A 144,179-nucleotide genomic window follows, 5' to 3' on the forward strand; every position below is an offset into this window, starting at 1 on the left:
AGGAATTGATGCAGAGGCTGTGGAGGGGAGTGGGGGTGCCACTTACTGGCTTGCTCCTCATGGACTGCTCAGCCTGCTGTCTTACAGAACCCAGGAGCAGCCTAAGGGTGGCACCACCCACAATAAGCTGGCCCCTCCCATCAATCAATTAATGTAATTAGAGTAATTAAGAAAATACTCTAAAGGCTGGCCCACAGCCTGATCTAATGGAGGCATTTCCTCCTCTCTGATGACTATAGTTTGTGTCAAGGTGACATAAATCTAGCCAGCAGGAATGCTTTCTTCGCTAAATTGCCTTGATCACGGTGTCTCTTCACAGCAATCCTATGGTAACTAAGATGGAAATAATCAAAATCAAAACAGAGAAAAAGATGAAAATTAGTGTAATTAGAAGCCAGTCCTGGTGACAATTATGTTCTGATACCCCAGAGGTTGAGGCAGGGGGATTACATGTCCTGTGCAGTTTGTCATCTTCTACTGTTCTTGGATCATCCCATGGAAGTAAGCTAGCGACAATGCCTTCTTGTCATATTCCCACACATGAGGGAGTGTCTTGGAGGGGATCCTACGGCCCTGTACACTACTGAGTGACTACAGCCCTTGCCTGCAGCTGGAATTCAACAGAAGAAAAAAACCTTACCAAGACTGTGAAACTGAGCCACTCCCAGATTCCTGATCCTTAGAACTATGCACAACAATAAAGGCTTGTTACATTAAGTGGCTGATAGTTCCAGTAATTTGTTTTGCTGTGATAGATACATAAAACAAACCTCCAAAAGGGAAATAGAATATGATCCAAAGATAACATATATCGGGGGCCCAGGAATAATACAGTCAGATGAGATGTTATTCAGAAATAAAAGCAGATATTTTCTTAGGTGAAAACGTTAGGCCCAGCGAGATCCATTAACAAGACCCATTGCACTTGCTAAGGAAACCAGCCAACTAAGATAAAGGTCAACTTTAAAAAGCACTCAAGAAAGAAGACTTGGTGATAACATTGAATGTTTTCAGTTGGAAAGCTGCTGCTAAGCTGCTATGTAAACTGTATTTACTTATTTTTGGCTATGTAAACTTTAATACCGAAAAGAAAACAAGCATTAAAGGCAAGACAGTGCATAAGCAACAATAATGTAAATAACAGAGTTAAGAAATTCTTAGGAGCACTGAATCTCTAAATTGTTTCCTAGAGTATTCTTCATTTCGTTCACCTAAGATCTCGTTAGACATTAAAGAGAAGTTTTATTATCCACTGCTTATGGAAATGTGAACTGGTACAACCAGTATGGAAACCAATATGGAAACATCAAGAAAAAATACTAAAACCAGAAAGTAGGGTAAAAAGATATAACCCTGGTACCTACTCTGTTCATACAGCCTAGGGACTGTAAGGCAGTATACCATGGGTAAACCTGAGATCCATGGTAGATAGGAAATGGATAATGATGAATGGATAAAGACTCGTAGTACCTACAGAGAACGGAAATTTTACGCAGCCGTATATAAAAATGAAATAGGGAGATTTGCAGGAAATGAATGTAACTAGAAATCATATTAAGTGAAATAAGACAGATTAAGAAAGGCCAACACTGGAGCCGGGGAGATAGCTGCAGAGCTATTTTTTAATAATTTTAATAAAAGTAATGTTCTCACTTTCCATTTTACACCTTCATGTTTTGCATGCATGTTTCCCCTAAGGATCGCAGGGTTATGGTAAGCCTCTGAGGCGAAGAAACCACACCTTGGTGCTTCCCCACATCAGAGCATTTGCTCCTTGGGGAATCCAGCTTCTTTGTCTTTCAAAGACATTCTGGGGACACTAAGAAATATTCCCCACCATCAACTTGATCTAGTAACACTTTTACATATGCGCTTATTACTTGCATAACAAGGATGATTTTAAGCAGTTAGAGAGAATGCTGAAAGCACTCACTCCCATTTTCTCTAAAGTGAAGGCAACAGTTAAGTTCTGCAAAAGAGTTAAAAGAAAAACATTCATTACGTCTGCAGGGCCAAAACAGAAGTAGAGGTCAGTGTAAGCCTGTCACCCAACAGCCACCTGTGTTATTTGTAAAGCTCAGCATATAGCTTACATAGTTCCCATAATTCCCTTCGAGTTACACTCTTGTTAGGAGTATTGTGGACAGATTTATGGAGCTGTGGATTATGACGGGTGTGGAGAGAGCTAGGGACGATGGCACAGCACAGAATGACCTATGCATTAGCAGGAACTGCTTCCTGTTGTTCATGCCTTCCCATGTGCCCCCTGACGTTGCCACTTGGATGTGGCCCAATCAACTTCCTTTCCAACCTTTGCTATGACATTCACTTTGGGAAGAGGAGAATTGACCAGATATTTTTGGTAAATCAGACTCTTAAAAAATGCTGACACGAAAGACGCCGATTAAATGATTGCAAAGCTAGAATGGTTTAAATTCTCACAGATAATCACATCATCATCTTGTGACGTTCTCCCTGTTCCATGGGTCGGGGAGGAAGCAAAAGAGGATAAATAGCTGGCTATCCTCAGTGGTGTTTAGCACCTTGAACCACTCAGACACACTTCCACTCTCACTTGTCTTTATATCATTAATAACAGATTTAATTCACTGCAAATGACATTATTTGTACCAAGTCATTCTCACTGTGGTAAAACTACAATACTGTTATGGTGGCTTGGATGACTGTTTGAAGGGTTCCCAGAGGCTCATATATTTGAATGCCTGGTTCGCAGTTAGTGGAACTCTTTGGGAAGGATTGGGTGGTGTTGGCAAAGGTGTGTCACTGGGAATGGACTCTGAGTTTAGAAAGCCCATGCCAAACCTAACACTCCTCTCTCCTCCAACCATACTTCCCCCCAACCGCCCATTTCTACCTTTCAGGTCAGATGTAAGCTCTTAGCTACTGCTCCAATACCATGCCTGACTACTTCCACAGTCATGACAGCCATAGGCCCACCCTATGGAACTATAGGCAAGCACCCATCTAAATGCTTTCTTCAATAAGTTGCTATAGTCGTGGTGTCTCCTCGCAGCAATGGACTACATACTGAGCACATTTCAAAAACTAATTCATTGTTTTTAAAATTACATTAAAATTACATTTTCTCAGTCAATAATTCCCTGCTTAAAAACCGGAGGGGAAGGGTTTGACCACTTGGCCTACCTCTTGCCCCATACTCAGGGCAGGGCATTTTTCTGCTCCTGACAGCTGTCTGTGCTCAGATCTTCACATTTGGTCACAGTGCCCTTTTTTTTTCCAGGACACTGATCTTGAGAGCTATTCCCCATGGTCTGAACATTAGTTAGCTCCAAGGGGAGGATGAGCACATTTAAAGTCACTGGTTATTCTGTGCCAGCACACACATTACAAAGACAGAGGTACTCTGCCTTTCACTGCTCTTTTTGTGAATGCTTTTGATCTGTGTGATGCACAGTGATGGCTGCTTGTGTGCAGCTCTGCAAACGGAACTCTGAGAACCCACTGAGTATAGCTCCAATTTCAAGTGTCCATATCCGGAGCAGCTGTACAGACATTGCTATTATTAGCACTGTTGGCACCAAGCCCTTTAGACTGTGAAGTAGGGTTCGTTCAGAAGGCTCAGTGGGTAAAAAATGGACCTTGCCATCAAGCCTACTCGCCTCAACTTGAACCTCAGAAGTCAGATGGAAGAGAATTGACTCCCACAAGTTGTCCTCTGACTTACACATGTGCATTGTAATACATGCACCCCCACACACTCATGCACGAAATAAAGAAATGTGAAAAAGAGTTAATGAAATAAAATTTGAAGCAGAGTCCTGTTTCCAGGTGGCCACTCTCAGAAGTTGACTCTCTTCTGACCCTCCAGCCACCATTTCCCGAGTGCTGGCATTATAACCTATGAGTCACCAAGACATTTTATAAAGTGCTGGGAATTGAACCCAGGGAATGTGTATGCCAGGAAGCATTTTCCCATCTGAGTTGCATCCCTGGTCGAATGCATTCCTTTGATTATGGCTGGTGAGTGTAATCACTGAGAAGTGACTGAATCATGGGGTCTGACTTAATCCATGAATTACTACATTAATGGATTCAAAGCTTCATGGTGTTTAGGGGGCTGTGATACTGGTAAACTTTCAGAGTGGGGTCTCCCTGGCAAAACTGAGCCACAGGGTATATATTTCTGAGTTCTCTATCTTGTCCTGGGCCCCTCTGTCTTTGATATCTTGCTCTTCATCCCCACGGGTCCACAGCAGTGAAACTGGCCAACCATGGGCAAAACCGTCTGAAACCGTGAGCCAACGTAGAACTTTAACCTTTTAAATTGCCTTTCAAGATATTTTGTCACAAAGGCAACATATTGATAATAAATCTTGCCTCTTCTCTATGTCACAGATTCTCTGATTTACTAATAATACAATGGAGAAGACAGGCTGTCTTAGAGTTTGCATTGCTGTGAAGAGATACCACGACCAAGGCAATTCTTCTTATAAAGGACAGCATTTAATTTAGACTGACTTACAAGTTCTGAGGTTCAGTCCATTATCCTCAAGGCAGAAAGCTTGGTGGCATCGAGGTAGGCATGGTACTGGAGCATCTGAGAGTTCTACATCTTTATCCAAAGAAAGCCAGGAGCAGATTGTATATCACACTGGCCAGATCGGAGCATACATATGAGATCTCAAAGCCCTGTCTTCACAGTGACACACTTCCTCTAAAGCTACCCCTCCTCCAACGAGGTCATACCTACTAATAGTGCCACTCCCATGGGCTAAGCATATTCAAACTAACACAGTGGCTACCATACAGTGGGGATATAAAGCCACATGAGGGGAGGGGGGCACTAAACTAAGTACACCAATTAGTCACTTTATCCAACCAATCCAGCTAATGGTACCTGCTCAAATGGGCAGAGTCTACTAAAAACCAGGTAAATGAGAGCAGGGCAGTTGGTTTCTCCACATTATCTAAAATAAATAGGTAAGAAAAAATGTTTCAGAGGCAAAAGTATCCACATTAACAATGGCTCTTCTTTTGTGTCTGTGCTGGCAGCATGGTGCTATCCTCTCTCACCATTGGTAAAGGAATATCCATGGAGCACCGTGATTTCCGTATGGTGCTCCCTCTCTACAGCTCCTGGTGTCTAGAAGTTTGTAGACTGAACATTACGCTGACATCACCAAATTCATAGACATCAACTAGTATTTTCCCCCATTCTCCTCTTGTGTAGATAATGAACTATGGAATTAAAGTTGTTACACTCAGAAATTGGACTCAGCAGTATTTTTCAAAACAATAAACAGAAAATAATTTCAGCCATTATCCATGAATAGTGTATAGTATAGTATTATTTATGACTCTTCTCATGGTCTCCTAGAGGAGGATTATACACTATCACAACCTGGCCAATCACAAATGTTCTGTGACATTGCCCCTGACGATGACCACCTTCCCCTCCTGGGATGCTGAGATTTCTATAATCAGTATAGTCTCGTGAAGGCTAATTCTCATGGTCAACTTGATTGGATTAAAAGTATCTAGAGGATCAGGCAAGCACACCTCTGAGTGTGATTGTGATGAGGGCTCTGACTGGGGGATGGGACTCATCCTCTGAGGATTCTTAGTACGAAGAGATCATTGGGAAGTGGCGAAAGGTAGGAAGTGTGGCCTTGTGGGAGGAAGTAGGTCACAGAGAACATGTCCTACGACTGTATCTTCTTTCCATCAAGTAGTAAAGAACAACTTCCTTCCATCACACACTCCTAAGGCCATGATGTTTCCACTCAAGTGACTCTATGATCCAAAGTTGAATCCTTGATGCCAGGAACCCTGGGGTCCTCCTCTCTATACTGCAGCCTAGTTAATGTGTTTTGGGCATGGGGCAGTGGGAGTCTTGTGTAATTTTGGTCCTTACCCTGGATGCTGAGGACTTTGCCCGGGGACCTCTGCTCGCCTCTGAGTGAATTCACCAGTCCCTGCACTGCAGTCTAAAGCCTGTCCTATTCCTCTCCCTGGGGTCAGCCCAGAACTGAAGTTAGGGTGGCTCTCAGCTTCCTCTGCTCCCTCCGATCTCCCTAAGACGCATCTCCCCCAAGAAAGTCCTTTATTCATACTTTGGATCAACATCAATTTCTATTTTCTATTTACTTTTTAATAAAACATGTTGTAACTGGCATGTAAGGTTTAAAATTATCATAGTCATGAGACAAAATATAATCTTTTCATAGATACATGCTGTGTGTGACATTTCAGTCCATAACTATGTAACAATTCAAAGTGAAAACTTTCTAAATATATTCTTCTGGCTTGTGGGGAAAAAAAGCCAAAAAGTCTGTAAGTAGATCACTATGTTTTCTATCAGTCATCATTCACAGAATACATGTAGTGATTCCTCCTTGACCACAAAGAAGAACATCTCCCTGTTACAGCATAAAGTCTGTTAACCCAGAAATCTAAGTCCTGAGTCAAAAGTCTTCATCTTCCCCAGAGGCAGGAGTGGTGAACTGTTCTCACTCATTTTATACTGTTTTTTATTTCTTTCAGTGTTTTGGTAACATAGTAGCAATTGTGGATACTGTTTCAACAGTTTCTTTTCTTAGGCTGGAAAATCTTCCTCTTGCAGTCATCGGTACTACTATGCTAGAAACTGATAGCAGGAAGGAAGAATTCCAGCTGTCTGACAAGAGTTAGGGGGGAAAACAAGTGTAGTATCATTTTACATCTACTGAACTGGGAGTCCTATGATTGTTTTACTTACTTAACAAACACAATGTAAAATAAAATAGGTTAATAGGTTATCATGTTATTCTGGTAGGAAAATTAGGTGCTTTAGCAGCAACGAGTTCATAATTCACCTGATTTACAAAAGGTATCCTCCTCCCTCTAGGGCTCGCTCCCTCCCTTCTCCATTTTTACAATGGTGTCTTGGTTATACTGTTAGCAGAGAGGGTACTGTAAAAATTACTCTTGTCCTTGGGAGTACTTCCTGTAGAACTCCTTCCCAAAGTATAAGACAGGTAGAGGGGTTCTCATCACCATCATCACATCACCATTTTGTATTGATTCTTTTCGAGTTTCACATCATGCACCCCAGTCCCATTCACCTCCCCATCCCCTCATATCTACCCTTCCCTTGGAACCTATCCCCTGAAATGAAACACACACACACACACACACACACACACACACACACACACACACGGCATAGGAAGCATCCCATTGTGGAAGCTGTATTGTGTCAGAGCATGTCCCACAGTATGTTCCTCTGTCTACACACATCCCCTTGCAATGACTCATTGGTCTGGTTCAAGGTCTCTAGCCTCTGTGACACCATCACTATTTGCTCCTTATCAGGACTCCTCCCAGTTATCCTGTTGTTGGCTTATCTCATAGAGATCCTACAGCTTTGGATCAGCAGGAGTGGCCTTTTCACGGTCCCAACAGTTCACAGATGGTATAGAGCCAACTTAGAGCCCTAGAACTGGGCCTGAGTGGTAACTAAGCTGCTCAACACTCGGACTCTCTGTCATCTGCATCACCAGGGTGAGCTCTTCAGCAGTGCTCTGGCTAGGCCACCAATCAAATGGTGCCTTCAGGAGGTGCCGTCCACTCCCTTCTCTCAGGCCCTCAGGGCCAGCTCACCTACATCCAAACCTCCAGAGTCAGCTTCACCATGCTGCCAAGTCAAGGTGCTGGGCCCACTCTCCCAGGAGCTGTAGCCTGCGAGGGTCTGGGCCAGCTCTTCCGCTCTCCTACCACAAGGGATGACTCATCTGTGCTTTGGCCAATAGGGCCAGCTCCACTGTGTTCAGGGGCCTGCTCTTCAGGGTGGTACAACCAGCGAGGAGGCAGGGCTATCCCTCCTGCTAGCTCAATGAGAGAGCTTTCAACAAACTAGAAGATCACACACCAACGTGTGCAGAGAACCAGGTGCCTTGAGTGTTTGCTAAGGTGGTAGCGAAAACTACACTCTGTTCATGGCGTGGTCCTTGGAGTTCAAAGCTGTGCTACTCCTTTGGGTCGGTCAATGAAAAGTGGGTGACTATATGGCCTTGTTGATCTTTAATTGCAGCCACTTTGAGGCTGTTCCGTAAGACTCAAACCCTCACGTGGGAGTCTGAGATCGCAAACACTTAACTTCGTTGATTTATTACCATGAGTTTTCCATTCAGTTCTTGTCAGGTTTAGGTCAGAAAGGCATAACTACTTGTATTTGGTGTGATTGGTTTACCTACTGTCTTTTTGGTCAATTTAGGACCCCCAGGGGGTTCCTTGTTTCATTTTACGAAAGCAATGGCAGTGGTTGGAGGAGTACCTACTATGATTCTGTGAAGATCTGCCTGCTTTCCCAGTTCCCTAACCCCTTCCAGACCCTATAAACAGGATCTTCCACCCTTGGCTTTCTCTCCTTCCTACGTCTGAGTCCAGTGAAGACGACATATTCTAACACCACCGTGACGCCATTTAACTCTGACTCTGCCATTCACATCTCATGATGGTTTCTCCTGCAAGCCTGACCCAAATCAGTAACTTCCTAGCTGGCCCCCAAAGACCCTGTACTCATCTGGCAACAAGTTGACAAGTTAAAACGTATCTATATATTCCCAAAGGGAGCCACTCTTTGGTAATTTGGGTACAAGCCCAAGTAAATTGAATGCGAATAAAATACACATAAGTTTTTTTTTTGCAGTGAAAAGAGACACAGTTTTAATCAAATTCTACAAGGGACTGATACCCAACAACACACACACACACACACACACAGACACACACACACACACACACACTTAAAGAACCACACAGCAAGAGCTATAGACAAACAGCTCACATCCACTCAGCAGTTTTTCCCTATCAGTAAGAACTAATGGCTGGCTGATTGCGAACTTTCTCCAGCTGGAGAGTATTAGACCTCTCAGGGACAGATGAGAACAGCCTTCAATCAGTGAGAGAAAGGAGTTAGCAAATTAATATCCTAACTTTACCCCTGAGATCAGATAACTCCAAGCTTATTTTATAGTATTCCAGTGTCTCTTACTGGAACTGACCACTGGGTCAATATGCCCTCTACTGACTAATTTTGCATGGTTACAGCCCCACTTTTTCCTCCTTGTTTCCTAAAACCACCTTCTAACTTACCTTTAAACCTGTCTGGACCCGAAGGTCAGTTTCTAGGAGAGCTCTGATGAAATTAAATCACTACTCCATTGGTTCTATTATAGATAATCCATTCTTGATATCAGTTGGATCGCTATACTCAAACCACCGTGCAGTGTTAAAATCAGAATGCCTGCTAAACAGGCCATGGTCTGAATGTCTTTGGACATTTTTATGTTTCATTGATCCCGTTTAGGATAGTTCTCTTAGTCAGGGCTTCTTATTCCTGCACAAAACATGACCAAGAAGCAAGTTGTTTACCAAAGAAAGTCAGGAAGGGAACTCACACAGGACAGAAGCCCGGAGGCAGGAGCTGATGCAGAGGCCATGGAAGGACGCTATTTACTGGCTTCCTTCCCCTTGCTTTCTCAGCTTTCTCTCTTATAGAACCCAAGACTGCTAGCCAAGGGATGGCACCACCCACAATGGGCTGGGCCCTCCCTGCATTGATCACTAATTGAGAAAATGCCTTAGAGCTGGGTCTCATGGAGGCATTTCATGGGAGGTTCCCTTCTCTGTGAGATCTCCAGCTTACGTCAAGTTGACACACAAAACCAGCCAGTACAATAGTAAACCCGACCTTACTCTGTATTCTAACTCTCTACTGTCCATAGAACATTAGAGGGAATTTCATTCTCATCCTCAGGTTTTAGCCCCTTGTGCTCAGCATAGTTATGTAAAGTCACTCAGTTGCCCATGCATTGGAGAAGAGAAATGAATGATGAAAATTACCTAACCCGGGTCACCCCGGAGATTAAATCTTTAGCTGATCTCATTTTATTGAAGACCATGACCTACTTTGGGTAGTTTGTTTCTGTTGCCTGGTTGGTTTTGTCTTGAGAGCCTTTCTTCTTTCTCACTCCATGGGTCTTCTCCTTCTTAGAATATTAATAGGAGCATTGCTTACCATTAAAGAAACCAGGCTCCGGAAACTGGACGGATGCTGTTTGACAGATGGTTTGTGCAGTTCTTCGGGCAAAACCTGATTATTCATTGCGAGTTATCATCTGAGTTTCTATTAGAGTTGCCAATATTTGTCAATTTGACTTTTACTGTCCATTAAGCGATGTTCCTGCATGATAGAGCATCTATACAAGCTAAATTTCCATGCACCGTCAGCCATGTGTGGGGAGCAATGTGGAACATGTCAGTACTACTTGCCCAAGATCCATTTCTGTCCTTAAGCAGATAAGAAATGTGAAATATTATACTAAATAGTTTCCCTAACGATGTGGCTTAACACATCTAAAGGACATGGTTTGGGAAAAGCCCATCACATTAAGAGTTCAGAATATGCCTGGAATGCACTGCCACTTACTCAAGTCGGAATGTTTAGTTTCTACTTGAACAAACACGAAAACGCTAAACACTACACCCTCCTAAATATTTTTAATTAACACAATTAAATCTGTTAAATGTACTTTCTTGGTTTTTAAGAGTTTCTACTTTAAGGTTGTTTTCATTTTCACGTTACTATTGCCACATACACCATGCAATTCCTCCAGTCAGATTTGAAGTTTGATTCACTGATACTACAGAGTAGCACTAATATCTCCTCAGGAATAGCCTGGACATTGCTTCCCCATTTCTAGAGAAACAGGAAACCCAGATACCACACAGTTTCCACAGCAATTTCTTTATGTTTCTAGGCAATACCATTTACATAAGATCAAATTCATGCTGGACAGACACTGAAGTGTCTTTTACTGAGAAGAGACTTCTAAGTCTTTGTAATACTTTTTTTTTTTTTTTTGGGAGGAGGGGTCTGTGTTGCTCGGGTTTGTCTTGAGCTGAACACAAAGCATCCTCCTGTTTCAATGCCCTGAAAGGAAGAGACCCTATGTGGGTACCAGTACATGTAGCTTCAAAGGCTTCAGAATAAGCAATATAAAACTGACTGTTAAATCTATGAAGTAGAGACAGGCGAGATCAACTCCACAGAAAGATGGGATGAGAGGTCCTCCTTTACCAGGTGTTTATGTGGTACTTAGTTCTTCAGAGCTTGTTTTATGAGTGGATATTATGATCACCAACCCCAAACTAATCGAGCATTCATATGAATGGCCACAGTATGAATACTCCCCTAGTGTCTAAAGAAGAGCATTTTCCCGACTGCCCCAGTGCTCTGAGTCTCCCTAGATCTGCTCTCTTGTCTTTGCAGCTGATTAGCAGAGCTAACAGCTGACATTGTCCCAAGCTTAATAATAAGGTCTCCTGACCTGCCCAGGCTGTATGGCTCTCATGCTGTCTAATCTTGCTCTCTCATCAATCTCGCTTCTGGTTCTTTTGGTCCCCATTAAGGTCCTTTACCCACCTTCCTACCCCATCGCCAAGAGCATCCGTCCATGCGGTTTCGTGTTCCTACGTGAAATGCCGTCCCATCTTCCCTGCACCGAATCTAGTTGAAAATGCAGTCCCTTCTTTCTAAAACCACAAACAGTGCTAGTTCCACAGGTCAGGGTCTGCCGACTGCCCTTCCACAACTAGTGCTCCACTATTGCTAAGAAGGAAAAAAAGAAGCCTGTTTGTCCCCAGTTCTGTGTTGGAGCAAGAAAAGATGCTTTATTAGAGTTGGCCTAGTTAATATGCAAGTCCCCAGGGAGAAGAAACACTCTTCTTATTCATGGCATTTTTGTCATATTCTATCTGGGAAAATATAGGCTAAATGGTGTTTGTGAGCTTCTGTGGAAAAGTAACGACATTTGCAGCATGATTGCTACGGGATAGGTTGAGAGTTACCACCAATACAACATACAAAGTAATTCCTCAAAGGAGTGCGATCTGGTGCCCAAGCCTAGATCTCCAGCCAGTCTGACTCTCTGGTATCTCCACTTGGATGTCCCCCAGGCACTGGAAACCTAACATTTGCGCTCTACTAAACCGGCTCTTCTTGCTCCTCCCTCTGTAGCTAACAGCACCCTTATCCACACAGTTGCCTGATTCTAGAAACCTGAGACTTCTCTGATTGTTTCCTGTCCACCATTGTCTTCATTCAGCTGAGCTCAACTTTTTTTTTTTCTGATGCTTCTTCCAAAATACCTTCTCCAACTCCATTTTCTGCCACGATTCCACCGGCTTTTATTGGGGCCTTGGCAATCATTTCTTCACTGAACTCTCTTGTTTCTTTCCTCTTTCTTCAGTTGCCTCCTTGGCACTCTCTGGGGTGTTCTTTCCAAAACTCAGATAGGATTCTGATAGGCCCCTGCTCTAAAGAAGTACACACTGGATGGTCCTTTGTACTGACCCAAAAAGCCTGACTTCAGAAGAAAAGGGATTCTTGCCCACTATGTCACCCTTGAGCACCCACGCTGTACACCTGAGACTTGGCTGACAGCAATTTTCTGCAAGTCTCTTCAATAAGCCCGGGGAGGAGACAGTGCTGATACATCTCTTAGGTGCCGCAGGAAAATCTCCCATGAATCCCTTCTCCCGAGAATCCAAGTGACTACAGACAGGTCGTGGTTTCCATTCGGTTTTTGAGCTCCTCTTCATTACTTTCCTAATTTGTCTCTCCTCATCTTACTAGATTTGAAATGGTTTTCAATACACTGTTAGAGCATTTAATAATGCTTTTATATTCCAGTATATCAGAATAATAAATTAGAATACTTAGCATTTAGATTTTAATTTAAAGTTGGAATTTCAAGACTTACGTTTAAATTTTCCAAAGTCTACTTTGCTAAAAATAGAAATCGGCACGCTACATTTTCTCTGTTTTGAGCGCAAATTTAGAGTCAACCACTAAATGATGCTGAGGCTACAGCTGTAGGAGAAATCAGACATATTCCCTCTGCTCATGGATCGCACAGATGGAAAAGAGATTAACAGATACTAAACAAACAAGCAATTTATATATCCAGGCATGGAGCGGCGATGCTTACAATGTGCTCTGAACAGGAAGTTTGATAAACACTTCAGACAACATTATTTCATCCCATTGAATTCTGGAGTCTTGGGTTCTGTCTGCATTTTAGTATCTGTGCTCTAAAAACTCTAATTGCAGAATCTGTATTGACCAGGATACTTTTCTTTGTCCCTTAAAAAAGAAAACGGTTGATGCAAAATGTGAAGGATGACAGTGTCACCAGCACCCTGAAGGTCAAGCAAGTATCCACAGCGACAACCACAGATGCGATGGTAGACTGGCTGGAGACGAGGGAGCACTACACGTGTAAGAGTTAAGAATTCAGTCTCATCGCTTCTAACAGAAATGCAAGGAGACAGTTGGAGACCCTGGCAGAGAAGGAAGATGTGCTGTTGGCTGCTGCATAATCAGAGGCAGGGGACTTGCTGTGCACTGCATCTCGAACTCCTGAAACGGGCGGTTGGTACTTCGCATTACGTCCATGTCCATCCAGATAATAGAAAGAAAACTGAGTCATCCTTGATGAGCTCTTTAAACCCCTTGTATGAAAGCTGCTTTACTGTAAGTGTGAGGTGTTTTTATTGTCTATCAGACAGAAGGCCGACTCCAGCCAAGAAACCAGTAAATCGCAGATGAAGACGTATGTATTGTTATAGCATTTAAATGTATATTCAATAATAAATATGGTTAATGCTTAAATAAGCTAAAACTCTTTGATCTATTACACTCAAAGCACTAGACAAGCGTGAGATCATCTTGACTCAAAATGTCTTTATGACTGTACATGTCATACGCGGGCCACTGCACTGCCACTAATTCTTTAGCTTTCTTGGTAAAGTTCACTATCAAATTTCTTTTCTCCTAAACAAGAAAATGAGAATATTCACGAAGGCTGGGTAGGCAGCTAGCCGCGGGTAGCTTGTCTGTCATGACCATGACCATCACGCGCACTTCCGTTTGCTTTCTTGATGCTCATCCTGACTCAGTAGGTGAGATCTCAAAGCAAACTTAAACTGCATTTAAAAGGCGTTTAAAAAGCTAAAGAGGTTTATGTTGGGGATTGGTTCTAATGCTTCGAATTAATCAGTCCCCAAAATTGGGAATCTGTATGCCCAAATGCTAAAGGTCCTTGTCCCCAACTGGTTTTTGAGCGATCAATAATTTGACCAACGGCCAATGACTGGACAGGTAGACTGAGGCGGGACCTTCAGGTTTGCATGGGCTAGGAGAGAGGAAGGAGGGACCCACCATAATTCAGAGGGAGGTGGATCAGATTTAGAGCTGCAGAAGGAAAATCATCTGAAATGTAGTGAGGAGGAATGCAGCCCCTGGAAGGGCTGCCCAGAAGGCGCCAGAGCAACAAGAATAAAATGTAGAATTGGAAAGGTGTTAAGCCAGGGGTACAGGAGGGAAATGTGTGCTGGCCACAGGGAGGATTAGAACGTCCCAGCCTTTGAGCTAGTCAAGGCATATTCAAAATTAACTGGTGTGTGTGTGTGTGTGTGTGTGTGTGTGTGTGTGTGTGTGTGTCTTTCATTCACTAATCCAGATAAGCTCTTGGGTGGGTGCCCATGTGCAAACCATTGGGAGCACAAAGAAGTTTAGCTAAACTCCCTGCAACATGTTTAATACTTTTTGACTATTTATTGGCCATGTTCTTAATTGAAACTTTTTATACACTCTATTTTGAACATCTTTCCGCCTTCCTTCATTTCCTCCCAGATCCTCTCTACCTTCTGTCTTAGGGTTACTATTGCTTGTGTGTAAAACACCAAGACAGAAGAAACTTGGGGAGGAAACGATTCATTCAGTTTATGCTTCCACATCACAGGTCATCATCAGAAGTCAGAACTGGAACTCAAGCAGGGCAGGAACCTGGAGGCAGGAGCTGATGCAGAGGCCATGAAGGATGTGGTTTACTGGCTTGCTGCTTCTCATTTGCTCTGCCTGCTTTCTTATAGAACCCAGGACCACCAGCCCAGGAATGGTACCACCCACAGTAGTCTGGGCCATTCCTCATCAATCACTAAGAAAATGCCTTATAGCCTGACTTATCGAGGCACTTTCTCAATTGAGGCTCCCTCCTCTCTGATGACTCTAGCTCATGTCAAGTTGAAATAAAAGTAGCAAATAAATCTTAATATCCATCCAGGTTTATATTCTTTCTCTCAAAACAAATAGACCACCAAAAAGAAACACACTTACAATACTCTAAAAATAACCTCCAAAATGAAAATCAAAACAAGCAAAAAACCAAAATAAGACCAAAAATAAATTAAAAAGAATTCCAACAAAAAGCAAAATGAAAGTCGAAATTGACAAAAATATCATTAAGATTGTTCAGTCCTGGCCATTTGTGTTTCTTTAATGCCTAATGTATTTTGACGTGTATGTTTGTGTACATGTATGCTGCCTAATGTTTAGAGGGTATAAATAAGACTTGATGGACAGTGACAGAGGCTGAGCTTGACTTGCTTATAGATCTAGCTGTGAAACACTTGTTGGCCAAGAACTTTTCCTGGTGTCCCCTCCAGATCCCTCCTGCTGACTCTGCTAGGCAGTCCCACGGCTGCTGATTCTTGTTTGCCATCCCAACTCTCCCAACAACTCTCTCAGATACAACTCTGGTGTATCTGTGAAGTGTTTGCCAGTGCCCCTGCCAACCTCTGAACGGAACTGCGGATTTCCAGACAACACAGAGGGGAGTTGCTACAAAGAACCTTTGTAAACAGGTCCACTCCACCCCACCCCACCCCCATCCTCCACTTTCTCTGCCACTGCCTAAGATCGGTGGTGGGCTACAAGGGAGGTTAAAGTGTTTAAAAACCATCATTAAAAATAAGTTTTGAAAAAATTAAAGTTACCTGTACAAGATCAAGGTAACCAACATTTCAACATGGATCAGGGAGAGGAATTTACGTAGTCCTGCCCTGCTCCAGTGTTTGGCTTCACAACTCTGTGTTTATAGACAGCACCAATTGACCGAGTAGATTAAAAAACGAGGTAGGGGGAGATGTGTTGGGTGTCTGGGCAGAGTCAGGAGAAATATGATCAAGGTCCACTGAATGAATATGTGTATAAAAATTTCAAAGAATAGATACGATGTTGTTAAAGTATTTAAAATGAAGTAGAATGAGAGTGGCGCAGCGGAAGCGTGCTGGGCCCATAAAATGAAGTAGAATGATGACCAGCAGGGCTGGGAAGAGGGGGCAGTACCTGTTTAATAGGCACAGAATTTCAGTTTACCAAGATCTCAAACATTCTCATGACTCTAAACTGTATACTTGTGATAGTAAAAAAATCTGTGTTGTCCATATTTATCATCATTGAACAGTAAGAAAAAAAAAAAAAAACCACTGAAATGCCTTGAGTAATTCACACTAAGTTCCCCAAATAAGTTTAAAATTTTAAAAGCCTTGAAATCCATGAAGCAAGAAGCCAGGATCTACACATGCACACATACAAAAATGAGATACACAAAGGGATAGATTTGGTCATGCAATTATTTCAGATGATGTGTGTATTTTATATGTATGTGTGTATATATTTTATATATTACTATGTTTAAATATATATTTCATTGTATGTTTAAAAAGACAGAAGAAATATTGGCAATATACAGGTAGAAAATAAGAAACCAACCAACACAGATATAAAATGAGAATTAAATATCTACAAGTAAAAATGTAACTTAAATGAAAACTCACACTACAATTTTGATATGAATTAGTTGTCCCTCCGCAAAGTTCAAGTTTCAAAGGGAAAATGTGGCATATATTTAATTAATAGAATAAAATCAGAGGCAATGCAGGAAAAGCAACATTCAGGAGGAATTTGACCGTGGAGGTTTTCCCAGGAGTCAGAGATCACACTTTTAGACCAGTGGAAACAACGTCTACTTTAAAGAGATTTTTAGTGCAGGAGTTTGTAAGGACATAATCTCTAACAAAGGAAATTGATCTTCGAAATAATTGGAGAAGACACAGTAAGCAGAGGCACATTGACAATTCTAAGTAGATATTGATTGTACTCAACATACAACAAAGTATAATTTCTAAGATGAACAGAAAAAATGATTACATTATAAATTAAAATAGCCTAAATGTATTATTATTAATATAAAGACATTCATGTTATTTAGAGTTTGAATTTTTAAAAAAATTTTAGGAATATTTACTTGAGTTGAGGGCAGACTGGTAAAAGGTACAGGATAAAATACATTCATTTATTGCTACTCCTGAAAACATTAAATCGAGCAAATGGGACCAGATTACAGATCAATGGTACGGAGCGTCTTTAGCCTGCATGAAGATCTAGATTTGATCCTCTGCATGCAGTGGGAGCGAGAGGAAGGAAGGTCATTGGATTAATGGATATCAGGGTGTTGGGATGGATGGTTGTTTGTTGAAGTAAGGGGGATTTGATAAAAATTTCTAGGTACTAAACATGATATATCCAGTCCACCTCTCACAGTATTTCCAGAACACAGGCACAGTTCCTTTACACTGGAGCCTGAAGACTAGTAACCTTTTGATAGATGCGAAAGTAAACCACTTAAAAAGTAGGAGAATTTTTTCCAACACAGGGTTTCTCTGTGTATCTCTGTCTGTCTTGAAACTCACTCAGTAGACCAGGCTGGCCTCAAACTCAAAAATTCACCTGTCTCTGCATACCAAGTGCTCGCATTAAAGGCATGTGCCACCACTGCCTGACAAAAGTGGGCAATGCATTTAACTTATGGGTTCAGATTACCTAAGTTCATGGTGTTTGACTGTGTTTGCTTCTAGGGTCATGGTGGGCTGCAACATTGCAGCTATGGGAGCATGCCACAGAAGCTACTAATTGACAGACAGCAAGCAGAAAAGCTGGTGATCATGTATGTCCGTCCTCCAGTGACTGCTTCCTTTTATAGGTATCCTACCTCCTTAAGGTCCCACCACCTATCAACTGTCAGAGAACAGACACCATGACCAAGCCAGCTCTTATAAGGACAACATTTAAATGGGGCTGGCTTACAGGTTCAGAGGCTCAGTCCATCATCATCAAGGCAGGAGCATGGCAGCATCCAGGCAGGCATGGTGCAAGAGGAGCTGAGAGTTCTACATCTTCATCTGAAGGCTGCTAGTGGAAGACTCACTTCCACGCAGCTAGGATAAGGGTCTTAAAGCCCACACTCAGTGACCCACCTACTCCATCAAGGCCACAGCTACTCTACCTTCTTTTTTTTTTTTTTTTTTTTTTTGGTTCTTTTTTTCGGAGCTGGGGACCGAACCCAGGGCCTTGCGCTTCCTAGGCAAGCGCTCTACCACTGAGCTAAATCCCCAACCCCGCTACTCTACCTTCTAATGGTGTCACTCCCTGGGCTGAGCAGATACAAACCATCACAGGGTCATTCCTCAAACTTTCCTATTTCCCTGTGTATCTGACTTGCCTGGATCAATCCTTAGCTTCCAGCGTGCTGATGTTATTAATGTGGTGTGGTACCATATGTAACTAAGTGATTTCAACATACTCCCCACCACCACCACCACCACCACCAACACACACACACACACACACACACACAACTCTGTTTAACATTTGAGTCAAAAACTATGAAGTACCAGAACTTGGAAAAATAAGAAAAAAATGGTATGAAAGTCTGGATATCTTAAGAAAGAAAAGGAAGCAACTGAAAGAAACAGGTTCTTCCTGGGTAAGGATATTTTAAAATCCCATTAATAAATCCTGAATTTTGGTCTCTATAAATCTAGTACTCATGCATCCATTTTATTAGGAACTTAAATGCTCAGGGCCACCAGAACTAAACTAATTTCTGTCTTGTGTGTGTGTGTGTGTGTGTGTGTGTGTGTGTGTAGCTTAGGGCTTAATAGACAGTCTTTGAGTGGTATTTATGTATTAAACCAACGTACTGGTAATATAAATACCACATACTAGAGACAGGCCTTGATTTCTTAAGAGGAAAATTGCATTTTCCAGAAACTATGAATGCCAGGAGTCAGGTACTATAGAATGTATCTATTTAGGTCCACATATCTGGAACTGGAAAGAGATGGAAATCGTTTAAATCCTAGGTTAATCTTGGCTGTATGATTTTAATCACCTGTAGGTATGTTGATACGTCCATTACCATGGAGAAATCCGGGGAAGGACGGTTTATTAACCGCAGAGTGATGTATGTCTAATTACTGCCTTCTCTTCATCTTTTGCTAGCTTAGGGGCTCCCCAATACAGAATTGCAAGGCGTACTCGATGACAGAAACCCATACAATGGTTGTGTATCATTTGCTTGTTTGGTTTGAGTATACCAGACAATGCGTAAATTGCGCATTCCAAAATTAATGAGATTATTACACTCTACTTTCCAGGAGGCATCATTTCTAAGCTGACAGGCAGAAAGACAGGTTAAGGCATCGTTAACAGGATCCACTTACCAGCACAACTTTACTTAATATTTATGTGAAAACTTAGTCACAATCCAGAGTCTAAAAGTTACTTTATATAACTTTTTGAAGAACATTAGTCCCCTAAATAAGGTAAAACTGCTCCTTTCTTTCTTAATTAAATATTTAGGTTAAAAAAATTAAATGCTCTCAAATATTTGTATTCTTTAATATAAAGAAGTATACAACTGATTTTGTAAAATGGATTTTGAGATGAGGGATTGATACGAGGTCTCACGTAGCACAAGGGTGGCTTCAAACTTGCTAGGTAACTGAGGGTGACCTTGAACTCTTGATTCTTCTGCCTCTACCTCCCACATACTGGGATTGTCTGCCTGATCATGGGTAACATTGGTGTGAAAAAAATTCTAGGGGTTGTCAAGATGGCTCGGCAGTTAAGGACACTGGGTGTGTGTTCAGGGGATCCAGGTTTGATTTCTAGCGCCCACACTGAGGCTCACAACCATTAGTAACTCCAGCCCCTGGGGAGCTGAAACTGGCTTCCGGCATCGGAGGGCACCAGGCCCACATGAGATACAGATATACATGCAGGCGAAACACCCATACAGATAAAAATAAATAAACAAAAATTAAAACAGACATTCTTAAAGGTATATCCAGGTGCAATGATGTGTTTGAATATGTGAGTTATCAACACAACATAGAAAGGGTCCCCTTCAGGTGACAGGGAGCCTACTACGCGAACTCAGCTGATACAAATGAGATTCATATAAATTATGTATTCAGCCGATATCCATTAACTCCTAGAAATATTCAGAGCAGAAGACATAATTAGTAGGTATGCAAATACCCATCTCAGTAGTTCAGAACATGACTATCTTTTTCTTTTTTTTTAAAGTATCAGGAGAATCAAAGAGGTGAGTGTCCCTTTGAGTTAATTTCTAAGATTTACTGCAGTAAGAGACCAACATGGTTCCTGCAGAGTGGTTTCCATTTCTATCACAGGAGGTAACACGACAACAACATTATAACGAGTGACTGCTTAGTAGGGTTATCCATGGTGTGACGTAACATCATGACCAAAGAAGCTTGGGGAAGAAAGGGTTTCTTTGACTTTACGTCTACATCACTGTTCACCCCTGAGGGAAATCAGGACAGAGCTCAAACAAGGCAGGAACCTAGAGGCAGGAGCTGATGCAGAGGCCATGGGGGGTGCTGCTTCCTGGCTTGCTCAGCCTGCTTTCTTATAGAACCCAGGACCACTAGCCCAGGGATGACACTGCCCCTCAGTCACCGATGAAGAAAACGTCCTACAGGCTTGCCGACAGCTTAGTCTTATGGAGGCATTTCTCTCTCTAACGGGTTTCCATCCTCTCAGATGACACTAGATTGTGCCAAGTTGATATAAAATTAATTGGCACAACTACCATAAAGGTCAATCCTAAGAAAACTTCCCACAACTGTGAAATGGATCCAAACGGCTTCCACACTTACACTTAGTGGCTTAATTTCACAAAGTGTGAGACTGTGAGTAAAAATTTCAGATTCACAATGAGGGGAGGAGGGGGAGGGGAACACCCCTAAAGAAGGGGAGGGGGAAGGGTTAGGGGGATGTTGGCCCGGAAACCGGGAAAGGGAATAACACTCGAAATGTAAATAAGAAATACTCAAGTTAATAAAAAAAAAATTTCAGATTCAAGAATCACATATCGGCACCTCTACAGTAGAAGTTCTGTGTCCTCAGCTAATAGTCGTCGGTAGATGCTATTCACACTGCCTCACCATTGTACTTGACCTCCTTTTTAGGTAAGCTAGGATTCTATACAAATCGTGTTAAACTAGAGTTATTGGTGGGAAGCTCAGGCTTTGGAGAGACGCACGCCATTGTGTAACAAAACCTTCCCCAGGGAAATACAACACACAAGTCTACTCACCCCAGATGGGGTACTGATACTAGATCAAAGCACAGATATCACCAAGGTACAGTTTAGTAAACGAAGGCATTTTAGGAGGGCTACTTACAGGAGCAGAAATGACTCAAAGATGGCTGCATCATCAGAGCCCACCCAAGTGTGGATCACAGCTCACAAAGCTGGAGACCTGAAGCACATTGCACACACAGCCTGCAGGCAGCGCAACAGGTTAGAGAGTATTTGTTGGGGGCGGAGGGGCAGCTGAGTTGATCTAAATCTCTTGCACACAGCTGATCTGGTCTCAGAATCTGCCTTGGGGCTTTGTTCCTCTGAGAGTCTGCAGTTAAGCTCAGCTGAATCTTGGCAAAATTGGCTCATCTGAGAAACCTCTTTGCAGCTCAGCTTTCTTCTGTTTGAGAGCTCTCAGCTTTTATTGCTTACTCTGGCAGGGAGGGGCCCAGTGAATCTGGTCAGTTTCAGGGACTTCCTGAGGCTACTTTCAGTTGTTAACCTTCTTCTGAAAGTTTTTGCAGAGTGGAATGTTTTAATCTGGGAGGAAACTATTACAGAACCCCCTTTCTCTTTCTTCCCCACTTCTCTCTCTCACTTTGAATATACCACACCTGGAGCCCAAATGGACACGTTTGCAGAATCTGTCAGAGTTTATCAGAATTTATTGCTAGTTAGCAACCACAGATTATTTTAATCCAAGGTTAATTACTAATAGTAACTTGGAGCATACATTTTTCTATACAGACACACACACACACACACACCCCAAATCCCACCACACCACACCATTACATAATGATTATAAAAGAGTAAAACATATGTCCCCAGAGGTCAGTGACAACTCCTGGTGGCAGAGGCAGAGAGCTGCAGCACACAGAAAACAACCACAAAGTTCAGCTGGGCTTCCAAGGCTCAGGGCATCGGGAAGGGAATGTAGTAAGTACTGCAGTGTTATAAAATAGAGAGCGGCATGCAGGGCACGGGCAAAGAGAGGGGGCAGAGAAAAAGGGGTTGGCAGCAGAGAAGAGATACAGGGGACACAGGGAACACATAGAGAGAGAGAGAGAGAGGGGGGGGGGCGGGGGAAAGAGAGAGAGGGAGGGAGGGAGGGGGAGAGAGAGAGAGAGCCGGTGGGAGCGAGCAGGTCCTTTTAATCACAGCACACTGCTGTTGCACCTGGAGGCCCGCAGGTCATGTCAGCAGGTCATGTCTTAAGCAATGCTAGGTTCCTGAGGGCAAGCCATCGTAATCTCCTATCTAACGAATGGAGGGTTGGAATTTCAAGCGTGTCACTGTCATAGTCAGGTTACTATTGCTGTGAGAAAACACCAAGAGCAAAGCAACTGTGGAGGACTTTTCCCTCCAAGTACTCTTCCAAACTACTGTTCATCATTGAAGGGAATCAGGACAGGAACTCAAACAGGAGGAACCTGGAGGCAGGAGCTGACAAAGAGGCCATGGAGGGTGCTGCTTACTGGCTTGCTCCCCATGGCTTGCTCAGCCCGCTTTCTTACAGAACCCAGGACCACCAGCCTGGGAATGGCACCACCCACAATGGCACAAAGTGTGGTCCAGATCAAAGTTGTATCTTCCTACCTCGAAAGGTCTGGATTAAAGGGATATCTTCTCTCTTCTAAGACCTGGATTAGAAGTGGGTCTTCTTCCTTGGAACATACGTCTTTATAAGTGGGGTGTTTTCAACAAATTCCTCCCCTTGGAACTCAGGGAAAAGGAGGAGGAAAGAGTATAAAAGCCAGAGGGGATGGTGGATACCAGGAGAATAAAGTCCTTTAAACAAACTGAGCAAAGCTCAGGATGAACTCACAGACCGAGGCAGCAAGCTTGGGGTCAGGTCCTCTACGTACACATAACAGCTTTCAGTTTATGTGGATAGTTTGCAGTATGCAGACCAGATTCTTGAGCCATCTCTGGGACTCTTTTTCTTCTGTTGCTTTGCCTTTTATCTTATTATATTGTATTAAAAAAAAGTGGGTCTTCCCACTTCAAATGATTTAATTGAAAAAAAACTTCCCTCACAGGTAGTCCAGCCATTTGTTTAATTCCAGATGAGGTCAATCTAACAAGCAAGAATAGCCATCACAAGTCCACCCCTTGTCACCTTGGCGCACAACGATGTCCCCTCGTGTCAGGTTTAATTTCCAAATGTAAACAATAGCCATGTCATAATTACACCTCACATGATATGACTATCCCACATACAAACACAAAGGCATTATAAGTTTAGAATAGGTGGCCATGTCCCTTGAGGGACATTCTTTTAGGATCCCAAACTTAAATGTGATAGCTACTAATATTCTCTGAGTTGATGTTAAATTACGTGACGAATAAACCATGGAAAGAAAACACAAATATCTATCTATATAAACCCATTAGGAAAATATCACAAAAACACGAATGTCAATTATAATCCTTGTTTTTACAACTGGTTACACACCCTTAGCTGGTGTTTCTGACTGTCTTCCTCCACTTTCCAGTCTCTATTCCTTCCTGGACACTTTTCCTCAGGAGTGACCTACGGCTTCATTCCTGACATGTCTGTCCTCTTTGTCATCCTGTGTGGATTAGGTTGTTGAAGTTTCTGGTTGGCTTTAATCACAGGATGTCTAAGTACCAAGAGACTCTCTACTAGATCACTTACACTCCAGACATATTCTTTCATACCTTCATGTGGAGAAGCAATCTAACTTCCCCCTGGTAATCCAAATCAATCATCCCTCCTAACACAGTTATTCCCCTTTTAGCCTGTTGTTGGCTTAAGGGCATCAGAAGCTCAAAGTGGCCTGAGGGAAGTCGGAGCTTCTAGTTCAATGGAATGTTTGGTGTGGTTCCTGGAGGGAGTACGCCACACTCCGGGACCAAAATTCTAGGCTATCAGAAATTAAGGTTATTGGAAAGGGAAATTTTCCTAGTGGGTCAGTAGAGTGATAGTGAATGGAACTAGTCCATTTTCTACCTCTTGATTCCTGCACCTGTGGATCCTGGCTATGGGAGAAACCATACCATATATGATTTGGACACTGATTGGAAGCATATACAATCTTTTGGAGAACCTTGTCCCAGCCGTCTAGGATAATGTCACCTAACCGGGGCTGGAATTATATCTTCAAAAGGCCGTTTTCTCTATCATGCCAGCTGCTTCAAGACAGTGGGGATATGGTAAGACAAGAGGATTCCATGACCACTGAATAAGGCATGGATGGTGGTTTTGGCAGAAGTATCATATGCAGGAAAGGGAAATCTATAACCAGAATAAGTACCTACTCCGGTAATGACAGAGTATTGTCCTTTCCATGGAGGAAGTGGTCCAACCTAGCACCAGGCTGATTGATCACTGGCTGGTACCCCAGGGATCAGTACTATATCTGGGGCTCAGTGTTGGTCTTTGCTGTTGGCAGATCTGATGCTCAGCTGCGGCTGTAACTGTGTCAGCTTTGGTGAGAAGAAGTCCATGCTATGGAGCACATACATTATCCCTGCCATCATGGCCGCATTGTTCATAGGCCCATCGGGTAATGACAAGAATGGCTGGGCAAAGAGGCTGACTGCCCACAGAAGGGGCCATCCTATCTTCTTGCTTCTTGAACTCCTCTTCAGCTGATGTCACCTTTTGATGAGCATTTACACAGGACTCAGTCTCTTCACATCTTTTGCCCATTTTGGAGAGATCTATCCTCGTGCTTCTTCCCCAGATGTTTTTCTCACCAGTTTTCCAATGATGCTCTTTCCATGTGCCTGACATCTGGCCAATCCACTGTCCCTGCACTGGCCAGATAAGAGCATCAAAAGGAGATATGGTAGGATCCATTACCCCCGCATCTTCTAACTGCTTGATGGTGACACTAATTTTTGTGGTTTCTCCTGGAATAAAATATCATTCTTTAAGTCACTATTTTTCCTGGCAGAGGTAACTCTAAAGGCTTCCATTTAGCCTTTCCAACCACAATAGCCCTCCTCTCACTGGTCAGGAAACCAACATGAGGATTCTGACTTTTTTCTAAGTATATTTATTCCAATTAGATATTCTGGGGAAATAACCACAGGATGACCCACTGGACCTACTATGAGTCAGACTTCTCCAAAAACTCCATTAATCACTTGATCTTCCTAAGCTCCTACTTTAATCGAAGGGCCACAGTGTTTTGGGGTGTCTTTTGAAATCAGCATCAGTTCGGAACCAGTACCCAATGAACCCTGTGTTGACCATTATGGGTCAGGCCATTACGGACATTGGTCCATCTATGTTGTCTGACTAAGATCACGTTGTTTCTGGAAAGTCAGTGCTGCCACATGGCCTCTGTTACCTCGGAGCCTAATAAACCCTTGCATTTTATTCAACAAAGCTTTTCAAATGGCTGGTGCCTCTTTCACAATTTTGCAGCTTAAAGGATTACTGAAGGACATGTCTTTTGGACCTTCCCACTGTGGAAAATTAGTTTTTTTTTTCCCTTGGATATTTTATGTACTTACAGTTCAAATCTTATCCCTTTTCACTCCTCTCCCATGCCCCCTCCCTGTTCCCCCTGCTTCTGTGAGGATGCTCCCACTCCCACCCACCTACTCCCACCTCAACGTCATAGCATCCCTCTATATTGAGGAAACAAGCCTTCACAGGACCAAGGGCTTCTTCTTCTACTGATGCCAGACAAGGCCATCCTCTGCTACATATGTGGCTGGAGCCATGGGTCCCTCCATGTGTACTCATTGGTTCCTGGTTTTGTCCTTGGGAGCTCTGGTAGGGTCTAGTTGGTTGATATTGTTGCTCTTCCTATGGGGTTGCAAACCATTTCAGCTCCTTTTAGTCTTTTCTCTATCTCCTCCATTGGGGTCCCCTTGTTCATTCCAATGGTTAGCTGCAAACATCTTCGTCTGTATCAGTAGGGCTCTGGCAGAGCCTCTCAAACACCCTTATCTGACTCCTGTTAGCAAGCACTTCTTGGCATCAGCAATTGTGACTGGGTTGGGTGGCATTCCACCTCATAGCAGTCAGAATGGCTAAGATCAAAAACTCAGGTGACAGCAGATGCCGGTGAGGATGTGGAGAAATAGATGCTGGAGAGGATGTGGAGAACTCCTCCATTGTTGGTGGGAATGCAAGCTGGTGCAAGCACTCTGGAAATCAGTCTGATTATGTCTCAGGAAACTGGAGCATTAGGTTTTACATGGTTACCCACTCTAGCATTGCAATTTCCCTGAACCTTACAATCCCTTCATCAACACTAAGTCAACATGTATCGGGCATCTCCAATTCCCTTTTAGTAAGCCATCTTTTGACAATTGCTTCAGCCAACTATTCAGACTCGGGACACCCTTGTTAATTGTCCAAGCTTCCATATTAAACCCAGAATCCCCATTCAGTGGGCCCGTATCAATAAACAGCCTAATCCAGTTACATGTTCCTTCTACCATTGTCTCACCCCCTTAAAACCCACTCCCAGACTTCTGCTTGACTGAAGTGGCAAACCCTTTAAGCCTTTGAGCAGGGTAGCACACCTCCTCGTGGACTATACTTTTTCCCTCCCGAGTAGGAGCCTGCTTAGCCTTAAATCTGTTTATTTTTCTGTCTCAATTATTGTTCTGTTACTATGAATAGACACCATGGCAAAGGCAACTCTTACAAAATAAGGCATTTAATTGGAGACTTGTCTACAGTTTCGGTCCATAATCATAATGCAGGGAGCTTGCAGACAGGCAGGTATGATGCAGAAGTAGCTGAGAGCTATATCTTGATCTGTAAGGAGAGGGGGTAGGGTTGGGGTGGGGGGTGGCAAGAGAGAGACAGGGTCTTATGGGCTTTTTGAAACTTCAAAGCCTGCACCCAAGGATATACCTCTTCCAATAAGGCCACACCTACTGCAAAAGGATGCAGTCCCCAATACTTCTAATCCTTCCAAAGAGTGCCACTCCCTGATGGCTAAGCATTTAGATATATGAGCCTGTGGGGGCTATTCCTACGCAACCCTGCACACCTGCCTTGTCTCTTCTGGTTCAATAAGCCATTCCCAATATTCCATTACTAGCTGCTACTCGCTGAGCACTTCCTATGTGCTTTGCCGGGTGCTAAGCCTCTTTTAAAAAAAGTTTTATTTGAACACACTGTCTCTGTCTTCAGACTCACCAAAAGAGGGTACCGGATCCCATTACAAATGGTTGTGAGCCACCAGGGGGTTGCTGGGAATTGAACTCAGGACCTCTGAGTAGCCATTGGTCTTAACTGTTGAGCCATCTCTTCAGCCCTGCCAAGCATTTTTTCTTTTTTCTTTTTTTTTTCCGGAGCTGGGGACCGAACCCAGGGCCTTACACTTGCTAGGCAAGCGCTCTATCACTGAGCTAAATCCCCAACCCCCTGCCAAGCATTTTTAAATGCATGATTTCACTTCCACTTCTAAACAACTTGCCCACCCAGACCCCTAGTTCTTGGCCATTAAGCTGGTTTCTTCTGTTTTCTATCTCCTAATAAGGGGCTCTTGTGAATTTCAACATCTCTACAATTAAAAAAAAAAAATGACCTGGGAAGAGCAACCAAGAGCAGGCAGCAAGGACAAGTCTGAGGATAACAGCATGGGAGAGCTGCAGGGCGGGATTGAACAGTCTCTTCAAATCCCTAATTTCCAAGAGCCACTCCCGTTCATTTAGCCACCCCCAACCAGTCTCACTTTTAAAGTTCTCTTGTCCTTGTGGGCTAAATTCAGGGCCAGGAGATTCAAAATCGCAAGGAGAACAGCCCCAAGTATTTAAACCCGTAGCCTTATTTTATAGGTCTAGTGTATGCAGGGGCGGAAGAAGAGCCTCCCCTGAGCCTTCTACAGGAACCTAGCCTTTCAAAAAGAAGGCATGATATTCGTGGAGCCTTCTGATCGCACACTCGCACATGGAAAAACGGGTGCCGGGAGGTCCTCACCCCTGACCACAGGATACAGTGACGGCTGTGGGGGACCGGCTGGTGGTGTGTAGAAACCTAGCTCAGGGTCTAGGGAGAGGGAACAATTCTGGCCTGGAGCCGGGCTCCGGGGGAGGGTGTGACTGCGGTTTCGGCTTTGAGACTGGCTCGCTGGTTCCCAGTTCACAAAGCAGCGATTGAACCAGGGGAAGAAAGCTCGGGAGAGCTGGAGGTGGCTCTCGGAGCAAGCAGGTGTAGGGCGCAAGGATTGCTGGAGCTGGAAGGTTCCCTGGAGGGGGGTGGAGGCGTGGGGAGGGGAAGGGGGCTTGCGCTGAGCCAGTTTCCATGGCAACCCCAGGGCGCCAACACTGTGGGCTCCTTGGGGCTCCCGATTGCTGCCGGAAGTGACGCGTTCACCTGCCGAGCTGGGGCGGGGCGCAGAGGTGCCTTCGCTGCTGCCACCGCCGGGAGCCAGTCGGGAGTGTACCAGGCTCTGGAAAAAGCAGGGCTACCCGAGCTGAGAGCGTTTACCTGCAAGCTACGGCCCGGCAGCTCCCATGGCGCTCCTACTGTGCTTCGTGCTCCTGTGCGGTGTCGCGGGTGAGTTGCGGCACCTCTCTGTCGTCCCAATCCTTTGCGCTCCCAGCTCGCGGCCTCCCGGGAACAATGGGGCGTGGGGGGAGGGGGAGGCTCAATTTGGGGGCGCTGCTGTGGAGGTGGCGAGTGGGCACCCATGCACGGGGCGATCAGACCACGCGCGCCAGCCGGGAGAATGCATCTGTCCCCGGGAGCCGCGCAGGGGGTGTGAGGCGCCTGGGAGGCAGCGGAGCCAGGACCGGATCGTCCGGTGGCGGTGGCGGTGGCGGTGGCGGTGGCGGTGGCGGTGGCGGTGGCGGTGGCGGAGGCTCACCGAGCGGCGTGTGGGGCGCGCCTCCAGGGCAGCTTACCCTAGGGACCACTTCGCTTTATCTGACCTTGTCTGTTTCCCGCGTCTCCCTGGGTGTTGTGTGCCGCCAGCCTTCCCCGATTTCCAAGCTCCAGGCTGCGAGTTTTTACGTATCGGGTAGTCCAAGCGGGGAGGCTGAATTACAAACGCCATTATTTGAGAGAAGACTGAGACGTTCGGTGTCAATCGTCCTGGCTACCTCTAGGAAAGAAGCACTGAAGCTGCTGGGTTTTTAGTCTCAGAAAACAGGCTGGCTCGACCGAGCAGCCCCGAGACGAGGGATTAGGAACCGACTGTCTGAAATCCGTGCTGGGGAGGAGTTAACCGGGTTTGTAATAAGTTGATTTTTTTTTTTTTTTTGGATGACGATTGACGTTCAGGTGGTGAGGTGTGTTGTGTTAGAAATCGCCTAGTACATCCTTCAGCTGCAGAGCGTCTTTTTCGGGAAACAAGGCGTTTAAAAAATGCCTGGACTCCGAGACGCGTAAGCATTTTAACACTTAGAAATTAATCCTTTTTCTAAGTGTGTTTTAAGAAGTTGATCTCATTTCCTATACTAAGCATTTGGAGGAATTTTGAAACCAAATGAGTCATAAAAAAGATTTACACATTCAACTCTAGGAGGCACACGCACACACAGTGTAGCCTCCGAAGATGGTTGGTTAGGGTCCCGGGAGTTGGGAAGGTTGTTAGATCTGTAGGGATGGCCCTCTGCTTCCTGCTGAAATGTTAATTCCATTGTTGGATGCCACAGCTGTGAACATTACTCATGGGATCAACATTCTATTAACAAGTCTGTCTAATCTGTGGATCTGAGGCTACCACACCACCTCCACCTTTTTTTTTTTTTTTTGATACAGATCTTTTAGGCTTGGCTGAAATTTTGAAAGTAAATCTTCTGGAAAACAGAAAGGGTCGTTGAACCAGTCTACTTGGTGAATCCCACCTTTGGTAAAACAAACCAAAGTTGAATAGTGTAAAGCAGAAAGAGGAGGAATGAACGGTGTAGGAGACAGACTACCTATCTTCCTCTTTTTTTTTCTTCTTGTGAAGCAATGGGGTATTTTTTTTTTCCTCTTCTGAAATACCCCTCTGGTAGTCACTCTTTCCATTAAGGCTATTTTAATATACTTAGCTATTCAGTTCATATAGTGTGCGTTAGGGTGTAGTCAACATACCATTGAAGGACAATTGCTTGTCGAAACAGGACAACTCCACTCCAGTTTTTCTGCTTAAGAACTCAAATTTCCCATTTCCCGCCCCTAACAACCCAACCAACCAACAAATAAAATAAATCCAAAGCCCCAAATTCAAATATCACAGAAACTAATTGGTGTATATGGCTTTGAGTGTTTTGTAGATCAGGCTCTTAGTGTAGTGGTGAGAAATCGAGTCCAGTGTTAATGCCATCAACTCTTCTATTTGCAAAGTAAGGTTTACTCATTAAATACTGCACTGCTACAGACTTTGTTTGCTAGTTTAAGAGTTTTGTATGATGTCCTGGATGCTGATGGGACTCTCGAGGCATAGTTACTGCCTATGTAGTTCAAAATCATATGATTAGGAGTGGCAGGGGAGCAGTAAGATGTAGTAGTAAAATTAAACCTTTGATTAAACAGTTGTAAGGCATGCTTGCCCTCCCCCCACTGTGCGAGCATGCCTGGCCTCCAACTTATGTTGGAGCATGACCTTGGACACTGGGTGGATGACCTTGAACACATGATCCTCTTGCTTTCTCATGCTAGGTTAGGAACTCAGTTCAAACATTCTACCGACTGAACTACCCACATCCCCATGCTGTAAGAGCTACTTCTCTAATGGCTAGTGGTTTTTCTTAAGGGTCTCTGTAGTCCAAGGCTTGTCTGGAACTCTGATGTGTAGACAGCGAATTTAGCAACAGGGCTCCTTCAGCCTCTCCCTGCTACTTGCTGGATTTACAGGTGTACTGCCCACACCCGGCTCCATGGGCTGTCCCTGCGTTCCTTTAATCTCTCGAGCAACACTCTCCAAGCTGTGTATTATAGTCATTTCTATTGTATGAGTAGAGAAACTGAGGCACGGAGGAGTGTGCAAATTAACATCCAGCGGCCACAGGTTTGCTGTTCATTGTGCACATGTCACCGTGAGATTATACCTTTGGAACAGACACTTTTCTCTTTGATTGCCTGTAATTGACATCCTCCCATCTGCCGCTGGTCACTTAGGAAGAACCTGCTGTCCGTTTGACCTTGTGGCAAACTCTGAAGGCTTTTATGACTTAGCCCTTTAATTTCATGGTCTTGATTGAGTGCTTTTGAGTCACTTCAAGGAATCCAAGACTTTTTCACGCTTAGGACACTGTCGGAAACTAATCTGCCTGAGGGAACCCCACGTACCTCAAGTTTTCTTCTCAGAGAGAGCCTCAGGTAGACCAAGCTGACCTCTAACCAAGGATGGGCCTTGAATTCCTGATTCTTCTGCTTCCGCTTCCCAAGTAGTGGGGTTATAGGTATGCACTACCATGCCTAGCCCAAACCAGCCATTAATCCCAGCCATCGGGAAGCAGAGACAGGTGAATCTCTACGAGTTCAAGGCCAGCCTGATCTACATAGTGAGTTGTGAGTTTCAGGACAGCCACGGTTATGTAGAAAGACCCTGTCTAAAGAACAAAACACAATAAACAAACAAAAAGCAAATCACCAAAAAAAAAAAAAACCTAATCCTTTGAGGGTTTCATACATGTTTATGGCTCCTTCTCATCTTACTAGCCTCCAATTTTGTCTTCAACTCTTCCCAGATGAGCCCTCCCCGCCCCCGCTGGTTACTTCATGTCCTTTCATAGCCCAGCGAGTTCAGTCAGTGTTGTCTATATAAGCATCAGAGTGGAACCATCCATTGGAACATGGACAACATACCGGTCAGTTCCCGAAAATAACTCTGACTTTCAAAGCTCCTTAGCTGGAGTGAAGCTTTATGTGGTCCTTCTGATCTGTGGTGGAAATTTGACTCATTAGCCATGTAATGGTGGCCAAGTCCTTAGTATACCTCAGTTGCTTTGTGTGTCCAGAATAGGTGTACTGACTAAGGGATGGAGAAGGTGGTGGTGGTCAAAGGGTGCATGGTTTCCATTGGATCAGAGAGTAGTGTTAAGAGATCTCTTCCTGAACATGCTGACCATAATTGATAACCATCTTGAAAACTGCTGATGATTTAACTGTTCTTACCACAAAAAAAAAAAAAAAAAGTGTGAGGTAATTGTCAATTACTTGGCTTGATACAGTTATTCTGGAGGACCCTGGCATGCGTCCCTCCACCCCCTCTTCTCGGCTCCCTCCTTTCATCCATCTCTGGCTCTCTCTCGTTAGGTCACTTGTACATTCCATAGGCAGTCATCCTCTTGCTTCAGCCTCCTGAGTGGCGAGGTAGTGGGATTCTGGGCGAGAGCCTCCACAGCAGGAGTTCTTCGTCCTGTTCTAACTTCTCCTCTGAAGTCACTGTGGGTGAAGACAGCCCTCGAGTTCTTCCCAGGCGGTTGACTGGTCCTTCCCTGCTTTCTAAGTCAGCTGTCCCGCGCTTTGGCATGCAGTCCTTTTTACAATCTCTGTCCTAAACCTGGGTGACCTCGTACAGCATCACCGTAACCTTCAGCTTGTTGATGTGACATGGAGATTATCTCCAGTTCGGCCCACTTTGGATGAACTACTATTTTCAGAACTACTATTTCCTTCTTTTTCCTTCCCTACTTTTCTACCTCCTCCTCATTGTCTTGCCCCACTCCCGTCTCAAGTTTTCTTTTATTCTTTCCGAAGTCTCTGTTGCTAAGTGGGCTAGCCTGAACTGTATCGTGTAGCCCAGACTGGCTTTGAACTCATGGTCATCTTTCTGTCTCAGCCCCAGGAGAGGAAGTATAGGCATAAGCCACCCCACGTGCTTACGTTACCATTTCACTGTCTGATGTCACCCAACAGAGTCCAAAGACCCAAGCAATGCTGGGCTTCCTTTTCATTTGAGTACCTTAGATGTTCCAAGTCCCTAAGGAAACTTTCCCATTAATTGATACATCAAAGGTCCATTCATTCAAGTACTTATGGCTCACTGTGTACTATGCTGGGTGCTGGGTGCTTCTACACTAGTCTATGACATTGCAAATTGTAAAATGCATTCCCACAATGTGCGAATCTGCAGTGAAAGGTATGCGATACTTCTTGGGGGTTGGAAAGGTCAGTGAATAACAAATACTGTTTGAGACTTGTACTGTATATGACTCATAAGGTGGCTTAGGGTGGGGCCTGAAGGTTTTTTTTTTTTAATGTTAACAAGTGACATATGGTGTCACTGCTGACTCTGATTAGTGAGAAAGATGTAAAGGGTGTTTTGAGAGCTTGGCAGAAAATTATAGGTTGGTCAAGTTAGCCCCTCACACCCATGACCCCAAGAAACTGTTGGGGTTGTAAAAGTTCTTGATGGTAACATGCAGTCATCTGGAGGTGAGCAGAACTGCTCGCTCTTAGCAGGACGCCTGGCTTGGTCTAAGCGTGCGAGGTCCTTGTAAACAGCTGTTCCCTGCACAGCAGCGTTGGGCTTCTTTTGGGTCTTTGGACTCTGTTGGGTGATGTGTAAGGTTCTATCTGGTTTGTTGTGGGAGAGGCAGCAGTTGGAGAGCAGCAGGACAGCTTCTGGGTTGATTTTGTGGTGATGTCACAATCTGTGAGGGAAATAAAAGTGCAAGGTTTTGTTTGTTTTTTAAAATTATATATATATATATATATATACATACATACATATATATATATATATATATATATATATATATATATATATATATATATATACTGTCACTGTCTTCAGACACACCAGAAGAGGATATTGTATCCCATTACAGATGGTTGTGAACCACCATGAGGTTGCTGGGAATTGAACTCAGGACCTCTGAGAGAGCAGTCAGTGCTCTTAACCACTGAGCCGTCCCTCCAGACTGAAAAGTGCAAGTTTTTTTTTTTTTTTTTTTTTTTTTTTTTTTTTTTTTTTTTTTTTAGGAGCTGGGGACTGAACCCAGGGCCTTGTGCTTGCTAGGCAAGCGCTCTACCACTGAGCTAAATCCCCAACCCCCAAAGTGCAAGTTTTAAGGAGAGGGCAATGAACATTAATTTCAGCTTTAAAAATTTGTTTCCTACATACTTCATTATTTTTACTTTATGTGTATAAGTCTTTTGCCTGTAAGTTATGATGTATGTATCCATGCCTGGTGCCTAGGGTGGCCAAAAGAAGGTGTCAGATTCCCTGGAACTGGAGTTACTGTGTGCCACTGTGTGGGTTCTGTTCTCAGAACCCCGATCCTCTGCAAGAGCAAGTGGTCTTACCCTCTGAGCCATCTCTCTAGCCCTTGGCCAGGGTAATAAGCCTATGAGAGGGGAAGAAAAACCAAAAACCAAACCAAAACCCATGCAGCGATGAGATTTAAAAATGAATGAATGAATGAATGAATGAATGAGTGAATGATCCCGGGAGAGAGGCAAAGACCAGCAATCTTGAATTGAGGATGAATGCTGAGGGATGTCAGCCATGAGTAACAGGTAAGGGGCTGTGTAGGGCTGAGGAAGCATCAGTCTGGAATAAGCATCACAAGATTGGAACATGGACGCAAGAAGGTGAGGTGTGGAGAGGTAGACAGGGTGAGGTCGTCCTAAAGATCCACAGAGCAATGTGGCCAGTCCTACTGCCAGCAAACGATTGTGAAATTGGGGTCAGTGAATTCCACAAGGACCTTATCTGTAGTGGTGAGAGGAAAGCTGGGTTTTAATAGGTTGACTGGGCACTGGCTTAGTAGAGAACAGAAACTGGACTTTGACCATTGCCCCCTTGAACCCAAACCAGAAAGAAGCAAGCAGACCTTGTCTTTTCTTGCTGCAGATTAAAAATCTCGAAAACCTCCTTCGAACATCATTCCTCCTGCAAACTAACTCTTGAATCCTCTGGTTGCCCAGGGATGATGGTCCTTTCTCATCTCTACCTTCTGGACCTTAGCAGGGTCAAGCATGTTCCTCTGTATGCCTTCAACCCCGCATCTCTCCTTCATCATTGCTGTGATGTGACATGTTACCTCTGGCTAAATCACACCTCCAGCCTCTTAAATCTCGTGGCAGAAATAGCTCTGTTGGGGCCACAGCGTTGGCTCAGTGCCTAAGAGCAGTGGCTGCTCTTCTGGAGGATCCAGGTTCTATTTCCAGCACCTATATGGAAGCTCGCAACAATTTGTAGCTCTAGTCTCGGGGGATCTAACACCCTCTTTAGACACTAAGGGCATAGCATGCGTATAATGCACAGACATATGCAGGAAAATAGCCATATATATAAATGGAAAAAAAAAGAGAACCACATTAAACAGCCTTCTCCTCTTGAACCGTTTCTTACTTTCCGCCCCGATCTCAGTCAGTCTCTTTCCCGTCTCCTTGTTAATATCGTCCTTCACTCTGGCATGCTGTGCTCTTTTCACCTTGGACCCTAAGTGCTAATTTCTCAAGCTTTGCGCCTTGAGTGAAGCTCCCAGTCCTGTGCCTCAGCCTCTGGTCTATGTCTCCTCACTCACAACCTTTCCCCATCGTATCACACCAGTCCCCTGCCGCCTCTACTGAGACTTCACACTTCACTGAGCACCATTCCTTCTGACATGAAAGTCTGTTTTTCAGCCACCCAAGAAAATCTCAGGCAGAACTGTGCGGGATTTGACTTGACTCTCCATATGTTCACATCCTGTTCTTCTAAGACATGTGTGTCCCTCCAGCTATGAGCTGTTCAGATCATAGTGTCACACTATCTGTTAGCCTTGTTGACCTAACTTTACATCTGGCCTTGGGTAGGTGAGGTTTTCCTGGTGCTCCAGGTCCATCCCTTTCATACTGAGCACATCTTAAATAATTGGTTTTCTTGGGAGACTCTTTGGTGAGGTGAGGGTCTGTATCTACCCTCCAGGCTTACACTGAGGCTGTGCATTCACTGTATATGTGCAGAATGGCCTGTAGGAGCCTGGGCCGGGTCTAGAATGGAGAGAGCATTTGAAGGTCAGAGATGGTGCAGTGGCAGACTGGAGCAAGGCTGGACTGTGTCTTACCAACTGGGCAGCTCTGTGTCAGCTGGGTATTCAGAAATGGAAGAGCCTGTTTCCACTCCTGCCCATGCTTTAGTGTTCCGTTTCTAGTTGTTCTTCTCTTCCACTGGTTCCACATTTCCCCAGTCAGCACACAAGCCATCAGGTGAGAACGGATCCTTCTGTGAGTAAGTCAAGGAAATATTGAAGCTGGCCATTTTGACTGTTTATTCGGTGGTCAGCAACTCATGCATGCGAACTCTGAAATAATTATTACAGTAAGCCAGGAAACAAATGGCGTCTAACCAGAATGACCTTAGAGCCCTGGCTTCCTGGTTTTCATCTGACTTACACTCTTCAAGAAAATAAAAATAATAGTGTAAAACAAATATTTCTCAACATGTGGGTCACGACGCCTTTGGGAGTCGCATACAGATATCTAGGTTACAATTCATAACAGCACCACACTTGCAGTTACGCGAAGTAGCAACTAAATAATTTTGGAGTTGGAGGAGTTACCACAATATGAGGCACTGTTTTGAAGGGTCTCAGGATTAGGAAGGTTGAGAACCACTGCTCTAAAATGGTTACTAGGTAGCTGGTTTTCCTCTTTGACCAGAGTCAGGAAAGTGATTTGCCTAACTCATGTAAAAAGTCAGATGTGTAAGCACACCATAGTGTCAGTAATGGTGTCAGGCTTTGGGCCTCCCCCTACCTGGATTCCAATTTTGGCCTGTTGCTGGACCTCCTTTCCCTTAGGCTCTTCTTCATTTTTGACCCTGCATTTTTTTCAGACAGAACAATTCTGGGTTAGAATTTTGACTGTGGGATAACAACTCCATCCCTGACTTGATGCCCTGTCTTTCTGCTGGAGGAGGGCTCAACAAGTTCCCTCTCCCTACTGTAGGGCATTTCATCTAAGGTCCCTCCCTTTGAGTCCTGAGAGTCCCTCGCCTCTCAGGTCTCTGGTACATTCTAGAGGATTCCCCCCCACCCACCCATACAACACACACACCACACACACATCCTACCTCCTGAGGTTGCCCATTGCCCCAACAAGAAACTGAGTCAGATGCAGATATTTGCACCCAACCAGTGGACAGAAGCTGGTGACCCTTGTGGTTGAATTAAGGAAAAGCTAGAAGAAGCTGAGGAGGAGGGCAATCCTATAGGAGGACAGCAGTCTTAATTAACCTGGACCCAGGAGATTGCTCAGACACTAAGCCACCAACCAGGCAACGTACACCAGCTGATAGGAGGCCCCCAACACAGAGGACTGTCAGTTCTTGACTCAATGAGAGAAGATGCAACTAACCCCCAAGAGACGGGAGGCCCCAGGGAGTGGGAAGGTCTGGTGGGGTGGGGGTTGGGGATTGGGGCATCGCCTTTGAGACGGGGGAGGGAGGGGAGGTATGAGATGAGGAACAGTCAGTCAGAGGGCAGACCAGGAGGGGGATAAAGACCAGAGTGTAAAAAAAGATAAAAGAATAAAAGAAAAGTTAGATGTAGTGGCTCATGCTTAGAATCACAGCATTGAGGATTCTAGGACAGGATGGATCTCTGTGACTCCTTGGCTGCTGGCCTAGCCCAGTTCCTGAGTTCCCAGACAGGAGATTGTGTCAAAAGAAGTTAAGGTTCATGATATCTGGTGAATGAGACCCAAGGTTGTCCTTAGACCTCTACATGCATGTGTACACGCATAGGCACATATGAACGTGTAGTTGAAAGGATGTTTTTTCCATATCTAGTGTCTTGTTCTGTATCTCAGTCTGCGTGAGAACCTGGGTTCCTTGGGTCTCACCTTTCCTGAAGATGGGGTTACAGGAATCCTACCTCCTGGCTCTGGAGTCACTGATTCCTAGACGCTGGAGGAGGCATGACCTTTCTGAGTCCTTTCTTTTCTAAATTTCTAAATTTGGTTTGAAATTACAGATGAAGGAATGCTGAGTGGGTGATCCCCTGGCACAGTGATAGGATTTCTTCCGAAAACTAGAACCTGCTTCATGCTTCTTTGGGGACTTTGTTATTATATTTTTCTGCTGATTCACTTTTCCCGGTCCATTAACTGACTTCTGGCTGATGGGGGACAAAGTGAAACACGGTTCCCATTTAGTAACAGCAGGCGATTATTTGATGAGGCGGAGAGGGTAAGGTATCTCCCATGTTTTCCCACTTGTGCTTCTGGAACCTTCCTCCACTGTATCATCTCGAGAACCCAGGGTGATTTGGAATGAGAGCTTAGCTAGTTTTGAGGCGTAAAGGTCTCACCTAGAGTCAGCAGTGTTCCCAGTTGATTGTAATTGGCAGGCTGCTCCGAGAAGACTGTTTCCTGCTCTGTTGCAGGAAGGTGGTAGGAAAAGACAGGAAAACCCTGGTGGTCTGTTTTTTGGAGAGTCTGTTATACGAGACCAGTGTCAGGAGTCAATGTTTGTTCTTTAGTATTTGAGAAAAGGCCTGGCACAGTTAAATGCACTAACATGCACATACTGCGGAAGTACAGATCTCTTTGGAAACAAGTCCGTTTCCTGGATGTGATGTTTAGATGCTTAGACTACAAGAAGGAAGGAGACTTCTGGATACGACACAGGGATGCTTTCTCCATGAGCTTTCTAGGCTTCCAGGATTCCTAAGGAACTTTGGAATGCACAGGTGAACGTCTGTCAAGGACTCCGAAGGGCTGTCTGGAAACAGGAAGCCAGTCATATCTCTGCTAAGTCCTTAGGTGGATGACTGTCACCAACGTCTTCAGACTTGCCAGTAAAGAAAGTTTTGAATGTGAAAACCAGAAAAGTTCCCATGTTTTTGGACTAGATAGAAACTTTATACCTTGTTTTGAACCAGAGTAGAGTTGCAGTAAAAAGAGAGAAGACTTTAACTTGTTCATTGCAAACAGGATCAATTGAAATGAATCTTGGGGGCTGGAGAGATGGCTCAGTGGTTAAGAGCACTGACTGCTCTTCGAGAGGTCCTGAGTTCAATTCCCAGCAACCACATGGTGGCTCACGACCATCTGTAATGGGATCTGATGCCCTCTTCTGATGTGTCTGAAGACAGCTACAGTGTACTTACATATATAAAATAAGTAAATCTAAAAAGCAAAAACAAGCTTGAAAGAGTAAAGTCTGAGGTAGGAAAATGAATATAGCCCATTGGATTTGTTTTGTCTCTTTGATGTTGTGTGTAGACCATGCTGGAGTTGATGTTCCTGCAGTCTCCCCCTCAGTTATAACCCTGGAGCTCTGTGATTGTAGGGACAGGCTGCCACTCAGGGTTCATTGTTTCTGAAAAACTGTTGTATTTGAATCTATTCTCTTAATAGCTTTGGGATAAGAAGGACCTCCATCATTCAGAATCGCAGGAATCAAAGCCTGTATCCAGTAAACTGTGGCCATGATGTCACACAGGGCTATGCAACAGAAATAAATGTAAATGCTGTCGACACAGGCCATTAGACACTTTCTTCCAGACGTACCTCACGAGAAAAGTTAATCATGTAACTTGGATTTAACTTGGTTTATATCAAACACATTTCCATATGTGATCAAGTTAAACATACTGAGATTAAATATTTTCCATGGAGCCTTTGAAATTTGGTTAGTGTTTCTATTGATAAATAGCTCAGTTTGGCTCGCAGCAGCCACTTGTCCGTGGCTGGCAGATGCCGTACTAGCCAACGGAGATGTAGCGTTCAAAGCAATGCTTGTGCTGTTGTCAGCCCTAGAACAAACACCTACTATGGAAATGCACAGAAGCAGTGTGTCCTCAAAACTAATGGACTACGGCTCCCTATTATTCTTGGAGGGTTTTACCTTTCAAATAATTATCCCTGTCACACAGCATTTTCTGTTGGCAGTGAGCTAAAGAAAGTCTCCTGTTTCTTATTTAGTTTTTATTTTTATTCCTTAGAGCAATTTTTGAGTGTACAAAACTATGTCAGCACCCTTGTTATTTGATAATTATGAACATTGCACATTTTATAGAGAAGATAGAAAAATGTTGCTTAAAAATTATTGTCTTACACTTGCTCATAGGGGCAATAAATGCAGTCATGGAGGGGTGCCAAATAACTGGGTACAATGACCCTGCTAATGGATGAGGAGGAGTTTCGGGACATTAGGAAGGCATTTCCACTATAATTAAAGCAGCCGGTTTAGGCACCCCGGATGTAAGTGACCTCCTCTGTAGGATAGAACATTTTTTATATAAGGTGAAACGCTATCTACTGATTTTGGTATGAGTGTGTCTACTTGACGCTCATTCCCCTTGAGTGTTTCCTTACTGCTTTTGCCAAGTGCCTTCATTCCAGGCTTGCGGTAAGGAAGAGGGAAAAGCAGTCAGCAAAGGACATTTCCTAAGACGCGGTGTTTCATAGCATTTTCTGAAGGTGATGAAAATATTCACCAAGGCAACCAGTCTACTTGTATGCATTACGCAAAACAACCCATTTGCATTGTTTTTGTCAGAGACATTAGACGTTAGCAGCCTCGTTTTAAAGGAGCAGATAGGGAAGGACGAGGGGGACTGGTCAGAGTTGGACAGTGAATGCTGCCTTTCAAGAGAGGATGTTTGCAGGGCTGTGGGGGAGGGAGGGTCTCGGTCCACTCCAGTGCTGCTGTATCTGCATGTGCCTTGCCTGCCTTCTCGTGACTCTATTTTCCTTAGTAAATGCCTTCTAAATTCTAGATTCATATTCATTCCAATCCATCTCTAGTCCCGCGGAAGTTTGAGGGAAATAGTGCGTGTTTTTGAGTCAGGCGTTGTCCTGGGCTTCAGGAGACAGAAACTAGAAGGCACAGTCCGGGGCCAAGTTAGACATAGGTTTGCTGTCTTTTTTCTGAGTGACTTTTATTCTAAGTGAGTATACTCCTTCTTTGTCACGGAGGAAATACAGGCCAGCAGGTACAAGTTTCTTTAGCTGAGTTTCTTACACCCCGATGTAAACCCGTCATAGTTGTGCTAACTAGTTCCATCTCTAGGGGTCTTATCCTTTGTTTCCAGGGTTTTATTTCTCTGAGGTTTTCGTGCTAAGTGTGAATGTTCTATTGCATGCATTCCCGTTTTATTTAATTTTTCTTTCTTTCCTATCGACCTATAAGCATGCTCGACATTCCTCATTTCAAACAGCCCTTGCCTGGACAGGATCTCAATCTGTCTGCGTTTTTGTCCTGTTCCTGAAGGTCACGTACCCTAATAGAGTAGTCACTTCTGTTCCCCCATCTCTCTAGTGAGATACGTCCCATTCTGTAGCCAAACAGTGTCACTAAGTTGGAGTTGACCCAGGTCACTTAGTGATCATAAACCCTAGTAGATAACAGGACAGCGTTGCTTCCTTTCATAGCAAGTTTTGAGTTCTTTTTGTTTGGAAAACATTATTACTAAGTGTTATAGTTAAAAGACCCCAAGAGGTCTACATCCTATCAGGAGGGATTGGTTTGGTATAGTTATTTATTATATAGTGTGTCAACTCAGAGAGTCTTGTGTCAACTTGTCACACAAACTAGAGTCATCTGAAAGGAGGGAACTTCAACTGAGAAAACGCCTTACAGCCAAATCTTATGGAGGCATTTTCTCAATTAGTGATTGATAGGGAAAGACGCAGCCCATTGTGGGTGGTTCCATTCCTGGGTTGGTGGTCCTGGATTCTCTAAAAAAGCAGGCTGAGCAAGCCATAAGGAGGAAGCCAGTAACCAACACCCCTCCATGGCCTCTGCATCAGCTCCTGCCTCCAGGATCCTGCCCTATTTGAGTTCCTGTCCTGACTTCCTTCAGTGTTGAACAGTGATGTGGAAGTATAAGTCAAACAAACCCTTTTCTCCCCAGCTTGCTTTTTGGTCATGGTGTTTTATCACAGCAACAGAACCTCTAAGACATATAGGCATGCACTGCCTTGTCTGAATCGTGCCATGGTGGAGATCTAACCCAGGCCTTCTGTATGCTAGACAAGGTCTCTACTAAGTAAGCTATAATGCCTGCCTGGGGTGGGCTATTGAGGTGGCAGTGTGTCCCCCACTGTCTACTGTTTATTGAAGAGAGAATACTGGTGTGTGCTTGAGCTTGTCCTTTAAAAACATGCTAGCCAGACTGTCTCTCTGTATGTGTGCGCCTCACAGTTGGGCAGCTTAGGATGGATGCCTGGAGGCAAAGTTATAGGTAGTGTAAGCGTTTGACAGTTCTGGGAATAGAACTGTGGCCTCTGGAAGAACACTTTTCCTAACCACTGAGACCCTCTCTAGACCCGGGACTACTCAGACTTATGTGCACTGTTGCACTTGATCCTACAGTGATGCAGGCTTCATTACAGTTTATTTACTTGTCAGTACAAGGTCTTAACTGCACAACCCAGATTGGCCTTGAACTCTCAAATATAGCCTAGGCTAGTCTCAGACACGGAGATCCTTCTGCATCAGCCTCCAGAGTGCTTAGATCTAGTAATGCACCACACTACCTAGATGGCATTTTGATGATTAATTTTCATCTTAAATGTGAAAACATCTAGTCAGCACGAGACTACAGAGTTCTCGTGGACAATTTTATCAACTGTAAGGTTGAACTCAGACCTGACCTTACAGCCCTGCTATTCACTGGGTGACTTGTTTCCACAGTCCAAGCTGTGAATGATTTCGACTTCCTGAGAGGTGGGCTCGGGGCTGCAGAGCTGTCTGTGAAATGCTGCTGAGAGGACTGGGGAGGACGGTGGAGGACAAAGACATCCTTTTGGTTGACACATGAACCTCAATTTGAAGACATTTAATTCTGAAATAGAAAATGCACTTCCACACCTTCAGTCTATGCTTGAGCCCAGAGAGAGGCAGCTTGTCTAAAGTGACACAGGGCTGTGTCTACGTGTAGGTGTGCACCAAATTTGACGGCTGATTCCTAGTCTGATACTTAATTCTCTGCTAAAAAGAACAATCCACCCATACCTCTGAATCATGTGATTGCCCGAAACACTGCTTTGGTGTGGGGGTTGGACAGATGGCTCGGTAGTTACTGCTGTTGTAGAAATCCCAACTTCAGATTTTAGCACCCATGTTGTGTGGCTGGCTCACGACTACCTGGAACTGCAGCTCCAAGGGACTCGATGCCCTCTTCTGGCCTTTGTGGGCATTGCACTTAGGTGCAAAGCTTAGTGTACAAGATTTGTGTAGACTTAACCCACCTTCCCCGTACAGGTCAGATGGGTTTCTTATGGCAGACTCACTGCATTTTCCGATGACTTGGGAGGTGAAACCTTTCGTTGTCTACCTGCAGGATGCTCATGCCTGAGGAGCCCTGTCCCGTCCCCACCTCCATACAGGTTGACTGTGGCTGAGGTGTAATCAACCAGATTGATCTGGTTGTGTTCCATTAGAAGTTAGTCCATCTCTTGGTGTCTCTGCTTTACAAATTTGGGATGCTGTGAATACCTCTGCCATGGAGTTGTAAGTGGGAATTCAGAGTTAATGTCTATAGAGCATTTTGAAAAGCACAAGGGGATTAATGAGTACTCTTCGAGTTTATTAAAATGCTTTCAAGCTGGATGCTGTCCATAGCTGTATAATCTTAGCACCCAGGAGGCTACAGTACGAGGCCTCAAGGTTGAAGTCCCTTTGAGCTACACAGTGAGACCCTGTCTCAGAAAGTCACCTTCCTCCGCTTTCCGTCCCTGCTTATTTCCTGCATTCTCTTTGGTGTAGGCATCAATTCTAGCTATTTATAAAATACATAAGTGCCCTTGGGCTGATTCTTATTGCTGCTAATTTATCTGACTATCCTTACCATAGCAGATGTAAGTGATAATTGAACAGCTAAACTATAGCAACCCCACCTCTGTAATTTCTATTCCCTCTGATTTCTTCTTCCACACAGCAACACATAAGAGAATAATTGAAGTAATTATATTAACATTTAACTACTCCCCTGGCTCTCTACCTACCTTCTCCCTTCTTCTTCCTCAGGAGCGGTCTCTGTTGAGTTCAATATGGCTTGAAATTCCTGCTGTTGCCCAGGCTCACCCCAAACTCCCCATCCCCCATCTCAGCTCTCATGCTGGGATTACATGTGTGTACCACTATGGTCAGCCCAGCCCAGTGCCTCCTGGCTCCCCCTTCCCTGAGAGAAACAGAGAGAGTCAGGTGACTTCTCTAAGCATTACTAATCGTAGAGGAAGTTTCTGGCTAGAAGGTTGGCATGGGTTAGTGAAACAGGAAGGGATCGATGAAAATAGCATGCATAGATAACAGCTTTCTTTTGGCTCAGGCCTGACTCATCTGTGATGTGGTCACCAGTAGCAAATCTGTAGTATTTGTGATTAAACTACAAACTTGTGTTTGTCCTTACTGATCCTCTTCATGTATGGGTTGCTGCTTTGTCTAATTTACTTCTTGATATTTGGCTAGAAACTCCTCTGCCCCCTTCTTTAAAGTTACTATATAATCCAATGTAGTTTTTATAGTGTGCTATAAATGGGAGGTGTCAGGTGATGGCCGACCTTTCACATAAACATGTTGTGTAGCAGTTTTCAAAAGCAGACCTTGACTTTCACGAAGTGAAAAGAAAACGCCAGAATTATCAATCTGAAGCTCCACAATCTTTCAGAGAGGGGACTGCTGCTCTTCTGAGGAATGCTATCTCCCTGGTGCCACCAGAGTCACACATTGTATGATGCACAAACCCAGTTCAGATTCAAGTGAGCGGACGGAGGAAGGAAGGACTGAAGATACAGTTTGAGGTCTCCCGTACTCCAGGATACGCTATGTCAAGGTGACCTGGTGACTCAGCTCCAGACAGTCCTGAGAGTGAGAATCTTAACACAATTTTCTGGCTTGGGAGGCATTCTGTTAGTGACATCCCTAAATTTTAAAGACAAGAAAGTCTGTACACTAACAAGGTGGCCTTAAAAAAAAAAAGTAAAACAGGATTCTTTTTTTTTTTTTTAAGATTTATTTATTATATATAAATACACTGTAGCTGTCTACAGGAACAACAGAAGAGGGTATCAGATCTCATTACAGATGGTTGTGAGCCACCATGTGGTTGCTGGGATTTGAACTCAGGACCTCTGCAAGAGCGGTCAGTGCCCTTAACCACTGAGCCCGTAAAACAGGATTCTTGACTGTTACAAAACCTGATTTAAAAATAGTATTTTCAGCTGTAGTGTCAGAAGATATAAACAGTCACTACGACCACATGCACGTCGCTCTGCATCTCAGTGGAGAGGTGGCAGGATACTTACGTAACGTGTGCAAGGCCCTGGGACACGGGCTGTGATGTTGAATACCTGTAGTCCCAGCTCCTCTACCCCTGCTTCCTCCCACCATCCTCTGTTATGCCCTCCACCCCATCGTTGGTAAGGTGACAGTATATTCCATCAGTGAAACAGTTGTCTAGTGCTGTTTGTCCTGTCCATCAGGCAGGGTCTGTAAGCGAATTTACAGCCTCAGAATGATGCCTGACTCATAAGAAATTAATACAGTTTAATTAAATAATTTAATGAGGATCAATGAAATAAAATTAATAGTTTCTGTATCTTCCTGGGCATAAATTATTTCCTGCTTAGACAGTCTCTCTCATAAGTGCTGATGTGCATTGATGAGGTGACTTCTCAGTTTAGCTCATCCTTGGGAGATTCGTTGTAATAAAAAGCTCACCAGGTCCATGGAGCTTTCTGACCCTGTATTTGTTTCTCCAGGATGCTGACAGAACAGCAGAGAAGGGTGGCTTAAGTAAAGAAACGAGCGTTCTCACAAATCTGCAGGCTATGAGCATCAGGGCCAGGGTGGCAGCCATTGTGGTTTCTGGCGAGAGGCCTCCCTGCCTTGTAGGTGGAGATCTTTTCTCTGTCCACACCATATGGAGGTCCTGATGGGTCTTCTCCAATGCCCAGTCAGACCTTACTTTACGGCAGTGGCTCCCTGTCACAAAAGGGACTTTCCCACATGGATTTTGGGAACATTCAATCATAGCCTAGTTCTCCAGAACTTAGTATTAATGTGCTGTATTATAGATTGTCTGCCTAAGGCCGTGCCCCTTTTGGATGCTATGATTTGACTAAATCATCACGTAAATGAAATGAAACCAAAAGGATGATATTTAGCTATACTTTTATTAGTGTGAGCGAGATTCAATTTTACCATCTCAAAGACTTTTTTGTTTCCTTTTTTTTTTTTGTTTTTGTTTTGAAAGGCAAGTGATTGCTCCGCAGTGAGTTACAATTCCGGCCCCTGGTGTTTGAGACAGAATCTCCCTCCCTATGTAGTTCAGGCGAGCCTCAGACCTGTGAGCTTCCAAGTGCTGGGATTATAGGTGTGAGCCTTCTTGTTTGGAATATTTGCACTTTAAACACTATCAGTTTTATATGTGGAATACTGTATCACATTGCTTTAATTTGTATTCCTGTAGTTCAGAACTGTTTGAAATACTTAGCAAAATTGAGTGTGGCGTACAGGGACTGCCTGCACCCCTGGGGTGGGTTTGCACAGCCGAGACACTCTGCTCAGCGTTCCCTGCCCAAGACATCCGTCGCTAAGGCTTGAACCTGTGACATATTTCTGTCACCCAAAGTCTGTGGTTCTGTTTATTGTACAGATAATGGACAACCACACAATGATGTGTTAGCTATTGTAGCACTGAGCGGGATGGCGCTAAGAAACCTGCTCCACACCTCCAGCCCTCCCTCCTGTCTAATCATCCCCTCACTGGCTAAATTGTCCCTTTTGTAGAAAGTCAGATGGCTGCAATCTAGCAGATCACCCTTCTCACTGACTTCTTTTCTCATTATACTTGGTATTTTGTTTCGGTTTGTGACATAGGTCTCATAGCTTTGGTGGCCTGACCATTGTTATATGTAGATCAGGGTGGCCTTGAACTCACAGAGTTTGCCTCCCAAATAACCTGGACTTGTTGAAGGTGGGCACCCCCATTCCTGGCCCTACAAATAGACTTTAAAGGGTTTTCTGACTTCATGGTAAGCTAATGCATCTTTAACTTGCTGGGTGTTACACGACTGAGGCTGTATTTTGAATCAGGAGCCGCATGCTTTGCTCAGTGGTATAGTGAAAGTTCCTTTGGTCATTTGGTTAAAGCGGTGTATTATATATACTACATTGCAAACTCGCCATTCCTCTCTGTTATTCATGACACCACGTGAGATACTCGGTTTCTCACTTTCAGTCTCTTGTTTGAAGCTCTTCTGTCGTTTTGCAAAGTGATGATTTCCAACTTCAAGTGTTTATAGTAAATATTTTCTTTCCCATCATAGCCATCTCCTCCCTCCAATTTCTTTTAAAAAAGAAAAAACCTTTCTCTAAGCATCCCTAGTCAAAATAATTTAAAGTTCTCACCTTGACTTCTCTTAAAAAAAAAGTAGAGAAAGAAAAAAAAAATCAAACCAACATTAAGTTTCCTTAACATTTTCTAACTTTGCATGATTGAGGACCATCCATATTGAAAAGTTAGCTGGTTCCCAGACTGTGCATTGCCCTCTATGAAGAGGGCCGCCTCCCCATGGAGCCATAGCTTCTCCCATTTGTCTATGGGCCTTTCTTTGTAGAATCTAGGTCTCCTAAGGACCTAGTAGGAGGTGACATCAAGGGCTGAAAAATACTCTTTGATGAGGTCTCATCACTTTGATGTTCAGTTGGCCTGGGCAGCAGAGAATCTCCAAAGACCCAATTGATTTAGAAATTGGAGATAAGAAAAGCAAGCAGAAGGTTGGAAGATGTTATTCCAATTAGTGTCCATGCGGGCTGGGCCTCACTGCTTGTTTATATACTCCGGTTCGCAGCACTTACAACTGGCCTCTGGAAGACCTTGTGGCTTGAATTTTTGTGCCATGTATTGTATTCAACCCTGAAACTCAATTTAAATAAAATTATATTTGATTTAGTTTTCAAACGCTGTTTAAACCTACAAGTAGTTTTTGAGTTGCGTCATCACTGCAGTTTACTGCAGTGTGTGCACCTTACAGAGTCCCTGCCTGAGACCAAGTACATCTGCCTTTTGTTTTATACAGTTCTGACTGGTGCGCTTCAGCACTTTAAAATAAAATAAAGATGCCTTTGGAGTGTTGCTAGGAAACCCAAGAACTCTTTGTGAGGGCCTTGAGATTTCAGTTCATTTTTAGTACAACCCAGTAAGGAGCAAACAGATTTCAAAAAAGAAATACTGAAAGTCATTTAGAACGCTGCTTAAAATATCTCACGCAGCAGACCAGTATCTCCTGTATCTGAGGAGACATGTACAGTCCAGGAGTATTTGCGTACAGCACGTAGCCCAGCAGCAAAGGGAAGGAGAAGACAGACCCCTTGAAATGTGAGGCTTTCTTCAGGCAGATTGTGTATCTCCCTGACAGTTCTAAAAGTGGACAGAATATAATTGAATCTCAAAGTCTTTTCAGTAATTAACAAGGGGCTATTTTAAGAGACTGAGGCACTTCCAGGTTCCCTCCCCATTAAAGAAACTAATCCTGTAATGGTAAGTCAGGATTTCTGCCTTATCGGGTCCTGAAACTCCAAGGCAGCACTGGGAGGAAAAGCAGTCCGGTACTAGGGAAATGGAATGTGGCTGCCTAGTCAGCTGTGCCATAGATGTCTAAAGGAAAACAAACTCTAACGCCAGCATGAGCTAATGGCACAGTTGTGACACATGGAAACAGGTGAGGTCATGCACCTAAACGGAAGGACAGAAAACTTACAGGAAGGTGGCATAGGCACAGGACTGAATTTATGAGAAATTAAACACAAGACCCCAAAGGTCCAATATCTCTTCAGCAAGGACTCTAGAGATGCCAGTGTCAAACCCTATTTAAATAAAATAAGTACGTGGACATGAGACAGACCAAAGGCCAGAAGACTCTCAGGACAAGGATAAGCAGTTGCTTGGTCTGAGCCAATAGGTTTAGATGGTTGATCGTCAGCCTTCGCTGTGTGAAAAGCCAACCCCAACTCTAGAGACCCAGAAATCCGTGGATGTTGGGATAGGCTAGGCTGAGAAAGGACGTTCTGGCCCCACCCAAGGTCCTGGAGAAGCTGATGTAGACAGTCCTAGCTGTATCTTGGACAGTCCTAACTCCTGGTCAGACACCCCACTTATTTCCCAAGGGATTTGTTTGCACGGTGGTTCCGAAGAAGTTGAGAATGGGTTTAGCAGGGCATCAGGGGCCCTCACCCTGGATCTTGCCCAGTGGATACTGGTTACATTTCAGTGATCTGACTTAAGAATGCAGAGGATTTGTACGTAGTTCTTATTCCATTTGAGGAATGTTCTTAGATACTGTTACAACCTTAGGATGGTGGCTTCTCTTTAGTTCTATTCTTCAACTTCTCCAACACTCTACTATTTCTGGTAGGTAATGTATTAAGATTAATTTTCACCTAATAGAAATTATAATACACATTATTGAGGAACATCATCAAATAGTCAGTGTGGAGAGTGAGGACTTGGGATTGACTGACTCCTAGTTTTGGTCAGTGTGTTAAGGATGAGCACAGGATGAAGTGGGGGTGGGGTGGACAGAGTGTGGGGATGAGGAGAGGCAGACCCTGGGTACCGTTCATAATCCCAGAGTTCAGACTTTGTTGTGTAATTGTCCGACACTGAGCATCCACATCTGGAAGGGCAGGGGGGTTCAAGCAGTAAAGCTGCTGCTCTGGGCCCAAAATGGTGACGCCTCACGCCCTGGACAAGGAGAAGATTGAGTTATACACCGGAGCTCTATTGGAGCTGGTTGCTCATGCCTGTGAAGGGTCCGCAACTTAGCACCCTGAGGTGAGAGGACTGCTGAGTTCAAAGTGAGTTCCAGACCAGGCTGGCTTAAGGAGTCAGACCCCACTCAGAATAACAAAAGAAAACTAAAAGCAGACAAACTAGAGCTGAAGAAACTTTGATGTTGTAAATAGTTTTAAAGACGGATTTGATGAATTACTGTTGTGAATCAAGCTAATGATTAGATAATTCACTTTAAATCTTGATTCGAAAACCAACACTGGCTTTTTTTTTTTTTTAAATGGTGCCCATGGAACAATCCCACAGAGCCCTTCAAACGCTAGGCAAGTGCCCTAACTCGCTGTTGGCTTCCTCCGCCTGTTTTGAGAAAGGGTCTTGCTATGGAGCTGGGGTGGGTGCTCAAACTCTCAGTCCTCCTGTCTGGTTCCTTAGTGCTGGGATTCAGGAATGTGCTACTACAGTTGGCAAACCTTCCCCCTCCTGTTTCTGAGAGTCTTGCCGTGTATCCTAAGCTAGCCTCTAACTTTTGATTCTCCTGCCTCTGCCTCTCTGCTGCTGTACCTAAAGATGTTTGCCACATGCTCAGGGACAAAACCAAAAAACCAAAAACCTAACACAGCAAAGGCCAGCTCTTCACTGGCCTGCGATTTCAGTGGAGGGCTAGGAATGAACTAGGCAACTAAGCTGCATCGTCAAACTAGTTTCATAGTCAGGCTTGTAGTGCGCCTTTACGATCCTAGTACTTGGTCAGTGGGAACAGACTATGAGTTCCAGGCTGCAGCCCATGAACGTACAGAGTGTTTTTTGCATGTGGGAAGTCCACAGTGCTTTTAAAGGGAATTGCTTGGATATTGTAGCATCAGTGGGCTCATTACAAAAGCACTACAGACATTGACTTCTATTGCTTGGAACCCAAACCCCATATCACTGTGCTCCCATGAGTAGCCCCAGGGCCATGTGCCAGGGCAGTAACAGAGGCTGAGTCCCATGTATATGGTTCTTTTTGCAGATTTCACCAGCAGTTTGAGTATCACTACACCTGAACAGAGGATCGAAAAAGCTAAAGGGGAAACTGCCTATCTACCCTGCAAGTTTACTCTTGAACCCGAAGACCAGGGACCACTGGACATTGAATGGCTGATATCCCCGTCCGATAACCAGAAAGTGGATCAAGTGGTGAGTTTGATCAATGCTGGTCACTCCATACAGGCCAGTGAGGTTCTCGGATGTGCCCTCACATAGACTGGGTGCAGGGGCCTAGGAGAAAGCAGTCAGCCCGATGCTCAGGTGTGGTGTAAGTGAGGAACACTGTTATACTGTGTTGACACACCCAGAAGACACTGCATATGTAATGCATTAAGGGGCTTGGAGGACCAAGGGAAGCCTCTGAAAGTCTGGGCGTGCACGTGAGGGCAGAGCAGGGAATTGCTGGAGCAGGCGCACAGCAGCGTACGTGCTGTTAGGGACTTGAGTAAAGCACGTTTGTCAAAGAAGTGTAAGATATAATATACTGTAAGGAAGGTATATAGTATTGTTGTTAGAGCCTAGTTTCCATAATTCATCAGGTTAAATGTCCTGGAGCTGGAGAGATGGCTCAGTGGTTAACAGCACTGGCTGCTCTTCCAGAAGTCCCGAGTTCAAATTCCAGCAACCACATGGTGGCTCACAACCGTCTGTAATGGGATCTGATGCCCTCTTCTGGTGTGTGTGAAGACAGCTACAGTGTACTCATATATAAAATAAATAAATAAATAAATAAATAAATAAATAAATAAATAAATAAATAAACCCAGAATTGAGCTCAGACTTTAAATACCTGATGAATTACCTAAGAGGGAAATGAGATCTTTGTTGCTGTTTTGCCTTGTCTCTTATTGATTTGCGTGTCCGTGCACATGCATGTAGCACACTGATGATTCAGTGGTGGTTAGAGAGCAGCTTTGGAAGCTGAGTCTTTCCTTGCATCCTGTGGAGCTGAAGAGCTCATTCTCGGTGATAGGTTCCTCTCCCCAGAACCTTTTCGTAAGACACACAGAACCGATAGAGAGTGGGAGACAAGAGCAGAAACACCAGACCATATCTACTGACAAGTTTCACATTCAGTTTCTATGGAGCATCATGTATTGACTTCATTTGATAGATTTCACTTAACGGGATATTGGAGCAGAGGTAGGGAAGTAAGCTGAGGTTATGAGTATGAAGATGCACTGTTTAGCTGTAAGACCTGAGCACGGGGATGTACGCCTGCCACTCCCTCATCGGGAAAGCAAGGCAGAAGAACGCTGAGGGTAAAGACAGCCTGCACCACATACCGTGACTCTGAGAAAGACTTAAGTTTACTCATTGTCCAGAGAAGAGAAAAGGAAGGGGTTATTTTAAAACTGAAAATGCAAGTCTTCCTTTTAAACGACGGAATGAAGTGCATCCCGGACATGAGTAGTTTCTGATAAACCCAGACATTTGTGGAGGAGGTAAAGCAGCTCTCAGTGTCCTTAGCTGTCAGTGACCAGGGCTATGGATTTCCTCCATTCCGATTGGTCTGGTTGTGTGATCAGACCTGTTCCCAAAGGAAACAAAACCAAACCATAAACCACACCCCCCCACACACACACCCCAAACAAAACCCCAAAGAACAGTTTCCTCCTTTACTCCCTTTACTCTCATCTGCCCGATAGGTTCCCTGGGCTTCTCCATTCTCACTCTTACCCCACCCCCTGCCTCTCGCTCTGAAGATGTCTGCACCCTGAACACTCATTTCTAATAATGGCTGGCACTCCCTTTCCTTGTCCTGCTCAGGAGTCTAAGCCTGCAGGTAACATATAGGATGGTGACGTCTGGGGAGGGTATGTAGAGACCAGGAAGCCTAGTGTGCCCCAAGCCCATAGCCCGTCTGCTCATGGAAAGAGGGTTCCAAGTCTCACAAGCTAAGGATGAAGCACAAGAATTGGGACCCAAGTATGACACTGGGCACTTGGTCTGGAGTTCATTTCTGGACTAAAAACCTGGCCTCAGATTTAGTACACAGCAAACTCCAATGAAAAGGAAGATGGCAGGTATGGGGAGCTCTCTGCAAAAGAGAATGGCTCCGTGGAAGTCGAGCTGTACCATGCATCAGCTGGACTCCTGTTGAGATAGTTAACCTACTAGATGGCGGCTGAGGACTTGAAGTTGGAGAACTGGGCCGGAGAACCGTCTACTTTTATCCTGTGTGACACTGTACCATGTACCCCATCCTGACCACTGTTGGTGGTCCTTAGTTACACAGTCATGCCTGCTTCTGCATGAAGGATATTTTCTGAGAAGACCATCAGATGACTTTTACAATCATTTGGGCAGTATTTAATGTACACACAAACACAAGCGCTGTGGAGTAGTCTTACGGCGTCACCATTGTATATATACAGTCCTGGCTTGACAGAAGCTTCTCTATGCAGCTCATGACTGTGTGTACTTAAGCTTTAATCAGACTCTAAGATGAGCATGGTTATGCTTATGAACGTGAGGAAACAGGCTCAGAGATGTGAAGGAACAAGCCCAGTGTCACACAGCTAGTAGTTGGAATTTGAACCCAGAATTCGGCAGTTCTCATACCTCTTTTTTTTTTTTCTTTTTCTTTTCTCTTTTTTCGGAGCTGGGGACTGAACCCAGGGCCTTGCGCTTGCTAGGCAAGCGCTCTACCACTGAGCTAAATCCCCAACCCCCTCATACCTCTTTTTTTATCCAGTGTTATTTTAATGTTATTTTTGCATTTTATTTTAACATTGGGCGAGGAAGATACTCTTGTATGTTATTTCCCCCATATTATTCAGATAAGAGAGTCCCCTGGGGCTGTCCCAGCTGTGACTTTTGTTTTCCTTTACACTGTCCTTCCTTGTCTCCCATGTCCCATAAAAACATTTCCTCACATGGCAGAGAAGGGACATATGTCATAGCCACCTCTTAGGAGAATTTAATGAAATACTGCATGCACAAGATACTTGTCATCTTGGAAATAATATAGAAACATTAGTCACATACTGTGCCAAGGGAAAACAGGTCTGACTGATGTGAAGCTGCGACAAGAGTCAGCACTGTTTTAGGCTAACTGTTAAAGGGGGACAGTCACGTTGCAAGGAGAGATCAGTGAAGACAAGTAAAATCATCAGGTAAGTGCTACTTGTACATTTCTTAACCAGTCCTTAGGAAAACACCAAGGTTTACAAGGCCGCTCACTGTGGGCACACTCGTGTCTGGTGAGCTGTGTATGACTAAATGAGCTTCTGAGGTACAGTTATTTGAACACGAGTGACACGTTTGATAGACAGGACATTGGCATCTTGTTTGTGAATGTTGTGAAGTTGGTGAATGTTGATTGATGTTGAAAGTGGGTGTGGCCAGACGGAAGCTAGGTAATGGGCAGTGTGTTCAGGCCAAGTGCGGGCACCCTCCTACGTGTACTCAACAAACTGACCTTGAATGGGACCTGGTGACAGGCACCTACCATACATAAAAAGGGTGTGTGGACTCAGGGTGGGGTGGACTTGCTAGAGGAGTCAAATACAGAAAAACCCAGAGGTTCCTTCAGAAAAGAAGATCCTTGGGAGACATTTTCCAGTTATACTGCACATAATTGGCATCTGAGTCAAGAAATTTGTGTCGATTATAGTTGTGTTGGGTTTTTTGTTTCTGTTTGTGGAGAGGGCACATCCTGTGACCCTGTTCCTCTTTTGTTTCCCACTAGAAATGGGGCAAAGAACTACACCTCAGCCCAGTATCCCTTAAGTTTCTCCTCCCTTGTGTGTTTGGAGAGTCGCTGTCTTCCAAACACACGGTTTCCCTGCTTTTGCATTTCAAATTAACACTGGGGAGAAAAAGATATTCTTGTATGTTACTTTCCGCCCGTACTACTCAGATAAGAGAGTCACCTGGAGCTGGCCCAGCTGTGACCCTGTTGTTTGTGTCTGGTTACCATTCTTTGGCCTTTGAGTCTCAGGATAAGAACAAAGGATCTTATTGCGAAATGAGAACAATATGAAATGAGGTGGGTTTTTTTTTTTAATCTCCTTTTCTTATTTTGCTTTCAGATCATTTTGTATTCTGGAGACAAAATTTATGATAACTACTATCCGGATCTGAAAGGACGAGTACACTTTACGAGTAACGACGTCAAGTCTGGTGACGCATCGATAAATGTGACCAATCTGCAGTTGTCCGATATTGGCACTTACCAGTGCAAAGTGAAGAAAGCTCCTGGGGTTGCAAATAGAAAATTTCTGCTGACAGTTCTTGGTAAGTTATCGTTCCACATTGTCCATGGGGGATCCTTGGTGACAGGGAAAGTGGCTACCACTTATAGGAGTAGTGCTCATGGAGCACAAAGCTGGCTTCACACAGAAGTACTTCTGATATTCTTGGACAGCAGAGAGCAGCTAGTCTCTCTTTTTTCGGATGGAGAAAGGATGAGGACTGCCTACTTTGTAAAGGTTAGGAAGTAGACAGACCCCCTGCTATGGTTTGAGTGTGCTGTGGACAAAGAACTCCCTGAGGCTTAGGAAGCGGGTGGAGCGTTTAGGTAATTAGGGGGGGAGCTTCCACTCTGAGGGATGCTGTGCTTCAGTGATGCTCCCGTGTGGTAGTCGGTGTGGTAGTCGATGAGCTTCCTTCACTGCTTCAGGGCTTTCTTCTTCAAATGCCAGTTTGGTTGGTCCTGAAGAGCTTACTGGGAGCCAAGCAGACCCAGTTGTTACTGTTTTTGGACCTACAGAACTATAGGACAAAGACAACCTTCCTTTAAAATAGTGATCGAGCTTCCCCTTCAGATATTTTGTTACAGCAAGAGAAAACTAAAATGAAGTTGACCAAGCCAGGAGTTTCCTTAACTGGTGTGAGATATTTTTTTCCTCTTCAGAAATTTCTCTGAGAATTAAACCTTTGCATTTCCTTTGACTTCAGCCTATCATGGTGAAACAAAGACTTAATTATCATTAAGCCTAAGACCTCATTCAGCTTTAAGATGCTTTTGTGCTTTAACCCTTTTCTTTCTTAAGGATAGATGAGATTTCTATGATTAGTTACTCAGAGTATTTATTTATTTGTAATTTTTAAGACTTAAATTATGTGTATGCAGATGTCTGTGTGTGCAGCATACGTACGTGCCAATGCCCGTGTAGGCCAGAGGCATCAGATCCCCATGCAGTTGGAGTTACGGGCAGTTAGTGACTGTGAGAGGTGCATGCTGGGTATGGAACTTGGGTTGTCTGTAAGAGCTGTAACACATACGCCTGTCCACTGAGCCACCTCTCCAGCCCCACATACTGGGATGTTTCGGCTGGCGGAGATGTGCTGTGGTAGAATGATTGGAATACAAACTCAGATTATTTACCTCCTTGTTACCGCTGCTTTGGTTCTTCCACTGAGAGGATTAGACCGTTGCTGGGGTGCCTGGTAGCTTTCCTTGGAGACTTACAAAGGTGATGCTTCAACATCTTAGTAAGCTGTCACACTCAAAACTCGGTCATCCATCTTTAGAATCTGAAACAGTGTGTGCAGTTAATCTTCTCAAATTAGGAGGCTCTGAAAGGCTGTGACTCTGTGTCTAAAGCTTTCTATAACTCTATGTCCAAAACTTCCTTGTGATAGATTGTACACAATGTGCGCTAACTTCGTGACGTAAACACGGCTGTCAGCTCTCTGTATTGCGGTACTGATGTGCCTGTCTTGTGTGTGTCAGGGAGACTCGCTTTTTGTCGGAAATGTGGGTTGCGAGCATTACTTAAGACACTCTTGGAAATAATGAAGCAAGACATTTTTACCTCTTGGCAGGCTCTAGACTTGTTTTGGTTTAGGAAGAGCAAGTGTTGCTGGCCAGGGCCTCCTCTAGAGCCTCCTGTGTGAGCAGACGGGCTAGAAGGAGTGACTGCAATTGCTTTGCATTCCAAAAGTAACTGCAGAGGTTGGCTTGGCTGTTGGTCACTTCACTGACTTGGCACGCAAGGGGTCCCCGTCTTAAATCGGATCCATATTAACATTCCGTCTTAAATTGGCTTTAGCTAAAAGTATTCTTTATGATGTAAAAGGACCCACAGAAGGGAATATGGTGTCATAGGAAACACTAGCTATGTTTCTCTCACGGAAACATGGACTGACCTCTTTATGTTTGTAAACTGCGTAAGCTGGCGACTGTTTCTTTAAACAGTGGTCCGAACTCTTATTCAGACCCTGATGTGGCTCTGTGACTCTGGGGACCACCTACTTACCTGGACATCTTTCGGAGTCCAGGTCCATGGAGAGTGTTTCCCACTGGTATGCATATGCTTCATGAAGTGACAGACAGCTGTCTATCAAACTTTGGGAAAAGGTACAGTGGGGCTGATGGGATTTGCATTGCTGTTCCCAGAACGAGTGGACGGAACAGCGCTGATGGCCAGGCGGCTAAGCACAATCACCGTCTCGGCAGGAATGGCCCTTAAAATCTAGTGAGTGTGTGTGTGTGTGTGTGTGTGTGTGTGTGTGTGTGTGTGTGTGTGTTCCAGCTCTCACTTTTATTCATAATGGTGGAAAACTCACATAGGACAGAAAGCGTGAGAATGAACTTAGACTGGGGGAAAATCAATAACATTGGCATTTATCAGTCCGGGAAGACAGATGGTAAAGCCAGCCACAGAGTTCATAGGAAGCATTGTTTTCCCCAAGGTCTTAGAGGAAAGTGAAAATAATGACTTAGTGTTTGGCCAGCATTGCACATCCCTCCTTCACTAGGGTACTAACTACTCATGGGTCCTTCCTCCTGACAGACCCCTACTCCATGTTCAGTCCCCACTCTCCTCCTCTTCCTTCAGAAGTAGCTACCTGGGGGCCGATGTCTGCTTTTTTTGAGAGTATCCCCAAATCCTTTATGGATGTTTGCCTCTTGTGTGTGGTGATCACAGTTCCCTGGCTCTCCCTTCTGACTTTAAAGACCACACACTGGGTCCTGGAGAGCTTGGGTAAGGAGACCTTAGAGGTGTCCCCCAAGCACGGGCTCATCAGTAGATGAAAGGGAAGGCACACTTGGCTCGTGCTGATGGCAGCGGAACAGTGAGCAGCGTTTAGCACGCATGATTACTGATACACACATTGTGCTTTATTCTCAAAAACTCAAGGAATAAAAGACCAAAGAGAAAGGAACTAACCTTACTATTCAAGTCATGATTCCAGAAAGAGAAAAGATCGTGGACCAGTGATAGAAATCTGATGAGCCAGTTTGAAGCGAGGCGTCTGCTGCCACCAGGAGAGAACTTGAGAAAAGTTATGACTCCTGCTTACTGGGTATCCAGTTAACCCTTCCTATCCTTGGGTTTCACATCCTCACACTGAGCAGACCACAGATCAAAAAACATTTGGAAACATCTTTGTATAATGTACATACAGACTTAATGATTTTCCCCCAGTTATAATCATTATAACAACTATGTATCATTTACATTGTAATAAATATTACAAGCAATCGATAGGGAATTTCAAGCCTAACCAGGAATGGTCGGTCAAGTGAAATACTATGTCACTTTATGTAAGGCATTGAGAAGCCTCATATTTATGTACCCATAGGGCCTGAAACCAATTACCTACTAAAGTACTGAACAACGACAATATAAACACATTTGTTAAACCCACTTGACTGACATCTTAATTTTATCCCGTAAACGGCATGCCTCATGAGGTGCAGAACAGCCTGCCACGGTAGTAGGCCAGAGTTGGGGTGAGTTGCAGGTAATGAGGTTAGTTGTTTCTCTAAATCATCGCTCAGAGGTCTGGAAGATAACCTCCCATTTACCTTTTATGACTCTGCTGTCTGAACGGATTGAATTCATGTAAGTGCATAGTGTTAAGTGGTCTGTGCTGCACTGAGCGGATCGTCCCGGGGATCAGTAATTGATAAGTGTCCTGATTGTCCAGTAACGACACCTAGAGAGACATGACTTGGCTGCATTTCAAGGACAGAGACTGGGTAAGGAACGGAGGGGAGCTTTCTGGGAGCATCATCACCAGCCGCATCATCCCCGCTTTTTTGACATGTGCCTATGGAATGGCCAAGCTGAGCTGCATCTGAGATGCACCGAACTTTATGCAGTGGCTGCTTGCCTGAGCTCATGTCCTGTTTGTGTTTGACGAGGCTGTGTAAGCTGGTTTGACAATATACCATTCTCCTTTCCCTTGTCCATTCTGAGCCCCATGCTGGCTGATAAAGGGTGAGTGGCTATGCGTCATCCTCTGTGCTTAAGGGGCTTACGTAGTCCATTAGAGAGACAAATCCATTCTCTTGGGCAGAGCTGTAATTTCTTTCCTTTCCTCTCAGTTAAGCCTTCAGGTACAAGGTGCTTCGTGGATGGCTCGGGAGAGATTGGAAATGACTTCAAGCTAAAGTGTGAACCCAAAGAAGGTTCCCTCCCACTGCAGTATGAATGGCAGAAATTGTCAGATTCCCAGAAAATGCCTACTCCATGGCTAGCAGGTACTGCTCTCGTTTAGGTACCAAAATGGTGCCCCTGTGTCGCTGACTTACATTTAAACCTAGTGGTGTTTAAATTCCCTGTTCTATATAGAATAATCCAGATTACCATGAAAATTATCCAGTATCTTATAATTACAACCAAGTCTCCTCAAAGAAGAAATATTTCTATAAAGATTTCACCTTACGCATTTTGTAATTGGTGACTGTGGTAAATCTTTCGTAATGTTGAGAACTAGGCACGGTCACAAGTCAGTGGGGAAAGTACCAGAGTGTAATCATGGTGGTTCTGCCTGGGTTCTTACTGTTGTTCCAGTAACTTACCCATGTAAGTTTAAACCAAACCTACGTAATGGGACATGAGCTAAAAAGTTACAACTTGGCTAAATGTAACCATTCATGTGATCATTGTAGCTGCTGTGCAGCAGACCAACCACCTTGCTTTAGCTGAGGCTGTGCCCGAGGGGATATAGTAACTGTAAGCTTGCTTATAGGACCTGCAAGATGGTTGTATGAATTCTGGAGATGTGCATCATCTGCTCCTGGCAGTTTTTCTGCACCCAGAATTATCTGTCTTTTAACTACATTGCCAAACTTATGTGAAGTAAACTTCACACAAATTAGTGTTATTAAAAACTGACAGCAATCCATCCTGTAAAAGCAAATCTACTCTCCCCCTGCTTTTCTTTCATAGAAATGACTTCACCGGTTATATCTGTGAAAAATGCCAGTTCTGAGTATTCTGGGACCTACAGTTGCACAGTCCAAAACAGAGTGGGCTCTGATCAGTGTATGCTACGACTAGATGTTGTCCCTCGTAAGTACATTCTCTCACATGCTTCACCTCTGTTAGCTCTCATGGCCTTGTTCAGCATACCCAGTGAGGGTCTCTGATGGCAAGGATGCTCTCCCTCATTGGACACTCTAGGCGTTTGCTCATTTTCCTCGTTCATGCAGAAGAGAAGATATGATGGTTTTATCAATAAAACCGTCACTTAGGAGATGAAAGTTGTCAAATCAGCTTTGGTCCACTATTTAGCCATTAAAGTTATGAAGCTTATGACATTTCTGTGTGCTAATCTAGACAGGTTGCACTCAGATTCCATCAGTTTTTAAATTTTGGTGATATGTGTCATTCAAAAGAAAATAACTTTTATACATTTTCCTTGCTAGACAAAAGCTTTGATGATCTCTTTTAAAAATTAATATATGCAATGATTCTGTCGGTCTCTTTCTACACACACACACACACACACACACACACACACACACACACACACACTCTTTCAGTACTAAGCCCCCATGTGGTGGGTTTTCTTACTCCTTCTAATTCTGTTGCAATCTCACGCTAGCCTCCAACAGAGCTGGAACGATCGCGGGAGCTGTCATAGGGACGCTGCTTGCCCTTGTGCTCATCGGGGCCATCCTCTTCTGCTGTCATAAAAAACGCAGAGAAGAGAAGTACGAGAAGGAAGTGCATCACGACATCAGGTAATCAAGTGAAACTAGACTGGACAGGTGTATAACAGTTCCATCCCCAGAACCTCCGTTCCGAGGCACTCTGGTGAACTAAGGTATTGTGAAAAGTGCGTGAACGCTTTGATTCCTCCCTTCAAATCCCCGCCAAGCATGTGTGTTCAGATGTCTGACCACTTCCAGCAGCACTGTGAAACCTTCACAGTTTCTTGTCCTGTTTTTAGAATCACAGCCAAGTGTGTGTCTCAGGAAGACCTGCTGTTTCCTGTGAAAAGACCTCGTGGTCACTAAGTGGCATGGGTAGTTTGTGGAACTGGTAATGGAGTTTTAGTTTTTCTTCTTGGGACAGTCTCACCGTGTTGCCCAAACTGCCCTTGAAGTCATAATCATAGAGTTCTGCTAAGTGGTGGGGTCTCGGGTGTCACTACCAGACATAGCTTTATTTTCTCAAATATTCTAAATGGGAAGATTTTAACTAGGGTTATACTTTAAAAAATAAGAACACATGACTTACACAGCTTAACAACTTGGAAATTGTTGTTAGTTAGGTCAGGAGATTGGAGACCTGAACGCTTGTTGTTTAAGATGCACCCAAAGTTATTCAGGTTTATTTATATTCTGTGTCCATGCTTGATGAAAATTCTCAGGCACCAATTTTCAGGTTTTGAAAACAAAATATGTAGTTTTTGGCTGACATCTTAAGAGGGCTTTTACAGCAAAAAGGAATTCTTTCTTTCCTTTGGGGGTATGTTTATGTGTCAATGCTTTAAGTATTAATGATATGGCTTAACATAATCATCAATGCTAGGAGATGAAACTGAAATGTCTTCCTCATCATACATTACAAAACATGCATTTGTACAAAAGCCACAGCTCAATTACTGCTCCTTACGGTCTGACCACGGTAATGAATTGAGACAGGCACACAGTTAACGAGGTGAAGTCTCACTCCGCTCACTGTTTGCATTGTCCTTACCCATGCTTTGTAGCTTACATAACTGTAAGGTTTTAGAGGTGAGCGTTCATTTTTAGCATGTACTGGGCGCTTTGTTTTCCAGGGAAGATGTGCCTCCTCCGAAGAGTCGGACATCCACCGCCAGGAGCTACATCGGCAGCAACCATTCCTCCCTGGGGTCCATGTCCCCTTCCAACATGGAAGGGTATTCCAAGACCCAGTATAACCAAGTCCCCAGTGAAGACTTTGAACGTGCTCCTCAGAGTCCGACTCTGGCACCCGCTAAGGTAGCTGCCCCTAATCTAAGTCGAATGGGAGCGGTTCCTGTGATGATCCCAGCACAGAGCAAGGATGGGTCTATAGTATAGAATTCTGCACCTCTCTTCTCCGCTTTCCATGGTTCGATTCTTCTCTTGACATATCAGTACTTATTCTAAATTTTGTTAACAGTAGCCCATGTATATGTATGTGTGTGTATATATGTGTAAGTATGTATACATACATACACATATATACATAAACACACACACACACACACACACACACACACACACACGTGAAGAAATTTATAAGGAACATGCTCCGTAAGAATTTTTGGTTATAGTAAATAATAAAGGCTGAAGAGTAATGACATTGACCAACTGGAAATTTTACCAAGTTGATTTCTAAGGGCACCTAAACAATAATGCCCTTATATCCTGAGAAAGATATAGCACTTTGAGTATGATGTCATGGGTCAAGAAATTTGTGAATTTACGGACGTACCAAGTTGATTCTTGAACCATCTGAAAACGATACTTTGTAGTTCCTACCATTATTTGTAGGGTATCTGTCTCATTTATTTATGTCTCTCAAAAAGAAATCCATGGAAAAACCTACTTAATGTAAGAATTTGTTTTTATAGTCTGAAGTGTATTCCATTATTTGTAAGAGTAGGAGACCTGACAGTGTTTTAAAAATGCCTAGTTTTATTTCTAAGTCTTTCACGATCACTGATGACACGATTTCTTTTCTTTCTTTTTTTCTTTTGTTGTTTTGAGATTGGGCCTCAGTGTGTTCGTTGCCTAGGCTGGCCTCAAATCATGATCCTCCTGCTTCAGCTTCTTGAATGCTGGGCTGACTAGTCTGTATCAGTTCCTTAAGTATTTAACCTAGAGACTACAGCAGCCACAGAAAGTAGTAACCTTTTGTGCACTACAAAAAGAAGCACCTTTCAGCTTCGGTAGCATTTGCCTCTGCTACACACAGAGGTGAAACACTCGATGCTCCACGGGTCGGGGGAGGAAGAGGAGGAGGAGCGACGCGGAGGTCTGCGCCTCGGGGCCTGTGGACCTCAGCAGAACTGACCAGGCAGAGTGGGAGTGCCAGGTTTATCAGTCTGCAGCTAAACACTGGCCTTCTATTTTAGGTGATGTTTTTGCAATTGGGAAGGAAGGAAGGAAACAAGGAAGGAAGGAGGTAGGGAAGGAAGGAAAACTGTTAATTCTCTTATCTGACAGTAATGGATGAGAATTCTTAAATTATTTTTAAATTTGTGTTTTTGTTTTGTCGTAGACCGTACTGCATAGTTTAAGTTATAGAAACATATAATCTAGACTTTTGATTTGGAGTGCGGTTCCTGGAGGCTATTTTTCTCAGAGTCAATGAACAAATATATTTGAGGCAAGTTAAGTGTCTTCCACTAGTCCTGAATTCCGGACTTGGGCAGTGTGCTTGGTGACCTGCGGCCAAACCTGCCTCCCTCTAGTGGTCAGAAATCAAGTTTGAGTCTTAGTTTTGTGAAAGTGACTTACTCTTAAAAGAAATTTAAAAAGGAGTAAAGGGAATACTCCTATCTGCCAAATGTATTAAATATAGTTTTCGTAGGAAAAAAAAAGTGAATTTATTGTATATCCCTTAAGATTGTGAGGGAGTGTGTGTAGAGTGTAATGAGCCAGCATTTTCTTTATAGTAGATAAGGTCTGTTATAAAAGATTTCATTAACTAACTACAAAGCCTTTCCCCTAGGGAACTGGTCTCTGTTAATCTCTTCAGGTGCTGTGCTTGTAAATGCTACATTATAAATTAACGTTGGCATGCATTTACGGTTAGGCAGAATGTTGTGTATCCTTTTTAATGGTGAGTTTAAACCGAATGTCCATGTAATGGATTAGTGTACAGTTTTACATATTCGGAGGCATTTTTTAAAAGTAGGTTTAAACCTCACATAAAACTACTTTTTATATTTGTGTTGTTCTCATCTGTGCCTTTTTAGGTAATTTAATTTCTACAGTGACTTTATGGTGCCTATGAGCTAGCTATCACCTACCTGAAAGGTGCTTAGAGGTGAGGGTACTGTTTTCAAAAGCACATCACTGTGGCTCCCTTCTCCCCCGAGTCTCAGTCTTGCCTTTTCTCCTCTGCTCTTTTTGATGTCACTTAAGCGATATCATTGTTTATTAGGATTGAAAAGACATTCACACCCTCAGTACACTTTGGCCGTGTTTCTAGTTTATAACCATAGCCACGTTTGACTCTTAGATGTTTGGCATTTTTATAAGATATTACAAGAATAAATTGGAATGTAGAGCTTAATGGTTTTTAGGTAATGAAGAAGATGCTAGGTAGAAATTACTACAAAGGCAGATGTGTGGAATCTTTTCCTTTCCATAGACTTTGTATTTATTGAAAGGCAAACAAAACCCAGAGTATCCAACTATCTTTAGTCCAGATTTGTAGCAACTATAATCTGAAAGAGAAACTTGTTTAAAAACAAACAAAACAAAACAAAACACTGTGAAAACCAACAGGCCTGGAGGGTATACAATTAGCGACATAGTTAAATTTTAGGCTTTGGTCTGCAGCTCTTCTCATTGAAGTCTCAGTTTACCCAAAGGTCAGACAAGTACTAGTAATTTCCCCAACAATTCTCACTGATTGTAGTTGAACCAGGGAGCAAGTATTTGCTCTAGAAGTCAACTAGTCAACAGCTCATGGACTTGGTTGGTGTAATCTTATCTAGAGATCCAGTTCAGGGCCAGCTCTGTCCTCACAGCAGAGGTTTGGATCCCACTCTCTACGTGAGACTTAACACACATGTTAATGTTCCCCGGGGTAATCTGGAGAGAAGTGCCACCACAGATTCCATAGTCTGTGTTCTGAATACAGAACAGCTATGAGTTTTATTATTATTGATAACCTCAGTAGCATTTTCCTGATCGAAAGCCTCCCCTGCTGCTCAGTCTGCTGTTGAGTTCCATCATTCCCAGTTAAATAGACAAACACTTCCTTAACTTCGAGTTACCGACCAAGGATTTGTTAGTATGGAAACACAGACCGAGTGTGTTTACTAGGAGAATCCATATAGATTATGGAGATGCCTAGTTTCTGTTACATGTGACTGTGCACATGTATGATCCCAGAACTCACAGGCACAGGAAGATCATGGATTTGAGGCCAGTAGCCAGTTCAAAACAAGGCTGCACTGAGAGCTCCAAGACCTGGACATTGACCTCATTAGTACAGTAATTTGACTGAGGTTTGACTCTAAGTTCTTTTAAGAAATGAACTTGAGCCTGTGCCCTGGGGATTCGACTATGTGGAGAGGCAAGTGAACTTTTTGACTAACAAGAGCTCAGTGCATGGAGTTGGCTGTTCTTTCCTGTGTGACTTATTAAATAACTACTGTCTCTGTGTACAGCATGTAAATTTGAAGCTATGTGAATGTTCGTAGGGTTCTGTTTTTTTCTAAAATATTTTCAACAGTGTTTAGAGTGCTCTCAGCTGCCTTATTTCAGTGTGAACAGAAAATGTTCCTACTTTATGTGGTGAATGCTTTAAATGTGTCACTTACAGAATAGTGTGTAGGAAAAGGCTGGCACAATTTTAAGTGGTTTGCAACATTATTATATATGTACATATATGTTTATAACATTCTTGTGTTTCATAGTATAAATGTTCAGGGCAAGTTTTAATATTTCAAATGCCTCTGGATATTCCAGCAATAAAGGCAAAATGTTCTGCAGTCAAATTTCTCGTTTGCCTACTTTTGACACTAAAATAATCTGTATTTGAGCAAGGTTCCTTTTGAAAATATTACAGAAAGAGGGAATAAATACATTTGTGAATTGTGGTTTTTTTCTCCTTTAGGAAGGCCAGCCATTTGTTTACCTTCCAGAACTTGACCCTAAGCTCTAAGTTCAAGCTTAAAAAATATGTCCCAGTTTGTAATTTAGAGATAGAGGCCATCCGTTGAGCTTGGCATTTATTCAGACACTAACAAGTCTGCCGAAGTTGAGCTTTGGGAGTTCTGCTAATTTGTCTAATGACACAGGTGCTAAGAGAACCACAATTCACCAATTGACCTTTCTTGTTCCTAATTGTGAATTTTGGCAATAAACACAGTTGTATTAAGAATACTAATTTGACACCCACATTTGCAAAGTATTGATAGTGTCAGTTTCAGATCTTGTATTTCAGATATCTGGCTTACATACCCAACGATGCAGATTTTAAAGTTTGTAAGAACAACTTTGTTTAAAAACAGAAACTTGCTCTTAGCTTTGTGACCGTGTACTTTTGAAATAAAACGAAGAAAGTCGTCCCCTGCCTTGTGGTGTGGCTTTATTTTGCTTTGACAGACGCCTGCCAAAGCTTCAGTATTCTTTCCTCCCTGCTTTCCTGTATCGAGCCTCTCTCATCCTGAACAAGAAGAGTAAAGAGAGAATCATCATGCGTTAGTTAAGCACATATATATATTGTTTGCACGCCATGTATATGCCAGTGTACGATGTGGAGTTTGAAGCTTCTGGAGTTCCGTAATTTTAGAAATCAACTCACACTTCTCAGGTGAATTTAAAGTGAGTGTTTATAAGTACATATTAAACACGTAAACATGTTCAGGTCCCTTCCTGCTGCTTAAACAGAATCTCCTCTTCTGGATCATTTATAAACAAACTGCTTACAGTTCTAGAAGCTGGGAAACCCAAGCCCACAGCACCAGAAGAGTCTGACAGAGCTTGTTCTGTTGCATCTTCCTAAAGTGGAATGGGGGAGACAAGATCATTCATGCCTTTCATTGATTCCAGTCAAGAGGGTAGATCCCCATAACAGCCATTTTCCCAAGTGCTGCCCCGTCTATCACATTAGCCACTGAGAGTTCAAGATGAGAATTTCAGGAGAGCATGTCCACTCCGATCACAGCAAGTCATCTCATGGTGTAAAGCTATTTTCATGGGCTTGAAATTTCGATTTCAAGAAAATTGGGCAGTGAAGTTTCGTAAGAGTACATGTTGAAGAATGCTGTGGTTACTCACTAAGTTGTCTCAGCCTCGACAGTGTCAGCATTTTGGGCTGGACAGTTACTATGGGCAACTGTCCTGCGCACTGTGGAGTGGGAGTGGCATGTCTGGCTTCTACTCACTGGATGTCAGGAGGACCCTTGCCTCTACCCCAGTTAAAATGAAAAGTGTCTTTAAACATTGCTTACTGTCCCCGCACTGCCTAGGGTAGAAGACTCATCAGGTCCACTTGAGAACCAATGGCTGACAGAAAATAGGGGATTTCCTGTCGGGCTAAGGTGAAGAACACAGGACATGAAGGAAGTCAAGGTGAACGCTGATGATTACTGGTTGCTTCACTTAACCATAATTTTATGAGCGTGAACTGGTGGCCATTCCCTACGTCTCGAAATGTGGGGAGGTTTTAGAGCATTGCCCTCATGACAGTTGTTTGTAGGCATCCTTTACTTGAGATGCTCATAAGGACACACGGAACTTCAAGTCTGAATCTTAAAGTTCACATTACAATAAAATGTCAGGGGAAAGCATGTGCATAATTGAATGACCTTAACATAGACCATTATTTAAACCATAATAACTCTAAAGACCAGATGACAGCCCTGGCTGAGTAAACACTGCAACACCGAAGGTAAAGCAACTGTTACTAGATCTAAGTGCTCTCGTGTGTCCTAACTGGACGTAACTTCGAAATGACGCCATGGCGGCAGACCACAGGCCAGCCTCGCTCAAGCTCGGGCTTTAAGGGTTTCTGCTGCTGTTTCTGAAGTGGAGGCCAAGTTAACACAGTGGCTTTTCAATGTCGTTAAGTATTGTACAGAAGAGACAGCAAGGAAGCTGGCCTTGGTTGTGCTGATTTAACACGCTAATGAAAGGCTGAGAAATAAATGCTACTCTAGGTGGCACGTTGCCTCGTTTTGATGTCCTCATACTTTTTAGTGTAAAAATCTAGGGAGACCTGCTAAGATACCTAAAACATCACTTTCTTTAGACTTTGTAGTTTTCACAAAAACCTTATAGTACCGTGTCAGTCGACTTCTTTAAATGATTGGTCTTCTGAAACCAGTTATTTACAAGTTGTATTTGTTTGCTAGGGCTTCCTTTCATAACAGACTACCACAAATAGTGAGGCTTAAGTGACAGAGAATTGATGTCTCCACGTTCTGGACGTCAGAGGGCCACAGTCAAGGCAATGGCAGGGACTCCTCCCTCTAGGAGCTGTGACATGGACTATTCCAAGCATCTGCTTCTGGCCTTTCCATGGGTCTTTTTCTCCGTTTCCTACACACTGTTTTTCCTCTATAAATACCTATCTCTGTCCGTATTTCCTCTGTTCGTGGACATCAGTCATAACTGCATTTACACCCAACAGAGACCCCATCTGACGTAACTGTAGCATCTGTATTCATAGCAGCTCCCAACTCATGCAGTAAGAATCACCTTTCCACATAAGGATTTAGGGCGGTGGGGACAGGTTAATATCTTGACGGCAGTGGGTGCAAACTAGAGAGGAAGGCCCTAACCAGTCGGAGTTTATATGGGATATGTGCATAGGGGGGTCCCTGCTTATATGCAATGATTTTGCTTTTCAAGACAGGGCTTCCTGCTCTGGCTATACTGAAACCAACTCTACACCATCAGGCTGGTCTCAAACTTCGTTCCACTGCCCAGCTTTAGTTTATAGTGACTTAACATGGACAAAAGTGATACCCCACTTGCCTCATCCTTTCTCCAGAATCTTGCTACCTTTCAAAACCAAAGTGGGATGGTAATACGATTTAAACTTCCGCGCTTGCCAAGTGCAAGTAGACGAGCTGCCAATCCGTGTGTCTTTGAATCTTGCTGAGAAGATGCAGTGATTTTCAGGGAAGCAGAACTAAACAGTGTGTATTTTTAAGCTAATAACTGGGTCTGAATAGCTTTAGTTTTTAGGTTTTTTTTAAATTGCATTTCAGACAGTAATAATGAAGGTGATAGATACAGTGTGAGGCACAAGACAAACCTCACCGGGGTTCCTATTCCCAGTTCTTCTCCAAAAAGCTGCACTCCCAAGCAAAAGGAAGTCTAAGTAGATAATAAAAAGTATGATCAGTTTCTTGTCTTGTTCCAGAATATCCTCTATATACCAGCTTGCTAATTTATGTGTTTTTAAAGCGCATCCTATTTATTTTTTGAAGTGAGTACTGTCAGGATTGGTCACAAGGGAAGAAATACTAGGTTTTAGGTTGAAGCGACTTAGGGGAAGACTGAGGCGGAGTAGAAAACGGAACACTTACTATTTGACTTGTGTTGAGAACAGTTCTGTTGTAGGCAGAAAGGTCATGGGGGCTTTTGGTTTGTTTTTATTATGGGCAAAATAACAATTGGCGACTGAGTTACACACCTGGAACAAAACAATCATTACTGGAGACAGAAAGTTTGCAGCAAGATGGTAGACCACGGTGCATATAACCATGGCAGACAGTTTGGGGGAGTGGGAGGTGCCTTGTAAATGCTGGAGACAGAGCCATGGAACTGTGTTCTGAACATGAGTGGAAGGAACCTCCTTGAATGTGGAACTGGCAAGGTTGAAATGCCTGTTCATCTGGAGCATGAGCGAGAGCTGGATTGGAGATAAAGGCTGGGACTGAGAGGTGTGGTGCTCACACTTCTGTGCAGAGGACGGTGAGGGACCACATCCTGTTGGCAGTCTAACGGGAAGCAGGGAAGTGAGTGTGTGTATGTTCAGGTGTCTGAGTTGGGATTTAGGATGCAGTGCTGCCAGGCAGTACAGAAGAGGGAAGGAAAACAGCATGTCATGGCTCATGTCAGAGTCACACACACTCGTAAATCAGAAAGCACAATAGAGCAGATTCCCAGTGGTCTTAGTTGTAGATAATTTCCAACTGCTCTCATTTTGTTCACGGTAAGCCACTGCCAAATACATTTCTAACAGAATTTCTCAGCCTATATTTAGTTTCTTCAAGTTGCTGGAATTTCTACAAGGAACAGTTTTTATGGAATCAGCATAAACTAAATGAATGAATGATTTCGCCCTTGAAAATATGATTAAGTGACAAACTAGTTTAGCTATTCCTAGATGGATTTTGGCCACTGGCAGTGTATTCTTTTAATGTTAAATAGGACAGTTTCCCTCTCACATAGTCCCGGAACTATCAGCTATAAGAACATTTCCAGGGAATAATAGGACAGAGGAGTGGAGACAGGTAACTGCAACTTGTAGTCTTGTTAGACTCCAACCTTGGGTTTGACAATAGAAAGATCATCTGATGCCCTCTTGTGGTCAACAACGTTTAGAAGGGTTTTACTACTCATTAAAATGGAACCTATTTTTTATTAAAATCTAGCCTAACAGATCTACCAGAAATAACACCTCATTGTTTCCTTAAAAAAAAAAAGTAAAATAAAATCACATATTATTAACAGTGCAAGACAATGTGTAAACTTCTGTTACCCAGCTCTTAAAAGTATGCATCATAGAGTTACAATGCCCGACTTCAAAGTTCTCTAGTTGCATACAGCACCTGAGGCAGTTTAAATACTCAGTTTTCTCTGCTGTAAAGTAGACAGGGTTAGGACACACACAGGATTGTCGTGGAATGTATTAATTCCCAACAGGTTAGGTAAAATTCATTGTGTGTATACACATACACGAACTACCATAGATAATCTTGATTATTAGGTGTTGTGTTTTGTTTTAGACAGAGCCTAGTTGTATAGTGTAGGCTGGCCTTGAACTTGAAATCCTCCAGCCTCAGGCACCCATGTGCTGAGCCGTTCATGTGTACGCCATCCTGGACAGCTAACTAGCAGGTCCTATTCATCAGTCCTATTTTCTATACTCACCTTTCAGGCACCTCATGGGAGCACAGCTTTAATACTCGCCAGGTACCAGTGTCTTACGTTTCTCATTTCATAATGAGCAAGTTCTAAGCCAAGCCTGGTGGCTCCTGCCTATAATCCCAGTGCCCTGGAGGTAGAGACAAGGGAACTGGGAGTTTAACATCCTTCTCAGCTATAGGGTGAGCATGAGGACTGTCTACAACAGACCTGTGTCAAGAACAAGCAAACCGTCTATGCCAGTCTTTTCTCATTCCGTACGTTATTCCAGCCTGTCCTAACACTGAGCCTTTTCTCTTCCGAAGACTGGTCATGTTTTACTGGCTTTCCCCTCTTGCACAGCGTGAGTCACAATCCCCCACTACTGCAAAGATTTCAACAGAGCATTTTGTGTATCAATTCTGTATTTCTACAAGTATGTCCACAGGCTGTCTCTCATCTTCTATTAGCTAAAAATAAATAAAGTGACCTTAAAAGTTTTTTTTTTATAAATGGTTTTACTCCTCCAGTGAAAAGGTTATGGAGTTATGGCTTCCAGTTCAGTGCTTTCATGGGATTTCTGAGTGTGTGAGAGAGTGGGTCTCTGACTCTTGTTCTCTCTCTCAGGCTCTTTCCTTCTATTTATTTATCCTATTAGTTGTTGTCGTATCATATCATAATATCCCTTTAAAATAAAATAAAAAAACCCCAGTTTAAAAAAAAAGGTTATAGAGTATTAATGTTTACCAGAAAAATCAAAAGAAAGATGCAGAGTAGAAAAATAAGATTGTATTAGCCCCTTCCTCCTTCTTCTGAATATACCATAAAAACTGCTTGACCCAGACAACACACACCTCATTTTAGATACTCTATTTTCACGTTCCCACCTATAATAGTTTACATCATTATAAATCTATCCATTCTTTATTCCATAGCCACATAGCATTTTTCATAGTTTTGCTATGGCTATTTTTTTTGTCACCCAAAATATAGTAAACACTTTTACATAGGTAAATTTAAGTACATAGGTAAATTTACATAGGCTTAAATTTACATGGTAAATTTAAACCCCATTTAAGTATTTCTGTAGATAAATTTCTTGAAGTACAGCTGCTAGATGAAACCATACACACTTCAAAAGTATAACTGACTTCCAAAAGGCTGTATTCCCTTAAATCTCTATTTTGACATGTTCTAAACAAGGGACATTACCTTTTAAATTATATTTTTTTTAACCGATACATCTCAAAAGTGTGTCTGTAGGGTACTATGTAGGGATCTATGATATTCCAATACATGCATATACTGTACAGTGTTTACACATTAATGGGGATTATTAATCCTGACTGCCTAATTGGTTAAGCAAATAATTTTGCCCAATATCTTTAATCTTCTAACCATTACTAGTGAAGCTGATACATTTACTCAGCACTACAATAGTGACAGCTAATGTACTAATAGCCTGTCCATACGTCTCACTGACATGTTATGAGCTCTACTGAGTCCCACGAAATTCTTAAGTTCCTATGATTATCTGTAATCTTCATTAAGTTCTTTCTGTAGCTACTCCATTTTGAGGGTAGAAACAATTATTTTTTATAACTTGTTGTATGCAATAAACAGCAAACCACACCAGTGAGAGTAGATTCCCTGCTCCAAGTCCTCATGATTTTGAGAAGTATTAAATATTTGTTTTAGTCCTTACATTAGAGATGGCCTTCTGCTATACACTGGGAAGCAGGCAGCAATTTCTGTAGTTTAGAGTATACACATTTTACAAGGGAACTACAGGAGCTTCTCCTGATTTGCCTTGGATAACCAATGTCCAGTGGCCTATATAACACAGAGGTGATATTGTGTTTCCCAGGGAGCATCCTAGTTATAGCCTCACTAACAAGACTCTCATGCCAGAAGAAACGTGGGGTAATTTGGCAAAAGTAATTGTTAACATTGTGTTCCAGGTTAAATAACCAAACAAGTTGATAATTAAAAAACAAAAAACAAACAAAAAAAAAAAAAAACCAAGAGAATGCCCATCTTGGGCATTGCTATATTATTTCTCTTATCTGGGTCTTCTTGGCCAGTACCTTTCTTGTCCATTAGGCCATACTGCTATTGAAATTAGATTTACAGTTCAAACAAATAAAATCAGCCAAGTTTTTAGTATTTCTTTTCAGACATAACTATCGTCTATAACAAGGAACTAAGATTATAGAATATAGAATATAATTTAGATATTATATAATATAGGACATAATCTCTGCCTGAGTTTCCTTCTGTCAAATCTTGGTCTAACCTCCCAAGTTGCAGGAGTTGGTAGACTTTACATAGGTACCACGGAGCACAGTCCTGCTGGTTTTAAGTCAAGGCTTAAAATAGCTTGCTGTCACCTTGGACACCTTTCCCTCAGAGCCTTTATTTCACTGAAATAAAAATGGTACAAATCACGAGATGATTATGAGGGCTAAATTATCACAAAGCCTTCAGGTCAGAAGTCAACATAAATGATTTATCTTGTCTTAAAATATACTGTACTATAGACAAAATGTCTTGATACAGTTAAAAAGTATACAACATAAGTAAGCACTTTATTAATAACACTGTAGAACTTACCAAAGAATTTGAATTTTTTAAACATCCATGTCAAACTTAACCTCTGTTCTGTCTACAAATACAGAATAGGAAATTAAAACAAATTATCGTTATTCATTCTTGAACCACTTCTGCTTCAAACTCTAATAAAGGTTTTAAGATGAAATTATGCAGCTGTTGTCAGACATAAATCTTGAGATCATTTAGATCAATCCTGTAAGGACCACATTAACTTAAGTCTTAAATTCCATTAAAGAGAACCCAATACCTACCAAAACTTAAAGAGCCAATAGCTGAGTGGTAATTTGTTTTCAATAGTTATAGCCTGGAAAAGTTTTACTGTTGGAAGCTTTACTAGTAGGTGAACTGAACCTTTAAAACCAAATAGATGAATAAAGTTCATAGTCTTATACAGAAAATAATCTAAAATGCAGTTAAATTAGACATGAGCTTTCTGGGGGCTGGAGAGACAGCTTAGTGTTAACAGCACTTGCTGCTCGTGCAGAGGACCCAGCTTTGGTTTCTAGAACATTCACGTGATGGTGAAGAACCATCTAGAACTCGAGTTCCAGAGATCCGATGCCCTCTTCTGGCTTCCCCAGGCATGGCACATAAAAGCGCAGGCAAAACACCCATTCAACATAAAATAAAAACAAATATAAAATCAGCTCTCCCCAGGATTCACCATTTACTTCTATCATACTTGAATGATATGATAGATTTACAAGTATGTACTTTGTGTGTGTACATACATACATACATACATACATACATACATACATACATGCATTTGAAGTCAGGAAGCTTGCTGTAGTTGGCGCTCTCCTACTACCATTGGATCCTACAGACCAAAGTCCAAGTCATGTGGCTTGGTGGCAAGTGCCTTTATTCTCTGAGCCATCTTGTTGACTAGGGATTCATATTTTGTAGTAATCTGCAGAGTTCCAGTTATTTGGTGAGTGCTAAATTACCACTTCTCTTCCTGGTTGGCTATTATACTTCAAATTTCCCAAGACATTTATAAACCTGTAACAGAGCAAACTAATAGAATGCTCTTAGCTGACAAAAATATTTCAAACTCCCAACTCTAATTGCCCAAAATCTGTTTTCTCTATCAAATCCTCCGATACCTACAGCGGAATAAGCAATGGCCTTAGGAGTTAAACGTGTTTTTCTGTGGGGCATGACGACACGTGCCTGCAGCCCTGTACTAACACATGCTGAGGAAATCAGTAGGTGGGAGACAAGACTCCCACCTCGAAGTACTCTTTTGCTCCCTTCTCATTTTAAAATTAAGATGCCAATTACCAGTAGGAAAATACTCGGGAAAAATTGATACTATGCTTTAGAAATAATACAAAATTGTTATAGCTTAAGTGAGAATACAATGACATATAAAACTATGGATTTTATAGCACTGAGCTGTAACTTCATTCTTGCTCTCTTCAGTACTTACATAGTAAATTTAAGGAAAAAAACCTGATAACAGAGTTGGGCATGGTAGCAAACACCTTTAATGTCAGTCCTCAGGAAGCAGAGTCAGGCAGAACTGAAAGTTCAGAGCCTGCCCATTCTACATAGTGAGTTCCAACACAACTTGAGACACTATCTTAAAAACCCGTAGCCTAAATGAAACGAAGAAATCTGACAGTAGGAATGTCTGGAATAGCGAGTCCTTTTTAATAGCCGTGGTCACTCTTGGCTAAGCTGAAGAACTCCCGAGGAAAACTAGGAAGGGTAGGGTGCTATGGGAAGAAGTATCGCTGATCTGTAAGTTTACCTTTACAATATCCAAACTCATAGATGCCTTCTCCTTTCTTTGTAGTTCAAGTACGCTTACCTGACCGATGGCATTGCAGTGGTATAAATATGAAGGACTACTGAAGAATCTCAAGTTCCATACTCCTTCCTTTAGAACTTTACTAGACTAATGCTGTTTTGAAAAAGTACAGCACTTCTTTCGTTTTTCATTTTTGAGCTAGGACATCACCTTGCCCTGGTCAGCATCAAAGCTGACACACAGCTGAGGAGCCCTGGGATCCTGTTGTCTGCCTCAGCCTCAAATTATGGGATTTCAGGAACTCCCACTACACCCAGTTTACAGCAGCTACAGGAGCACTTCTGCTTTCTTTAATGGCAGAAGGCAAGTATGTCAGATATCCTATAAAATGATTTTGGGTCAAAATCATGGTGACAAAGGTCCCATTTATACTGACTTTGATAGCTGAAAGGTTTTTTTGTTGTATTTATATTTTCAATTAGCTACTGCCAGTAAATTAAAATTTTTTACATGTATATTTTGATATGTGGCCTTTGGGGGAATCCCGTGTTCAATAAAGTTTTTTTAAAGGAACATTTCAGATTATTTTCTTTCCTAAGTATCTCTTCTACCTTCTCCTTTTCTTATATACAGAACAGAACCACACACTGTCATGCCTCAAACTACTTTTTATTTGCAACTACATGATTTCACACAATTCTTCTATGTGACATAAAATAGATGTCCTTCTGTATAAATAACTTACATATTCTCCATAAAGTAAATGCTCAAAGGTGCTAGAACATATCGCCCTCCTACAGTGTTTTGTATCCAACAGAGTCAATGCACAATATATAAATACTCAAGTCCAATATTAAAAACTCAGGCACTTGACTAACTTTAATAAAGTTTCTCAAACTATATCAATATATCTAAAGTGCATATATATATATACTTTAAGAAAGATTATTCTCAATAGCTTTTCTATAAAAATAAGCCTGATGGTTTTGTCCATCTGACTTCACTACAAGTATGAACTCTTAGTATCTAGGAAGGTATTTCTTCCTTTCTATCAACATAACATCAGCACAATCAAATGAGCTAGTGAGGTGCTAACATGTGAGGATTAATCCAGTGATTCCGGTCACAATGCATTCCAGGAGGAGGTACCCATGTCACTGGAATTGGGCGGAACGCTTTATTCTTCCTTCCTGGACTTGGATAAGCAAATGGAACAGGAGGAGGGTAGTGACTCTGATGGCCACCCCCTCGGTACATTCCTGGCTTTTTTCTGGGCAAAGGGTGCCACATTGGAAGAGGTGGGAATATCAGTTCTGAAATCTGTAGGAAGAGAAAGCATTGCATAAATTGAGAGGAAAACAATAATCTACTTGTCAGTAAAGACTAAGTCATTTCCGGCCACTTACTAAGCACAAACCTACCACATACCCTAAGAGAACATCCCTATGGTTACATTTAAATGTTAAGATACAAAAGCCCACATCCCATTAATACCTCCCATGTACTTTCTGAAATGAAGAAAAAAGACTAATAAAAAACAATCTTCTGAGCATCGAAGATGCAAACACAGAATAACAGTCACTCCTAAGAACACGATAGGTTTAAGCAAGAAGTCACTCAGGGAGCTTTGAAGCACAAATTTTTCACACCCCTGCTGTGGTCTACTTGATAAAAGCTTTCCAGACCATTCTGCTGTAAGTTGTTTAGCCCTTGGCCCAACAATCTTAAAAATATGCTGGACGTCAGGTAGGTGACACCAAGTTCACATTATTTAAATCTCAGCAGCAGTTTTCAAATTCTTTGCTTGGAACAGTGCACTCTAAGTTTGCAATTCTCTAGCTCTAATCTGTTCTTCAAGTGTGGGATGCTTTCAATAGTTAAGATTCTGTAGAGCGTTTAATTCAGATGGTACGATGACATGAACCGACTCTATGTATATTTTGAAAAGGAGGTTCTGTTTGTGCCTGTGAACACAACTGGAACGCTTTTTATTTTTAAAGATTTATTTATGTGCGGACACTGTTGCTCTCTTCAAAGACACCAGAAGGCAGCATTGGATCCCATTACAGATGGTTGTGAACCACCATGTGGTTGCTGGGAATTGAACTCAGGACTTCTGGAAGAGCAGTCAGTGCTCTTAACCACTAAGCCATCTTCTCTCCAGCCCCTCACTAGAACTTTTTTACATTTGGCTTTAAAGATCCTTATTTTCATTTTCCTTAACATGTAGCAGTAGTGTGGTGACTAGTAGAATAGATGGGGATGTCAGTTTTTTTCAAATGGTCACAGCAGTTTCTACTCATTACGAGATCTGGCTGCTTCTGTTCTTGACTAAAAGAGGAGTTGCTAGATGGTTTAACTTGGAAAAAGTCATGTCTCACTGTTTTAATCTGTGTTTCACCGAAGACACAGGAATCTAACACCTTTTCCTGTGTTCACTGGCCATTTGTACAGTATTTATAACTTCTGCCTACTTCCTATTTAGGTTATTCGTGTTTTACTACTACTATTGCCATTCCTGTGGCTGTTGTTGGAATGCTGGGGACAGAGTGCATATGAGGCAACTGTTGTTCCCTTAGCTACTGCCCAGTTCCCCTTTCCAGTTTTTATTTTGAGATTTAGTCTCTCTCATCTGCCCAAGCTGGCACTGAGATCCTCCTGCTGTTCCACCAGGCCTATTAATTTTTTGGAGTGTTTTTATGTTCTCAAAACAAGTTCGTAACACATAGTATAATGGGAATATACTTTCTGGGATTTAGTCATTCACTTTCTAATGTTTCCTTTTTGTGATTAAAAGCATTTAGTTTAGATAGAAATCAATTTTTGTAACTCTTTGGAGACATTTTCAAGATACTTCACATTTCTTCATACATATACCTTTAAAAATTAAGTTTTCTTATATGTGGAGCTGTGATCATCCCAAATCCATCAGGCAACACTTAGACCCACTTTGGCCTTTCTCCTCCTTTTCAAACCTATTCAAGACTTTCCACCCTAACTGCTTTGGTATTCTGCTGTGGACTGGTGAGTAGGGCAAATGTATAAAAGTGAGCTTATTTCATAATTTATTTTTTCCAATGATATATTGTGTATCCTTAAACTATTAGTAATTTTGATGTACAGTAGTTTTATATTTGTTAGCCCTCAAAATTTAGTTTCTTAAAACTTTAGAATCAGTGTGTTAAGCTGAGTCCACAGACCAACTTGGGGAAGATTGAGAGCTGACTCTAAGTAATTTCTGGAAACACTACAGAATAAAGATTCCCCTGACAGGAGCTCTGAATGCTTTTGTCTGTATTTGACAATCCCCCTTTAGATTCTTATCATCAAAGATTAAATCACAGAAGGTATATATTCTCATTACATCTATGTATTAAGGACTTGTTTCCAGAACATACTTTAAAAACTACTCTTACTACAAAAAGAAGGAAAAAAAAAATCCAAAACATTAATAGTAGAACTATATCAACTTTCTACACAGGGCTTAGACAGCAGTAATTTCTTTTACTGTGAAATGTTTTCTTGTGGAGTGGACTGCCAAAGAGAAATGATTTTGAAAAAAACATGTAAGCTACCTTAATTTCCACACTTTTATTCTAATGTTCTTTTGTGATGGGCAAAGATAAATGTCAATTGGTTTAAAAGAAAACGTAAACTGATTTTAAACTTAAAGGTCAGTTTACTTACAATTAAGAACAGTTATTTGGGACTTGCGTTCTTGATGAGTAAAAACAAAATTGAGTTAAAATCACATTTAGGTGATTTCTGGGAAATTCAATAAAGGTAATTTGTACTGTATAACTCAACATACAGATAAAAATGTCCTAAGTATTTATGCCATAGACTTGAAAAACAGTCTAGAAAGCAACCACTCTTTAAAACAAAGCAAAAGAGAAAGCCAAGCCCAGTAATAAACAGCCATAGAAAGGCACAGGAAGGAGCTGGAGATGGAGGGAATGTCACAATTCTACTGTACAACATTCCACTAGTTTATTTACAAGTTTTGGAGGTTTTTGTTTTAATAAATTACTTTTTATTAAGACTGTTGTGCGTGCCTTTAATCCTATCATCTAAGGAGAGAGGCAGGTGGTCTCTGTGAGTTTGAGACCAGTCTGCAGTTTTATAAAAAGGAAACCTATGTAAACTTAGACCTATACGTCTAATATGCAATAACCTTTATAATCTTTGTATTAACCTAAGGAAGGACAATTACATAAGCAAAAGGAAAAAAACTACACTTCAATGGCAAAATATTCATTATATAAATTTGAAAGTTAATAGTTTTTCATACTCAAAAACTTCTTAATCATTAAGAACAAAGTTTTTAACCATTCTTTGATCTCACCATAAACTTGTCACATTAAAGTACATCTAGTTTAGACTAATGATTGAAGGTAAACTTTCAAATATACAAAAAAAATACAAAAGTAAAACAATTACTTTCTGTTTAAGAATACTGCTAGGGGGCTGGGGAGATGGCTCAGTGGTTAAGAGCACTGGCTGAGCAGAAGCCGTGAGTTCAATTCTCAGCAACCACACTGTGGCTCACAATCATCTGTAACAGGATCTGACACCCTCTTCTGGTGTGTTTGAGGATAGCAACAGTGTACTCATAAACATAAAATAAATCAAATAAAAAAAATAATAAGGCTTTAGGCAAGTCTGTAAGGCATTTTAAAAAATACTGCTAATCAAATTCCTTCAAAGTAAATAAATGTTTGCTATGAGATGTTTTCATGGTCAGAGCAACAGGGAAATCTTTTGATTTTTACGTAAGAAACTAGCCAAAATATAATTCAGTTAAATTTCTCTTTCATGATGAAAAAGGAGGAAGAATAATAAGAAAAATAACCTAAAGATATAAATGAAGTAATAAAAAACTTAAACTTCTCTTTTTGGAGGATACCGTATTTCTTTTAAAAATACTTGTCCTATTCACTTTTGAGAAAGACCCAGAACGCCAACTTGATGTTTGATAAGCAGCTTTCTACTAGTGTGTGTGGAAAAGAAGAGCTGAGACTGAAAATATTCCCGAATCATGGGCAGTGTAACTGACTAGCTGGAGACGCTGGCCAGAGCACTGACGCCTGTGGTTTGCACATGCAGTGACAGGCCGTCGTAGGTCTTACCTGGTACACGGGGCTTGGCGTTGTAGCCACTGCACTCGGTTTCACTTCTACTTCCTTGCTTGTGTCTTCATCTGAGGAGGAGGACCCTGAATGATAATCAGAGGTCACCTTATCAAGAGCCCTGCTAACTTTCTTGGAGATCTCATCCTTGTTCTCATCCTCATTTTCAAAGCTGGCAACAATGAATGCATTGTTTTTCTCTCCATACCTAGGTATACATAAAAAACTTACCAATCATATAAAAAGCAAGAAATGTTTATAAAAACCATTAAACAGGTCTGTTCATGCCAATGTTCCAAGGCAATAAAGGAAGCGTCCCAGAACTGGACTGTGCACGTTTAACATCCAAAGCATGAGTAGGGTGTAATTTTCCTCCGTCTGCTCTACTGAAGGATAAAGGAAAGTGGCTACTTTCTTCTCTACTGACATCAAATTGTTTGAAGCATCACAAGCAATCCACCTTCTGATTATGTTTGCTAGGTATTAATGGTATTTTTTCTAAGATTTTTCTACTGTATTTCTAAATGGCCACTATTCAAAACAACTAGAAAAATCTTGTATTTATTTTGACAGGGCCTGTGTTATAGTTACAGAAGATTTCTGATAATTACTAAGATTAAAGGGAAAAGTGATGAGGATGAGGATGGTTTTGCTTGAATTATATATTATATTCCTGAGATTTCTAGAAAAACTGATCACCTTTAAAAAAAAGTTTTAAGAGGCCAGTGATCCTAATACTTCACAGGCTGAAGCAGGAAAATCCTTAGTGTTGAAACCAGCATGACCAAAGGCAAACACCCTCATCTCCTTGGGCCTCTGCTTCCTATCCAGAGGTAGGTTTAACTTCAGAGCCACCTCTCCAGCTCAATCCAGCCATCCTTACAATGCCTAGCAGTTTGAATGAGTTATTCATAACACAGAATATATATAGTATATCTTCATTTTAGCCAACGAATGGAGTTAAAATTCAAGGAAAGCAGAAAGTCAAGGAATTTCCCGGAAAACAAACTACTGCCTTTGTAGAAATAAACATCACAAAGGTAGGCATTTAGTAACTGAAGAGCCTGAGGTAGTTGCTCAGATCTCTTTGACAGCCAATTAATTTGCACATCTTTGCCTCTGTAGTACTTTAGAATGAGGGCTTCATGCTAAATAAAACCACAGACTGTATAACTGTAATATTAAAAACATACAGTTAACTCCTTATAAGAATTAATAATGGACAACTTTTACACTTTCCATTCTCAATAATGTGTTGCTAAGACATCAAGGATAATTTAATTAATACAAATCAATACTTATCTAATGCTCCTTTAGTAGAAAAAGAATGCTGTGTTATTCTGTTATTCTATATGACAAGGAAGACTGCTTTGTCTAAATACATCTCAATTTTTATTATAGCATCTTGGTCTCAAGTATACCAATGGGTTATTTTTTAAAGTTTATTTAATTTTAATTATGCTTCTCTTTGTGGGTACGAATATACTGAGTAGTGTTATCTTTGAATGCCGGAAGCATTACATCCTCTGGAGCTTAAGTTCTTGGTAGTTGGTTGTGAGCAGCCCTGCATGGGTGCCAGGAACCAAACATAAGGCCTCTGAGAGAGCAGCCCATGCTCTTAACCTCTTCTTCAGCTCCATGTTACTGTTTTCAAAGATGGATATTTTTCAATTATATATCTACTATATCAGTATTGTTCTAATTTCCAGAACATTTATTTTTCCAATTTGGATTAAAAAACATGTTTCCTTTTCTCAGGGTTCTCTGTTAACTTACATAATTCATGCAGTTATATTTTTCTTTGGAAGTGTTCTGTTATCCGAGTGTACATACTACAATGTTAAGCCATTACAAACAAACAAAACCAAAAGGAAGCAGTAACACACCAGGCATGGTGGTGCATGCCTTCCATTACGGCCCCGAGGGGGTGGAGGCATGTTGGCTGCTAGAGCTTGAGACTATCTTGATCTACATAGTGTATATATCGGTATGTGGCCTTATCTCAGAAAACAACAAAACATCTTTACAGTGGCCAGTTGGAAGAAAAAAATGTGTCATCATATAAAACCCTATGAATAGGTACACAGCTGGTTTTTACTATCTGGCATCATTAAGAATGAACTACCTAGTTACGTAGTATGCCATACAACCAAAAAGCCTTCATCTCTGGGCACCAAACTTAAATACTGAACTAAGTATGTCTGGGCTGTGGCTCCTGTGGTACAGAGGACCAAGTTGGTAATGGCTGTTACTTGCCTCACAGATCACAGAACTTACACAGTGTGTTGAGAAGAGGTACAATCATAGTACAATCTAGCAAGGAGCAGTAAGGATCTGATCATTCCAATGGAAAACCTTTATAAGGTACCCTGTACAGGGCTGGAGAGATGGCTTAGTGGTTAAGAGCACTGACTACTCTTCCAGAGGTCCTGAGTTCAAGTCCCAGCAACCACATGGTGGCTCACAATCATCCATAATGAGATTGATGCCCTCTTCTGTTGTGTCTGAAGACAGCTACAGTGTACTTATATATAATAAATAAATCTTAAAAAAAAAAAAGTACCCTGTACGAACTGTATCTTGGAGCCAGGTAGCTATGTGATTTTGAGGTTAGCCTGGTCTACATAGTGAATTTCAGCACAGCCAGGTCAACATAGGCCTTGCCTTTTAGGGAAAAAAAATGGAGAAGGAAGGAGAAGAAATGCATGGGTAGGAGAGATGGTTCAGCAATTAAGATCATTTGCTGCTCTTCCAGAGAATGCGAGTTCAATTCTCAGCAGCCATAGGCTTACTATTCTCTAACTCCAGTTCACAGGTCCTCCTGCCCTAGTCTGGCTTTCTCAGGCACCAGACCTGCACAGCATGTACAGACAGACATTCAGCCAAAACAATGATACACAATGCAACTTGTGTGAGAACTATGTCTACCACAGATCTTTGTGGAAAGAAACTGAATTAACATACAAGGAACCTTCATCTCAAAAACTAGGTCTAAAGTTTGTAACATCTGATATTAGGAATAAAGTTTGTAAGATATTATCTTTAAGTGACTATCACTACAGTATATACCTAGACTGATATAAAAAAGGAATTTCCCTACAATCAATAGAGAGGCCAAGAAAATTACACCCTCCAAACAAAGAGAAACTCCCTATGGGTGCACCATAGGAAAATATGGGAGTTCATGCTACTAGTTTATCCCGTTTCTTCTTCCTGGAGAAACCATCTTCCCTGCCTTGTTACTAGTGATCTTCACATAGCAGCTCAAGTGAGGTCCACACAGTCAGTCGTCTTTTTCTCTTGTGTCACGTATAACTCTATTTTATTTCTATTACAGCACAAATAATACCATGTTGTAATCTGCTTACTATTTCTTCTCTTATTATCCTGAGAACCACCTAAAGAATGTTGATCTAAATTTTGAAAACTCTACAAATGTCTAGTTTACATGCTTTTATTCAAAGTTTAAATAGATTTCACATGTAACTCTTTTAACGTTGTTTGAGACAGAAGCGATTTCTATCACCATCTTTAACACACTAAGCTACCGAGAGCAGACATAAGAGGCAGCGATGGAGACCCACTAAAGGTCACATTGCTACTTGACTTGGACTCAGCTTTTCCTTATCTGAAGAAAGGATGTGTCACATGCATGAAGCACGGTGGCAGAGGACAAGGTCCATACGTTCTACATTCTATCTTTTGGTACATAATTAAATCCTTGGCAAAGTTCTAGGAAACCTGTCTCAGAGTTCTTCACTGTAAGAGGGTAATTTCATAAACCTCTTCCAAGAATACCCAAGAGACACAGGTGGGACACATGAGAAAACTTAGTAAAATCCGTTCAGCTGCTAACCAGGAAGACTCACCGGCAGCACACCTCACACGGATCCACCCAGAGTGTAAGCTCCTTTGGCAAGCCCAGGTCACTGTACAGGATGCAGCTGTTCTCACAGGCTTTCAGGACGTCGGGATCAACTCTCTGAAACTTATTGACACGAATGCATCTACAACAAAACAGAATTAGAGTAACAGCTGTAATCGAATCTCAGTCGTAAATCTTACTATCAATATATGTGAAAGCGAGCACTAACAGAATCCCCTGACAGAGAACCGGGGGTTCTTAAGTGTGAACTTCAGGCAAGAAAGGTGACGTGAAGGCTGCCTAGCCTAGTAAAACAGAAAAAAGAGAACCCATGCGAGCCTGGAGCAATCACCAGTCTCCTAATTTACCAGAGACCACTAAACTGCACATGGACATCAAATAAGCACAGAGACCAAAAACTCTTGACAGCTTTGGGGGGCCAGAGAGATAGGAGTTTCATGTATCCCAGACTGACTCAAGCTTGCCATGGAGCTGAGGATGTTACTGGAACCTGTGAGATGCTTGCCTCCCCCTCTCCAGTGCCCGCATTAGAGGTGTAAACTCTCACACTTGGTTTACTGCAACGCCATGGAGCCAGTCCTAAGCTTCGTGTATTCAGGCAAGTACTGCGTGAACCCAGCCACACTCCCGCCCTGACATCACAGAATGTTATAGACCAATTGACAAAATCTGTAACTTTAAGAGACTGCAGCCAATGCCTCAAATACTATTGGAATTTTGTGGGACTAGTTTTATTGCCACTAGCATGTTTTTACATCCCTGGCAATAAAGTTAAATCTTAAAGGAGACAGCTTTTAACTTCATCTATAAATAAGGAACTCAAGGACCATGAACATTGTATATTCATGACTAACATGTAATCCTGAAAAAACATTGTTTCATTTGGTATGTGCTGTGTTATACAGGACTTTCTTTTATCTAAGTTGCCAAAATAAGAAAAAAAATGTAAATTAATAAAGCCTATTACAAGTTAATTTAAGAAATGCCATGTTCAACCAATGGAATGCAGAAAATATAGCCAGCGGCTTTAGTCACGACATACTCAGAGCCTAATCTGTTGCCCCTTATACTCAAAATAAAAATGTATTCTCTCCAAGTGAATAAACAGCATGAATGCAACACTGCAACTCCACACATATGTTCTGCTTAAGTAGAGAAACAGTAGCTACAGTGGAAAATATGAAATATATTTACTGCATTCAACCAAGACTCAACTAAGACAATCTGGAATTAGTATTACTTATGGAATGTATTCACTGGGTGAGCTTGAATTGTTTCACTTCTCTACCACGTCTGAAGATATAAATATGGAAATACGAGTCAACTGGCAATGACAGTGTCCATTGTAATGTACTATTTAGGATGTACAGCAACTGCCTTGAGTTTCTATGCTCCCAGGCTCAATGTCAAGCACCCAATAGTAACAGTGATAATCTAACCAGCAGAAGACTTCTGAACCAGTGTTTCAATTACTGGTATAGTACCAATGTGATAGTTACATTGTTTCATTAGCTGACTTTATTCTTCACTGAAAAAAGAAATTGTCAACAACTAAAAGTGTTTCTAAAATATAGTAATTATTTTTGATCATGTACTATACAATAGTGTCATATTAACTTTTTTAAAATTTCATAACTAGATATTATTTTCACTTTGTAGGGAGAAAAAAGGAGTCAGTTTGATAAATTTGCCTACTATCACACACCAGTTAACCTAGACTCCAAATTTCATATATAGCTTAGAAATAGCAAGCTTATCTAAAGTGTATGATCAACATTGTATCTACAGCATACATAACCCTCTTACCAAAGCTCAACCACAGTTCCCTATCACTTCTTAATGGCACTATGAGAAATAGCAAATTCAGAGTAAAAATTTATTTTATTATCTATACGATGTTGCTTGATTCTTTGACCTACCCTACAGACTGTAATGTTACACAGAGCAATTCAAGTCCCATGCACCACACCATCAAAAGCAGTTAAGATCAGTGCAATTCATGTTTTACACTTTGTTCTCACCCCACAGTAATGATGATGTTAAGCTTTTAAATTAGATGCGACTTATTTCTGTAGCAAATTTAGATATACCACATATCTTTATGCTATTCTTTTTAGCGTACTGGAACTACTTTTTTTATTAACTGTTCTTCAAATGTAAGATTATAAAAAGTTGCACAAATATAGTATATTACTTAATGCTGATTTTTTTTTTTTTTTTGCAATTATAACATGTAAGAGACTTCTCTGTATTCACCCATATTTGTCTGCATTTCTGGTTGTTTCCAGATAAGATTCTGAGACAATGTTCAAAATATGAGTATTTTCACATATCTTATATTGCCAAATTGTCTTACAAATATATTTGCATAAAAAGTAGAAAACATTTTAAACATACTCATTTTCTCCCAATCTACCATGAAGTCTAATTATTTTTTTAAAAAACTATTTTAAAAAGCTTCAAAATGACTCAATGACACTGCTGATGGCATGTCAAGTTAGTCTTACTTGAGGCTTTCCCAGGTTGTAAGAATTAATGGAAATGAAATGGCTCTCTCTGACCTTGCTGAACTAACTTGACAGTGCTTCCATTTTCCAGTAGTGTGGCACTTCCAAAAGAACCTATCCAACCAACATCAATTAGACATGTATAGAAAGCCTCAAAGATTCTAGCATAAAAGCTATTCACTATCAGAAGTGAAGATGTACAGGGGAAAAAAGACAATCAAATGAAAAACTAAAAAATTACTTATATTCATAATATTGACCAACTTACTGGGAAATTTTGAGTAAAAATTATGAAAAATACAGAAGTTATCAGAATAGTGTACTGTACTCAACTGGCTAATGAGAAACAACAAAATTATATTTCCACTTCAGTCTTAGATTTCTCAAATAGTCCTATACTTTTAAATGCTAAAACGAAGACCTTTTTTACAACAACACATGTAAGTATTGGCTTGTAGAACACAGAGTACGGATAACAACATGCTCGCATGAAGGGGAATTTCTGTAATTGTCACAAGTTAACCAGTGTGCCAGTTTAAATACGAAGGCATGTCCACAATCCCCAATGTGGTATGACAGCTACTTTTAGGAAATGACCTATTTGCCTTCTCAATAAATACATCTGTACCAAGTGAGCATGTCAGGGCATGTTGATCTTGTACAGCTTAGTAAAGACTACTTTATTTTAACTTGCAAATCAAAATACAAGTCAACTGCAAGTAAATACTCTCTTCCTTCTCAGTGCCGAGTCTGTGGTGAACATAAGCTCGTGGAAATGTGGAGTTATTCAAGACTTGATTTAAAATCCCCAAGCCAGTACTTAACCACTTGAGGTACATAGCTGAGTTACCCTCAACTTATACCACAAAGGAGGTTCATAATGTGAGTGAGATCATCACCGTGAGGGTTAAGAACATGTTAGGTTGTTGTTTTATGATCTTTCTCCGTTTGTTTCTCCATAGCCCTGGCTGTCATGGAGCTCACTATGTAAACTAGGCTACCCTCAAAAATGACAGAAATCCACCAGCCTCTGTGCCCAGAGAGCTAGAATTAAAGGCAGACCACTCTGTCCACCTCTGCCTAGTTATCTTACTTTACCATTTTCTCTTCCTTTTGGTTTATTGAGACAGGGTCCTAGCTGTCCTGGAACTTACTGAGGACCAGTCTGGCCTCAAACTCACAGATCTGCCTGCCTGTCTCCCGAGTGCTCGGATTAAGATCTGTGCCACCACTGCCCTCTTCCACACAAACACAAAAGCATGTACTTTAACCTTAGATACAAAAAGACTACTTTCTCTCAATTCTTAATTACCATGCTCATTTTGGAGCAATTAGGGTCCTCTAGATTCATGAAGAACCCTAAGTACCCATGATAACAGCAAAATCTACTCAAGCAGGAGCCAAGCTACTTACAAGAAATGAACTGGTGTCTCTATAGCTCTGGCCTCCCAAGGCTAAACAGTAGGGCTTTATCAACAAATACACATTTTAAAATGAGCAAGAACAAAATACCATGACACCCCAGAGTTGTGTGCTTTTCAGATAGAATCCTAGTAGTTGTGTAGAGATAACAACATGCTCACATGAAGGGGAATTTCTGTAATTGTCGCAAGTTAACCAGTGTGCCAGTTTAAATATGAAGGCATGTCCACAATCCTCAATGTGGTATGACAGCTACTTTTAGGAAATGACCTATTTGCCTTCTCAATAAATACATCTGTACCAAGTGAGAATGTCACTAAATCCTTCAGCCCTCTGGCCTTGTAGTCAATATACAAACATCTTCATCCAATTGAATTCCTTACCTGTAGGCTTGTCCTTTTGAGGGTTTTTCTGGATACCAGTGATTTTTGTATTTCTCTTGAAGTATTTGAGTCAATTTCTCAGCAAACCTCTCAACTGCTTCTTTTTTCAACTTATCATGCTTTCGAACCAGCCTTGTGAAAAAGAAGACAACAGCAGCAATTTCGTTCTTCATTTTGCCCCTGTAAAGATAAATTTTTTTCTTAGAAACAAAACACAAATCAATCCAAACAACAACAGCAACTACATACAGGAAAATAAAAGTTCTGTAAAATATGCCCCTTTACAGCTTTCCCCTTCCTTTCAATTAACTGGTCTTTCATTGCCAGTAATCATTACCAATGATTTTTAGTCCTCAGAGACCTATTAGGAAAGATTCCTGGGATTCTTACTACTTGGCTTTCAGCAGTAGTTCAGTGAGGAAACATATTGCTCCTGACAACTAAAATAAATTCAGATCCCAATCAGAAAGAATTTGTAATAAATATTACACTAAACGAGTCAAATTCTAAGTAAAATGTAAAGTGTTGTGAAAGGACCTGAAATTTAAAACACAAGAGTCTAGCACTCAGGGCTGAAGAGATGGCTCCACGTCCTACTCTTGCAGAGGACTTGGGTTTAGTTCCCAAAATCCACATGATAGTTAATGACCACCTGTAACTCTAGTTCCAGAAGGCTCTCTTCTGACCTTTGATGGTACCAGGTACAGATGTGGTGGCCACACACACATGCAGGCAAAGCACCCATACATATAAAAAGTAAAAAATAAATCAAGTACTGTAGTTCCATTTTGGAGAAATTTTGTAGTTTTTTTTACCCCAAAAGGTTAAACAGCTATGACATTTCCAGTAATTCCAGCTATGAGCCCAAGAAATCTAAAACACATGTCTCCATGAAAAAGGAGAAAGTACATGTATGTCCAGGACAGCTTTCTTCCTGACAAAGTAAAAAGGCTCCAGATACCCCCGAATGCTGCCTGGACAGGTAGAGCATGGCACACACACACAACAGAACTGGCAACTACAAGAAAGGAAGCGCTAGCTGTACCACGAGATAGGAGAGCATCAAACACAGCTAGCAAAGGTGGAGAGGCCACAAACAACCACACATTGAAATCTCTGCCACACACGTGACTGTCCAGAACAGTAAGTCTACACAGGCAGAAAATAGGGTAGGTGGCCTAAAGGCAGGAGTAGAAGAAAAGGAGCAAAGATCTAGTGAGGCCAAGGTTATTTTTCTGCTGTGATCAAACTATTACTCTTGAATAAAGCTGTTACACATGAAAAGTTTTCAGCTCTGAGCTTTCTGTACATTTCTTTCAGGCTTAGGTATATTTTCCTAAAAAGCTAAGACAGAAAATAGTGAGCATTAAAACATATTACAGAACATCAATTTGGGATCACTCACAGAAAGATTAAATGAAATAATCAGTTACATTTTGGAGCTGCATCAAAGGACTTTTAAAACAGAAAATTGGATTGATCATTGATTAATCCACAAAGGCTGTTCAGGCGTTTTTCTGAAATATATATATATATATATATATATATATATATATATATATATATATATATATAATGTTTTGAGATGAGCTCATTCATTTGGCTGAATGTAACTTGGAGATATTCTGATCCAACATTTACTATGTAACGTCATCTTTCTGGGCGCCAAGGTCAGGCCCTACTGTATTGATTGTAACAGTGAACTAGCTTGACAACAGTCTGGCAGTCTGGTCTTAAAATTTTTTAAAAGAAAAAAGAAACACCTGTTTTTTAAAGATCTCATTTCTCAAACTACTCTTTAAGTTTTGTCTATTGTGATTTTTACTCTGTGTGCAAATGCAAACAAGGGTCCTCGGAGTAAAACAAATTCTGTAGCTATGAGATGTGTCCTACTCACTCTGACCCTGGATGGAAAGATACCCAAACTGTCCTCTCGGACTCTTAGAATATACCTTCTACTTCTACCGTCAAGTGGTGGATAGAATCCTCACAGACCAGTATGTGGGCACACACAACTTCAGTCTACTACTGCTGTACCACCTCCCTCCTCCTAAAACACGTGAGGCATTTTCCACTTTATGAAGCTTCAGTTATACTTCATGTATAGCACCTTAGGATGCAACAGAAAACCCACGGAAATCGAACCGGCAATTTGGGTGAGAAAGTTGCTGATGGACCCGCATATGCTCCACTCCAAACAAGATAAAAAGGGCTCACACTACAGAAATGTACTGATTCCTAGAGCATCTCCATTCACCCATTGGGCCAATATGTGCTACATAACAGTTTGGGGATTTGCTTGTTTGCTCAACTTCATATCAAAAAATAAAGGAAGGAAAGAACCACTTAGTGGTTGCTTTTTGGTTTGTAACAGAAGATGAGTCATACGGACGTATTTATTTTTCTCTTTGAAGGAACGATGACTGGAATAGCTGAAAAATTAACCCCTTCTTTTCAGTGTTCCAGGAGTACCAAAGGCAGATGGTTTAAAGCCCCGGGGATGAACACCACAGGGGACGGGGATGGGGGGGGCATTAGACCTTAGGCGTCCAATGCCACCCACACTCCCCCCAAAGCTCCCATTTTAAACACCGCTTGGTGACGTCACCTCAGGACGTCGTCACCGCGGCGGCAGCTCCTCAAGTTCTTACTTTGTTCCACGAGCCCGGCCTTCTAGGAGTTTCTAACTTTGCAGTACCCCCCCGACCCTCCCCCCCAGTAACGAAAAAGCCAGTCGCAATTTCTAGAAACCACAACTCAGGTAGACGCTGCCAAGGTGGAGGGGGCGACAAGCGTGGTCGCGCCGAGAGGCCCTGACCGCCCGGGCGGCGTGGGCCAGCCGGATCCAGATGCGGCCGGAACGGGGCCCCGCAGACCGGCGCGGGTGGAGAGCCCCCCACGCGCAGCGACTGGACGGCCTGCGCGCCGCGTCTAACCTGTGCAAACCGGCTCGCCTCAGCCCGCCGGCCGGCCGGTCGCCCACTGTCGCCTCCCCGGGGACGGTAGGCGACGTGGCACGCGCCCGAGGAGGCGTCCCTTCCCACCGAAGACCCGCGGCCGCCGCGCATCCCTCCGCCGCTCCGCTTTCGACGTGGCGGCGGGCGCGTCCCAACCTCCCTCCGCGATGCCCGGGGCCCCGCCGCGTCCACCCATTCCAGGCCCGCTCTCTTCACCGCCACCGCGTTCCCCACCGGCCCGCTCTCCTCACCGCCGCCGCTCCGGGGCTGCACCCTCGCCGGCTGCGACCGCGTTCCGTGGCCGGGGAGCCGAGCGCGAGCGCTCCGAGTATCGTCCGGCGAGCGCTGCTGCTGCGTCGTCGGGCCGCTGCCGAGCGCGCGCCGACCAGACTGGCGGGCGGCGGAGCGCGTGGCCGAGAGAGCGAGCGCGGTCCCGACGCGGCGCACGGGGGGCTCAGGGCCCGGAAGAAGGGAGGGGCGATGGCTGGGAGAGGCCCGGCGCCGCGCGGAACCAATTCGCGCGCTCTGGGGGCGGGGCTTCTCTCGGATCCGCCCCCCCATCAGCTGGTGCGCGTGGCCCGCTCCTGCCTCCGGCCGCGCGCAGAGCCTGGGCTCCGACGGCCGTGCTGGCACGAGGTTGCAGAACCTCCCGCGCGAGCCCCGAGGGCCTTGCCTCCCGTGGTGGAGTGGGCGGGACGCTTCCTCTAGGCAATTCGGCCACTCCTCCTCACGCGGGGCTTTGTCCTCTGGACCGACCCACCTCCCTGTTGCCTGAGGGCAAGTTCAATCCAGATCTCCCCACCTTGCTTCGAGGGTCTCTCTCCCCCGACCTTCCACCCGTCATGAAGCGGCTGCGGAGGGGAGATTGGCACCCAAGGCTCGCCACCTCCTTCCTGCTAGGAAACCACTAGCTGCCTGTACGTGAGACAACTTGTGTAAAACTCTTACCTGGACACTTGGCTGGAAGTGCTGGTGTCTCCATTCGAGCATGGCCGGCTCCTTGTTGAGTATTGTGCTGCTGCCAGCACGGATGGCTCAACAGAGGAGTTGAGAGGCCAAGCTTTGTGTTTCTCAGACACTTCTAACTCGAGGCCTTCCCGGGAATAAAGCTTAAGCCTTGACTAAACACACCTAAGAAAAGGGAACATAAACTTTATGAAGAAAGGAACATCTTTCCAGCCCTTAGGCTGAACTGGCAGCGAAGTGTTAGTGTTGTGAAAGCAGCTGATAAGTCAGGCCAGAAAAACACAAGATACTCATTAAAAGAGAATTAAAAATGCAAATCACTTAAGAAATCATTATTAAGGCTTTAGTTTGACTAAATTACTGATGTTGGTGATTATATCCTTGTGCACCTAAAAAGTAATAATTTTTAACAGAAATATATAACCCTCGAACCATTATAAAACTAGTGTAATACGCCTTTATTTTGTGAGAAGCATTCCTACTATTGGGAAAGTAGGGCTATTTCTCAGTTTGAAGAGGATGCTGTGACATCCTACGTGGGACTATTCCAGGAGATGTGCTTTCATTTAAAACAAAAAATCACATAGATGTTGTTTTACTGACACAGGCTTTTAACTGTAGTTTCATAAAACAGGTAATTACAAATGTTTTTAATTACCAAGAAATTTCAAAATCTCATGACTAGTGTAAGTTTTTTCTTTGCTTTTTTGTGACAAGGTTGCTCTGTGTAACCCTGGCTATCCTGGAACTCATTCTGTAGAGCGGTCTAGTCTCAAGCTTATAGAGATCTGCCTGCCTCTGCCTCTCAAGTGCTGGATCACCGCCCCCCTACCACGGCTCAATGATAAACTCAGGTGGCTCGCATGCCCAGTTGGGATCCCTGTGTGAGAAGACTGTGGTTCAGATAGCGGTACCATCGTTAAAAGGTGACGCGCCGCAATCTCACACATGCAATAGTACTAAACAAACCTGAAACACCCCTGTCCTCTCTCATTTACTCTTCTCTCACATGACCCCTTCGTGCTTTCCAAAACTTGTCCATGGAGGCTGTCAAGAAGGCTCAGTGGTGGGTTGGGGATTTACCTCAGTGGTAGAGCATTTGCCTAGCAAGCGCAAGGCCCTGGGCTCGGTCCCCAGCTCCGAAAAAAAGAAAAGGAAAAAAAAAAAAAAAAAAAAAAAAGAAAGCTCAGTTGTTAAGAGCAAAATTGCCCTTTCTAACAGGAGTGGTTGTTCTTTCGCTGTTGGCTTTCTTCGGTAGGACCCACCCATTTTCGAATTCATGAACAAAACTGAGTTTTCTTAGCTTAGCCTAGCTTGTACATATCACCCATGCATACATTCATATTTTTAAAAAAAGAGGGAAGAGAGAGAAAGAGCTTTAAGAATTGGTTTGAATGGTTATAGGACATGGAAAATTCAAGATCTATAAGGCCATCAATCTGAAAGTCATCAATAATTGAAATTATCATTTGAGTCTGAAATTTATATCTAATATTCCTATTTTAAGGTCTTAAGAAACTTTTTTTGATTTTTTTATTAATTATTTTACATTTCAACGGTTGTCCCCTTTCCGGGTCTCCCCTCCTCAACCCCCCTCCCCACTCCTTCTCCCCTTTGCCTCTAAGAGGGTGCTCTCCTGCCCAACCACCCACTCCCACTAACCCCTCCAACATTCCCCTTGGCTGCAGCAAAGAGCCTCCACAGGACCAAGCACCTCCCCTCCCACTGATGTCAGTAAGGCCATTCTCTGCTACATATGCAGGTGGAGCCATGGACCCACCCATGTGTACTCTTTGGTTGGGGATTTAGTCCCTGGGAGCTCTGAGAGTCTGGTTGGTTGATACTATTGTTCTTCCTATAGGGTTGCAAACCCCTTTGGCTCCTTCAGTTCTTCCTCTAACTCCTCCATTGGGGTCCCGGGGCTCAATGGTTGGCTGTGAGTATCTGCATCTATCTTAGTCAGGTGCTAGGAGACCCTCTCAGAAACAGCTGTATCAGACTCCTGTCTGCAAGCACTTCTTGGCATAAGCAATAGTGTTGGAGTTTGGTGTCTGCAGATGGGATAGAAGCCATGGTGGGGCAGTCCTTTTCTTCAGTCTCTGCTCCATTTTTTATCCCTGGGGTTCCTTTAGACAGGAACAATTCTGCTTTAAAAATGTTGAGATGGATGAGTAGCCCCATCCCTTAACTGGGGGCCATGTCTATCTATTGGAGATGGTCTCTTCAGGCTCTTTCTTCCCACTGTTGGGTATTTCTGCAAATGTCATCCCCACTGGGAACTGGGAGATTCTCATATTGTTGGCTTTGAGACTTTCTAGTGGTGCCTCCCACCCACCAACCCCCACTGCTACTTATTTCTATTCATTCTCCTGGGCCTCGGGACTTCTCTCCTGTCTCTTCCCATACCTGGTCCTTCTCCTCCTTTTCCCCTCCCCTCCCCTCCCCCACCCAGTTCCCTCCCTTCCTCTGCCTCCTGTGATTATTTTGTTCCCCTCTCCTAAGTGGGATTGAAACATCCACACCTTTTCCTTCCTTATTGTTAAGCTTCATATGGTCTGAGTTGTATCTTGGGTAGTCTGAGCTTTTGGGCTAACATCCACTTATCAGTGAGTTCATACCATGTGTGTCTTTTTGGGTCTGGGTTATCTCACTCAGGATGACATTTTCTAGTTCCATCCATTTGCCTACAAAATTTGTGAAGTTGTTGTTTTTAATAGTTGATTGGTATTCCATGGTGTAAATATACTACTTTTTTTTTTATCCATTCTTCAGCTGAGAGACATCTAGGTTGTTTCCAGCTTCTGGCTATTATAAATAAGGCTGCTAAAAACATAGTGGAGCACGTGTTCTTGTTATATATTGGAGCATCTTTTGGGTATATGCCCAGGAGAGGTATAGGTGGGTCCTCAGATAGAACTATCTCCAGTTTTCTGAGGAACCTCAGACTGATTTCCAGAGTGGTTGTACCAGCTTGCAATCCCACCAACAATGGAGGAGGGTTCCTCTTTCTCCACATCCTCACCAGCATCTGCTGTCACCTGAGTTTTTGATCTTGGCCATGGTGACTGGTATGAGGTGGAATCTCAGTGTTGTTTTGATTTGCATTTCCCTTATGACTAAAGATGTTGAACATTTCTTTTGGTGCTCCTCGACCATTAGAGATTCCTTAGTTGAGAACTCTCTGTTTCACTCTGTACCACATTTCTTAATTGGGTTATTTGGTTCTCTGGAGTCTAACTTCTTGAGATCTTTGTATATTTTGTATATTAGCCCTCTATCGGATGTAGGGTTGGTAAAGATCTTCTTCCAACCATAGGTTTCCATTTTGTACTATTGACAGTGTCCTTTACCTTACAGAAGCTTTTCAGTTTCATGAGATCTGATTTGTCAATTGTTGATCTTAGAACCTGAGCCAATGATGTCCTGTTCAGGAAATTTTCCTCTGTGCCAATGTGTTCAAGGCTCTTCCCCATTTTCTATTCTATTAGTTTGAGGTCCTTGATCCACTTGCACTTGAGTTTTGTACAAGAGGTTTAAATGTATCCATTTGTATTTTTTTTTACATCCTGACCTCAAGTCAAACCAGCACCATTTGTTAAAAATGCTCTTTTTTCTACCCACTGGATAGTTTTAGCTCCTTTGTCAAAGATCAAGTGACCATAGGTGTGTGGGTTCATTTCTGGGTCTTCAATTCTATTCCATTGATTTACCTGTCTGTCTCTGTACCAATACCATGTAGTTTTTATGACTATTGCTCTGTAATACAGCTTGAGGTCAGGGATAGTGATTCCCCAGGAATTCTTTTATTGTCGAGGAAAGTTTTGGTATCCTGGGTTTTTGGTTATTCCATATGAATTTGAGAATTGCTCTTTCTATCTCTGTGAAGAATTGAGTTGGAATTTTGATGGGGATTGCATTGAATCTGTAAATTGCTTTTGGTAAAATGACCATTTTTACTATATTAATCCTGCCAATCCATGAGCATGGGAGATCTTTCCATCTTCTGAGATCTTCTTCGATTTCTTTCTTTAGAGACTTAAAATTCTTGTCATACAGATTTCTTTCACTTGTTTGGTTAAAGTCACACTGAAGTATTATATATTATTTGTGACTATGGTGAGGGGGGCATTTCCCTAATTTCTTTCTCAGCCTAGTTATCATTTGTGTAGAGAAGGCTATTGATTTGTTTGAGTTAATTTTATATCCAGCCACTTTGTTAAAGTTGTTTATCAGGTGTAGGAGTTCTCTGGTAGAATTTTTGGGGCTGCTTATGTTATGCTTATATTATATACTATCATATCATCTTCAAATAGTAATACTTTGACCTCTTCCTTTCTAATTGATATCCATTTCATTCCCCTTTGTTGTCTAATTGCTTTCCCTAGAACTTCAAGTACTATAATGAATACATAGGGAGAGAGTGGGCAGCCTTATCTTGTTCCTGATTTTAATGGGATTGTTTCAAGTTTCTCGCCACTTAATCTATGCTGGCTGTTGGTTTGCTGCATATGGCTTTTATTATGTACTATTATTATTCAAGGTATAGACCTTGAATTCCTGATCTTTCCAAGACTTTAGCATGAAGGGATGTTGTGTTTTGTCAAGCGGTTTGTCAAACGGTTTCTCAGCATCTAATGAGATAATCATGTGATTTCTTTTCACTAAGTTAGTTTATATAGTAGATTGTGTTGATGGATTTCTGTATATTGAACCATCCCTGGAATGAAGCCTACTTGATTGTGGTGAATGATGGTTTTGATGTGTTCGATTTGTGAGAATTTTATTCAATATTTTTGCATTGATATTCCATAAGTGGTCCGAAGTTCTCTTTCTTTTTTTGGCTCTTTGTGTGGTTTAGGTATCAGCATAGCTGTGGCTTCATAGAATGAAAGTATTCTTTCTGTTTCTATTTTGTGGAAGTATTAACTATAGTTTGAGAAGAACTGATGTTAAGTCTTCTTTGAATGTTTGATAAATTCTGCACTAAAATCTTCTGGCCCTGGGCTTCTTTTGGTTAGGAGACTTTTAATGACTGCTTCTATTTCTTTAGGGGTTATAGAACTGTTTAGATAGTTTATCTGGTCCTAATTTAACTTTGGTATATGTTATCTCTCTAGAAAACCATCCATTTAATCTAGATCTTCCACTTTTGGTGCCTATACCCTTTTGTAGTAGGATCTGATGATTTTTTGAATTTCCTCAGATTCTGTTGTTATGTCTCACTTTTCATTTCTGATTTTGTTAATTTGAATAATTTCTCTGTGCCCTCTGGTTAGTCTAAGGATTTATCTATCTTATTGATTTTTTCAAAGAACCAGCTCCTGGTTTTGTTGATTCTTTATATAGTTCCTTTTGTTTCTACTTGGTTGATTTCAGCCCCAAGTTTGATTATTTCCTGCTATCTAGTCCTTTTGCATGTATTTGCTTCTTTTGTTCTAGAGCTTTTAGGTGTGCTGTCAAGCTGGTAGTGTATGTTCTCTCCAGTTTCTTTTTGGAGGCACTCAGAGCTGTGAGTTTTCCTCTTAGCACTGCTTTCATTGGGTTCCATAAGTTTGGGTATGTTGTGCCTTCATTTTCATTGAATTCTAGAAAGCCTTTAATTCCTTTTTAATCTCTTCTCTAGCCAAGTTATCATTGAGTAGAGAGTCATTCCGTTTCCATGAGTATGTGGGCTTTTGGTTGTTATTGAAGTCCAGCTTTAGTTAGTGGTGATCTGATAGAATGTACGGTGATCTGATAGAATGTATTATTCTGATCTTCTTGTATCTGTTGAGGCTTGTTTTATGTCCGATTATATGATCAGTTTTGGAGAAGGTACCATGAGGTGCTGAGAAGAAGATACATTCTGTTTTTTTTTTTTAATGGTGAATTGTTCTGTAGATAGCTGTTAAATATATTTGGTTCATAACTTGTTACTTTCACTGTGTCTCTATTTAGCTTCTGTTTCTATGATCTATCCATTGGTGAGAGTTGAGTGTTGAAGTCTTGCACTATTATAGTGTGAGGTGCAATGTATTTTGAGCTTTAGTAAAATTTCTTTTACAAATGTGGGTACCCTTGCATTTGGAGCATAGATGTTCAAAATTGAGAGTTCATCTTGGTGGATTTTTACCTTTGATGAGTATGAAGTGGCCTTTCCATCTCTTTTGATAACTTTTGGTTAAAAGTCTATTTATTGGATATTAGAATAGCTACTCTAGATTGTTTCTTGAGACTATTAGCTTGGAAAAGTTTGTCCACCCTTTTAGTCTGAGGTAGTGCTGTTTTTGTTACTGAAGTGTGTTTCCTGTATGGAAGAAAATACTGGGTCTTGTTTACATATCCAGTATGTTAGCCTATGTCTTTTATTGGGGGAATTGAGTCCATCAGTGTTAAGAGATATTAAAGATTACTGATTGTTACTTTTCTTGTTACAGGTGGAATTATGTTTGTGTGGTTCTCTTCTTTTGGGTTTGTTGAAAGAAGATTAATTTCTTGGTTTTCCTTGGGTGTAGTTTCCCTCCTTGTGTTCGAGTTTTCCTTCTATTATCTTCTGTAGGGCTGGATTGGTGGAAAGATATTGTTTAAGTTTGATCTTGTGGAATATCTTGGTTTCTCCATCTATTGTGATTGACAGTTTTGCTGGGTATAGTTAATGTTCTGGGCTGGCATTTGTGCTCTCTTAGGGTCCACATGACATCTGTCCAAGATCCTCTAGCTTTTAGAGTTTCTGTTGAAAAGTCTGGTGTAATTCTGATAGGCCTACCTTTATATGTTACTTGACCTTTTCCCCTTATTGTTTTAATATTCTTTCTTTGTTCTGTGTATTTAGTGTTTTGATTATGTAATGGGAGGAATTTCTTTTTGGTGTTGTGTTGACTTCTTGAATGCTTTTGGCCATCTCTTTCTTTAGGTTAGGGAAGTTTTCTTCTATGATTTTGCTGAAGATGTTCGCTGGCCCTTTGAGTTGGGAATCTTTGTTCTCTTCTATTCCAACTTATTCTTAGGTTAGGTCTTTTCATTTTTTCCTGAATTTCTTGGAATTTTTGGATTCAGAGCTTTTTGTACTTTGTATTTCTTTAACTGTTGCATTGATGTCTTCTATAGTATTGTCTATGCCTGAGATTCTGTGTTCTATCTCTTTTATTCTGTTGGTAATGCCTGCATCTGTAACTCCTGCTCTCTTTCCTAGGTTTTCCATTTCCAAGTTTGCCTCCCTTTGTGATTTCTTCATTGTTTCTATTTCCATTTTCATATCCTGGACGGTTTCATTCCATTCCTTCACCTATTTGATTGTGTTTTCCTGTATTTCTTTAAAGGGTTTATGAGTTTCCTCTTTAGGGGTTTCTACTCGTTTACCTGGGTTCTCTTGTATTTCTTTAAGGAGTTATTTATGACCCCTTTAAGGTCTTCATGAGATGGAATTTTAGGTGAGAATCTTGATTTTCAGGTGTGTTGGGGTATCCAGGGCTTGCTGTGATGGGAGGACTGGTTATAACAGACCGTCAAGCTGTGTCTGAGTGTGGGCACGGGATGTGTATGTGCTGGAACCCCTCATCTACCCCTTCCCCATGCAGTTGGTGACTGGAAGGATGATGTGTCTCCAGCAGGGTGGATAGGTCCTTCATCCCTTGTCCCCATGGGGTGAGCCTGCTTGTGATAGACCTCCTGGGACTGTGGGTATGGGGTTGTTGCTGGAGCACCTGATCTGCCCCCTGGTGCAGTTGTTGAGCAGGAGGATCAAGGCACAATTTCTTATTTGAGAAACTTAAGTGTTTGCATTTTGGGCCTTCACCTGATTGAGACTCAGATCCGTCATTGAGAATAAGTGCTTTGCTTAATGCGGCTGACTGTGAATGTTGGTCGCATTTGGAAAACATCCTTCACACCAGCATAGACTAGTGTTTGAGCAAACTGAGAACTATATTAGCAAGCTGACACGTAAAATCAGTAACCAAAACAACTGCTAACTGATACGATCCCTTCAAAGACGTGCTGATAAGTAGGTTTGAAGTATACGTTTTTAACTGAGCCACACGCACCACTCATATGGGCTGGGGAGATAGCTCAGTTATAAAATGTGCTGTGCATTTGGCCAACCCAAGCTCTGCACCCAGAGTCGAGGTTTAAAACAAAACAAAACAAAACAAAACAAAAACCCTGCTGTAGGTGTTTTTGTGGTAGTGAGGGTGGGTCACTGGCCAGCCGGCTGATGGATATTGGTTCTAATGCTTTGATTCAATTGGGAATCTAAGTGTCCAGACGCTGAAGGTCCTTGTCTCTATTTTTTTTTTATCAAATACTTTTTATTTACATTTCAACTGTTATCCCCTTTCCCGTTTTCCTGTCCATAACTCCCCATTCCACCCCTCCCCCTTCTTATATGAGTGTATTCCCCCACCCACCCACCTACCCCTTCCTGCCTCCCACCCTGACATTTCCCTACACTGTGGCAGGGGCATGTCCAACCTTGGCAGGACCAAGAACTTCTCCTCCCATTGGTGCCCGACAAGGCCATCCTCTGCTACATATACAGCTGGAGCCATGGGTCAGTCCATGTGTACTCTTTGGGTAGTGGTTTAGTCCCTGGGAGTTCTGATTGGTTGGTATTGTTGTTCTAATGGGGTAGCAAGCCCCTTCAGTTCCTTCAAACCTTTCTCTAACTCCTCCAATGAGGACCCCATTCTCACTTCAATGGTTTGCTGCTAGCATTCACCTCTGTATTTGTCACGCTCTGGCTGAGCCTCTCAGGAGACAGCTATATCAGGTCCTGTCAGCATGTACTTCTTGGCTTCAGCAATATTGTCTAGGTTTGGTGGCTGTGTGTATATGGGCTGGATCCCCAGGTGAGAGCCTTTGAGGTAGCCAAGACATTTTTAAAATAAGCTAATGTGTGTATCTTTCATTCGAGGATCCAAAGATATCTCCTGGACGGATGTGCACGTGTTCTTGTGGGAGCCAAAGCAGTTTAGCAAAAAGTTCCTCTCAACTGGCCTACCCTATTTGTTCAGTTCCAAACCAATGAAAGAGCCTGTTTCAATAAGCAAGGTGGATGGTACCTGAGATCGACCACCCAAATTATCCTTTGTCTTCCCTGTGCACATACATAGGATGCATGCCCCTCCCCAGCAAAATCATACAAATCCACAACAAAAACAAATTCCTTCTCTTTTTTTTGTTTCTATTTTTTTTAACTTTGACCTATTGTAGGCATTTTTGTGGTAGCAAGGGTGGACAAATGTACGAGTTACTTGTCTGCAGCTCTAAAGAAACACCATGATCCGGGCAAGTCATAGAGGAAGCATTTACTTGATTTACGGTTCCACAGCAACAAGAGTCAAACATGGCAGCAGGAGCAGAAATTCTAGGGCTCATATCTTAAATGAAGCAGAGAGAACAAGGGAGTGGGGTAGGGTTTTAAGCTCTCAAAGCCAGACCCCAGTAACATACTTCCTACAGGAGACTCCACCTTCTCTACCTCCTCAAACTGGGTCATGAACTGGTAACCAAGTCTTCATATGTCCCAGATTATAGGGGGGAGGTGCTGGGGGCCATTCCTCATGTCAACGGTCACATTAGAGGTGTGGGAGGGAAGATTAGATGTCTGTTCTTAGAAGCAATCTTCTCCGTAACCAAAGATTTGCTACAGTACTGGGGACAGTGCAGCTGTTAAGAACAAAAGCTGAACTAATAAATGGCTGACTGCCTCTTCTAAGGTAGAGATATGCTAATGTGGTTTCAGTGTGTCCCCTCCAAAACTCTGATGTTACCCAAGGGATAGTATTGAGAGGTAGGCAGGCCTTTGTTGGAGAAGGTATGTTACTGCAAGTGACCTTTGAGGGTTCAGAAGCCCATGCCAGGCCCAGTCTCTCTGTTCTTGTCTGCTGACTATGGCCGAGGATATAAAGCTCTTAGCTACTGCTCTAACTCCTTGCCTGGTCTGTTTCCTTCCATGAGGATCATGGACTAATCCTCCAAAACTGTAAGCAAGTCCCCAGTCCAGTACTTTCTTTTGTAAGAGTTGCCTTGGGCATGGTGTCTCTTCACAGCAATAGGACAGTACCTGAGACAAGGTTGTCCCAGTACCTAAGACTAGGTTGTTTTCTACATGGAAACAACTTCATGAAGTTTTCTAGTTAAAGAACAGAAAGCCACAAATAAACACATTTTCCCAGACGCATTAGTGGAGACATTGGTAGGTGAGTTTCAGCAAAATGAGAGATCTCAGCTCTAAGTCCCAGATGCTATCTGATGGCATTCTTAGCTTTCGGGTTGGTGGATGCTAGTTCATTTAATACATTCTAAAAAGTTTCACCTGAGAGCTGAGGGGATGTTAGGACAGAGGCAAAGATAAGATATGAGAGACTATTAAGGGAACTGCAGATAGTCTAAGATAGTTTGGCTCAGGATATGCTTTCTACAGTCAAGAAGTTCTAATCGGCCAATCAGCCTTGCAGAGTCTTTAACGTAGGAGCGACCCTTACCCTGCAACTTCAGATCCCAGCAGATAAATGACTTAATGGAGTTGGTCTCCTTTAACCTTTTGTCTTCCAGAGGGAGGGTGCTGCTTTCCTAGGTGCCATATTGGATGCAGAGAGGAGCCCTCACCAGACAACTCCTTCTGCGGATGTCTTGATCTTGATAGTTCCTGTCTCCAGGACCAAGATAAATAAATTTCAATTTTTTATAAGTTACTCAGTCTCTGAGATTTTGCCAAAGCAGCACAAAGAAAATACATGCAGACACTCTACTTCACGTTTTATAGGTTCAATTATTCCTTAAGGGCCACATAAAGATGTAGTCTCATAATGGTAGTAAAGGTATATCAGTGTGTCTGGAGAGGATTAGGCTTCCAGAGAAAAGGAAGTTTTGCAGGCTTGGGGGGACATCTTTGTAAGCCTTCCTCAGTACCAGCAGGTAGCCAGGAACAGCCATAAACATGAGGAAATTGCTTCCCAGGCAGAGTCACTCCTTTAATGCAGACATTATCAGTTGCACCACAGAGATGGCTAGAATTAATGAAATTCACACAGCAAGTGCTGACACTTGACGGCCTAATTAGAATGATTATGGGTAGGCTTTACAGAGGTGCTTTGTCAGCAGATGAGCCAATGAGACGTTCCCATAATGAGCATGTTCCCACCCCACCCCCATCCAGCAGGAACCTAAAGCATGGACTAAAGTTAGCGCATGAATAATTGTTTGTGATGTGGTTAGCAAAAATATTTTCTAATGGCATGCTTATAGGAGCGCTTTAGGAGGTAATTGCACCAAGACGGGGTTTTCTCTGAAACAGCAGGAGCCTTTCCACTCAAGACTGTGTGTGTGTGTGTGTGTGTGTGTGTGTGTGTGTGTGTGTGTGTGTGTGTTGTGTGTGTGCTTTATTTTTATCTGGTCTGATACTCAAGGGCTCACAGATCTCCCCCTGCTTCTGTTCCCCAGCAGACCATCAGTCAGTGAAGGCAGTCAGCTACCTGTGACACTGTGGAGGAGAGGGAGAGAGGCTGGAAAACTCAGTTGTTCAATGCACTCGCTGTGTTTTGAATTGCACACATGTAAAAACTGAATTCCTGTGGCGCTAAAGAAGTAAAACGAGTAGTACTATTTCTTATCATGTGCTTAACAAAAATTTTACACAAAAAGTGCCCATCTGGAGACATTAGAAGGTCCCAGACTGGCAGCAGTTGGAGGAATACAGTTCACTATGTCTTTAATGTAGCTGTGGACCATACGAGCCTTTTCAACGGTGCAATCTTAATTCTAAGACTCCTAGAAAAAGTGATAAGTATTTTCATTTTTTGACACAATAAGACTTATTTAATTGTACTATTTTAAAAAGTAATTCAGTAAATATATAAATAATTAAAATATATAAATATAGTATATAGAAATATATATACAAATATAAATAATTTAAAATATACTTTGCTTTGGGCCAATGAGATGGTAACTATGCATGCTGCCAAGTCTCGTGACCGTGACCTGGATTCAGTCCCCAGAGCCCACATGGTGGAGGAGAGAACCAACCTCTAACCTCTAACCTCCACATATGGGTATGGTATGTGTGTACATACTCAAACATGCAAACACACACACAGAAAATGAATATGAAAAGAGTAATACTCTGGTTGAAACTGGGCATAGTAGCATGCATCTGTAAGCTCAGCAGTCATAATTGAAGCCAACCTTAGAGCTACATAGCGAGACTAACTCTCTCCCCCTTACACACACACACACACACACACACACACTTGTAGTCACAAGTCAGCAATAATGAAATACATTCTATAAAAGACTTTCACAAAGGAGTCAGCTGGGAGGAGCCAATTTTCTCTGAACTGCTCACCTCATGACTTTTAAAGAACTCCACCATTAACAACTCCAGTTCCAGATAATCCTCTGAAATCCAGACTGTGTATCTTTGCAGCTTGATGAATGTTCTTCTCCTCAGGGCTGTCTGACAGTCATTTCCTACAGAACAAGTCCCAAGATGAACCTGTGTCTGTCTCTGCCCCTTGCTTCCATGCAACTCGATCCTCTACATTCTTTGTTACCTCAGTGTAACTGGTCTACCCATGGCTCAGGCCTAACACCTTGGTGCCATCAATGACTCCTCTCTTTCTGTGACACCCCACAAGCTTCCCCCCTACCCCACATCATGGTATCTCTTGGCTTATCATTTTGTTTTCCAGTTTGGACCCACTAAATATGCTTCAGCTAACTCAGGCTCCACTAAGATTTCCCGTTGCACAAACTATGGTGACATCCGTTTAGCTGGATCATTCTAATGGTCATTCAAAATGGTCTCTTTATAATGTAAGTGTAAGAATCCCAGACTTCTGCTCCCAACACTTATTGGCTCCGTATATCCCTCCAATAAAGACAAAGGCTTTGTAGTTGTTGGCATTTATCTAGGCTCCGCCCCACAGTTACCTGGCAACAGCCAGCTGTGCCTGACTCTCTATAAAAGGGATGACTTGCCCTCTCCTCTCTCTTGCTCTCCTGCTCTTGCTCCCACTCCTTACCCCCTCTCTTCGAATTCCTCTCCCCAACTCTCTCCCAATCCTCACCCCCCCCCCCCCGCCATGTGCTTATGGCCGGCCTCTACTCATCTACTCTCTTTCTCTTTCTCTCTGCCTTTCTCGGTCTCTACTACCCCCTTAACTCCCCTTCCTGTGCCCTGAAAATAACTCTATTCTATACTATACCACCATGTGACTGGTCCCTCGGGGGAGGGGATGCGTCAGCACGAGCCTGCAGAGACATCCCATCCCCGACCTCTGACTGTACATCCACCAAACATTATTTCTCTGTCTTTTCCATAAAACACAACAGTAGTGGTTCACAAAGCCCCATGGTAGCATCCTCCTCACTTGTCCTTGCATCCTGCCCCATACCCTCTACTCTCTTTCCTGATCTCTTCGCATGGTCCTCTTACATTTCAGTCTAGTCATAGCCTTTATGACTTTGCTTTATGGCTGTCACAACAAATGATCACAGAGTGACCCCGCTGTGCAGCTTAAAACAACATACATCCATTGTCTGGAAGTTCTGCGCTGGAAGTTGGAGCTGGCTTGGGTATTTTCTCTGCTTGTGGGCAAAATCAGAGCCTTCAATTGGTGTAGACAAGGTCTCTCTTTCCTTGCTGGCTGTCGTATAGTCTGTCCTTACATCCCAGAGGATCTCCAAACTTTTACTGAAGGGTCCTTAGGTCTCCAAGTTAGCAGCAGCGTGCGGTATCCTCCTCATACTTACAGTCTCAGGATTTCCTTCTGAGTTAAATGATTCTTGCCATAGTTGGAGAATTGTTCCTGTTTTTAAGGGTTCATGTGAATACATTAGGCCCATCTGGATAATCTCAGGTTATCTCTTATCTTGAGGGTTGAAACAATTCTATGTCCAACACTAACGTAAGGTTTCCGTCCATCACAAGAGCCACAGGTTTGCAGTACAATATGCTAAAATCCTGACAGAACTAACAATCATGTCTGCAGGTTTCAGAATCCACATTTTCCTTTCTTTTAAAGTCAGGAATGAACATATTTGCCAATTCTCGATACTTTAAAAAAATGTTCCCTCAGAGGTTAGAATTATGTGCTGAAGATTTACAAAAACTCAAGCTACAGTAATAGCCCCTCAAAGTTATTCTACTTTAAAAAATAAAAACAAAAGCTGCACTCTGTAGGATATTGGTTCTGTGGCTCACAATGTTGGCTTTCCTTGGACTTAAGAATGAAGGGAATGAAAGCCTGAAGGGTTTGCTTGTGTCCGGTATAAACCTGGTTGGGCAACTTCTGTGACAAACTAGCTCTGTGTGACATTTTGTCTCGTGACATCTCTGTCATAGGTTTCAATCAATACCTTTCGTCCTTGTAGCTGACCTGTCAGTTAGCACTTTGTCCAATGCACTTGGTGTCCTTAGCATTTTCTCTTTCCCTTCCTGACTATTATTTTTGATCATGTCTGTCTGTTTCTTGTCATTCACTTGCTATTTTCATCAATGCAAGTGTTACCATTCCTCAGATTGAAACATAATTGCTTAAAAAATAAAATTGGAGTCTATATAACTATGAAAAGAACCTGCTGTATCTAAAAGGATCACTCATTTTCATCTTAGAATGCAGTTGGTGGAGCAGAACTATGGGTCAGAGAGTGAGTTATTATGACACAGGCTGCTAATTACTGGATCAGAATTGAAATGGGATACCAGCTTGAGAATTTTTATCCCCAGCAAATATGTCAGGTTACACTTTCAAAGTCTGAGAATTTCTTTTTGGCACATAAATGCAGAAGTCTAAATGTAAGGAGCTATTATAGGGACATCAGGTAAGGCTGCGTACTGCCAAACCTGACCACCTGAGTTAGATCCTTGGAACATGCACAGTAGAAATGAGAGCCAGATGTTTATTGCTCATAAGAAGCACCAGGGAGCCATTTGTTACATTGACGATGAAAGCCATTCCCAAAAAGGGAACATGTCTTCCTTTGACTGAAACTCTATTGTTTTCTATCAGACGGATAAGGAAATTGAACTTCAACGATGTCAACTGACAAAATTGCCCTAGTCCCCAATCCCAGGGGTATAGGAAAACTCTAAAACCAAGGTCTCCAACTTCACTCTGTAGTGCTTTTTTTCTACCAGTCCATGAGATAATTGTCCTCGGTGAGAGTCGGGGGAGGCGTTCAGATAACGGAGGTAAGTGTAGTTCTACATTCACTTCCACACTGTAGGGAGATCAGAGCATTCGAGAGATGGAAGAAAGACAAGCCCGAGAAATGGATGGTGATCAAACCGTGAGTGGCTCCAATAGCAGACAACACATAGCTCCAATAAAGTCTTTGGAATGACATAAGAGGTACATTAGATTGCAGCCTCTATAGGGCAGGCTGAAATGAGAGAGGGATGATAGTCAGGAGGCACAAGAGGAGGAACAGGCTCCATTGTCTGTGAACACAAAACAAGACCCGGACTGATGAAAGTGTGTGTGTGTGTGTGGGGTGTGTGTGTATACAAACTCAAAGTTTGGATCAATCAAATATGTAACACGCTTAGTTCTACTCAAGCTCCACAGCTCTCGGCTCCTTTGAGATAAGTAACTTTCTAGTCGCATTATTTTTGAAAGCAAAAATTTGCCTTTCCTCACATCAATGCTTAATTAAACTTTCCCCAACTCTCTGTGTAGTTTTTTTCCTGTTTTAATAAACAAAAAAATTTAAATCAAATTTATAACTTAGGAGATTATAAAAAAGTGCTGTTTTGAAATACCAATTTATTTATTGTACTTTGAAAGAGAATTATCTGCTCTTTGTGAGACTTTATGCCAGGTTCTGGGTTCTTAGAATTACATGATTTTGTGTCAGAGTTCTGCAGAGACAAAGGACCCGTAAGATTTGAGGAAGTGTGTACAAACCACTCATTTCAAAAGTTGGCTTGTTCAGTGATGGCAGCTTCAGGATGAGCCAGGAAAATGAGTTCTAGGACAGCCAATGAGGTGGATCTTGTTTGTATCCAAACTCTTGGCTTCCAGGAGAACCCATAGTGGGTGTGGTGGTTTGAATACATCTGGCCCAGGGGGAGTAGCACTATTAGGAGGTGTGGCCTTGTTAGAGAAAGTGTGTCACTGTACAAGCAGAGCTTTGAGATCTCATACATATGCTCAAATCTGGCCACTGTGATATATTAACTTCCTCCTGGCTGCCTTTGGATCAAGATGTAGAACTCTAGGCTCTTCCAGCACCAAGTATGATTACATGATGCCATGCTTCCCACCATGACTGATGATAATGGACTGAACCTCTGAAACTGTAAGCCAGCCCCAATTAAATGCTTGCCTTTATAACAGTTGTCTTGGTCGTGGTGTCTCTTCATTGCAATAAAACCCTAACTAAGACAGTGGGTCTCTGTCCTGTTGCCATTGGCAAGACCTGATGGTTCTGTTAGAATTGGAAGTCTGGCAAAAACCAAGTGTCCGAGTTTAGAGACTGTCAGAAAAGGAGGGTTCCCTCTCAGTCAGATAAAGGTTAGCCCTTTTCTCTCCTCCAGGCCTTAGCTAATTAGATGATCCACATCCACATTTGAGCTTTGTTAACTCTTGAATCTTTGTTACCTCTTGTTAACTCTAGAATCAAATGTTAGGCTCATCCAAACTACCTGCACAGGAATACCCATAAAAATATTTGACTAGTTATCTGAGAGCTCAGTCAGGTATATACCTACATTTAGTCATCACCGTTTCTGTCTTCAAGGAGTTTATAATCTACTAGAGTACATGGGAAAGAAAAGGGGGTAACACATTTAAAGATGTTAAACCCAACCCCTGAGACCAGAAGACGTATGTTGAGACATCAGAGATGATATCCAGGGAAAGAAAGAAAGAACCCTGGGACCAAGTTCCCAGAGCTGCTAGCAATACCTGAAAATGAGCACTTGAGTAGGAAACAGCAACTTGGTTACAATGAGCCTACATTTTCTTGTTGACTAGATGGGAGGCCTCTTCAGGAGAACACTTTGGCACAGGAGGACCATCTACAAATGGATGTCACTATTGCTTCTGGACTGGTTAGAGCAGGAGACACAGCACCACATTTGCATTTGAGTTAAAGTTTCAACACACACTCAACTAAAGATTTTAAACCTGTAGCTTGCTAGTGATAAACTTCTCCAAACCCTTCCTTCTGCCTTATCCTAGCTCTTTGTCATTCGGTTTAGAATATCTTAGATCCCCCCCTCATTTTGCCCCAGTACAGTTATCACAAATGTTATGATATAAATAGAAGAATGATTAGGGTGAAAGTGAAAGGCAAAGTCAATGTAGTCACAAGAAAAAATAGTATTTTCAGGAAAACACGGGTGTGCCATTTTCTTTATGGATATTAGGTCTCTGACCAGTGTGAGAGCAGCTAGGATATCTCCAAATTCTGCACGGGAAGTTATCGGGCATTTGAAGATAAGAGCATTATCATCCTGAAGAGAGAGAGTTGAGGGAGAAACCAAAACTGCCCGGAATATGCTGGGTGGTTCTTACTGGACAATACATCTAAATGGAAATTTCTAGGAGTCATGATTTGTCTACAGTCCTAAGAACAAAACTGTTTATTCTTATTACTTTTTTAAAAAATTTGTGTGTGGCTGAATGTAGGTAAGTATAACATGGTCGTGTCTGTTGCCCACTGAGGTCCAGAGAGGGTGTCAGGCCCTCTGGAACTGGAGTTATAGATATTTATGAACCACCATTTGGCTGCTGGGAACTGAACTTGGATCCTCTTCAAGAGCGACAAGTATTCCTCACACCTGAACTATCTCTCTATCCCTAAATCTTTAATTGTGAAAAATGCAATGAAAAAAGTTAGACACACATGCAAATAGAGAGCACATACCTGCTGCCACATCTTCTTTTTCTTTCTTGGCTACGTATTGGAAACAAACCTGAGAAATCCTTCCATGTCATGTCCACATAACTTGTCTCCCAAATAAAAACTTTAAAAACACCACATTTTAATGCCATTTAATCCCTAAAAAATATTTGTTTATGCAATTTTGATATATTCATGGATGCAGCCCCCTGAAATAGCCATAATAGCCTCCCAAACTCCGGCACACAGTTGACGAATTGAATAATTCAAGGTCCTAGATAGCCTTAAATATCCCGTCTCTAAAGTCTTGAGACAAGCTTACTTTCCTATTGTGATTCTCTTGTTGAAGAAGTCGCATCTGCTCTCACTTAAAATGACCCAACTTTGAATTAGAGGGTGCCATAGGTGCACAAAAATCAGAGATCTTTCCAGATGGGTGCTAATTTGAGCACAAGAGAAGAGCAGTTTTGAAATGCAGGACATAGGTTAAGAGAATGGAGGAGCGGAGAGGAGGAGGGTATTAGTGCATTCCTGTCCACCTGAAACCAGGCAAAGAAATGAATGAAATTTGTGAAAACAGAGGTGTAATGTGAGAGACGTTTCTGTGCGTGGAGGGTAATAAATTATTGTTCAAGGATTTCAATGGGTCCAAAGAAGAAGCCTGGTCTGTGGTCTCAGAACTAAATGCATTGAAGGGCCTTGTTAACTTGTGACACCGTTCGTGTGGGTGTAGTGACATTCCCATTCTTTTTTACTGTGATAGGAGTTTAATCTTTTCTGGTTAGTGGAATCCCAAGGGAAAGACAATGAAGACAATGTTGTCCTTTTTGGCAGGTCAGGTCTTCATGCCGAAGGAGTTTTCAGAAAAGCCCTTCTCCATGTCTTGGGAGAAGAAAGAGGTTAGAAAAGCCCAGGCTCTGAGACAGCAAAGTTAAGACCTTTAATTTCTCCCGATTTGAAGTTGTAACTTGTCAAAGTGTCATGCCCTGAGACATAGCTTTTTAAGCCTTAACAGACACACTAAGTGTCAAAACTCCACGATGCTTGTAGAAAAGTCAGTCTTGGCTAGGAAAACTGAGAATCGAGGATAAATTGTTCTTATCCACTAATTTGTGATCACTTAGCGTTGTGGGTTCTTTCTCATGAATATGGAGCCTATATGGTAGTGTTAGGTCTGACTCAGTGTCCGAGTCTCCTCCCAGCGCTTCTCACCCTGCCCCTAACCCCAAACCTCTCCAACTCAGGGGCTGGCCCAGCTTCCCTTCCCCCAGCTTCTCTGTCCTTTTACTCAGTCGGTTTGTAAGTAACTCTTAGTTCTGTTCCTAAGCACTCTTTGCCCAAATCTCTCCTCTCCTCCGCTCTCCCACCGCCTCTCCTCTCACGCCCGATTCAGTCAGCCGGCCCTGTTCAGTCTGGATTCTTCCACATGTCTGTAGCTATTCTCTACCTCACCTCTATAGTAAACCTTCCCAACCATACCGTGGAGTAGCCACGCCCTCCTTCATTCAGATAGGTTGTGACTTTACTGTAGAATCACATCAAGCCCAGTGGCAGTAAAACGTTTAGTACAACATAGTTTTACAATTTCTTTTGCTTTTATAGTGTTAGACCATAAAATTTAAAAGTTGGACGGAAAATATCTCACTCTTTCCCAATCCTACGTCCTTGCTGTTTTGTTTTTGTTTTTGTTTCTGTTTTTGTTTTTTAATAACCCTGTTGCTTCTTTGTGGCTTAGTGCATGAGTTTAAGACAAATATTTCAAAGTGTCAAATAGAAGTACAGCCACGCCACTGGCTGTTTTAAGTGTGGGTAGCTCTCACAGACACCAAACTCTGTCATCTTTTTAGGTGAAGCCATTTTATGAATTCAAAATGTATTAAGACATTTTCAGGATCCTTTTGAAAATCTATTGTATCATAGCGATCAGTGCAGACTCCAGTGACACTCCAAATACATCGACTGTTCCTTCTCACCGGAAGCTGCCATGGCAGGATTAATGACTTTATGTCTCTTTGTGCCATTTTAGTTTTCACACTTCTACAAACTGTCGCTGTGTCCATCCTTGCACATCCTTGGCATCTAAGTCTGCTGTACCCTGTGGACCTTTGCTCATCCGCTCAGTCTCCCTTAGTGTGGTACACTAGGTACCCTTGTTCCCTCCGGACAGTGAGGAGTACCAGCCAGTTCAACAGAAAGCAAAGTGTGTGTGTGTGTGTGTGTGTGTGTGTGTGTGTGTGTGTGTGTGTGTGAACTTGGACCTGATAATTGACTCATTTACTTCTGGTTTGAGGACCACAAAAAGGAAAGAGTCAGAGAAGGTGTGTGGTGGACAAAATTCACACCCTTCAAGAGCACAAAGGCATTTGCAATCTGTAGTTATGATTGGATTAACTATATGCAAAATGCAAAGACTAAGGGCCCAGTGGGAAAAACTTCAGAGACAACAGTATGAGTTAACATTTTCTTTGGAAAGATCGAGGAGAGGAAGAGCTATTAAAAGAACACAGAAGGGGGATACTCAGGATAACAGAATTGCATATCTACAAGGAGGCTCTGCTAAAATGAATTAGAACGAGGCAGTCTTTAAGATACACGAGCCAAGCTGGCAGTTCAGGCAGTCGTTAGAGTTTAGTTTGTACTTAAGGCGGACGGGGGCAGGGTGCTACATGCTTGTAATCCCAGCATTTGGAGGTGGAAGCTGCTGTTCAAGTTCAACTACATAGCCAGCTAGAGGCCAGCCCGGGATATGTGATACCTTGTCCTAAAAAACCTAACTCACAAAAATCAATACCAGAAAAACTGAGTTGGGTTAGATTATGTCAAAGTGTGAATCTATGGCTTTTGAAGGATTTGCAGGCTGGAGAGAAGATTCTGGCTCAGCATTCAGGCTAGACAGTCTCGAGGATTATGTGGGTTTTTTTTTTTTTTGTTTGCTTGCTTGTCAGTTTTTGCTTTTTAAAAAGGTATACTAAAAGTAACTTTGTATTTTACTTGATTTTACCCTCAACAACTTGAAGCATACACCTTAGAGTGGCTTCATGTGAACTGAGTGGTAAAGATTACCAAGTCATTCACACCAATGGCATGTTCTACGATAACAGAAAGAAAGAACATCTCCCAAAGTTTCGAATCTTGGGGCCTGCTGTTCAGAGCAGACCTGAGACTGGTCCTGGGTGAATAAAGTAACCAACAGCAGCCCTACAAGACACAGATGTTTTCAAAGGTTGTGAAATGGTTCCTGTTGCTTACAGTCTTGGATTTTGGATTATGCTATAAGAGGTCTCTTAACCAGGACTCTCTCTGGATTTAAATCACTATAAACTAAGTAGCCCTTTCTTTAAGTACAGAAGGAGGCTTGTAAAAGTAAGGAAAGGAGGGATTGCAGCTGTTATTAGAGAAAGGGCAACTGGGCTTTGAACTAGTTATTTCTTTTTAAATCATAGACCACTCTTAGTTTACTTATGCATGTTATACTATTCTAGAGTTCTCTGAAAATGAGTAGAGTTAAATAATGTAGGTGTTCCATGTATATAAGGTAACAAAGATTATATTTTGGAGACAGAATCTTGAAAAAGACCAACAACAGAAGACTCCATAACCAATAGGAGAGATTGTGAAATCCTTTTTCTTGGGTCTTGCTTGTGAAAAGAAGAGTATTTTAGAACATCAGTTCTTTGGACTCAGACACAATGATTTTATGGTACTGGATTTTATAGACATGAAGACATGGGATCTATAAAAGCTCAAATTATAGTAACACTTAAGTAGTAAACAGAATCTGTGGCAGATTTTGGTTTTTGGAGACTGGGTTTCTTTGTGTAGTAGAACTCACTCTGTAGACCAGGCTGGCCTCGAATTCAGAGATCTGCCTGCTTCTTCCTGCAGAGTGCTGGGATTAAAGGCCCGCATCACCACACTCGGCATGTGGCAGGTATTTTCAAACAGGGCTAATGGGAGGGCTCAGCAATTAAAGCCCTTGCCCTGCAGGCAAGAGCACTGGAGTTGGGTCCCCCAAACCAGCTCGAAACACTGGGTGTGGAGGCTTGCTGGTAATTCTAGCCTTGAAAGGCAGGAGCGCTGGGTTTCACCGAGAGATTCTGCTTCAAAATGAACAAAGCGGAGCATGATAGCGGAAGATTCCTGCATCAGCCTCAGGCCTTCAGATGCCACAGGGTATGTGCACACACACACATACCCATGTGGATAGGAAAAGAAGAAAAGGGGGGAAACCCCACAGCCATTCCTTAATCTAAGTTTGAAAATACCAATGCTAACATATAGAGCTATGAAGTCACTAGTTCAAACTTAACTTCCTGGTTGGAACAGACCCAAGAAGGCAGATTATATTAGCAGATTCTCATCTCAAGGCATCTTCTGGAGCCTCTCTTAATAAGCATTTGGTTAGTTATTCTTTATGCCATTAAAACACAATTATAACTATCAAATATTTGCAAGATGCATTAAAAACGGTACTTTACTAGTATTGATCAGTAAGTTTTCTACTTACCACTCTATTAATTTTCTTATTACGAATGAAAATTTTCCTGTCCATCATTTATGTTACTAGAATTTGATGCTGCCACCTTTCATCCTCACTTGGCCTCCACAGGGTCGAGTCACTCGGCATTTCTCATGTTCATGAGAACTTCTAATTTACTTTAAAAACATTTCAAATCTAAAATGTATTTAGTTTAAGGTTTGCCTTAATAATATATTATTTTAATAAATATATTTATTTCACACTCTAAAACTAGTGCTAGAAACTATTTTCTAAGAAAAGCATTTTACACACACACACACACACACACACACACACACACACACACACACACACACACACACAGCTTCTGCCTTTGCCTGTTTACTTCCCTTAATGGTTTTTTTCTGTTTTAGATCTGTTCTACATTTTCAAATCAGCTTGTTACTTCTGTAAAGTAACCTGCTGTTTGTTTTTTTTAATTGGGAAATCTTGAACCTATAGATCAAACTGGAAAGAAATGGCATCTTAACAACAAGTAATCTTTCATAATGGAAGATTGTATATGTTTCTTTATGAGTTTTTTTAAATTTCTGAGCAATATTTTGCCATTCTCAGTGTAGCATATTTTTGATGCTCATAAAAATAAAAATTTAGTGTTTCTTTCATAGCTAACATTCAAAACTACTGTGTCCATGTCTCTCTCGTTGAGTTTGAGTATGTGTGTGTGTGTGTGTGTGTGTGTGTGTGTGTGTGTGTGTGTGTGGTGATGGTAGATGACCTCATGCATTAAGTGCTATACCCCTAGCACAGTGACCATTCTTTTATATTAATAGACTGATATTTAACTAAACTCACTTTTAGTGCTAATAATCATAGTTGTAAACCCTTTAGAATTTTAACATGGATAAACATTCTTTCTATGCATAAAGAGAGACTTAAGTCTTTTTTCCCCCAATCTGTTTGCTTATAATTTCTTTCTCTTGCCTTGATTAGAGATAGTTAGCATGGGTATCTGGGATGATTAACTTTGTATCAATTTAACTGGGCCACAAGGAACTTAAACAATATTTGTATGCATGTGTTCTGTTTGTGGATGAGACTAGCATTTGCATCAATGGACTGAGTACAGTAGATGAGTCTTTTGGATGTGGGAGGGCATCTAATCTGTTGAGGGCTCAAAAAGAACAAAGAACAAAGAAAGGAAGAATTCACTCCCATTCCTCCTCTCCGTCCTGCCTGGCTGCTGGAGCTGGAACATCTTATCTCTTCTTTTGTACTGGACTTTACATAATCAGTTCAGTTGGTTCTCAGCCTTGAGACTGAGTCTTCAGACCCAGGCTGTGCTTTTTGGTCCTCCAGCCTGCAGATGATGGGATTTTTCGGCATTTATAATCCTAAGAGTCAATTCTTTGCTCCATATGTATACATACATATACATGTGTGTTTATATCCTATTATACCTGCTTCACTGGAGAATTGTTATCGATATGAAAGAGTTGGATTGAATAAATTCAGTCTTTTACCATTTCCAGCCTATAGCAGATTTTCATATATGCCTCTTTTTGGGTTGAGGTAGTTGAAGTATATCTCTATTTCTCTGAGGCAATATGCAATTGGGCCAATTGTATATTGCAAACTATAAAAGTAGTTGGTAGGTTGGTATGACTATAGGTAATTAAAATATGTTAATTTCTTCAATCTAATTGTTTTTTTAATTTTTACTTTTCTTTTTCATTGTATGTGTGTATACACATGAGCACACACATGTATGCTTACACACAGGAGCAATTGTACACAAGCCCTTGTATGCCGGAATATTGTGTGTGGAACAAACAACAACTTGGGGAAGTTGATTCTCTTCTTACACTGTGTGGGGCAGAGGGAATTGAATTTAGGTTATTAAGCATGGCAGCAAACACCTTCATCCGGTGAGCCATCTCACTGGTCCAGTCTCTTCTTTTGATGTAAATTATAATGAAATTTTTTTATCAATTGTACATAACTGAGTCAATTAGAACTCTTCTTTTTTGAATAAAAATCTCAACCTACACTGCCTCAAGGAATAAGGATTATTTGATCCTCCAACTGATGTCAGTCTCGGGTGACTACGGTGATGCCACGAGGGCCAATTTCTTTTTCCCAGATTCCATTCTTCACCTTTGGCCTACCGTTGTCCTTGGATAGTGTGCTGGCTCGTTTGATGACAACTTGACATAAGCTAGAATCACTTTGGAAGAGGAAACCTCAGTGGTGAACATGTCCTCACTAGATTAGCCTGTGGGCAAGTCTGTGGTGCATTTTCTTGATTGATGATTGATGTGCCAGGGGTCTGCTCACTGAGGGTGGTGCCACCTTTGGACTGATAATCTTGGGTGCTATAAAATAGTAAGGTGAGCGGGGCAGTAAGCAGCACTCCTGTGGGGCCTCCAGGTTATTGCCTTGAGTGGCTGTCATGGCTTCCTCTGATGATGGACAGTCACCTGGAAGTATAATTGTGTGTGTGTGTGTGTTTGTGTGTGTGTGTGTGTGTGTGTGTGTGTTTTACATCATTAGAAAGCTAAGGAAGATAACACCTGCTTTTGCGATAACAACACCAGCCTTAATCTTTGCATCTTCTTAGCTCTAAGTCTATCAGAAAAGAGTATCTACTTCTGTCTTGGAAGTCTACACAAAAGTCTTGCTGATTTCCTTAACCTAAGTTGGAATAGGCCTGAGTTGCATATGCTGAAGAAAGTCGCTATGACCTTGGAAGTAAGGGGTTAATTGGGTAAGGACTGTATTCATTGTACCACAAGGAGGTAGGATGGGACCAGGGCCCACTAAGCCATATGGTATGAGTGACTGGGAAGGATGCTAATGTCCTAAAAAGAACTAGAAACATGATCACTACACCTGGAGGCAACATATTATGAATTCCCAGAACTCTTGTATTAACATTATTCAGCACAAGGTGTGAATATAACACTTTACATCTCCTTAGTCATTTCTTCTCAAAATTGCTTCTTGACACAAGATAGGGCTATAATAATTCTCAAGTTCAGAAATGTGAAAACTGAGTTTCCTACTTTTCTTTTAGATAGATTTTTATTATTTTAATCACTATTTTTAGAGAAGTTTTGGATACACAGAACAAAAGAGCAGAAAATGCACAGCTCTTGTATGTTTCCCTATCATGCTAAGTCTTCATCTTGACATCCAACCTAGGATATTATAATTATTATTATTACAAATAAATAAGTTGCATTGATGCACCACACACCATCGTCACTGAATATCCATATTTCACATTAGAGTTCCTTCCTGGTATTATGTGTTATATGGGTTTTAACAAATGTATGACATGTATCTGCTTCAGAGCGTCATGCAGAATATCTGTGTCTCCTGAAGTCTGGCATTTGCCTATACATCATTTTTTATCCCATGGTGCTCATTGTGTTTCTGTATCCGTGCTTATGGCTGTACTTTGTCATTCATGTACTCGGAAGAAAACAAATAATGAAAGAAGTGCTAGTTCTGTCCTTGAATTTAGGAAAAGAAAGCATGCGTAGGCCTGCTCTTCTAAACCAGCTATGAAGACGTGAAATCGGTGGAATACCGACTTCTTTGGACAGTTATTTGTTCAACAGTTACCCTTACTAAATGTTTATTGACTAATTTCCAGCATCCACTCTCTCTAAATGCAGCGTTAATTAATGAATTAACCCTCATGTTTCTAAAGCTCCTGGTGAATGGTAAATTCTTTGAGGCAAAGTCCTATCTGTAGACTCTGTAGACCCACATGACTGAAGGCCCTCTAAAGATCCAGGGTGAGCACAGACCAGTAAACGATGTCTTAGCTCTACACAGATTATTGTTATCTAACAAGGATAACATCAGTAACAGCTATGTAATCTAGGAAAGTACCAAGAAGGGTACCTTAACCTTCTGCCACACTGACTGACTTTAAAAATAGTTATTTAGAGCTGGCAATAAGGCTCAGTGATTGGATGTCAGCATTGTGTATATGAGTCTCTGAGTTCAATCTCTATCACAAGAAAGAAAGGAAGAGAGGTGGAATGGTACAAGGAAGAAGTCAAAGTAAGTTGGTGGCCCCCCAATGAACTATGAAAATGAGGAAACTTTCATTAGTCATTAAGAACTCCTATGGCCTGGAAAATGGTTGATGAGGTAAAAAACACATGCCAACAAGTCTGATGGCTGAGTTTAATTCCTGGATCTACAAAGTGGAAGGAGAGAAGTGACCTCCACAAGTTATTCTCTTATCTGTACACACTGATGCACACACAGACACAGACACAGACACAGACATACACACACACACACACACTAAATGAATGAATGAATGAATGAATGAATGAATGAATGAATAAATAAAGAAAGAAAGAAAAAGAAAAAAAATTTGAACATGGTGACAGCAGAGAATCAAGTCACACTGCAGAGTCCTGCGTGGCCTCACAGGCTACATATCGATGAAGGCAGATCCTTATGTTCATGCATGCAAGATGTCTCCAGACCCATCCATGTGCGGGTAGATTCTTTTTCTTTCCTTCTTTTCTTCTTTCTTTCTTTTTGTTGTTATTGGTGTGTGTGTGTGTGTGTGTGTGTGTGTGTGTGTGTGTGTTGATGAAATAGTTTTCCTGGAAGCCGTGACCAATACTATTCATGCAGATTTTATTAGCCAGAAGCAATTCACTTGCCAACCTATCTGAGGAATATATTTTCCTAACTGGGAGTTTTGCTGTTCCAAAGAAAGTTGGACACAGAAAGGAAAAGCAGAGAGTCTGTTGTGCTGGCAATTAGCAGACTGACTGTTTTTTTCATCCAATGCTATGCACAAAGCATGCCAAAGTAGTGACTTAAAGTAATGGCAACATTTAATTTGCTGATAAGTCTATATTTTGGCAGAGATCTGCAGTCTCCAGCGCCGCAGTTCAGCTGAAGGCTTAAATCATTTGAAATTTTACTTAAATATCTAGGGGTTCACTTTGGCAGCCAGAGCCTCTGCTGAGACAGTGGCTGGAATGCCTCCAGGTGGTTCTCTGTCGCTTCTTGGCTTCCCCACAAGACAGTGGATGAATTTGGGAACTCGTATGTTATCACTAATGCTATAGTCATCACCCCCCCACACCCTGTAGTTCTGAGACTTAGACCCCAGCAGTCAGCAAGAGGATGCTAACTGGAAGAAGAACATGAGGGCTGTGTTCGTTGTTTTGGTCTTGGCACATTTGGGATAATTTCTTTTTCTGCTCATATGCTGATGTTGGAGCATAAATTACTTCATTTCTACAAACACTAGCATCCCTTCTTTCTTTTATTTTTCTTTCTTCCTATCATTTTTATTATTTTTGAAACAGTATCACTGTGTAGTTCAATTGCTGTTACACTTGAGGTTTTTATTTCATGGCCTCCCTAAAATTGGGCTATCAAAGGAGAAGAGGAAGAAGGAGGAGGAGGAGAAGGAGGAGGGGAAGAGGAGGAGGAAAAGGAGGAAGAAGAGGAGGAAGAACCACATTGGTTGCTTGTTTGAAATATCTCAGCCCTCCCATTATAGTTCAAATTCATTCAGACTTCTTTGATTCATGGTTTGTGAAGTACCCGGTCTCTCCAGTTTCATCTCATTCTTTTCTTCCTTTCTTTGGCTATGAAGGCTATACAAGCATGACTGCTTGTTTTATTCTTCCAGGTCTTTGTGCAAACGTTTCCCCCCTTTCTAAGACTCCATTTCTTTAGTAAATGGAACAGACCCCCCCATCATTCTTCACTTCTCGGGGGCCTTTAAATAACCAATCAGCTAATGTGAGAGATCCCCATTATTTTCCCTTATCTGCTGTTTATTTTGTCACCTGAAACGAAAGCCCATATAGCTTCGGAAACCTCTCCAGGGCCACCACTATTATCAACTTGCTGCTTGTATGGGGTTTCATCATAAGCTAATGAGTTAGAAACTACTATCCTTCCCATTTAACCGAAAGGAACTGAAGCCCAAGATGCATAGATGGTAGATAGATTCTATAAGCGATACTTTTGTTTACCATGTAGGCAAAAGCGGAACGCTGCAGTAATTAAGTTTGTCATAGGAGAGAACTTCATAGATGCCAGGCCATTCAACAGGAGTACGGATGCTAGAAATAGTCTCCTGAATGATAATAATGGGAAGAAGAAGACACTGTAGGCGGTGCGAGCAGTGTGAATAATATGAAAGCACTGGTACGTTCTGGTGATGTGTAATGTAGAACGGGGTGTGGGGGAGTTGGAACTGGAAAGGCAGGTTGGAGACTCTCTGTGCTTTAGGGAAATAAAGCTGCCCAAGACAAGAGCAAGGAATGAGCTATTGGCATTGAACACATCATATAAGCACTTAGGGTCTTGTTTTGTTTGTAAAGTGAGCACACAAATAAATCCATGGTCATGGCTTTTTTAAAGTAAGGGTTTAAGTCACATGATGCATGTGAACGTAGTCTGTAGAGTTGAGCTCTATTCAATCACTGGGAGTTTCAAAACAGCATTACTTCATGGTTCTGGGGTAGGGGTATCATAAAAGCAAGCGGGCAACCAGAATAGCTGGGGAACAGCATAGCCAGATAAGCAAAGGCTGAAGTCTGAAGATGTCAAAGTCTGAAGATGGAGATAGCGCAGCTCTAGAAGCCAAGCCGTGCTCTCTCTCACGGGCACATTCTAGCCTCAATTCATTGTTGGCTCGCTCATTTCTTTGTTTATTTTGGGTGTTAAACTTGAAGCACAAGCAGAAGCCAGGAAACTAGGTGAGGATGCTGGGAGGTTAGAGGTAAAATGAAAGCCAAGAGGTAGAATTTGAGGAGGGGGATGCAGAATAGCTTAAGCAGGAAGGGATACAGGATAATCAGAAGGTGAAATGGAAAACTAGCCTAGAAGAAGAGACTCTAAAAAGCCACATGGAAGCCTGCAGTCTCACAACCCCTATTAAACAAACAGAGGGTGCCTTAGTTGGGGCTTTACTACTGTGAACAGACACCATGACCAAGGCAACTCTTGTAAGGACAACATCTAATTAGGGCTGGCTTCAGGTTCAGAGGTTTAGTCCATCATCATGGCAGCATCTAGGCAGGCATGGTGCAGGCAGAGCTGAGAGTTCTACATCTTCATCTGAAGGCAGCTAGGAGAATACTGGTTTCCAGGTAGCTAGGAAAAGGGTCTTAAAGCCCACAGTGATAGACTTCCTCTAGTAAGGCTACCATTACTCCAACAAGTTCACACCTCCAAATAGTGCTACTCCCTGGACCAAGCATATTCAAACCACCCCAGAGGGTCATCAGAACATATGTGAAAAGGAAGAAGAGTAGGGGAATACTCAAGATTAAAGGATTTAGCTGGGATGGGGATGGTGGAAACGGAGGGTAGTAGGTGGGGACTGGGAACTTGGGATAGACTAAAGTAAGGATACTACCTACGTAAGGGCCATAAACAAGTGGTGTGATCTCAGAGCTTCTAAGAAACATGCACTCTCAGGCTCACCCAGTGAGAACCTGCAGGTTCATAACATGGCCAGTGATTCTCACATACATAAAGCTCAAGAAGCACTGCTTGAAGGTCTGCTCTTGGCCATTTTCTCTAATGCTTTTAAACTGTTTTGACACCTCCCCGCCCCATTCTTGATGATCTTATCCAAATCTTCAAGTAAACATCCTAAGGAACACAAACCTGTTCATTTGGCCACAGGATCTTTCTGTCTTTACACAGTGTTACTATTTTCAATAAGCCTTTCAATATCTTCTCTGGTTTTTTATTTTTTCTTTATTTTTTTATTTTATTAACTTGAGTATTTCTTATATACATTTCGAGTGTTATTCCCTTTCCCGGTTTCTGGCAAACATCCCCCTCCCCCCTCCCCTTCCTTATGGGTGTTCCCCTCCCCATCCTCCCCCCATTGCCGCCCTCCCCCCTTCTCTGGTTTTTTAATGTGCACTGTATTAATTCCTCTTCTGTTACTCAGTAAAACAACATATCCAAGAGCAGTTGAGAGAAAAAAGAATTTATTTTGGCTTATGGTTGTAGAGGGAGAGTCCCTAATGGCAAGATAGGAATGGCAGCAGGTGGCAGAAGAAGGAAGCTGAGAGATATTTCAAGCATGTTCAGGAGGCAGGGCGTACAGGAAGGCAAGGGTACAAACTCTAGAGCCTGTCCCTCCTGACATACTTCCTCACTAGAAGTCAGAGACCGAGTAATCAAATACCCGTGCCCATTGGGGAGGTCTCTTACTCTGACATCACATCCAAAGGAAACGTAATCTCCCCTGAAGCTCTCCTTTCTTCTCCATCTCAGTGGAGCATCTAAGGTGCCCTGAGTTAACACTTTTGATGTTAACATTGCCTTTCCTCTGAAACTGACCTTCAAATGACAAAGCATGTGATCTTTCTTGGTTGTGTCTTTCAATGTCCTGTGCATTTCTGTTACATAGCAAACAGCAGTGGACAGGAAGTCAGAATAAACAGATGACTGATAGCAGTGCAAGGTGGCCACACACATACACACACACACACACATACACACACACACACCACACTCATACACACAGACACACAGACAGACACACACACACACCACACTCACATGCACCACACTCATACAAACACACTCACACACACACCACACTCACACACACATACATACTCACACACACATACACAAACATGCACACACACACGCACACACACACACGCACAGCACACTCACATGCACCACACTCATACACACACACCATACTCACACATACACCACACTCACACACACCACGCTCATACACACACACTCACATACACATACTCACACACACATACACACACACCCACACACATACCACATTCATACACACACACCATACTCACACACACACCACACTCACACACACACATACTCACACACACATACACAAACATGCACAAACATGCACACACGCACGCACACACACATACGCACAGCACACTCACATGCACCACACTCACACACACACACCACACTCACACATATACCACACTCACACACACCACGCTCATACACACACACTCACATACACATACTCACACACACATACACACACACCACACTCACACATACTCACACACACATATACAAACATGCACACATGCACAGCACACTCACATGCACCACACTCATACACACTCACAAACACCACACTCATACAACACACACCACACTGACACACACCACACTCATACATACACAGTCACACACACATACTCACACACATGCATACACACACACCACACTCACACACACGCACACACACAAACACAAACTTGCACATACGAATGCACGCACGCACGCACAACACACTTACATGCACCACACTCATACACACACTCACACACACACACCACTCACACACACACACCACACTCATACACACACACATACACACACATGCACACACCCCAAATATATAAAAGTGAATTATGAGCCACATACACTAAGAACTTTACTAGTATTGTCCCGTTTAAACTTGCCTGCAAGGGCTGGGTATAGCTGGAGCAAGGCTTTGGTTTGGGCTGTAACCCAGCTCGATACAAAACAAAACATCCAACGACAAACTCACCCACCTTACCGTCATTAGACAACAGGATCTTATAATCATATATACTTTTTAGGCTTTTAAAATATCCTTACAAATATTGTATGTTAGGAGGTAGTTTCCTGAGCTCAGCTATCTCAGGAATGAGGTCCACCTGAGTTCACACTTCCCAGGTTCTGGAACTCAACTCCTATCCTGATTCTTCTGCTGTTTCACTTTCGTCTGTTAACCAGTAAGGGATGTAAAGAGGAAAGATGGTGTTATTCCCTTATCTAAACTAAGGCACACGAGCGGCAAATGTGTTGCCAGTCTTGATTTCGTTGACTACGTGCAGCCTGCCAACTCCTTTGTTCTCTTATCAGTCTAAATTCCGGACCAGATTCCAGGAGAGGACTAGGCTGCAAAAGCTGACTCAGGGTCTCTGAAACCAGGTGACCCGGAAAAGGCCCAGAGAAGGAAAAGGCCCAGAGAGTTAACTTCCTTGCTTAACCCCTGTGTCAAAATATGATTGGTCGATGCAACAGCCCACCCCCATCCCCTTTGCTCTGCGTTCCAGTCCTATCAAAATGTACAATCTTCCTTCGGGGACATCCGGTTCCCGAATTGGCCACCTCCCTGCCCGCGCAGAAAAGAAAGCTTTCAGTAAGTTTTCTCGGCCCCCACCGCTATCTGATACTTACATGTATACAATGAAATATGGTCATACCTACTCCCCTCAATTGCCCCCAAAACCCCAGGTTTCCCCTAACATTGCTCTTGCTTCCAACTGAAGTTGGGATAATTTAAGAGTTGGGAGAGAAGTGAAAAGCAATGTTATGAATGAGAGAGTCCGTAGCAGAATAAGGAAGAAAATAAAACAAGTGTCTAAGGAAGAAGGCATATGGGAGGAGTTGGCAGCTAAAGGGTTCTGTGGGTTTATTCAGTATCAGCTCGGCCCTCAGACCCCTGAGAAGCCAATAATTAGCATTAGCCCCATCTTTCTAATGCTGAAGTTAGCACTTCTGGTCACCGTGCTATTCACTGGCGGGGATATAGCATTTCGTTTAGACTCTTAGCACAAAGTTCCCGACGGAAGGAGGGTTTTTTAAAAAAAAAAATGTGTCTTGCCAGAAAAGTATTTCTAGGTAGCGTTTACTATCTCACGGAAGGATGTTCTCCCAACTTTGCCATCAGTCCTAAACCGCGAGTTGCCTAGTCATCAACACTCGGTATTCTTCATCGTGATTGATTGAACGCTTATGTTAGTCCAACATATAATTTAACAACTTATTGTTTGCTTGCTCTGAATGAGAGTGAACATCTTTTAAAATGCTTAACATCGTATGTGATGGCACTGAGCTGTGAATTCCGACAAAATCACACCGTGCAGCCTGCCTCACATGGAAGGTTTATTAAAGGGAAGGAGGGGGTAAGAGGCACAGAGGCTGCCTCTGGGAAGAGGAAAGGGAGGGGGAGGAAAAATGCGACTTTGTATGGGGTTCTTGCAGGAAGACAAGGGGCAGAGGCGGCAATGGGAATGTGTCGCTTCTGAGCAGCTAGTAATGAGGTGTCTTCTTGTCTCTAGGTGACTCCAGGCTGGCCATGGAGGTGCCTGATTGCTAACAGTATGTCCTTTTCTGTGAATGAGGGCCATTCCTATTGCTATCTTCTTATTTTTTTTTTTTTTTTGGCCCATTTTCCAATCAGAAATCCCGATACAGTAGAGAAAATTTACCTCTACTGAAATAAGTGTCATTTTTCCCTCTTGTTTATTGGAGTTTATCAGTCTTTTGATTTTGCTACTGGTAATTTTATGTAATATTTTGTATTTTCCTTATTTTGGGGTAAATTTTAAAATTTTTGTTTATTCAAGAAGTTCCAGTATTTGTGCACATTATGTTTTTGTTACGTTTTGGTCCGTTTGGAATCCTGGTCTTTTAGTTCATGGTACCATGCGAGATCACTCCGGTGTTCCCATACCCAGTATTACTTCCTTTTCTCCACCATTTGGATTCACGCCTCTCATAAGCTCATCCGCAGAAGTCATCACTGTCTAAACTTGTTCCATTTCTGCAATCGTGAGCTTCCATTCTCCTTTGCTTACCTCAATCTCTAGGTTTATGCTTTCTTCGTCTTGCTATCAGCTCATAAGACTTTCTTAAAGACCTCTCTCTTCCGTGCTGCCTTTTTGTCTCCTGTTGCCTTTTCCCAAGGCAGAGTCACAAGACTTTCATTAACCCTAGGCATCATGGTTTGAGTATGCTTGACTCATGGCACTATTTGGAGGCGTGTCCTTGTTGGAGTAGGTGTGTCAGTGAGGGCTTGGGCTCTAAGACTCTCATCCTTGCTTCCTGGAAGTCACTATTCTGCCCTGCAGCTTTCAGATGAAGATATAGAACTCTCAGCTATGCCTGCCTAGATGCTGCCACGTTACTGCCTTAATGATAATGGACTGAACCTCTGAACCTGTAAACCAGCCCCAATTAAGTGTTGTTCTTATAAGTGTTACCTTGGTCATGGTGTCTGTAACTAAGACACTAGGGATACCTTTTCTTGTCTTTATGAGCCCTAGAAACTTTGTGCTCTGACCTTAATATATTTACAGTCTCTCACAGCCCTGCTCCTAGCTATTGATTTATTACTTTTTTATTGAATATTTATTTATTTACATTTTTAAAAATCTGGGTCCCCTGGAAGAACAGCCAGTGCTTTTTTCCCCCTTTATTAACTTGGGTATTTCTTATTTGCATTTCGATTGTTATTCCCTTTCCCTGTTTATGGGCCAACATCCCCCTAACCTCTCCCCCTCCCCACTCTCCCCCCGTTACCGCCCTCCCCCCAACAATCACGTTCACTGGGGGTTCAGTCTTAGCAGGACCCAGGGCTTCCCCTTCCACTGGTGCTCTTACTAGGATATTCATTGCTACCTATGAGGTCAGAGTCCAGGGTCAGTCCATGTATAGTCTTTAGGTAGTGGCTTAGTCCCTGGAAGCTCTGGTTGCTTGACATTGTTGTTCATATGGGGTCTCGAGACCCTTCAGCTTTCCAGTTCTTTCTCTGATTCCTTCAACGGGGGTCCTATTCTCAATTCAGTGGTTTGCTGCTGGCATACGCCTCTGTATTTGCTGTATTCTGGCTGTGTCTCTCAGGAGCGATCTACATCCGGCTCCTGTCTGCCTGCACTTCTTTGCTTCATCCATCTTGTCTAATTGGGTGGCTGTATATGTATGGGCCACATGTGGGGCAGGCTCTGAATGGGTGTTTCTTAAGTCTCTGTTTTAATCTTTGCCTCTCTATTCCCTGCCAAGGGTATTCTTATTCCCCTTTTAAAGAAGGAATGAAGCATTCACATTTTGATCATCCGTCTTGAGGTTCATTTGTTCTAGGCATCTAGGGTAATTCAAGCATTTGGGCTAATATCCACTTATCAATGAGTGCATACCATGTGTGTTTTTCTGTGATTGGGTTACCTCACTCAGGATAATATTTTCCAGGTCCAACCATTTGCCTACGAATTTCATAAAGTCATTGTTTTTGATAGCTGAGTAATATCCCATTGTGTAGATGTACCACATTTTCTGTATCCATTCCTCTGTTGAAGGGCATCGAGGTTCTTTCCAGCTTCTGGCTATTATAAATAAGGCTGCTATGAACATAATGGAGCACGTGTCTTTTTTATATGTTGGGGCATCTTTTGGGTATATGCCCAAGAAAGGTATAGCTGGGTCCTCAGGTAGTTCAATATCCAATTTTCTGAGGAACCTCCAGATTGATTTCCAGAATGGTTGTACCAGTCTGCAATCTCACCAACAATGGAGGAGTGTTCCTCTTTCTCCGCATCCTCGCCAGCATTTGCTGTCACCTGAGTTTTTGATCTTAGCCATTCTCATTGGTGTGAGGTAAAATCTCAGGGTTGTTTTGATTTGCATTTCCCTTATGACTAAAGATGTTGAACATTTCTTTAGGTGTTTCTCAGCCATTCGGCATTCCTCAGCTGTGAATTCTTGTTTAGTTCTGAACCCCATTTTTTAATAGGGTTATTTGTCTCCCTGCAGTCTAACTTCTTGAGTGCTTTGTATATTTTGGATATAAGGTCTCTATCTGTTGTAGGATTGGTAAAGATCTTTTCCCAATCTGTTGGTTGCCATTTTGTCCTAACCACAGTGTCCTTTGCCTTACAGAAGCTTTGCAGTGTTATGAGATCCCGTTTGTCGATTCTTGATCTTAGAGCATAAGCCATTGGTGTTTTGTTCAGAAAATTTTTTCCAGTGCCCATGTGTTCGAGATGCTGCCCTAGTTTTTCTTCTATTAGTCTGAGTGTATCTGGTTTGATGTGGAGGTCCTTGATCCACTTGGACTTAAGCTTTGTACAGGGTGATAAGGATGGATTGATCTGCATTCTTCTACATTTTGACCTCCAGTTGAACCAGCACCATTTGCTGAAAATGCTATCTTTTTTCCATTTGATGGTTTTGGCTCCTTTGTCAAAATTCAAGTGCCCATAGGTGTGTGGGTTCATTTCTGGGTCTTCAATTCTGTTCCATTGGTCTATCTGTCTGTCTCTATTCCAATACCATGCAGTTTTTATCACTATTGCTCTGTAATACTGCTTGAGTTCAGGGATAGTGACTCCCCCTGAAGTCCTTTTATTGTTGAGGATAGTTTTAGCTATCCTGGGTTTTTTGTTATTCCAGATGAATTTGCAAATTGTTCTGTCTAACTCTTTGAAGAATTGGATTGGTATTTTGATGGGGATTGCATTGAATCTGTAGATTGCTTTTGGTAAAATGGCCATTTTTACTATATTAATCCTGCCAATCCATGAGCATGGGAGATCTTTCCATCTTCTGGGGTCTTCTTCAATTTCTTTCTTCAGAGTCTTGAAGTTCTTATTGTACAGATCTTTTACTTGCTTGGTTAAAGTCACACCAAGGTACTTTATATTATTTGGGTCTATTATGAAAGGTGTCGTTTCCCTAATTTCTTTCTCGGCTTGTTTCTCTTTTGTATAGAGGAAGGCAACTGATTTATTTGAGTTAATTTTATACCCAGCCACTTTGCTGAAGTTGTTTATCAGCTTTAATAGTTCTCTGGTGGAACTTTTGGGATCACTTAAATATACTATCATATCATCTGCAAATAGTGATATTTTGACTTCTTCTTTTCTGATCTGTATCCCCTTGACATCCTTTTGTTGTCTGATTGCTCTGGCTAGAACTTCAAGAACTATATTGAATAAGTAGGGAGAGAGTGGGCAGCCTTGTCTAGTCCCTGATTTTAGTGGGATTGCTTCAAGTTTCTCTCCATTTAGTTTAATGTTAGCAACTGGTTTGCTGTATATGGCTTTTACTATGTTTAGGTATGGGCCTTGAATTCCTATACTTTCCAGGACTTTCATCATGAAGGGGTGTTGAATTTTGTCAAATGCATTCTCAGCATCTAATGAAATGATCATGTGGTTTTGTTCTTTCAGTTTGTTTATATAATGGATCACGTTGATGGTTTTCCGTATATTAAACCATCCCTGCATGCCTGGGATGAAGCGTACTTGATCATGGTGGATGATTGTTTTGATGTGCTCTTGGATTCAGTTTGCCAGAATTTTATTGAGTATTTTTGCATCGATATTCATAAGGGAATTTGGTCTGAAGTTCTCTTTCTTTGTTGTGTCTTTGTGTGGTTTAGGTATAAGAGTAATTGTGGCTTTGTAGAAGGAATTCGGTAGTGCTCCATCTGTTTCAATTTTGTGGAATAGTTTGGATAGTATTGGTATGAGGTCTTCTATGAAGGTCTGATAGAATTCTGCACTAAACCCGTCTGGACCTGGGCTCTTTTTTGGTTGGGAGACCTTTAATGACTGCTTCTATTTCCTTAGGAGTTATGGGGTTGTTTAACTGGTTTATCTGTTCCTGATTTAACTTCAGTATCTGGTATCTGTCTAGGAAATTGTACATTTCCTGCAGATTTTCAAGTTTTGTTGAATATAGGCTTTCGTAGTAGGATCTGATGACTTTTTGAATTTCCTCTTATTCTGTAGTTATTCTTTTTGCATTTCTGATTTTGTTAATTTGGACACACTCTCTGTGTCCTCTAGTTAGTCTGGCTAAGGGTTTATCTATTTTGTTGATTTTCTCAAAGAACCAACTTTTGGTTCTTTTGATTCTTTCTATGGTCCTTTTTGTTTCTACTTGGTTGATTTCAGCTCTGAGTTTGATTATTTCCTGCCTTCTACTCCTCCTGGGTGTATTTGCTTCTTTTGTTCTAGAGCTTTTAGGTTTGCTGTCAAACTGCTGACATATGCTCTCTCCTGTTTCTTTCTGCAGGCACTCAGAGCTATGAGTTTTCCTCTTAGTACAGCTTTCATTGTGTCCCATAAGTGTGGGTATGTTGTACCTTCATTTTCATTAAATTCTAAGAAGTCTTTAATTTCTTTCTTTATTTCTTCCTTGACCAGGTTATCATTGAGTAGAACACTGTTCAACTTCCATGTATGTGAGTGCGTTCTTCCCTTATTGTTATTGAAGACCAGCTTTAGCCAGTGGTGGTCCGATAGGATACATGGGATTATTTCTATCCTTCTATATCTGTTGAGGCCTGTTTTTTGACCAATTATATGGTCAATTTTGGAGAAAGTACCATGAGGAGCTGAGAAGAATGTATATCCTTTTGCTTTAGGATAGAATGTTGTATAAATATCTGTTAAGTCCATCTGGTTCATGACTTCTCTTAGTCTGTCTACGTCTCTGTTTAATTTCTGTTTCCATGACCTGTCCATTGATGAGAGTGGGGTGTTGAAATCTCCCACTATTATTGTGTGAGGTGCAGTATGTGCTTTGAGCTTTAGTAAGATTTCTTTTATGTATGTAGGCTCCCTTGTATTTGTAGCATAGATATTTAGGATTGAGAGTACATCTAGGTGGATTTTTCCTTTGATGAATATGATATGTCCTCCCTTATCCTTTTTGATGACTTTTAGTTGGAAATTGATTTTATTTGATATTAGAATGGCTACTCCAGCTTGCTTCTTCTGACCATTTGCTTGGAAAATTGTTTTCCAGCCTTTCACTCTGAGGTAAAGTCTGTCTTTGTCTCTGAGGTGTGTTTCCTGTAGGCAGCAGAATGCAGGGTCCTCGTTGCGTATCCAGTTTGTTAATCTATGTCTTTTTATTGGGGAGTTGAGGCCATTGATGTTGAGAGATATTAAGGAATAGTGATTATCGCTTCCCGTTATATTCATATTTGGATGTGAGGTTATGTTTGTATGCTTTCATTCTCTTTGTTTTGTTGCCAAGACGATTAGTTTCTTGCTTCTTCTAGGGTATAGCTTGCCTCGTTATGTTGGGCTTTACCATTTATTATCCTTTGTAGTGCTGGATTTGTAGAAAGATATTGTGTAAATTTGGTTTTGTCGTGGAATATCTTGGTTTCTCCATCTATGTTAATTGAGAGTTTTGCAGGATACAGTAACCTGGGCTGGCATTTGTGTTCTCTTAGGGTCTGTATGACATCAGTCCAGGATCTTCTGGCCTTCATAGTTTCTGGCGAGAAGTCTGGTGTGATTCTGATAGGTCTGCCTTTATATGTTACTTGACCTTTTTCCCTTACTGCTTTTAATATTCTTTCTTTATTTTGTGCGTTTGGTGTTTTGACTATAATGTGACGGGAGGTGTTTCTTTTCTGGTCCAATCTATTTGGAGTTCTGTAGGCTTCTTGTATGCCTATGGGTATCTCTTTTTTTAGGTTAGGGAAGTTTTCTTCTATGATTTTGTTGAAGAAATTTACTGGTCCTTTGAGCTGGGAGTCTTCACTCTCTTCTATACCTATTATCCTTAGGTTTGATCTTCTCATTGAGTCCTGGATTTCCTGTATGTTTTGGACCAGTAGCTTTTTCCGCTTTACATTATCTTTGACAGTTGAGTCAATGATTTCTAGGGAATCTTCTGCTCCCGAGATTCTCTCTTCCATCTCTTGTATTCTGTTGGTGAGGCTTCTATCTACAGCTCCTTGTCTCTTCTTTTTATTTTCTATATCCAGGGTTGTTTCAATGTGTTCTTTCTTGATTGCTTCTATTTCCATTTTTAATTCCTTCAACTGTTTGATTGTGTTTTCCTGGAATTCTTTCAGGGATTTTTGTGACTCCTCTCTATGGGCTTCTACTTGTTTATTTATGATTTCCTGATATTCTTTCAGGGATTTTTGTGTCTCCTCTCTATGGGCTTCTACTTGTTTATTTATGTTTTCCTGGAATTCTTTCAGGCATTTTTGCGATTCCTCTCTGTAGGCTTCTACTTGTTTATTAATGTTTTCCTGTGTTTCTCTAAGGGAGTTCTTCACGTCTTTCTTGAAGTCCTCCAGCATCATGATCAAATATGATTTTGAAACTAGATCTTGCTTTTCCGGTGTGTTTGGACATTACATGTTTGTTTTGGTGGGAGAATTGGGCTCCGATGATGCCATGGAGTCTTGGTTTCTGTTGCTTGGGTTCCTGCGCTTGCCTCTCGCCATCAGATTATCTCTAGTGTTACTTTGTTCTGCTATTTCTGACAGTGGCTAGACTGTCCCTATAAGCCTGTGTGTCAGGAGTGCTATAGACCTGTTTTACTGTTTTCTTTCAGCCAGTTATGGGGACAGAGTGTTCTGCTTTCGTGCGTGTAGTTTTTCCTCTGTACCGGTCTTCAGCTGTTCCTGTGGGCCTGTGTCTTGAGTTCACCAGGCAGGTCACTTGCAGCATACAAGTTGGTCTTACCTGTGGTCCCGAGGCTCAAGTTCGCTCGCGGGGTGCTGCCCACGGGCTCTTTGCGTTGGCAGCAACCAGGAAGACCTGTGCCGCCCTTTCTGGGAGCTTCAGTGCACCAGGGTTCCAGATGGCCTTTGGTGTTTTCCTCTGGCTTCCGAGATGTGTGTGCAGAGAGCAGTCTCTTCTGGTTTCCCAGGCTTGTCTGCCTCTCTGAAGGTTTAGCTCTCCCTCCCACGGGATTTGGGTGCAGAGAAGTGTTTATCCGGTCTGTTTCCTTCAGGTTCCTGCGGTGTCTCAGGCAGGGGTCCTGCCGCTCCTGGGCCCTCCCCCACGGGAGCCCAGAGGCCTTATACAGTTTCCTCTTGGGCCAGGGATGTGGGCAGGGGTGGGCAGTGTTGGTGGTCTCTTCCGCTCTGCAGCCTCAGGAGTGCCCACCTGACCAGGCGGTGAGGTCTCTTTCCCACGCGGTCTGGGAGCAGAGAGCTGCTCGACCTTTTTCTCTTACTGCTTTTAATATTCTTTCTTTATTTTGTGCATTTGGTGTTTTGACTATTATATGACGGGAGGAGTTTCTTTTCTGGTCCAATCTATTTGGAGTTCTGTAGGCTTCTTGTATGCCTATGGGCATCTCTTTCTTTAGGTTAGGGAAGTTTTCTTCTATGATTTTGTTGAAGATATTTACTGGTCCTTTGAGCTGGGAGTCTTCACTCTCTTCTATACCTATTATCCTTAGGTTTGATCTTCTCATTGAGTCCTAGATTTCCTGTATGTTTTGGACCAGTAGTTTTTTCTGCTTTACATTATCTTTGACAGTTGTGTCAATGATTTCTATGGAATCTTCTGCTCCTGAGATTCTTCCATCTCTTGTATTCTGTTGGTGATGCTTGTATCTACTGCTCCTTGTCTCTTCCTTTGGTTTTCTAAATCCAGGGTTGTTTCCCTGTATTCTTTCTTGATTGCTTCTGTTTCCATTTTTAATTCTTTTAACTGATTGTATTTTCCTGGAAATCTTTCAGGGATTTTTGTGATTCCTCTCGGTAGGCTTCTATTTGTTTATTTATGTTTTCCTGTGTTTCTCTAAGGGAGTTCTTCATGTCTTTCTTGAAGTCCTCCTGCATCATGATCAAATATGATTTTAAATCTAGATCTTGCTTTTCTGGTGTGTTTGGATATTCAGTGTTTGCTTTGGTGGGAGAATTGGGCTCTGATGATGCCATGGAGTCTTGGTTTCTGTTGCTTGGGTTCCTGTGCTTGCCTCTCGCCATCAGATTATCTCTGGTGTTACTTTGTTCTCCTATTTCTGACAGTGGCTAGACTGTCCTATAGGCCTGTGTTTCAGGAGTGCTGTAGACCTGTTTTCCTGTTTTCTTTCAGCCAGTTATGGGAACAGAGTGTTCTGCTTTCGGGCGTGTAGTTTTTCCTGTCTACAGGTCTTCAGCTGTTCCTGTGGGCTTGTGTCCTGAGTTCACCAGGCAGGTCACTTGGAGCAGAAAAGTTCGTCTTACCTGTGGTCCCGAGGCTCAAGTTTGCTCTTTGGGTGTTGCTTATGAGCTCTCCGTGAGGGCAGCAACCAAGGGGAACTGCGCTGCGTTTTCCAGGAGCCCCCGTTAACCAGGGTCCCAGATGGCATTTGGTGTTTTCCTCTGGAGTCAGAAATGGGGGCAGAGTGTAGTCTCTTCTGGCTTCCCAGGTGTGTCTACCTCTCTGAAGGTTTAGCTCTCCCTCCCCATTTATTTACATTTCAAGTGTTATCCCCATTCCAGTCCATAAACCTGCTATCCCATCCCCCTCTCCCTGCTTCTATGAGGGTGTTTCCCCATCCACCCAACCACCCATCCACTCCTTCCTGCCTCCTTGCCCTGACATTCCCTTACATTGGGGCATCAAGCCTTGGCAGGACCAAGGGATTCTCCTCCCATTGATGCCCAGGAAGGCCATCCTCTGCTACATATTCAGCTGGAGCCATGGGTCTGTCCATGTGCAATCTTTGGATAGTGGTTTAGTTCCTGGGTGCTCTGGTTGGCTGGTATTGTTGTTCTTATGGGGTTGCAAGCCCCTTCAGCTCCTTTAATCCTTTCTCTAACCCCTCCATTGGGGACCCTGTTCTCAGTTCAATGGTTGGCTGCGAGCATTTGCCTCTCTGTATTTGTCAGGCTCTGGCAGAACCTCTTAGGAGACAGCTCTATCAGGCTCCTGCCCGCGTGAACTTCACCACTTTTGACTTCCAGCCCACACCCCATCCTATGCGTCTATACTGATCACCTTCAACTCTAGACAAATTCTTGAGCTCCAGCCCTCCTGGATAAGAAACAAAAACAAAACCAAAGATAAAGAATTCTCACTCTGTGATAGCTTTAAGGTTGATGGTGTGTGTTGTTCTATGTGATTTGACAGTTTATTCTGTAGTGGTTTTGAAGGCCAGAAGTCAAGAGTTAGTATCAGTGGGCTGCAGTCAAAAATGTCAGCTTTCTCTAGAGGCTGCTGGCAAGAGTCTGTTCTTGCTGTTGTCCGCCGTTGGCAGTTGACACTGTTGCCCAGCTTACTTCAATCACCAAGGGCAACATGTTCCTGTCTCCTTTCATTTTGTCTCCCTGGTACCACCTCCACATGTGTCAGAACTCTCTTTGCCTTTTACTTATGAGGACACACGTGCCTGCCTTAAGGTCTACGTAGCTAATCCAGGCGAGTCATTTCAGCTTAAGAGCCCCAGTCTGGTCAGATAGGTAACGGTAGCAAGGCTTCTGGGACAGGAAGCCTTCTGTTGTCTTCTGGCATAGCAGTTTTCATCTTCACATTGAAGAATGAAAGTACCAAAGAAATTCAGAGCTTTCCTGGAAGCCGTGCGAGCTGAAAGCCCTGATTAATGAATCTGAAAAGAGCAGTATAAAGTTTTGAGGGTGCTTAAATAAAAATGGCTGGAAACTGTCCTCCAGAAGAATACATGGTAACTCTCAGGCTTGGGATGATGAACAGGAAGTAGATGTCATTCCAGTGTGTTTAGGTAAAAACTCATTTTGGTATGACAGTTTGGCGAAGTCGTTATGAAAGTAGTCTTTGACTCTTATCCATCAACCTGCAACTGTTATGTCTTTCAAACTAATAGTGGCAGCAGAAGCCATTCGTCATGGTCTCCATGTTACTGTCCTTGACCAGGTATTACATATTACAGTTCATGCATGATTAATGAATGGGGGCTGATTTGGACACATGACTAAAATTCATATGTGTAGTACCTGACTAGGCAGGCACTTCGGACATTTTAATGAAATGGAATTAACTGAATAAAGGTTGCATGAGTACAGTGATCTGTCGAAGAGCATATAGTCTGACTTCCCTAGGATGCTACCCCTGGGGACTGTTTTGCATATTGATCTGTCACGGGACATATCCTTTCTTGTATAGCCAACTGGTCATTCACAACCACAGCTCCTTAAAACTAATGTGTGTACTTAGATCCCGTCTAAGACGGTAAGAATTTAAAATGCAGTAAGTTCTTAACCGTAAAATCTTATTTTAAAACATGACTTTTTAATATAGAGAAAAATTTAGTGTTGAATACGATAGACAAAAATTATAGGTAAAAAAATAGACTATAATTGCTCCTGGAGCAGAGGCTATTGATTTTTTTCTCCATTATCTCATCAAAGAGAAAAATGAAGGAACAAAAAATACAAGTTCAAAGGGCCTGGTACTCAGGTAGCAGGCAGGAACTTCAAGTGAAAATTTCTGGCTGATTAAAAACATTTAAAGGAAAGAGCTTATCTCAGTGCAGGAATCATTTTTCTCTGTTTGAGTTCATCCTCTGGAGTTTCCACCTCTTCAGAGAGGTCATCCTGTGCCATCTCTAAGAAGCACTTCTTTAACGGGAAGGATTTATATTAAGTTGATTCAGAGTAGTAGACAATCATGGAGCCTTTTTAATGGACAACAAAAGACCGTCGAGTAATTAAATAGATTTCTTTTTCTCCTTGTACTGTTCCATGGTTTTTAAAAACACTTTGCTGAGCATGTAAAATCAATTTCCATTACTGGCCTTGACCTTAGCAGTTTCATAAACATGTTTTTCCCTGTGTTTGGAATGCAGTTCAAAGGCAATGGTACTGGATTAGAGGAAGCAGTAGGTTCTTTTAATAAAAGCTCTGTTACAACAAAGAAACCTCACTTTTCACAGCACTCTTTAAATTGTTTCATAAATATAATTTTATATACGTATATATACTTTCCATCTTTATGCTTGTATGCATATGTACGTGTATGTCTGTATTGGAGTATAGAAGTACAAATATTTATAATTGATGCTATAATTATGTATTTTATGGTACTATGTGATGCCTATATTTATATACAGTATGGAATGGTTAGCTAATTAGCATATCTGTTCACTTTTTGCCCTTTTTTGTAGTGACACACTTGAAATTTGCTAAGTATTTTGAAATATGAAATACATTATTTTCTGTTATTGGCTGCCATATCTTGTTGCTGTGTCACAGATCTCGAAGCTTATTCCTCCCAATTGTACTGTACACCCTTTGATTAACTTTCTCCCCCTGCCCCAATACTCAAATGCTCTCTTTTCCCCCTGCTCTGTGGGACAGATCTGTGCTTTGTTTTCACTGCTAAATGCTGTTTTCCCCTTCCCCTTCCAAGAAAGAAGCCCAGCCATTGTGTTCTTTGCCCCAGGGGCTTTGGGTTGCTAAACAGAAAGCAAAGGGTTGCCATAGAAAAGTTTTTCTCTTATTTTGTTTTGAGAGATTAGGATCTTGGTGGTGACTATTTCTTGTGAGCCCAGAGAGTGGAGGAGAAGCAACTTTGGCCAGACACCAAGAAGTGATAGCAGCAACAAGTCCAGGTGGCCATTCCTTCAGACAGGAAAGGAGAGCATTTGACAGGGATTTGGGTAGTTTCTGGAGAGGGCACTGACAAGGTCCTGTCTCTTCTCCCTTGGCAGTGACTTGCCCCAGTCTCTTAGAAAACAAGTACTCTAGTGGCTATGGTGTCTTCTGTGACAAAGCCCACAACTCTTCTCTAAGACGATTGGAAGCACTGCTCTCTTCAAGAATCAGCTCTTGTGGGAGGCATGCATTTGTGTCTTTCTGCAATGTCACAACGCTAAATAGATGAGGGGGGTTGCAGCGGCAGCAATTTGGCAGACAGTCTCGCTTTTTTTGAGACGAGTACCAATTCTTTTATTCTTATCTTAATTATTAATATTAGTTTTCACACCACACATTCACAATGAAAGGAAATTGACGGGCTCAGAAGTCAGAGAAGCGGATAGAAATGCAAATCGAGTCTGTCCTGATAAGATGGTGAACATGGGTGAGCTGCAGAGGCTGGGGAAGGTAATCTGACTGCCTTCGCTGGCTACACATGGTCAGGATGCAGGCGCAGACGCAAGCTGCGAGAGCGAGATACAGCAAAGCGTAGGACGAGGTCCAGATATTTGAACAGCATAAAGGTGAATGGAAGGTATAGACAGATGAATAGCAGGAAGGACAGACATTAGTCGGGTAGACCTTGTCAACAGCAGGGACTGAACTCAGATTAAGGCCCTGGGAAGGGACATTGAGGAGTTCTCTCCTTTTGGATTTATTGTTACACACACCCAGGTCAGATGACATCTCAGTGGGGTCTGAGACAGACCGTGTCTTTATGGGGCCCAGGTGAAGGAATACACCCTTTCAATTTTATGTCTGATATGTTCTTGTGATAGGATTTTACATGCCAATGTGCTCCTACAGTCCCAGTTCAGTCTGATAAGTTTAGAGACTTAATACTCTTTCTACTCCTAGGAATGAATAATCTGCCTGTGCTGTGGGTGTGATGCCGGGCGGTATGCATTTGTCCAGAGAGGTGCTGAGTTGTCCTTAGAATGTAGTCAAGGCTGCCTGGGGAGCCTCCAGGACAAGGCTGCTGTCTGAGCACCAGTGATCTCGGCAACAATGTGGACATCAGTGGGACCAGCTGGGCTTTAGATTCCATTAAGTGTCTGAAACTGCAGGAGACATTACCATCTCTGTTTTTCTTGTTGTTCTTTGGTTTTGTCTTCTTTCATTTGGAAATGGTAGGGGAGGAGGGGCATTCACAAATGACTGAAGTAGAATTTAAAGCCGGCTAATTACCACTTCAGGCTGCCTGCATGCATGAGAAAAATGTGATACTTCTTCTTAGCCAAAGCTAAGGTGGAATTTTCACTGTTTTCTCTTTTCCTCACCATGTGGAAAAACAGTTATCTTGTAGAGTCATTTTACTGTTAATTACGTTGACTCACGTTGCACATGGTCACAAGTGAACACGGGAATGCATCCATACTGCTGCAAGATCGAAATCAGAGGCCTGGGGAGATGGCTCAGTAGTTAACAGTGCTTACTGCTCTTTCAGAGGACTCAAGTTCAATTCCTGCCACCCACTGCCTGTAACTCTAGGTTCAGGAGATCTGATACTCTCATCTGAACTCTTTAGCTTACTACGTACATGCACATACCCGTCACTCTCAAAGCATACGTGCATGGTTAAAAAAAAAAATACTAAAGAAGAATGGAATCCGGTGTTAGAGGTTTTCAAATAACACAAGACATGCCTTCAGTGCTCAAGAATTTTATGTCCCATTGTGCAATGGAGAGTCATGGAGTTGAGATGAGAACTTGAGGACTGGGAGGAACTGGAGTAAGATGCTACCACCATCAGAGAATTTTCTCCAAGCAGTAAGTAGACACTCATGCAGAATTTGGACAGCAAGGTTTTTCCGTTATGCTTTTTCCCCATCCCACTGAATATTTTCAAAAATTGAAATTAAAGGCACACAGAGTTTAAAGAATAAAATACAGACTGCTATAAAATAATAAGTCCGTTCAGTTGCTCTCATCCATTAGTCTCTTCTCAGAACCAACCCCTTTCCACCTTCTGATGCTCTTCCCTAAGACACATCAAAGTCGCGATTCCAAATTGTAAATGGAACTTTTATTCTCCTGTAGCGGTTGTTGTCTCCAAGAATTACTGCCTCCATTGCTAACCTAGGCCTAGACCCGGAAGCCTCTGACCTTCACACAATCCTCCTCTGAGACTTGCTGCTAAAGACGTTCACACTTTCTAGTTCTTTCTGAATGCTGTTGGCTGTTTGAACTCAGCTGTTCTGACCCAAACTCATTTCTGTTAGGGTGGGTCTTGTGTGCTATGTATTCAGAAGCTGAGGTCTGTGCCCCGGTCCAGACTGCAACCCGGGGCATATGCTATATGAACCTCTGTACTGTAGTGCAGAATGTTCCCCAGTAATCCCTGGTCTGAGAGAGAGGTGCGGGGAGAACGTGAGAGGAAGGAGGGGAAGATGATGGAGGACAGAGGTAGCCAGAAGAATGGATGGATGATGAACATGTAAACCAGAGACGCTGGTCCTAAGGACAATGGAACAGATCATGCTGGGCGCGTCATAAACTGCAAGTATCACAAGGCCGGTGGCTTGGGTGTAGGTCACAATAGCTCAGAACCTGCCCAGTCTAGGCTTATAAATACATTTATAGTGTTTCTGTGTCGATTACTTGGGAATTATATGAACAAAAGTAGGGTAGAGAGTCCCCTATAGATATTAAGGGATAAAAGTGGGCAACCCCTCCCCCCAGAATATGAATATTAAATTAATATTAGTCTCTAAGCTGACTGATTCAATATGGCTTCTCTCAGTTTCTGATCAAATTGCTCTGCTTGGCCTCAAACTAACTTTGGCAATATGTTCTAATCTTCTGGCTCCCTCTCATTCTCTGGCTCATTTTTGTCTTCACCTGTGTCAGGCTTGTTCAAGTTCTGGAACCTGTCTCTGTACAACTGTCCCAGTAAAACTGTCTTCTCCCTACCTCCCTCTGCCCTGCTCCCTCTTGTGTTGCCTCTCTGTTTCTGTGAGAGTTGGGCCATATCCTGTTTGGTTAAATCTTTCTCTGATTCATCACTTTGTTTACCTTTCAATTAGACATCACTTTCAAATGTGGGTGCTCCCTCTACAAACTAGCTTTATTCTCATTGTTTGAGATTAAAGGTGTGTTGTACCAAGGGCATGTCTGCATTCCAGCCAATCCAGCCCTTGGATGTGATCAAAGCAGCCACGATGCTGGATTAAAATACCTCTACACCAACTACTATGTTTGTGTTTTACTACCCCCCCCCCCAGTCATTATCTATTACAACTTACTTCCTCCTTCAGAACAGGATGATTTTCTCTATCTCTCATCCCTATATCCTACTCATACCTTATCTCCTGAATTCATCTGTGTGCTTCTTCTAGTGAAGCTATATCATAATCTGACCGAGCAGAATTACTGAATTATGGTGATGATATTAGTGTTATGTATAGCCAAGGCCTATAGAACAATTATTTGTATAAGTATTATTCTTTCCATCACAGCCATGTCCTTCTTGGGTTGAATCTTTGGGATTTTTTTCATTGTTTTTCTATCTATTCCAACATTTGCTAATTATCTTCTGGTCTTCTCAGTGCACGTGGTCAAACATGTAATCGGCCATTGCAGATCCCCAAGAAGAAAGGATAAGTGCTTTAGTGCGGAAAGTCTGACCTCAGATTCTTCTCCAGAGCGCTGGCCATGAGTTTGCTCTTGCACATGGTATAACCTTTCCACCCTTCTCAGTGTCACCGGACTCACATTTTTTTTTTAATTGAAAAATTTTATTTTACTACTTCTTCGGGTGTCTGAAAAGGACATAGAATTTTCAGTGTTGTGAATGATGAAAATGTCCTTAGTTCCTCACCTTCAAGCCAAAATACAGACATCTGTCTTAGGAAATACTTTCCTTTCAGAAGCTTTAAAACATTATTCTGATATCTATCTGCAGCCGTAGCGTCCACCCTCTCCCAGCCTGTGCATGTCCCAGTGTGACAGGACTGTGATTAGGTGTGATTCATTGTGAGCCATCAGCCAAGTACCCTGAACTCCTTCAATTTTGGTTATTTTGCTCTGAAAAATTTACTGGTCATGTTTCTTAGTAATTTTGCCTCCTCATTCTTTCTATTTGTTTGTTCAGTTTGTGAATTTATCTTCTAGTTTTCTGATTTTCATCCCCATCTTTTCTACTTCTGTATCTTTTTCTTTTTCTTATCCCCCCCAGAAGATTATTTTTCTAATTTTATTTTTTACATTGGTATTTGAGAATTTTAAAATTTTATTCATTTTTTTTATGTGCGAGAGTTTTGCTCACATGTGTTTGTGAACCACATGCGTGCCTAGTGCCTGAGAGGTTCAGAGGAGAGTATCCAATCTCCTAGAATTAGAGTTACACATGGATGTAAGGCACCGGATGGGTGGTAGGACTGGAACTCAGGTCCTCAGTAAGAGCAACGAGTGCTCTTAATGCAGAGCCAACTCTCCAGACCTGCTGTCTAATTTTAATGTATGCCATTATATTTTAATTCCTTTTATTATTTTTTGAAATGCTAAGTATTTATTTTATTTTAAAGTGTGTATGTGTGTGTATGTGTGTGTGTGTGTGTGTGTGTGTGTGCGTGTGTGCGTGCTTGCCTTTGTCCATGACTGCAGGTGAACACAGGTATAGGACCCCTGGAGCTGTAGTTACTGACAGTCGTGAGTCTCGTGGGAGATGAACTTGTGTCCTTTGGGAGTACTTTTAACTGCTGACCCACCTCTTTGGTTGCATAGGTTTTGAAATCTTAAAAATAATTATTGTATTTTTTTTAAGGGCTTTACAATGCTCTCCTCATGGTCTACCACTAGACTATATTCTGAAACCTATTATTTTTATGGTTGATTATTTATTTAATTGTTTGTTCCTTTTGATTACTTACTATATAGTTCCACATTTATTACACAACAGTTTATCTCTCATTGGCTCATGAGTATTTGGGTATACATACTGTATGATTTGGGCTGTAACATTTTTATTATACTGTGTTGCATTAGGTTATTTTCATTCCAGTATACAATGCACATTGAAAATATTCCCTTCCATCCCCCCCCTTTTTTTTAAAATCAGACCTCTTTATTTCCTAGACAGGAGACTTTCTCTTCTACTTTCATATGTTATGCAGGCATGCATTATGTATACATAAAAAGTTTACAATCAATAGTTGAGCAGAAAGATGAACTTTGTCCCCCTTAGACTGCCTTAATTCATTTAATGTCATCATCTCCTGCTGCAGTCATTTTCCTGCAAATTGAGTTTGCTTTTTTCCTTATGGCTGAAAAAGCCCATTGTATACTGTATCACATTTCTATATCTACTCCTCTGTTGTTGTATGCCTAGGCTGATTCCATAGCTTTTCTGCTGTGAATAATGTTGTAGTGAGAATCTCTGAGACACTGAAGTATCTCTGTGGTAGGTATCTTGGAGTCCAGTATGAAAAGTATACCTTAGGCCATAAAATACAGATTTTTTTTTTAAAGCCTTTTCTTTATTCATATTTTATTTTCATCGAATCCTCATGCTAACTTTACTGAGTTGTCTTACCTTGAAGTGTCTTAAGTATTAAAATACAGATTATAGGCATATAAATCATTGTTGATCTTTGACACTTTCACTTACTTTACAGACATTCTTTGAAGAAGGAGTTCGGGAGACAGTTCTGCCACGCCTATAGAAGAAGAAACTGAAGCTTGGTCAGTCCGTATACCACACGAACAGGCTGTCATAAGGCTTCTTGGCCCAGGCAGGAAGATTAAGATCAGATTACTTGCCATGCGTGTTACAAAAGCATTGACATTTCTTTAATCCAATTGGGGTGAATTCACTGGAGAAAGAGCTTTGAGCCCCTCTCTGAAAGCCAGCTGTAGTTCCTAGTATGCTGAAAGTCAGGGGAGGAGTCAGGGAGCAAGAATGAGTTTCGTCTTGAGCATGTCATTTTTTCTGTTTGCTTTTCTACTCTCCTGTCTCCTAGAGTCCTCTGTTTTAGCTGTCCTCCAAAACAGACCTCTGTACTGTGTTTTAGAGAACACACAGGGGAGCCAAAGTTCTAATTCACTGGCCTTGTGTTTGCTTTAAGTCTCGCTGTACCCAGCGCCAACGATTCTCAAGA

At 42.2% G+C, this 144,179-nt stretch overlaps 2 protein-coding genes and 1 long non-coding RNA gene across 4 annotated transcripts; 1 reads left to right on the plus strand and 2 right to left on the minus strand.

The window, feature by feature from the left end:
• The first annotated feature begins 28,664 nt into the window (after positions 1–28,664).
• Cxadr (CXADR, Ig-like cell adhesion molecule) lies at positions 28,665–75,877 on the plus strand. Of its 2 annotated transcripts, NM_053570.2 has the most exons (8): positions 28,665–28,827; positions 50,950–51,116; positions 55,004–55,208; positions 59,254–59,409; positions 60,101–60,223; positions 60,759–60,897; positions 61,941–62,124; positions 75,350–75,877. In NM_053570.2, exons 1-8 carry the CDS (start codon positions 28,785–28,787, stop codon positions 75,389–75,391), a joined length of 1,059 nt encoding a protein of 352 aa, NP_446022.1. In that variant the 5' UTR covers positions 28,665–28,784; the 3' UTR covers positions 75,392–75,877. The 2 variants fall into 2 exon arrangements, with proteins under 2 accessions (NP_446022.1, NP_001386136.1); NM_001399207.1 differs by lacking the exon at positions 75,350–75,877 and having other exon boundaries at positions 61,941–66,418.
• Positions 55,091–56,272, minus strand: LOC134481050 (uncharacterized). The gene is made up of 2 exons (XR_010056238.1): positions 56,072–56,272; positions 55,091–55,685 (listed from the first exon to the last, which is right to left on the minus strand). It is a non-coding gene; the product is annotated as an uncharacterized LOC134481050 (long non-coding RNA).
• A 77-nt stretch (positions 75,878–75,954) lies between the features above and the next one.
• Btg3 (BTG anti-proliferation factor 3) lies at positions 75,955–91,868 on the minus strand. Its single transcript, NM_019290.2, has 5 exons — positions 91,840–91,868; positions 88,632–88,811; positions 84,303–84,440; positions 80,434–80,641; positions 75,955–76,624 (listed from the first exon to the last, which is right to left on the minus strand). The coding sequence occupies exons 2-5, from the start codon at positions 88,802–88,804 to the stop codon at positions 76,385–76,387; spliced, it is 759 nt and encodes a 252-aa protein (NP_062163.2). The 5' UTR covers positions 88,805–88,811; positions 91,840–91,868; the 3' UTR covers positions 75,955–76,384.
• Between the last annotated feature and the right edge of the window lie 52,311 nt (positions 91,869–144,179).

The sequence above is a fragment of the Rattus norvegicus genome, chromosome 11 (genome assembly GCF_036323735.1).
Source record: "Rattus norvegicus strain BN/NHsdMcwi chromosome 11, GRCr8, whole genome shotgun sequence".
Taxonomy (NCBI): Eukaryota; Metazoa; Chordata; class Mammalia; order Rodentia; family Muridae; genus Rattus; species Rattus norvegicus.

Excerpts from the sequence above, each read along its gene's own strand:
- Cxadr (NM_001399207.1), top strand. The coding sequence starts at position 28,785 with ATGGCGCTCCTACTGTGCTTCGTGCTCCTGTGCGGTGTCGCGG. Across the intron at positions 51,117-55,003 it reads ACCAGAAAGTGGATCAAGTG|ATCATTTTGTATTCTGGAGA; the intron begins GTGAGTTTGATC and ends TTTTGCTTTCAG. Across the intron at positions 60,898-61,940 it reads GAAGTGCATCACGACATCAG|GGAAGATGTGCCTCCTCCGA; the intron begins GTAATCAAGTGA and ends TTTGTTTTCCAG.
- Btg3 (NM_019290.2), bottom strand. The coding sequence starts at position 88,804 with ATGAAGAACGAAATTGCTGCTGTTGTCTTCTTTTTCACAAGGCTGGTT. Across the intron at positions 84,441-88,631 it reads TCAAAAGGACAAGCCTACAG|ATGCATTCGTGTCAATAAGT; the intron begins GTAAGGAATTCA and ends GTTTTGTTGTAG. Across the intron at positions 76,625-80,433 it reads CGCCAAGCCCCGTGTACCAG|ATTTCAGAACTGATATTCCC; the intron begins GTAAGACCTACG and ends CTCTTCCTACAG.